Source organism: Equus przewalskii, unplaced genomic scaffold (genome assembly GCF_037783145.1).
Source record: "Equus przewalskii isolate Varuska unplaced genomic scaffold, EquPr2 ChrUn-13, whole genome shotgun sequence".
Taxonomy (NCBI): domain Eukaryota; kingdom Metazoa; phylum Chordata; class Mammalia; order Perissodactyla; family Equidae; genus Equus; species Equus przewalskii.
Genome location: NW_027228750.1, coordinates 1,137,969 through 1,282,147, shown reverse-complemented (window position 1 = coordinate 1,282,147; position 144,179 = coordinate 1,137,969). Strand labels below are relative to the sequence as shown.

The following is a 144,179-nucleotide window of genomic DNA, read 5'->3' as shown; positions in this document are numbered from 1 at the left end:
GTGTATAACTTGAATGGTCTTTCAGAACAAGGACACATGTTGGCGGTCTGTGGAGAGGCCAACATTGCCAGAGTTGCAGGGCCTGCCAGTACAGAAGAGGTGGTGGGGAGGGGGCAGCCCCTTGCTGATGGTACTCAAACAGCTTCAGGAGGCATTGCACTCTGGCCCACAGCCAAGTACCCCAGAAAGCCAGGGATGAGAAATTCTGTCTATCCCTAATCAAGAAAATTATTGACTTTACTTCACATAGGACCTCATAGCACAGTCAACAAATCCAGGTAAACGGACGCATTCCCACGGCAGAGCAATTGGTGAATGTATGTTCTCCTAATTCTCAACAGTGTCTGCAGCACCAAGGGTCCAGGAGGTCTGAGGACTCTCCCTAGCAAGGGTCAGTAGCAGTAGGGTGGGCTGGAACTGCACCTCCGACACCTCCCCCCAATATTGCTCTCCTTGGCTGCCTTCACTGGAAATGAGAACTTTGACCCAGCTCAAAAAACAGGAGAGGCAATGCCATGCAGAGGCCCCTGCTTCTAGGAAAATCAGAGAGGGAAAAGCTAAGACATTATTTCCACAGCTTTCCTCTCTCGCCACCAAGTCTCATTCTATATCTCCTCTCTGGTCTGTACCACTTATAAAGAGCTAATATTTATTGAGCCTTTTTACTGTGCCAAGCCCTGTGCTAAGCCTTTTACATGCACTAACTCATTCCACCCACATCAAGTTCAGAACCAAGAACTAGTGTCACCAGCCCCATTTTACAGAGTTCGAGAAAACTCAGGTACAGAGAGGGTATGTAACTTGGCAGGGGTCTCACAGCTTTTAGTGCAGGTAATGTAGCTCTAGAGTCAGAATTCTTAATCCCTGTATCCCCGGGCTGTCTCTGGTGCAAATGCACTTACATGCAATTTGTTCTCTCTGCCTAGAAGTGATTTGGGCATGGTGGGGGAGGGGGCCACTGATGGAATTGTCTTATACAGGCCGGAAAAAGCCTCCCTCGCACATCTAAAATACACACAGGAGGCCTTCCCAGCTTGAGTGCTGCATCCTTTAGAGCCAGGAGATAAAAGGGCAGGAGCTCCATCTGGTCTTTCCTCAGAGCCAGGCATGTTGAGCAGAACAGATATAATGCTCGCTCGAGTCAGAAGGGAACTAGAGACTGTCATCCCCAGCCAGGCTCCGTCAACTAAGATCAAACTGCCAAGTTCCTGGTTCAGTGAAACCCTCCTGAAGCTGTCCTCTCCATTTGATCTTGCCAGTCCTGGGGTCTTCCCTCGTGGCTTAGGGTCCAGTAGTCTTGGGCTGTATGGGTTTAGAAATGTCGGCTTTCCATGGCTCCGACCCTTTATTAGTTCAACCCCAAAACCACCTATTCTGTGAAGGCTCCCTGCCTGCCCCACCCCTAGTTTCTAGGCAGCCATCCTCCACACACCTGTGGGCTGGTAACTGAGCCATTACAAGGTAACCTTGGAGCCCTCAGCTCAGCTCAAAGCACCCATCCTTCTCCAGTGGAACTTGTCCATGCTGTCACACAGCCAGTGCCATGCATACCATCTCCACGCTCAGACTGGGAGCTTCCTGGAGACGGGGAGTGTTAATCTGGCATGGGAGCCATCTCCATAACTCCATGGTCACTAGATGCAGCTCCCTATGGTGGACCCTCAAATGCTTTCAAACTGAGTACCCCTCAAGCCCCCTTGCCTCTCCCACCCATGCACACATTCGCGGGGCTCAACTCCGAGGTCCTCTGTACGATTTAATTAACATTTCCATAGCTCAGATCCATTTGAAATGCATATAAGGAACAGGTCTTGTGGCCTGGAGCACTGATTGGTATCATTCGTTTATTTCCTGGAAATCAGATTTGTCTTGGAAGAGCGGGCAGAGCAGGAAAACTCCTAGGTCCTTGATGCTGAGCACAAGCAAGAACTCCAGATTTCAGAAGAAAAACCTCAGCTTGGGAGAGAAAGCTTTTGGCTTAATTTGGCAGGAAAAGGGAGTAAAGCAGAGGTCCCTGGTACCCAAAGAGGGCTCCCTGTGAAGCCACAGACCAGCCCTACGAAGCCGGGCTGGGTAGGAGACAGAGTCATCATCAGCATCTCCACCTCTCAAAGAACGTGGCTCGGCAGGCAGTGATGCCCCAAAGTCCCACATGATCTTCAGGCTCTGAGGGGCTCAAGTTGAGTTTGGTCAAGTTTGGCATCCAGGTGGCTGCAGCCACCTCGCTTCACCCAGATCGCAGGCCTAGCTTTTCCTTCCCACCCCCAGTGAAGGCTGGCTGGCCAGGTGAGCTGGGGCTGCGAGCGTGAGGGGAGCTGTGGAGAAAATAGTCCTCGGGATGGCCAGCAGCGCTGCCCCAGCCAGCTGCTTCCTCTGGGATCCAGAAAGAACGGGAAGAGGGTGAAATGCAAGAAGACCTCCTCTCCTCCATTTTCACTTTTCCCAATTTCAGTTTCTTGGTGGAATGTTGGCAGTCTCTCTTCTTGGGCTATTTTTTCTCTTCCCTTGATGGCCAATCCAGTCTCACTGGTGGATTTCGCTCTGAGCAAACATGGCATTAAAGCTCCTCTCCAGGCAAAGTAGGGTGGGGCCGGTTTCATTGCTGTTGGCTTTGCAAAGGCTGAGTTCCCTGCTGCTCCTCGACCTCAACCTCCCTCATGCCCTCACTAGTAACCTGCACCCCCCCCCCCAACCCCCGTCCCCGTCTGCCCTGCCTGGGAGCTTCCCTCGGTGCCACAGATGCATTTTTTCACCCAACCATCTGATGGAGTTGGCTTTCCTACCTGCCTGGGACTCCCGCTTTCTGCCTTTCCATCTATTTTCCCTGCAATGTTTACATTATAACTGGAAGCCCAGCTCACATGTGTCTTGTGGGGGAAGACTGTGGGGAGAGAGGTGAGTGAGTGGCGTCTTGTTGGCCAAAGGAAAGGAAAGGTTTGTGCAGGGAGTGGGCCTCTCCTGGAGCCTGGGCCTTGGGCCCTGGGAAGCCCCTGAGCCTGCTAAGACCAGTCAGCTTCTGTTCTGCCCCCAGTTTCCCACGGCCCCTGCAGGCTCTATCTGGGTCTAGCAGTGCTGGCGAGCAGGTCGCTAGTGGCCTCTTAGAGCCTGAGATATGTGGATTGGGGCATTTAGGACTGAGAGACTGGAGAAAGCAAAAGCCAGGGAAATATGAGAGAGAAAGGAATGATAGAAGGAAAAGACAAAGCTTAAGGAAGAAAGAGAGAAAGAAAAGAAGGAAAACAACAAAAGGAAAGAAAAGAAAAAAGAAAAAGGGAAAGAAAAGTAGAAGGAAAGAGGTCAGGACTGCAAGAACTCCTGAAACCCCACTCTTGGTGTGGGCATAAAATCGGGCCCCCGACTCTCACTCCTCTTCCCAAAGCAGGATTTGGGGTGAGTCAGGGCAGAGGATTAGGGAGGGGGTCTGGAATGGGTCTTCCCAACAAGTACCTCATGCACAGCCAAGTGTGTGGCCAGCCGCCCACGGTTTGAAGCTCTCAGCCAAGGGTTCTTAGACTCCTGCAGAGCCCCCAGTGGCCTGGCACGACCAGCCTGCAGAATGAAGGGCAGGATGGGTGAGCCTCCCGCACCCCTTCCTCCAAGCACTGACATGTTGGATACATTCCGGGGGTCTCAGCGAGAGGGAAGAGATTCCAGTTAGAGAGTAGAGGGAGTTATAGGGAGAAGGGGCTGAGGGGCTGAGGACCCCAGGGCATCAGAGACTCAAGCAGGCCCTAGAGCGGTGGGAGTTTGGTGAGGTCGGCCAAGGCAGAGGAAGGAGGGCCCCCAGCTGGGTGTGAGGTTGGGAGGAGTGGTGCGAAGCCTGCAGTGTTTGGCGCTTTACGTAGTTTAATATTCTCCTGAATCTTAATCTAATTTGAGGTTATTAGGCAAATACCGGGAAAGGTTGCACGTTGGTTATATTTCAGTAAATGCCCGTGGCGAGAAAGACCGATGGGAACGGGTTGATACTGGCCCTTCATCCACCAGGCCTGCAGCTGCCCTCGCTCCTTTCCGGGCGGGGAAGGCGTTGGAGGGCACGGAATTGTCCTCTTGAAGGCAGGAGGTGGTGTTTCTCTCTGAGCTCCTCCTCCCCTTTCTTCCAATTCAATTCACCGAAATGTGGAGCCTCACGTGAAGCCCTTTCGTACTTCACCTCCCTCCCAACCTCTCCACGCCTCTCCCAGCATCTCTAGGTTAAAGACAAATAAAGCCCAGCTTCCTGCCTCGGGTGAATCTGGCTGACTGGTCCGGCGGGGGAGGGGAAGAAAAAACCCTGACGAAGAGGAATGAGCTGCAAACCCGGGCGAACAGATGTGCTTGGTGCCCCGGGCCCAGCTCTGGCCAGGCCCAGAAACGCGCTCCTCAGCCTCGCTGCCGCGGAATTACATTATTTTCTCCCTGGTCCAATCATCGTTTTACAGAATTTTTTTTTTTTAAAGAAATATAAATTGCTGCTTTGCAAGATGAAAGTGCCGCTTTCTGGTGCATCTGGCGCAGCGAGGAGATGGGGGAGGGAGCGGGGTAGAGTGGCGCAGTCACAGTTACCCAACTTCAAAGTGCCCTCAAGAGTGAATTTGGACCAGTGTATTTTAAATTCGCTTCCCCCTCAACTTCGCGGGATGCGCAGCGGGGAAGCGCGTAGCTGCCCCTGTTCTGGGCTCGCGGAGAAACTCATCTGGAACAACCTCCGGCCGCGATAGATTCTGAGCCCCGGGGGTTCCTGCCCAGACGCCCACTGCGGGGCCAAGCGGTGGGCGTGGTGAGCCAGAGGGCAGGGTGGCTAATCGCGGACCGTCGGGTCGCTAAATACCCGAGTGAACCGCGGAAATGCCACCAAATCGCGTTGTTCCTACTCAAGTAGCTGCCGGAGGAGGCTCCTAGTACGTCTCTCCTGCGCTCAGGCTGACAGGTCACTTCTCCTCCGCTGGAAGGGCTAGGGAGAACTAGGTTAGGATTCGGATTATTCGGGGGACCCGGGTCAGTCCCAGGCTTTCCAGGCAGAGGGTAGCGAAGATCTTGATTGTAGATTTGTTTCTATGGGACAGGCCGACTGGGCAACTCTGCAGGCCTGGTTGATTAGGCGGGAGCTCCCTCGACCCCACGCGCTTTCCTTAAGCGAAGCGCGGGGATGGCACCCGCCACTCGGAGAGCTCGGCAGTGTGGCCGGGGCGCCGGCGCGGGAAGCCCAGAGAGGTGCACCGCAAGTTCGCAGGGCTTGGGAGTTTCTGCGGCTGAAGAAGCCGAATCCAGGTTGGGCTGAGTCCCGGGAGGGGCCGGCCACCTCTCCACTTTCGCGAGGAGGTTATTGTGGGGCCAGGCGGCAGAGATGAGGGCTTTTTCTCACGCATCTGCGGAACCTACCTCCTGAGCCAGGCGCATAAGGGGAACGCCACGTCCTCACTGGGCTCCCTGCGCCCTTTGGGGCGGGCCCCGGGGGCAAGCCGGAAGACTCCGCTTCTCCCAAACCGCAGCGGTCTTTCCTTTCCTGGAAAGACCTGGCGCGCAATGTCATCACGACTTGCACTTGATCTGAGCTGTCCCTGAGTGGCCATTGCCGACGTTTTAAACTTCAAATTTTCCTGCCAGAGCAGGATGGGTTAAAAGAGCCAGCCGAGAGCGCGCCTGCTCTTTCCTGCCCTGGGTTCTGCATCTCCCCAGCCGCCCACGGGACTGCATCTCCGACAAGAGAGCTTTCACCCCTGGGGACGGGGGGAGCATAGTGTTGTTATTCTCATTTCTAGATAAGAAAACCAAGGTCCCTAAAATTTCGTTGCCTGGTCCTAGGTTCCTGAGCTGCAAAGTCAGGACCCTTTACCCAGATTTCCTAAAAATTCTTGTTCTTCCCACTCCCTTAGGGGTGATTCCACCCGCCTCGCACTCCCTTCTCCCGCCCGGCACTCGAGGTCGTCGCCTGGGCAGCTTGAGTAGCCCGGCGCGGGCCTGTGCGCACCGCCCTCACCGCGCGCCGGGCATCTCACCTCAGCTAGGCAGGTGCAGAGGTGGCGGGCGCGGCAGCCGTGGGTCGTCCGGCCGAAGGGCAGGAGAAGCTGGCCGCCTCTTTCTGCTGCCCGGTGGCTGAGGGGGCAGAGAAGGGGGGGAAACAGGGCTGGGGAAACCACCGTCAGCGGGTCCCGGCCCCGCCTCCCGAACACAACGTCCAGGAAACCTCGAAACTTTCCATTGTCTGCGGAGCTTCACTAAACAAATTGTCCTTATAACTATGGGACTACACTGAAGAGTGGATAACTGGGGGATGAAGGAGAAGAGCGGGCCTGGGCCGGCTCTGGAGGAGCCCAGTGCCGGAGCCTGCCTGCTGGGAAGTGTGACCGGAAGCCCTCCACCACCAGGGCACCGCGAGGAGGGAAGAGCGCAGCGCCGCCTTGGTGCTTCCCCGCGCCCGTGTCGTGGGGCTGAGCACCGGGCGTCGAGGCCCCGGGAGGAGAGGGTGTCCAGGCCTGGCCTCTTGGGTTCCGGACAGGCAAGAGGTGGGAGTCCGAGCAACGGCGGGCTCCTGGGAGAGCGCGTGTTCCTTGGAAGAGCGGGTACCAGACTACTGACCCCAAGCGCCAAGTTTCCTGCTACCGAATTTGTAATGATCCTCACCCTAGAGGGCGGTGGATGGTGAAGCTTCCCCCTTCCTTGTCTGCACAGCAGTTACACTCCCCCACCCCCAGGTACTTGCTTTCCTATCTCTGCAAATCTCAAGCGTCCCACTATTCCTGGCACGTGTCTTTCTGCAGCGCCCTTAACCCCACCCCGCCCCGCCCTTGGAGGTGGATTCCCAAGAGGTCCAGGGACTCTCTGATGTGAATATTCTATTCTTCTCGCCTCATTGGGTGAAAACCCGGCAGCCGAAACGGCCGTGTGTGGGCGTGGACCCGATATACTGGGCCATCGAGTCACGAGCTAACCTTGCACAAATCTCTTGATTACCAAGTCCACATTCCTCGCTTGTAAAATGAGGGCGATTGGGGCGGCCTAAAAGAGCTTTATGGTTCCTGGGAGCCGTCAACTGTGGCGCCCATTCCGAGCACATCTGGCACGTGTGCACATCTATATATTTGAATCCCGCCACCTGAGCCCCTCAAACATCAGTGCACAGACCCACACTGTCTTTCTGTCCCTCTAGCTACTTTTCCTGCTTGCTGGCTGGTTTCTGCTGGGTGATTAACGACCCCAGATAGTGTAAGGAATTCGGCTTCTCAAGCTCAGCATTTTCAATTCCTTAATTTGTCCCTAGGTGACCGTTAGCGATCACGGCTGTAGATCACATCGGGGGCGGGTGAGGTAGAGTGAGCAGCTGATTCAACACTGTTGAGTTGGGGTTTGGTTTCGTTTTTTAAAGGCGATTCAGAAAGCAGCCCCCAGAGAACTTCAAGAAGGCAGCAGGCGGCAGACTGCGCCGTCCCTGCGCTACACGAGCCGTTGGGTTGTCACCACTCTCATTCTCTATAAACTGTAGAGCGCTAGCAAATTGTAAAGCCCCTTTGGGCCTTAGCCTCTGATGTGGGTGGGGCAGACAGGTGAGGAAATGGAGGGTCACGGGTGTCCTGTCCCAAATCCAAGGCCTCACAGGGAGAACGGTACTCTGGGTCAGGCCTGTCCCTGGAACCTCCCCACCACGGAGCAGCTCTAGAGGCAACCACAGTTGGACATTTTTCTAGCTGTTCAGGTTAGAAACAAAGTAGACTCTTCTGCACTTCTCAGAGTTTGCTGCTCCTCCACCAATTCTGAGTCCTGATCACTGTTCATCTCATTTAAAGGGAGAATATTATCCCTCCTGGAGGGCTCAGGGTGGAGTCGAAGCATTCCAGGTGGCCCTAAAGAGCAGCCACTGTTTCTTTGGCAGTGTTGGCTTTAGCGAAACCTTTAAAATACTGGAGTCTTTCCTTGATGAGGCAGGCAGCTGCCCTGGGGGTGAAGCCTTTAGAGACAGCTCCCTTCATGGACCTCCTCAACTCCCAAATGCTCCGGGGAGTCTGAGGGGAGAGATGGGAGAGGAGGAAGGGGAGCAGAGGGAAAGGGAAGAATCTTTGTTCTTATTCTCCTGAGTCTTTCAGGCTGGGGCCAACTGTCCAGAGGGCTCAGAAATCAGCTTGTTTCCTCCCCTGCAGTGGCTAGGGCACTGGTTGGCTGCTCCTTCAGCCTGCTTTCTTTTGCTCAGAAAGGGTCTGGGGGAGGCGGAAGAGGCTGTCACCATCCTCTAGGTGGCAGCAGGCTGGCTGGGGCACAGAAGAGGATCCTCTAACGCCCTCAGAGGGATGAGAACTGGGGACAGCAAGAGTGAGACCCACTGAACTCAAAGGTCCTGTCACTGGACTCTCTTCTGTGAGGCACAAAGTTTGTAATTTCTGAAGTCGCATACTACTGCAATAAAATACGTGTTTTTGTAAAACAAACCTAGAGCATGAGACTAGTCTCAGCCAGAGTGAGAACAGTGGCTTCTAGCCTCTCTGGAACTGGCAATCCTCTCCCAAATTAAGATCCCAAGCTTTCCTAAGAACTTTGGTCACTCTGCGAAAATGCTGACTGAGGCTGGTTCGGCTAGCAAGGGCGACCTGCCTGTCTGCAGGCCTGTGAAACCCAAGGAGTATACCACCTAGAGAGAGAATAAAGGAATGTAGGGGTGTGCAGGATGAAATCAGCCAAAGAACCTTTATAGAAACATGAGTGTGATCTGTGAAGGAAGTAAGGACGTGACCGAAGTAATGCATTTGCTTTTACTGGCTGACTTACAGGCTTTGGTGGGGGTTGGGTAAGTTTACCAACTGGTTGCAGGGACCTGTGCCTCAGCCAGGGCTGTCGGGGGCGGGGGGGGGGGGGGATGCTCAGGAGGACTGGAAGGCAAAAAGAGATGGATACAAAAAAATTACCCTATATTCTGAGCACACAATTCTTTGTCACATATATTGTATATACATATGCAAGCTTATCTAGTTAAAAAAACTTGCTTTGGACAGAATAAATATACAGATGAGTTCATTCATTCATTCAACAAATAATCACTGAATGTCTACCACGTGCAGGGCATTTTACTAAGCTCTCCTTTGTAAAAATGTGCGTGTGTGTGTCTGAGCACAAATTCGTCCAGCAAACTTCGTTTTGGCTTCAGGCAGGTTTGTGAGACTTCCAGCTCTGAACACTCAGAGTGATGGGGCTCAGACTTCAGGATACACACACACTTTGGGTCATTGCCAGAGGTGGTAACGAGTCTGCTGGCGTCCTAGGAGTTCACACTTTTCCTCCAGCGCAGTTGTGGAAATGGGGGAGAGACAGCCTTTAGCTCCAACTTCCATCCTACTACCTTTGGGGGAAATACTAAGAAGCATAGTGTGCTAAATTCCTTTTAAGTAATGCTTTTCATTCTTGTTCCCCTTCCAGGAGCATTCTAAAGAGCCTGGGAATCACAAACTCTGCAACCAAAGAATTTCTTTTCAATGCACATGCCAGACTGGAGAAGAGGCTGATGTAGGGCAATTTCCATAGGTGCACACTTCAATAGCATGCTCACACACACATTACTCCATCACTACAGAAACTCATTTACACAGTGTTATCATACCCACAAAAAAAGCAGATTGGCAGGAGAAGATATTCGGTTTTCTCTACTTCCCAAATTCAGAAATTCTGCAAGCAGGCTCAATTATCAGCTAGTTTTTTTTTTTTTTTTAACATTTTCATGCGCCCTCACCAACTTATCTACTTTATCAGTGTGTAACCAGTCCAGCAGACACTATCCTGGAGGTGTAGCAGAGAATGAGCCAGTGGCCTGTGGCTTCACGGCACAGTCAGTTAAAATCAGATCTACACTCCCAGGTATCGAACACTCAGACTCTCCGTGACCTACAGGAGCTGGTGAACAGCCTCAGCAGCCCTGGCATAGGCATTTACATGTACAAGCATATTTCTGAGCATATTCCTTTGAATTCTATGATCCAGGCCGAGCAGAGAGGTAGCAATATAGGGATTCGGTCTGTAACTGCCCTTTTTTGGTCTAATTGGGGTAGGGTTTGTGCGACAAAGGGGTGGAGAGAAAGTTAAACCGACTCCAAAGATAGAAAAGCCGGCACAAGCCGCAGTGGAAAATAATGCCGCTGGAGGGACTGGGGGCAAAGGCAGGGTGGGGGTTGAACGCCACCCGAACTGGTCCAGACGCAGCTGCGTTCAAACACACCCCGCTCCAACGGCCGACGCGGGCACATTTCTCCCAACGCGAAGGCAGTGAGACGGCACTTCGAACGCAGCCTTTCCTTCTATGGATTCAGAGGCCAGTGTAACTCCCTAACTGCCCATTCGTCTTAGCGATGTCTAGTGAAGGAGACAACGGAGAAAACCGCCCAGCTCTATCAAGCTGAAAACATTTTCACTTTCACCTTAAACAAGTGAAGCAAACGGCTTTTCCTTTTCTGAACATAACTGTTATTTTTCCGTCTAGACTTTGGACATGTAGCCTCGGACTTAAACGCGCACAATCATTTCCACTGCACCTGTACAGGTGAGACACGCTCACACCCCTGCGGCACCGGATCACTGAATTGCAGAGCCAGGCGCCTGGCACCCAGGGGGAGCTTCCCTCCCAGGCCCGGGTCAGCAGCAGGGCCAGCAGCGCTGCGGGCGGTGGGAGGCGCGGCGAGGCTGCCTGCGGGCCCGAGGCGCCCACCGCGCCGGAGCCGGGCAGGAAAAGGCGTCCAGCCGCCGGCCGCACCGCCGCAGGAAGCGGGCGGTGCTAAACGCACCCTCCGCAGCTCTGCGCTGCCACCCGTCGCGGAGGAGCGCGCAGGCTTCTTCGTCAGGCTCGGTCCCCGCCCGGCGCGAGGCGTGGGCTCCAGGGGCGAGTCCGGCGTGTCCGCGATGTTCAGACTCTGCGGACCAGGCTGCCTCGCCTGCCCTTGTCCCAGGCGGGAAGCCGCCGCGCGGAGCTCGAGTGGGGCTGCAAGAAAAAACAAAGTGGGGCAGGGGAGGGAAGACGGCGGGGCTGAGCTCCCGGCCAGGGCCCTCTAGGAAGCCGGCTCTGCGGCCAAAGCGCGCCTCTCGGTCCCGCAGGCTTCTTCGGACCTGACGCTTCCCGGGATTTCACACGCTCGGGGACGCTGCGGAGCCTTCGACGAGCTGCGCCCCGTGACCCCTCGCGAGGTTTCGGAGCAGGGCTCTCCGCATCCAACCCCGCGGCGCTCACTTCCCACGTGAGCCGGCCGCGAGGGCGTGTACGGCATCCGGCGAGGGGGCAAAAAGGCGCCCGCGCCTTAATTATAGGGGCGCGAGATGAAGGGCTGAGGCGTCTCAGCCACCTTAATCAGAATATTGCCTTTTTCTCCGTTTTCTTGAGGAAAAAAAAAATGCCGTTGTGAGCTTTAACATTTCTTTTCGGAGTTTGAAAAGCGACTGCCTCTCTCTCCTTCCCAGTAAGAGCCTGCTCCGCAGCGCACAACTTTCGGAGAGACAGGCCCGCGCCGCGAGATCCTGGGCCTCCGATCGCGCGGTTTGTGCCGCGCGGACCGGCTTGAGATCCGGGGCCCGAGGAGGCCTCTGGAGCGGGCTCGTGGTTAAGGCCGAGGCCAGGCACCCCAAGAGCTCCTTTGCTCCGAGTTCCCTGCCCGACATTTTCTCCCTCGCCCTGACTTTGGAGGATGCCCTCTTCTTTTGCATGGTGGGCCCGTGGGCGGAGAAGGTAAAGGCTAGACAAAGTCCTCCCTCGGAAACCCAGAATCGCCGCCGCTGTTTTGTGGAGCGAGGATCTGGCTTTGCTTGGGGCTGGGTGCTCCTCGGTTTCCCTTTGCACTCTCACAGCTCGCACGGCCGCCTGCACGCGCGCTCAGCCGGGCCTCGGGCTGCCCGGCACATGCACACGAAGGGACAAAGCCTCCAGGCCCAGCGCTCCAGCCCGCGGCCCTGCGCGGCTGCGGCCGGCCTCCCTTCCACGGCCTTTATCCTCTAGCATCAAGGTCCCAGAGGCTCTTAATGCTAAGACAGTGACCTACTTGAGTCGAAAACCGCACGAAAGTTTCGGACAGTCTCGTGCCCCGACTGCGAAGGGTGCGGTCAGCGAGCCTGGAGCGCCTCACTGCGCCCCCGGCTCGGCCCTAGGGGAGGCGGGCGCTGCCTGGGCTGGGTTGCCCGGATTGGGGCCGCACTGGCTTGTGAAGGAGAACTTGTAACTCGGTGGCCGCAGCTAGAGTTTCGCGACAGGCCTGGGAGCGGGAGCCCGCGGGTCCACGGTTCGAGGCAGGGAGCCCCTCGCAGCGTCCACGCCCCGCTCAGCCCTTTGCTCACAAGTCCCCGCGCGGTCCTGGGCGGGAGCCGGGGGTCTCGGAACCGGGGGAGCTGGCGGGGCGCGGCCTGGCAGGGAGGCAGGCGGGGACGGTGGCGTGTGCCAGGGTCGGGGGTGGGGGGGTCTCCGTAAGTTCCCGGAATCTCGGGAATCCCAGGCCTCTCGCTCTCACCGTCGCGCTGAGGTCGCTAGTATCCCAGGACCCGCTGTCTGCGCCCCCACCCCACCGCCCCTCAACTTCGGAGGCTTTCCATTTGAAAGACCCAAAGGAGAAGTTTTGTGACTTCACAACCTCCTGCACATTCTCGTAGATCGCCTCCTGCCTGATGGAGGAGGGTGTAAGGCTTAGTTCCTAAGCCGCCTTCGCCCTTGCCCTTTTTTCTCACTCCTCAACCTCAGATAAAGAAACTGAGCACATCAAGAAAAAAAGTGGTAAAATCCTTACTGGGGCAGAGGAATGAGGCAGAGGAAACATAACAGTCTCAAGACTGCCCCCAGGTGATGGTTTTCAGCAATAACAGTTCTGGGCAGCTTCAGGTCGCTTCCTCTCTCTTGAGCTAATGTCATCCGTGGTAGAAAAGTTATTGAATCCAAACGTTTACGTTAATTCCCCAAGAAAAGGAGGAATAGCCCCGAGAAACCTCCTTCCCACAGACGCTGAGAAATTGTTCAATTTGTCTCTCTACCCTCACTGCCATTAACATTTGATAACTGCATTTTCAAAAGCAAACTCTCCCCTCCCCAAGGAGCAGACCTGCTCCCACCCAGCCCATTTTCTTCTTTTTTCCCCTCCTTTCCTCCGTGTTTCCTCTTTCTGAAACAATAGCACGGGCTGCTGGAGTCAGTCTGATGATATAATCCTTAAGGCATTCACGGGCAGACCAAGGGCCAAGCTATCAAAGGGTTCAGCTTCTTCTTTTTTTAAGCTGTTTACTATTCAGGAAATTTGGTAATTATTTTTTTTTTCCTCCATGTAGTGGTATTACCCTCTTCCTTTTGATATTAGATCCTCTATGGGCCCCTAGCTTCATGCTGTAGAGGCAGGAGAAAGATGAAGGGGCTGAATTCTGCATCAGAATGTAATTTTCCTTTATGTCATCATTGCTGCTGAAGACCAGCTGAGGGCTTCCAAAAGAACAGGAGCCCCCAGAGCAGGCCGAGTCCTCATGTTTCTAAGGGCAGAAGAAAGTGCCGATTTCATTTATTCTTTTACACCACAAACTTGGGTTTTTTGTACCTCACTCCACCAAAATACGTTCAGTAGTTTTATAGTAGGATTGGAAAGGCACATCAGGAGAGGAAAGGGGAGATAACCAAATTTTTAAAATTCACTGGTTTAGAGTGCTTCACAATGACTGGTGGTTTTTTGGGGGGCGGGGTGGGGGCTGTTACTGTCAGTATTAATATCCTCAGTATGTTGTTATGTTTACCATGTGCCCAGCACGGTGCCTTGCTTATAACAAGCAGCACTAATAAATATTTGTTGAATGAATGGACAAATTGAGAAGTATAAAGCAAGGGAGCACTGCAGGGATTAGACATTTAACTCTATTGGGTTAAAAACCCCTCCATGATGCATTTCTTGAGTAAATGTGTCCTACACAGCAAGACGATTTTTCTTAGGTTATGAGGGACTGACCATGTTTAATGGGTTTAGGTTTTGTCTCCCTGGGTAAACCGTAGCATACTGAGATCAGAGATTCAATGTTAATACTTTCGTTATATATAATGTCTTGCATATTGCTGGGTACATTGGTCAGTCATCATAGAGTATGGGGAAGGGGAAGACTCAAGATGGAAAATGTTAAGGGAAATTTAATGTGCAATCATCCCTTTGGGCAGTGCCAGGTATCCTAGTAGAGGGACAGGTGGTCGAAGGGTAGGGAAATTTCTGTTCAGACTCCTCCTTCAATTGGGTCATGTCTCCTCCTGCCCAAATTCTCTTCAGAACCAACATCCTCTCCTCCTCTACTTACCGTATTGGGCTATGACAGCATAGAGAAGGGGATGAGTTGAGTTGAGGATGACTCTTCCATGCTACCTCCCGTCCCATCCCCTACCCATAGGTTTTTTAGCTGCTCCATTATAAGCTGTGATGACTGGTCAGCTCAGTGGGTTTGTGTGGGTACTAATGAAATCATTACAAAGTTGCATCCGCTTGGGCACTGGTTGGTTTGGCCTCATTCTAAGCACATCCATGATAGCCTTTCCTATAAATGCATGCTGTTTGGCCAAGGGAACTGGGAAAGAGCCGCCCTTTAATACATCCTCACAAGAAGTTATGTTTTGGCAAAAGGTATGCCAATCAACTGAATTTTCCCGTAGGAGCCAAGGTATCACATAGGCTTATGTGCCTGTGTCAGACTATGTAATAAAGAAGACATAAAACCCACTTTTAAGGGGCTTTCTGTTTCCCACATCTTTGTATATTTTTCATTTAAAATTTCCCCGTGGCAAACAGAGGCACTCAATATCAAGTTGTTCATCATTCCTTGTGGCTTTCCAAATAGGAGGAATTTTCTGCTTTCTTGCGGAGCTGTCTTATTAGCACCCTGCACCCAGATGTAAAGCACAATACACAAACATTTAAAATGTGGGCCTTCCTAACAAGGAATAGTTCATCCTTTGATTCCTCATTATGTTTCTGCTTTAGCGTGTACAAAAGTCTCAAATATTTGAATTGAATGTTGGGTAAATTAGAAGGCAAACAGCAAATATTTGATCCTAAATCCACCAAATGAGAAGTATTTTCTATCTTAGCCACACATCCTGCCTGTTATCTCATAATGGTGAATAGCAACTGTCACTAAGGCAGGGCTCTCTCCTTTGATCAGTTAAAAAACTTTTAAAGGATTAAAGGATTGAAAGCTGACTGCAAAGTAATGGGGCTGATGTATTTGTTTATATTTATTTATTCAAATTGGAGTTGTCCTTCAAAGAAGTTACCCTGGGATTCGATATCCTATTCAAATGATTGCTCAAAACATTTTTGGAATGCCTCTTTTGGAAATGTCTTCAAAGATAGTTTACCAGCCACATAAAAGACTTCATCATTACTTACTCCCGTCCTCTTCCTCCTTGCTGGCTAATATGGGTGCAGTCTTAGAAATCAAAGCTGCCCATACTGAGGAACTAACTGTAAAAGCTAGGAGTGTCAGGAGCAAAGTAGCATCTTTGCCTACAGAAAGCGTGTCACTTCAACGGTGTCTCTATGATAGTACACACAGCAAGCAAAGTGGTGGCCTAAAGGAACTGTAGACCAGTCCCAACTCTATCCAGTGGCTCCAGAGCTCCAGAACAAAGCAGCCCCAGGAAATCAGAGCAGATTCCTAGAGGGGGTACACCTCCCTGGGGGGGCCCCCGATATTCTGGGTCCCTTTATTTGAGGGAGAGCTTGTTTCAGGTCAGCATCCCTTTTTGGAAGTTTCTGACATATAAGAATGTCTCAGAGGAATTGAACTAAATTCACTGTCAGGCCCCTCACCGTCCCAATCCCTCTAAACAAACATAAACAAAACAACAAAAACAAATGCTTTATACTAGGAATCAGACTAGTAGGGCCAAACAGTGAAATTACAGAAGTTTGTTGATGGCTTAAATGATGATCGAACATCTATAGTTTGAGAAATAATAGCCAATGGCCAACCACATGCTTTTGAATGCCCCCAACGTAATCTTCCGAACTGCAGAGCAAGGAAGAACTCCATGCTTACTACGCACCACAGGCCTGCTGCCTGGATGGTCTGGAGATGCAGGGGATCTTATACTCCAGCCTATATACAACACTGGCAGCTGAAGGTGGAGGAGGTGTCCCCTTTGTTCCTCATTGATACTTGCAGATCTTTATCCCTCTCTTATCCATAAAACACGCTGATTTTGGAATTCATGGCATCAGCCTACAGACTCCCCAAATCACTCCCCTTCATTTCTTGAAAATTTTATTCCTGGCTCATTCTCACTGTTTCCAGTCCTACTTCAGGCATAGTCTTTGTGGTTGAACATTGAAGTAAATGTTCTTTACAATACCCTAGCCTCTTTGACCTTCTCTCCTTCAGAAATCATATTTTCCATCCTATATCAGGAATCATTCCTCAGGCCATACCTCAAACTTTGTCAATACAAGAATTGCATGCCCATAATCTTGAATTCAAGCTCAGACCAAAATCTCCTGTCTTTCCAGCTTACTCTCTCAAGTCTTCAACATCACTGAGACTTTCAATCAATTGATCTTGCCATCTTGTCACTATCTCCACACCCCTCACATGCTCACTTTCCCCCCAGCCCCATTTGGATGCCATGGCTCATTGTTATATGCACTTAGGTCCTTTGCCCCTTTGCCCTTTTGTTGCAATCACCTAGCAAAGCCCAACTCTAGGTTAAATTCAACTTTCCTACACTCTGCCTACACCCACACAGCAGAGTGTGACTGGAGCAAAACAATCAGCTTTGTTGACTGCTCTCATAAATTCATGTTCTCTAGCCTCAAGAAAACCCTTAAATGCTGCCTGGCAGTTCTAATACATTTCTCTGGTTTATTCCCTGTCCTTTTCTCTAGATGACTATTTCACACCTCCTCCTCCTCTCTCCTTTTCCTCCAACATGCCTTCCCTCATCCTAATTCCCTACTGAGGACCTTAATTCCTATCTCACTAAGAAAATTGAAGCAATGGAGAGACCTTCTACTTGCTTCTTTACCACATGTAAAAATCCATCTGTATCTGTGCCAATGTTCTTCCTTCTCTTCTCTGGTCTCTCATCTAACTCTGGCCTGTTCACATGTACTCTGGAGCATATCCTTTCTTACTCAAGGACATTGCTTCAGAAATTGTCCTCTCTCACTCCTGTATCATCAAATTTTCCGTCTCTACTGGATCATTCCCATCGGCATACAAACACACACTTATTTTTCCCAACTTAAAAAGTCACAAAACCCTCTCTTGACTCCATGTCACTGTCATCATACTGTCCTATTTCTCTGCTTCCCTTTGCAGCACTACTCCTTGCAAGGGTTGTCAAGGTCACTGTCTCTAATTTCTCTTCTTCTATTTCCTCTTAAACCTATTCAGTTAGACTTTTGACCCCACCATCCACCCCTACTGCTTTGATCAAGGTCACTAATGACCCCCACATTGCTAAATCCAATGGCCTTTTTTCAGTCCTTACCTTTCTTGACACAGATTAGTTCTTTTCTGGAAAACAGCTTTTTCACTTGGCTTCCAGGACAACACTCTCTCCCGGTTTTCCTTCTGTCACGATGGTCTATCTTTCTTAGTCTCCTTGCTACATATTTTCTCATTTCCTTCTACCTCTAAACAGGATCAGTCCTTGAACTTCCGCTTTTCTCTGTCTACACTCACTCCTTTAGAGATTTCATCAAGAATCCTGGCTTTAAATGCTATCTCTGTATTGATGACTCCCAAATTAATATCTTTAGCTCAGAACTCTCTCTGACCTCTAGTTTTAAATATCCAACTGCCCAGTAAACATCTCCACATGTCCAAAACCAAACTCCCAATCTTTCCAAATTTGCTCTTCCCACAATCTTTCCCATGTAAGTAAATGGCAACTACATCCTTCTAACTTCTCAGGTCAAACATCTTAAAGTTATCCTTGACTCAGTTTTTTTTTGTTCTCTCAAATGTCACAACCAATCTATCAGCAAAACCAGTTAGTTCTGCTTTCACAAATTTATCCCAAATTTGACCATGTCTTACCTCTTCCATCACTATTACTCTCCTCCAAGCCTTTCCTCTTATGTGGATAATTAAAATACCCTCCTAACTGGTCTTCCCACTTCTCACTTCTATCTCTGTTTCCTATAGCCTATTTCCCAACATAATAGCCAGCTTGAACCATTTATAACTTAAGCCTACAGTGGCTTCCCAATTCCATTGCCCTAACCTGAAATAAAAGCCAAAATCCTTAAGTGGCCTGTAACGCCTTGACCCCACTACAGTTCCTGCTTCATCTACTACTCTCCCTCCCATTTACCCAACTGTGGCCACTCCAATCTCCCGATCTCCTTGCTACTCTTTAAACAAGTCAAGGCTTGAAGCTCTCACTTCAAGGCTTTGGCATTTGGTGTTCCTTCTGTCTGGACTGGGCTTCCCCAGATATTATGTCACTGTCTTCCTCACCTCATTCCATTTTCTGCTTAAATTTAATCTCAGCAAAGCCATCCTTTATAACCCTATTTGAAACAAGCACTCTGTTAGTTTGCTAGGGCTGCTGTAACAAGATACCACAGACTGTTAAACAAAAGAAATGTTCTTTCTCACAGTGTGGAGACCGGAAGTTGGAGATCAAGGTGTTGGCAGGTTTCGTTTCTTCTGAGGCCTCTCTTCTTGGCCTGCAGATATCCACCTTCTCACTGTGTCCTCACAGGATCTTTTCTCTGTGCATGAGCATCCCGGATGTCTTTCTGTGTGTCCTAATCTTCTCTTTGTATAAAGACAACAGTCAGATTGGATTAGGACACACTCTAAAGGACTCATTTTAATGTAATTATCTCTCTGAAGACCCTATCTCTCTCAATAAAGTCACATTGCAGGTGCTGGGGGTTAGGGCTTCAACATTTGAATGTTGGGGGGTAGGAGGGAGAGACACAATTCAGTCCTTAACACACTCCATCCTCCATTTTCTTTTTTTGTTTTTGAGGAAGATTAGCCCTGTGTGAACATCTGCTGCCAATCCTCCTCTTTTTGCTGAGGAAGACTGGCCCTGAGCTAACGTCTGTGCCCATCTTCCTCTACTTTATATGTGGGACGCCTACCACAGCATGGCTTGCCAAGCAGTGCCATGTCCTCACCCGGGATCTGAACCAGTGAACCCTGGGCCACGAAGAAGTGGAATGTGTGAACTTAACTGCTGTGCCACCAGCTGGCCCCCCTCCATTTTCTTTATATTTCTACATAGCACTCATCACCTTCTGACCTACAATTTACTTTCCCTGTTGGCTTATTGTCTCTCGAGTACAATGTCAATTCAAAGACAGCAGGGCTTCGTGTTTGTTTTGTTCACCACTGTACCATCTGTGTCTAGAGCAGTTCCTGGCACATGGTAAGCACTGAATAAATGTTTGTTAAATTAATTAATAAATTTACATAGTTATCTGTCTAGTGAAGCCATTCGAATTTGCAGTCCCTAACCTCTCTCTCTTCTCAGGGTCGTTTTCAATCAATACGCATTTACTTAGCATCTCCTCTGCCCAGTATTGTGCTCCAGACTATGAAGAATTTACAAAACAAAAACAATAATAAAACCCCCCCAATCTTTTGCAACAGTATGTGCTCAAAGGCACTTACAAACAAGTACATATATGATAAAAAAATAATAGTAATGTATGATGCAAATTCAAATACAATAAATAAATTAATTAGTGCCAAAGTACACAGGGAAAACTTATCTGTAAAATGGTGATAACAATTCTTATGCTTTAACAGGTTTGTGAAGATGAAATATAGTCATAGTTTACTGAACACTTCATTATATGTTAAATTAGGAAAAGATTAGGAAGTTACAAGAAGAAAGACTGAGACTTTGAGGGCCACATAAGCTCTCCTGTGGAAGGTTCATGAGGATTAAGAAGGAGTTAACCTGCCTGGCAGCGCCCAGCGGCCTGTTGGGCCTGGTCAGCCAATATAAGCTGATCACAGTGATGTAATTCTTGTAACATGAATCCTTGCTGGGGTGCAATGGTGGGGCATGCTGGAGCCTCACAGAGGAGCCCCTCTCTAGCCTGCCCACACAGTTCAATTTACTCTCAATAAAAATGCAATAAAAAGCTCACTCTCCTCCAGACTGTTGAATGCTTTTGACTCCAAATTATTTGGAATAGAAATCCTGACTGACAGTATTTGGGAGAAAAAGATGGATGAAATATCCTTAAAGGGAAAGAAGGAAATAAAGTGGTTGTATTTTACCAAACTGGATGGTAGTTTAAAGACAGTGCAAGATTTTAAAACTTATAAACCAGGGCTAAAATAATTTCTAGCAGCAAATGACTTTGTGTTCCTAACAGTGGGTGGGCAAATTAAACCCTTTCTTCTAAAGATTCACATGGCTTTGGAGAAGGTGAGCAACACTAACTGCTGCCTCTTCCTTATCACAGAGTCTAGAGTTCCCAAGTCTCAAGTTTGGCTAGTTTGGGGATGTGCTAACACTTCTTCTATATGTTAGCACTATCCAAAGTGTTTACCTCCCATGCCAAAGACATAAGATCAATTTACTGTGTATAGTAATAATATTTTATTTAGCTTTTGGATTATCTACAGATTTCAATTATCTGGATTGTCTCTTATTAATAAGAATAGTGGCAAATTGGCTTTAACCTAAAATCATAACAAATTCTTTTATGAATTACACCTATTGTCTCCCTTATTTCCTCTACCATTATCATCCATTAAACCTGAAGTGTGTACAAGTCTCATACAAAGCACACTAGGTACAAGAGTCTTTATTCTCAGTCATCCTCCTTTCCAGCCCACCACCAACATCACATCGGTCTAGGATAGAGTTGTGAACACTGAAGATCATAAGGGTGGTGACTGCAAAGATGGTTGTTTCCTTTTATGATAGTGACGTCAGATACTTTCAGAAATAACTTGAACATTCCTAACTTGTGCTTAATGTAATTTTATGACTTTCTCACTCATAAATTTAATCCATGCTCAACTGTTTTTATTTCTAGGCCATATAACCCTAAATATAGGGTAAGTATTGTAATTTTACTACCCACTGTGTAAAATAATTCCCTCTTCTTATTTGTCTCTCTGGGCTTCAGGAGATCCTCATTAATTCTAATATTGATGATCAAATCTCTGTTTACTCTGTCTACAAATGTAACTTCAGTTATTTCCCCTTTTAGGGTTTGCACAAACCCAAATGACCTAAATTTCTAGGCTGTGTATAAATAACCCCATATGTAAACAAAAACAATCTAAACTAAATTATTTTGAGTTAATCTGATAAAAAAGGTGAGCAGACAGGAAATGGTAGAAAGTCAAGATAATAATGATGTTTTTATGACTATCTATTTATGCCTCTTTCTCTCCAGTGTAAGCTCCTTGACAGAGACTGGGTTTTATTCCTTTTTTATCCCCTCAGTACAGTGGTTCTTAAAGGTTAGTGTGCATCCAGATTGCCTGAAAGGCTTCTTAAACCCCATTGCTGAGCCACCCCTAGGGTCTCTCACTCAGTGAGTCTGGGGTGGAGTCTGTGGATTAGCATATCTAACAAGTTCCCAGGTGAGGAGATGCTGCTGGTCTGGGAACCCTACTTTGAAAACCACTGCCTCACTACATAGAAGCCTGTTGCAAAATGTTGGTTGAACTGAATTGAAGTACCCCAACTGGAGGGAAGACATCAGACAAAGAGACTAGTAAGATTAGTGTGATAGTTGGGATAATAGCTAAGATACTAAAACAAAGAGATCCCAAGATAAAGTGACTTAAATATGATAAAAATTTTATTTCTCATGTAACACTTCACAGGTAGGTGGACAGTCCAGGGCAGAAAGGCGGCACTGCTTTCTGAGTCCAGGACCCCAGACTGGAGGTCAACTCTCCCTATCTTTCTCTTGAGGTTCCATCAATAGGTCCAACATGCTGTTCCAGGATGTAGGCGGGGAGGAGGGAGCAATTTCCTTTAAAAAAGATGTTGTAACTGAACTCAGTGGGTTTGTCTCTTGGTGAGTATAGAGCCAAAAATTACAACCAGGGCTGAAGTTGATGAAGAAAAAAAAAGTTTATTGTTTGCTCAAGCAATGGAGCAATTTCCTTTAAAAAAGATGTCACTTGGAGATTCCACACATCACTTTTGCTCATATTCCATTGGCTAGAACAAATTCACAGCACCATACCTTGCTGCAGGGAGGGCTGGGAAATGTCCCTACCTGGGACTATGTGCTCTGCTCAAATTAAGAGTGAGGGTTTCATTATTAAACAGGGAGAAGCAGAGTCTGGATACTGGGGCATCGTTAGCAGTCTCTGCCACAACTTTATGGTAAATCCATGTATAAAGTGATGAAAATCTGAACCATAAATACAATAAAGTTTCTTTGTGCATTTGTACATATTGTTTTCGGAGAGGGGGTTGGGGTGGGGTGAGGAAGCATTTATGATTAACACAGAGGTTGTTAATTTAGAATTAAAATTAATCAAAAGGCCAAAACCCTTCTGTTAACCTTGACATGTCAATATGCCAGCACATCAAAGGGGCATCAGAATGTGCTTTCCACAAAGAGGAATATGGAGGAACAGGCGGTTTGATGATTATGAAGTTGTAGAAGGTGTAAGAAATTGCATGGAAGACATGATAGTGGCTGATGCAGAAAGGACAATAGGACTGAGAGTGGGTAGGAATGAGGTACACAGTAGTAGTTATTGCAGAACAGTGGGGGGGAAATGAGGAGGCGTACACAGCAGCTCAGACACAATATGAGCTTGTGGAGGTCGCTTACATTGGCTGCAGTGGTGTTAGACAGCAAGGGAGACTAGGGGAGAGAGAAATAAAACCTACACAGGAGCCAGGGAAGATCTTGAAACAGCAGGGGTGGGAGTTATGAGGCACTGAGCTATAAGAGTGCCAAAGTTCAAAAAGTCTCAAGAGGAGGTGTGTTTTGTTTATTTGTTTCTCTAGAAACTAAGTAGAAAAAGCAACAGGTAAGAGAAGTAGCAGCAGTAGCTGGATTGGGTATCCACTTAGATATGAGGAGGAGGGAAGAGATGCCCCAGAACAAAAGCACATGATCATTATGCATGGATGTGGGTGCACACTATCACCAGGAAGTGCTTTGTACTGAGCTTACAGGAGCTTTAAACATGACTAGAAAGTAGCAAGTAGAAAAGACAGGCAGAAAAACAATGAAAGAATAATAATAATCGACTGAGGAACCAGCAACCTCAGAAATTCCACTGTTTGTTAATTCCCAGGAATGGAATCCATCATAAAACAATTTTGTGGTTTTGAATTCCCATGAGGATTCACCTCCCCTTGTAGCGTAAGAACTTTCTTCTGGAATACTGCTAAGGAATAACGCCCTTCTTGTTCACTGGCTGTCTGGATCATGGCGGGAACACTTCCCTCCCCTAGTCTAGTTCCCATGGTCGTTTATGGACAAACTGCACCGTGTTTTGTTTTTTTAAATTATCATGGAAGCTCCTCTTTCTGGGAGGAGACTATTGCAAACTCAGGGAACTCTCTAGATAACCTATTTATTTGAACTGACAATTGCCCTCCATGGGCTTCCCTGTGGGACAAGCTAGTGTGGGAAGATCTGGTGGTAAATGCCAGGCACATGCACTTCATCCTGCATTCACAGATAGGAGATGGGACACGGCTTTCTTCCAGGAAGGGTCTCTATTTTAAAATCTTATTTGAAAAAGGGATTAGTGTGGATATGATGAATAAGACAATGACTGTGTGAAATCAGACCAGTTTATTCTAAATAGTCATATAAAGTCACACCATCTGCTTTTCAGAAACACTTGAAAATGATGCTGAATCTTCGTTTTCTTATTTGAAAAAGTAACACTAATACTTCCGATCATATAGGGCTGATATAAATATCAAATGAGATATTGCATATAAACAAAGTGCTCAGGACCAGCCCCGTGGCCAAGTGGTTAAGTTCACATGCTCTATTTCGGCAGCCCGGGGTTCGCAGGTTTGGATCCTGGGCGCAGACCTACACACTGCTACAGAACCTACAACTAGGATATACAAATGTGTACTGGGGCTTTGGGGGGGCGGGAAGGGGAAGGAAGATTGGCAACAGATGTTAGCTCAGGGTCAATATTAAAAAAAACAACAACAAAATGCCCAGCATATAGCAAGTACATAACATGCTAGTTCCTATTATTGCAGTCTTGCTTGGGAAACTACATGGTCTGTCACTCTCAACTAATCCTTTTATTATCTTCATGAATTCTCTAGTTGAAGATCTTTTCAGGGAGAGTCTTTACCTGTATGTGCTTGGGCTATTACAAACAAAATCAATAAGCTGAATACCTTAAAACAGCAGTGTCCAATAGACATCTCTGTGACGAAGGAAATATTTCCTATCTGCACTGTCCAATATGCTAGCTACTAGCCACTGACGCTATTGGGCACTTGAAAGTGTTGCTGAGGAGGTGAACTTTTGATTTATTTAGTTTTAATTAATTTAAATGGACACATGCCATATTGGATAGGGCAGCCTTGGAGCACATTACCCAAAACACACCAGTAGACATTATGTGGGAACTGCTGGAGCCTAGTGGGACTTAGAAGGTGAACTATCAGACAAATTAGCAACCTCCTGTGCTTTGTTTCATCCTTACTAATATGAGATTGACAATATATCACTTTATTGTGTTATGAGGACTAAGCGAGAGAATACATATAAAGTAGTGGTCTCAAAGTTTAGCATGCATCAGAATCTCCTGGAAGGCTGTTAAAACACAGATTGCTGGGTTCATCCCCAAAGTTTTGTTTCAATAGGTCTAGGGTAGAGCCAGAGAAATTTGCATTCCTAATGGTTCCCAGGTGATGCTCATGAGACCCACACTTGGAAAAACATGGTTATAAGACATTTAGTTATGGTGCCTGACACACATGAGAACTCAATAGTGTTAGTTACTTTTTTATGCTCAGCATCGTTATGGTGTGCATTAGGACAGTTCCTGAAAACAAAAACAAAACTTATACTTCATTAGGAATCTGTAGTCCATTTTCTGACATAATTTTGATAAGCATTTATGAGGCACCTACAAAGGGCAAGAAACCCCCACTGTGTTCCAAGGGACAATCTGTCATGGGGGGTTTGAAGTAGGGTTTGTCAGTGGTGAAGCTCAGAGTGCCAAGTTACCTGACCATTATTATCACCATCTGAAATATTTTTCATCATTTCAACTCTCCACAAAACATACAGAAAATAACAATCAAAATCACCTTTTGAGGTGAGCCACAAGTTAAATTTCTTTCTGATTTTCCATCTCGATAGAAAGATTGTGCTGAGGCCTATAGACGGTAAGTGGAAGGGATGTGAAGATTGATCTAGGTTCTAGGCTTGGCTCTTTATCAACTTCCAGAGGTGACTGGGCACATCTCTCAATCACTGTGGGCCAATTTTGGACTTGATGGGCCCTCGGGTCACTTTCAGAGAATAACAACAGCAGGACACTCACAAGCCCACCCTCGCAGGTGGTTGGCTCCTTGGAAGTCAGCACAAGTCATCTAGTTTTTCTCAGAGATTCTTTCTATGGTCCCTTTAGTTCTTTGGACATAAAGTATTGCAAGATGGGAAAAACCACACAGGTAGACAAACAGACAGACAATTAATTCGATAGATCCATCTTTAATTTTGTCATTTTCCCAACTTCATAATAGGGTTCCTTTGAAAGGAAAAAAAAGAGCTTGGAAGAAATACGCCCAAAGAGGCTCTAGGACTACTGACACCCCATTCCAAGAAAAGAGCCAAAAACGGTCTTGTAATTAGGATCTGGGATGTACTGTTGTGTGGATTTATATTTGCTCTGATACAAGGACCACTCTACTTCCTTCTCTTAAGAAACATGAGTAAAAATTCTTTGCCCAACATACTAGTCTCTTATGTATAAATGGCGATGATGGTACTCACTGGCAAAAAAACTTACAAGCAATGAATCAAATCAATCTTGCCAACAGGCCCTGGTGCGGTGAGTCAGGATTACTATTCCATTTTCAGGTGTGGGAAATGGAAGTGCAGAGAAGCTTGGCCTTAGAGTAACTTGCTATTACTTAGACGGAGGTAGAGGTGAGATGAGAATCTTCCACTCACTGGGGTTTGTCAGGCCTCCCTACTATTGTCTTCTGGCAGAATATGCTTTGAAGTATCTGCGCAATCAGTGTAGGAGACAAAACTCGGGACCTGCCTTGGGCATTCTGAGGAGCAAATGTGACCAAGGTTGGCTGAATCCAGGTTTAAAGCAGGCAGCTATTGGTTGAGTTGCTGATATAAACAGTATCAGTAGTTCAGGTCTCATATTTCCAGGACCCACCTTCAAAATAAGAATGTTTGGAGTCTCAAATATGCTGCGTCTCAGGGTTTCGTGCCAATGGAAAAGCAGTTCTCTTAGGAATAAGGAGTAAAAGTTTTTCTTTTGCCAATCCTCCTCATTTTGCTGAGGAAGACTGGCCCTGAGCTAATGGACGCCTACCACAGCATGGCTTGCCAAGTGGTGCCAGGTCTGCACCCAGGACCGAAACCGGCGAACCCTGAGCCGCCAAAGTGGAACGTGTGCACTTAACTGCTGCACCACCAGGCCGGCCTCTAGGAGTAAAGATTTTAATCTTAGCTTTGCTTCTTACTTACTGAGTGATATTGTGCAAGTTAATTGTCCTCTCTGAGCCTCACTTTCCTTAGGTGTAAAATGGTACTTCCTGTCCTATGTATTTCATAGGGGGTTGGTGAGATTAAACTGAGAGACGAATGCAAGGAAGTACTTATTAAGAACATAATCCACGGACCTGGGCTTTTGTACAATAAATAATGCAACCTTCTCAGAAGATTATATCATGTATTGCTGAATTAAAAAGAATTAACTTGTTGGAACAGTCAATGTGGTCTCTTGGGAAACAAGCAGCTTAAATACATTAAGGCAGGCACCATCTTAGCAATGAATGAACTAAAATAACCAACTTATTTTTATGAGATCTGAATACAAATTGGTCCCAATTGCATCCCAAGGATTTTAAGTTTAAGATCTCTACATATTACTTTTTAAAAGGGTTGGGATACATAAAGTGAGCACCTATGAAAATACATACTCCAGAGAGCGACACAAATGATCCCCCATTTGCCGAATTACTGCCCACCTCAATCACATTTGCATGGATTAATTCAAGGCAAGGAGTGTGCCTCAAATAAATAGGTACAGATAGCTGTACCTTCTTTGTTTCTCTTTGGCCACAGCATTTTGTTGATGAGATTTAGAACATTGCTCTATTCGAAGTCTACAAAGCATTAGTCATCAAATGAAGCCAATAATTAGGTATACCAAAGTAAATGTCCCCAAACTATCAATTTTTGCATGTGAGGAAAGCTGCCTTTATTGGAGTACACAGACCACAAGATATAAAAGCCTTTTTGTGATTAGTTGAAACTTTCCTATAGAAATCCCACCAATTTCTTCACCTCCTGGCACACAGGATACGCTAATTCTTTGGCTTTTGCTGACCCAACATGTAAAACCTTCTCTAGGTGGTCTTTGTCCATCTTCAGTTTTTCAATTTCGCTCTTAATTGGAGCAAATTTCTCAATCACAGCATCTGCCACCACCAGCTTGTAGCGAGCGGTGTCCATGCCAGTGCTGCGACGGACCACTTCCTCCACAGGGAGTCCTGTCACTGCAGCATGAATGGCCACCATGTTGGAGACACCCCCTCGGCTGGCTGGGTCGTAGGTCACCTCCGAGGTGAAATCTGTCACAGCCTTGCGGAATTTCTGCACTATCTCCTCTGGGCTGTCTGTTATTCTGACGGTGGCCAGTTTATCAGGGTCTGATTTCGACATTTTGGCAGAAGGATCCCGGAGCGATTTCACTTTCTTCATCGACGCTAAGTAAAAACACCAACATACACATACCAAAAACAAAACCAAACAAAAATAACAAAATAAAAAACCACCACCAGGAATGTCGGTGTCTAGATCTTTAAAAAATACCAGAATACCAAGTGACTTTATTATTTTTATCCGATTATATAAATATCAAATACTCGTGAAAAATTCAAGCGATGTATATAAGCATGAAAGTAAAGATCATCTGAAATATTAATAATACTAACATTTTGTGGATCATATTTTTATGCATCTTTTAATGCATATGTACATGTAAAATGTATAATCTTACACAAATTAAACTGTATCAATCCTACTGTTTTTGCTGTGCACAGCTTTCAAAAACGTATTGTCTATTTCTTTCCTCTCCCTCTCTTTCCTCTCTGCTCTTCTCTGTTAGCCAATCACCCTCTGCCTACAACCACTGCCTTTCCTGCCTTAAAACCAATTTTAACAACCTGTGGCAATCCTTCCATTTTTTTACCCATGATTATATAAGTATATACCAACACACACATGGGAGAAGTGACTTGTTTATTGTTCTGATAGAATCAAGATGTTAAGCCGTGCTTCATAAACCAGTGTTGTCAATAATTGCCTATTTTATGGCTATTACCAAAGCACATAAAGTTGAAATAGGTAAGATAATAATAGGCCAAAACATTCAAATATTACTTATTGCTAAAAGAAGGTTGATTTCGATGCATGGGGTGCCTTAAATTTATTTCTGTGAACAGTTGGAATAAGTTAGAAATTTACACCCGCCTTATGCTTCTAAATTGATACTAGGCACATGTTATACTCCTTTAAAATGCTGTCGGCTTAATAAAGATGGAAAAGCTCAGGTTCAGTGATTTCTGCCTCTGCCTCAAGTTTACATTGTGACCAAAATGCTGATAGAGATTTACAGCTTCTTTCCTCAAGAAGACTCCAGCCCAGCCCAGCCCTGCCAGCTGTACTTGGGGTTTTAGGTTCAGAAGGTCAACTGTATGTTCCATCTCCACTGTGCATTTAAGAAGGCAGAGTGTGAGAATGAGCAATTCCCTCTTGTTTTATTTGGATTATGATTCAGCAGTTCTCACTCTTAGGACTTTTGTTTCTCGTGAATAGGGAAGACAAGCTTAACTGGCTCTGGAATCAGAGGAGCTCAAGGTAGGGCCCAGCTTTGTCACTAACTAGATACATGATTTGGACACAAAGTGAGCCTTGGCAAGCCTGAATTTCCTCGTCCACAAAATGGGGAAAGATACCTGTTCTACCAAATGGCAAATACTTTATAAAAGAAAATTATTATCTTTAGTTTCTAGTCTCTCCCATACTTTTCAAACTTTTTATTCAAACTTTTTATTGGTTATTTGCTATTCAATAATCCAACGAGGTCTACTAGTCCTACATTACAGAAAAAGATGGGGATTCCAGCTATAAATCCTGAAGCCTGTCTACAAGAAAGCCAAATTTGGTCCCAAGAAAGTTCCAAGGCTCCGTCCATTATCCAATCCTCTCTTCAGAACACCCTGAGCTAACAATCACGTATGTTACTTACTTAGAATGGACTTGGGCACCGGGAAGAATGCCCCATACTTCTTGTTAAACCCTTGTGCTAGATCCTGAACCAGCTCCATGTGCTGGACTTGATCCTCTCCGACAGGAACGTGTGTGGACCTTTAATAAAAGACAGAAGACTCAGCAAGGCTCCTGCTTACCCCGAAATGGTATTGCAAGCAGCTGCATTTCCTGTGCCTTTTTCACTGTTGGTGTTCAACAAATTTTCACCGACTACAGAGGGAATGTTGAGACCCCAGTCTTTATCTGTGTCTCAGACAAATGTGAAAGAGACGTTTGTCTACTCTAGTTCTGTTTCTTCCATAGCAGAAGAACACAGCGATCAACACCAGCGTGACAGGCTCTTGCTGGGAGGGAGGAATGGTATCTTACATAGTGTATGCTCCAAGCATAATTGTATTCTAAAAGCACTCCTCGGCCCCTCACCCAGTCAGCACATATTATCCTAGCCCTGACCAGATGCTTTTTACTTCAGAGCTGTGCTCACACTTGAAAGACACTCCACCCCACTCTTCAAATCAAAGATGGCAGAAGGCTCTTCAGGCAAGAGTTCTCCCCCCCGTCATGCAGGGAGTAACTCAAGATCTTTTTGGAATATGCTCCTTTGTTTTCAAGTAAATTGCAATCACAGGACAATTAATATGCTGCAGGGAACTTAAAATAAATGAAAAACTCTATTAGTACAGTGTAGATGGATCTCAAAAACAATGTTGAATGAAAAAAGCAAGTTGCAGAAGACACGTACAGTAGACTGGCATTTGTGTAAATCTTAAAGTACATATGAAAATAATGTATATATTGTTTACAGATGCACAAGTATAAAAACTTACTGGAAGCTCCTCTACAAATCTATGACTGTGGCTGCCTCCAGAGAAGGAGGTAAGGGAATGGGCCTGGGGAAAGGAACAAAGGAGACCCGAATTTTATCTTTAATATTTTATTTTATTAAAAAATGAAAATGTGAAACAAAAATTATCGTAATATAGGGACTTTATAATTATTTTAATCCCATATTTCAAGTTTGCAGCATTGATTCAGGATGAGGCATGTCAAACAAGGGAGGAATTAACCATTAGAGAGACTGGTTGATGGGGAAAACTTTACACTGAAGTATTACAGGGGAAGGAGACAGGTGATTCCAAGTCTTTAATGTTTAGCTGGGGGTTTACACTTGATAATACAGTTAATGAAGTGCTGTAGTTTTTTTTTTTGTTTCTTTTTTGCTTGAGGAAGATTTTCCCTGAACCAATATCCATGCCAATCTTCCTCCATTTTCTATGTGGGTTGCTGCCACAGCATGCCTGTCAATGAGTGGTATAGGTCTGCACCCAGGGAACTGAACCCAGGCCACGGAAGCAGAGTGCACCGAACTTAACCATTAGGCCATGGGGTTGGCCTCTAAAGTGCTGTAGGAAGTTTAATGTTAATAATCAAGGAAGTTTAACATATTCTCCCTGGGAAAGCGATAGCCTTAAAGTGAGCTTGAATATTTAAATGAAAATTGTACATTTTAAGTGGAAAAATAACAGCTTTTCAAAACAGCCACAGAAAAGGAAACTGCTAGAAAATGACACTACTTTGTTATAGAGAGGACTTCCTAGCCCTGTGGTTAATTAGTGGTTTTTGAAAAACTTGCAGTGATCTTATTATTTTCCTTGTGAATTACTGGCTACAGGCTACTGGTCCATTTACCATAACTGTGTAAAGCAAGAGGAAGTGAACATAGTTTTGACCAGCTTAAAGACGAGCCACATTAATACAGTAAAATACTTGAGAAAATTTGGAAAAATTTCTCATAATTTTGCAATCATTTTTATTTTTGCAAATTACTTTCTATTCTTTGTTCCTGTTTATATGGATGCATATTTTTACATAACTGCAGTTATAATATGCATATCATCTTTTATGTTAACGTAATAGACATTTCCCATGTTTCTATGTAGTCTTCCTTAATAGAATTTTAATAGATGCATGAGTGTTCCTGTACTATTGTTACAGAACCATAAGGAACTTATACTATTTTGTGGCAGATTCTTTTGAATATTCACATAGGGGGAAATTTTGATTCGAGTGAAAAAGCTTATCTTTTACAATAACCCAAAAGTCCTGTGGAGACAAATCTGGTGAATGAATGTTCAATACTTTTTGGTCAAAAACAAAGTATGATTGTCAGTTAATGAAACTAATATTTGTATCATAAAATAATTCTGAATATATTTCCAAAAGAAACACTGATAGGTGTTTTGAATATTAGACAAGCAATAGGTTTCAAAGCAATTCTTTGACATGTCTTTTGGATAGAAGTAATACATTTTATTTATTGAAAATTCCCTGAATATTAGTTGTGTTTTCATACAGCTGTTCAAATACTCATGCAGTCGCTGCTGTGTGTGTGTGTGTAAAATGCAGTATAGCACTCACTTAAGAGCACAGGCTTTAGGGTTAGGCCAGCTTTAAATCCTGACTACCAGTCTCATTTTGTGTGACTTTGGGTAAATCACAGAATTTCTATCATAGGCAACTTTCTTACTGTAAAATAGGAGTAATAATATTTACTCCATACTATTGTTGTGGAGATGAAAGAGGCAATGCATGTAAAGTGCTGAGCAAGTGCCTGAAATTAGGTAAGCCTTCAAATAATACTAGCTATGTAGGGAATCGAATTCTAGAATGGTCTATTGTATTCACAATGCTGCTCAAGACACACTCCCTAAACAACTAGAGGTGCACTCGTGACCTGACTGTGATTCCAACTTCCCTCTAGCTTGGCCAGAAACAGGGACAGTTTGTGAGGGAAAACAAGCCCAGGGTCATCACACATATTTAGCAAAGTGGATAATCAAGACCTGATGAATATTTATTTATTTACAAATAAATCTTCACACAGGAGTAAAAAGAAAATAGAACCAACAGAGAGCAATGTGTTGGCTTTTTTCCCTTTTGTCTCCTAAATGTTGACGTTTCTAAAAACAGTCTTTGCTCTCTAGTCCTCTCCCATCATTGGAGAGCTTATCAACTTTTACATGGGGATCCATGTATCCCTTCTCTTCCGATGATTACTAGGGCTGTCTCTAGCTCTGCCATCTCTCTGAGGGGTTAGGATTGTACCTCTGCCTTCCTGCTAGATATTGGCATTAAATACCCTACACTTACTCCCAACTCAACGCTCAAAAATCAACGTTCCAGGTTTGAAATGACGTCAGCATTGTAGTCCTCTCTCAATTTCTTACTAAAACACCCGTGAAGACAGAGGAAATGTAAATAACTGAAAACTAGCATCAAGAGTGAGAACTACAGACAGACTTCAAGAAGACTTTTCATTAGCTGTGAAGACCAACAGAACTGAACTGAAAAGAGCAACTGGTTGAGCTTCTTGTGGTACATAGTCAGAACAAATGCCCCCAGAAACCTATCCTAATTGAGATGAGGGCAGACAGCCCTCTACCGCAGCTAGAGAGATACTGACCCTTTTCTCCTCATCAGCCTGATTCTTTCTATATTCATTCATGACATCAACTCTCCGAAAATAACTGTACAAGCAGCGGAGGCAGCAGGAACTGGTCATGAGGCTTTGCATCCTCCCAAGAATGAGAATGTAAGCTCCATGAGAGCAGGGACTTGTTTGTCTTGCCCACAACTGTGCCCCAGGACACAGAACATTTTCTTCCTAGGGATGGGCAGCACTAAAGGAACATATGTTGAAAGAATGAAGTAAAAAGTCAAGTCCTAAAGGTGAGAGACTGAAGCAGGATGAGACCTGGTGACTGTTTTATTTCATGTAATACTTCTGTCCAGAGAGTGAAAGAGCCAGGCAGGCAGTAGGAGAAAAATCTGTCTCAGGCCAGCAGTACTAATCTAGTCGAGCAATTGGACTAGGAGCGAAGCACACTGTTCTGCCCTCCTGTTGAATTCTGAGCGGGGAATTGCGCTAGCATCCAAGTAGACAGAAGGTGGACAGAAAATCATACATTTTGTCTATTGGAAGACACTATTTGAATATAGTTTTCTTGTTCCAATATGGATTTAAAAAGCTCAACACATAAAAATCAATCAAGCAAACAAAAAAGGAAAAGACCCCAATATGGGGCCTATGAAAAATGTTGTGGAACAAGGGAAAGGGGACTTCACCCTTGACACCCTGAGGAAGATCAGACATTTGAAAACGAACTTTTACAAGAAAGAGTTTTGTTTTGTTTTTTAAAGAAAACTGGTTGGTAACCTCAGTAGGATTCAAAATGACATGGCTGTTGTAAGACAAGAGCAAGAAACCACAAAAGGAGAAAAACATAGGTGGTGACAGAAAATGAAGAGAAAGTGAAATGATGACGTAAAGAAAACCAAACACATAGCAGAAGAATCAGGAGCAGCAAGGAGCAGAATCCTGAGGACGGGTCGTAGCCGTGACCTGGATGAGAACTTGGAGCTCTTCAAGAACTCAGAGCAAGAGGAAGAAGAGAGAGATGTGACAAGCAAGTGACAGGTTGGAGGACTGTCCTCTGATCTAAGATCACGGCCCTCCTCATGAAGACATCAGGACCTTCTGAATTAGCAGTAACCGACAGCTGAAGGAGACTACTGCATTAAACACAAACAAGTAAGCAGACAAAACTGAGTGTGCGAACTGAAGGGGTGCAGCAAGTTTCAAGAAAAAACACTAGAAACTCACACTGAAACAACCCAGAAAAATCTCTGAATTACAAAGTTAAAGTAAAAGTCCTATCTGCCACAGTCAGAAAACAAAAACAAAAATAAGAAAAATCAGGTTGATAACACAACAAGGGAACAATGTTTATAGGGTTGAAAGAAAAAGATATTAAAAACCTAGGCCTGCTGTCTTTATGTGTGAACTATAATAATAATTATGCTGATCATAATAAAGCAGCCAATAGCTATTGAACACTTCCTATATGCTGTACGCTTTGCTAAACACTTTTAATGTCTTGTCATTGTTCTTAGCTTCCATTTTACAGATGAGGCAAACTGAATAGAAAGAAATTCTCAAGCATGTAAGGACTGGGAAAAATTTTCAGTCAAACCTAAGGACTTAAGAACTCAGAAACAGAGATGCCGAAGTATAAAGACCGACTGAAAACACTAAAAACATCAAGTATAAATTTTGGTTACAATGTGAAATAGAAAATAATGTAAAATAAAATCAATCCATTCATAACAACAATCTTTGTTGAAAATCCCAGGTTAGTTTACAAAATCAAATGAAAGTGTGAGTATAGACTGAGGATCTAAAAGTGTGACTGATAGCCCATCCTACCACAGGATATCATTTTTCATTTGGAATGATTAACAAAAGATTCAAAAAATATTTTTGAAAAGTGAGAAACTGATACACAAATGGACAATGGCCAAACAATATATGACAAGAAACTCTGACCCCAAATCTCTGGAGCAACCAGCCCAGGAAGCCAAACCACACCCTCCGCAGAAGGGTCAAGGCTTGGTCAGTGACTGCCAATGTCCCAATTCTTTGTCCTCACTTTTTGCAACTCAGGACCAACCAGAGAAAGCCAAACATGCTTCCCAAACCAATCATATAAGATGCCCCACTTCTAGTTGGTTACCCTCTAGCTTCCCCATGGCAGTGACCTCTAAACGGGGCACACCCGAAACCTTCCTTTCCGGTAAAGCTTCTCCACTCCACTGCCCGCCTTCGAGTCTGTGAAACACAGCTGACGGTGGCTGACTCCCTTGCTGTGGCAAGCTCTGAATAAATAGCCTCTGTCTGTTCTCATTTGGGTGGTCTTTGTTTAATTGAAAGATGATTACTACTGGAATTAAAAACAGAAAGCACACCTTCTGAATCGTTGGAATAGATAAAAGCAAAGAAAGCAGAATCTATATAGCAAAAGACAGAAAACAAAGAAACAGAAAAAACAGAAAACACTCAATGATGTGGAAAAATATAAGATGAAAAAACCAGAATGCAAATTTTTTGGAAAATACATACAATATGTATTTACGTAACGGAGAGGCCACAGTGGTTGGACTGGGGACTCTGGCATCAGGCAGTGCTGGGGTCATATTCCTGCTCTGCCACTTACCAGTTGGGTGTTCCTGGGCAAGATATTCAACCTCCTTAAGTCTGTTTTTTCATTTTTAAAACTGACTAGTAACAGTTCCTACTCATGGGGTAGTTTGAGGAGTGAGTAAAATAGTGCATGCAAAGCTGATAGTTTAGTGCCTGGTACACAGAATGCAAACAAGAAATGTTAGCCTAAAAAACCGGTTTGAAGGAAATGCACCAATATGTTAGCAAGAATAGAAATAGTAGCAGTGATTTTTAATTTCTTTCATGTTGAATATAGAAAGAATGTTTAAACTATATTAGAACATTGAAATAAACCTGTGAGAAACTGTTGACTCTTCCACTACCAGACCCTATAAAGACGGAAAACGAAATCATGTAGACTGGATAGTTTACAATTCACATGTCTAAGGCGGGAGCTGGATCTGTTGAACAGACTGCTCTTCTATCCTACTAGAATGTTCCTCCCTTAATTCCTGCATGTTGGCTCCTTTATTTCAGGTCTAAATTTAAATATCACCTCCTCAGAGAAGCCTTCTCTAATCACACTCTACAAAGTTGGTTTCTAACTTCTATTCTTTTTCACAGTATCCTGTTTATTTTCTTTCTTTTTTTTATTAGCACCTGCGCTAACATCTGTTGCCAATCTTTTTTTTTTCTTCTTCTTCTCCCCAAAGCCCCCAGTACATAGTTGTATATTCTAATTGTGAGTGCCTCGAGTTGCGCTATGTGGGTTGCTGCCTCAGCAGGGGCTGACAAGCGGTGCCATGTCTGCATCCAGGATCTGAACCAGAGAAACCCTGGGCCACCGAAGTAGAGAGGGCGAACTTAACCACTCGGCCATGGGGTGGCCCCTATTTTCTTTATAGTATTAATCCCAATCTAATCATTTTATTTCACTTGTTTATTTAATTGCATATTATTTTCTCTCTTGCTCAAAAGTAAGCTTTTTGAGAGCTTGGCTGCCTTGCTTTTCAATAAATTTGCAACACCTAGTAGAGTTGCCTGGTATGTATGAGGATCTCAATAAACATTTATTCAATAAATGAATGATCTTTAAGAGGAAATCACTATAATCTATATAGTTTTATACCAAGAGAAAAATTATAAAACAATCAGTTTGTGATCAGCATAGAGGATAAGAGCATGGACTCAGCAGTCATTCTATCTGAGTTTAAATCACAATCCACCAGCTTCTAGGTGAGTTACCAGAGCCAGGTGTCTGCCCTTCTCTAAGCCTCTGTTTCCTCTGCAAAATGGGGATCCTGGTGGGGCCCCCCTCACACAGTTATTTCACGGATTAAATGAGATAACCAAGCATAGTCCTTGATGGTAAGAGCTCAGTAAACACTAGCTATTGATATCACATATATTCATTAATATCTGACATGATAAAGGACAAAATGGTACAAGAAAGATACTATTAGGGATCTTGCGGTGAGGTGCATTGTGACTTTTTTCAAACCAGGATCATTTTCTGTTTTGACAGCTGACTCACACCACAACCATAAAATAGCAACATATAATCCCAGAGACAGTCACAGATTAAGGCAGCAGATTTGATATGGGGAGAAAACATATTTGAAACTGACCGTTCACATTCTGAGTAGGTAATCTCAAAATATAAATAGTATGTTATAGGAATTCTGAGAACTCTTTTAATTTAAGGAAAACAAGGACAGGACAATGAATAGAAAGGCAAAATGCAGGGACCATGACATTGGATTAGGAAGTGGTTTCTCTTCTTCTAAGGTCAGCAAATGAATTTAGGTAAGTCTACAAAATGACTGTTAGGGATATGTCCACGCAGCGTGGAGTGGGAAGTCACTGGCTCAATGAGTGGTAAAAATAAAAATGTTCCTTCTTATTTTCCCTCGGTGCCCGTAAGCCCGCATGCGCTCTTCCACGCGGAGCACAAGCACACGCCTTACCTTTGCAAATTTCTCTTCTTTGGCGACTTTGCTACTCCTGTCTTGTAATTACCTACAGTGAGGCTGACATGCCGAGGTCACCTTGACTCTCCCAAACCAAATTAGCCAACAGGGTGGGTTAAAAAGCAATTACAGTAGCCCATAGGAAATCACAATGGACTGCAACTAACACAGAAAAAACAATTACCATAATCAATACACTTTAAGCACATCAAAATGAATATTTCCACATGTCAAAATGGTTCCAGATTCACCAAGCAACCAAACTAAACAGAAAACACATTTAGTTTTCACAATGACTCTGCATGTGTCTTTGCCTATGTCGGATCCTTGCCTCTTTTCTTACAATTCTGTGAGGTTTTGCTTTTTAAAAAAAGGATTAAAAAATTTTAATGTTTTTCAACTGGTCCTATTGTTCTCCTTCGCTTTTTCATCTGATTTGAGTTTGTTTGTTTGTAGTCTTTCCTCCCTCTGCTCCCACTGCTCCTTTCACCTCCTATAATTCATCTTGGCCTTGACTTCTCCTCCATTGAATTTACACTTTACATTAATTCAGCCTGTCTTTGATTCTGCTCACTTATGGGGCTTATTCTCTTCACATTTTCAACCTCTCTCCTCAGAGTTTTCCTTTCACTTCAAATAATTTAGAGCTGTTCTTTTAAAATTTATACCCTACATAATGATATCCATATTAGTGTCTTCTCTTTTTCTCCATTTTCTTTTTTTTTCATTTACTCTGACTGTGCTTTCTTAGACACAACATAAAACAAAAGTCTTTCATAATTTTGATTGTTATAACTTCTGTCACACAATAATGCGTCTGATCTTCTTCTTTAGTGACTAAACCATTTTTCTTTTGTTTAGTTCCTCGTTGCATATACATTTACTTGGGATCTACCCCACCCCTCTGGCAGAATTAGTGTCCAGATGAATAATCTTTGCCCACATATATCTGCTTACAGAGATTTGTTCCCTTTTTTTTTCCTACTTTTTTGGCTGTGCTTGTGTGTTCTCCACAGCCTGGCTGGGACAGGAGTTTGGTGCTGTTTCTCCTTTTGTAAAGGATTAATTCACCATCACTGGTTGCTCATTGGGTATGCTGTAAAGACTCCCTAAGTTAGCAATTACTTACTGAAAACCTATGATGTGCAAGGACTGGTGCTGAGTACTGTGAGAGATATAATGAAGGTGTTACCTTCTAGGGAGGTAAGGCCTGCAGTAGAAGAGAGAATACTGAATGAAGCTATAAATTCTTCTGGTGAGTCCTCTTTCAGTATTCCCGATGTCAAGTGAATGGTAGCACCATCAATCCAGTTGCATAAGTCAGAAACCTAGGGTCATCCCTGATACTCCTTCTCATATACATCCAATCCATTAAGAAGTCCTAAACCTTTTATCCCCCATAATTTGTCTACTCTCTTCATCTTTACCATCACCATCATGGTCCAAACAGACCAGTGAAAGAGCCTTTTAATAGACTGCCCCTGCTGTTCTTGTCCCCTACAATTCATTCTCTGGATTTTAATCAGTTCTCTTTTAAAAGTACAAACCAGATTATTTCACTCTGTCCTTAAGATGCAGAGATAGCTTTGCACTGCTTTTAGGAGAGTGCACTGGATGGTCTCTTGACATCTCAACCCATGCTCCCTTCTATGCTATTTTTTGATTTTCAGGGGTTAGCAGCCTGGAAGCTACATTTCTCACACTGCCTTCCAGTAAGCTTCTAGTGTAGCCTGGGCACTTGCCCAATAGCTGGAAAGTGAAAGACAAAGAGAAGAAATTATTGCTTAGGCAGTTGCGGGTGAGTGGGTGGACATCAGCAGACTGCTAAGACGAGGTTTGGCCAGCAGCTTTCAGCATCTCACAGAGATTCAGAACTGGCCTCACAGAAAGGATGCGATTCAAGAACTGGTCTGAGTCTCCAAAGCAGCTTCAGGGGCTCACGACCTCCATGGTCCTCAGAGGCGGCCGTCTGATCCCCAGACATGACAGTGACTCAGCTCTTCTCTGGAATTACCAAGCCTGAAGTTTCCAACTGACCAATCATTTAAATCTCTATACGCCCTGTTCTGAGTTTGGCTTGGTTCTGCTTACTCACAGTTCCTTGAGACCTCTGTGTCCCCATTTTTCTATGTAATCTCAGTTTTTGCTTTTCCTGTCATCTTATCCTCTTCCCATATCTCTCTGTTCAAGTTCTTGAAGGAGAAACTGATTAGTCCAGGTAATCACTTCCATCTCTACTTGAGTAGATTTAGTGGTACTTCTCCAAAACTTAAATTTGTTATTGTAAAATGGGGATAATACCACCACCTATCTTACAGAGCTGTTGTCGGAATTTGAATAGATAATGTGTGTGTAGCAGCTAGTATGGCACCTGGCAAATAATGCTCAACATACGTAATTCCATTTCCCTCAAGCCACACATAGTGCCTTTTTTCTGGGTCAGTGGCATTATATGTACCTAATAAGTATTCACTGCATATTAATAAAAACTATACATGTGTGTGTGTCTGTGTGTATATATATATATAGAGAGAGAGAGAGAGAGAGAGAGAGAGAGAGAAAGACATTTATTTGATCTATAGCCAGATATTTGAAATTTGATATTCAGAAAGATAACAAAGATGCAAAATAAAAATTATGTACACCTGCTGTTTTTGAGTATTTTGTCCCGCTTCAAATATCTGCTATTTTATTATACTCTCAAGCTTAAGATGGTCTCAGCTTTCCATTCCCGGGTTCCTTACCAAGTTCTGTCAAAACAACTACATAAATCTTTCATTCACTTATCTGGAAGGTTCCTCTTCCATTCCCTTCCCTTGTGCTTGTTCTCCAGCCCACCATGTATCACTCGTTCTAATGCTGATTTAACAAAAGCAAACACTAAATCTATACCTAACCTGCACCAACATTTTATGAAAATGCCACACATAGATTTGCTGGTGGGAGAAAAGACACATATTTTATCCATCCTTCAACCTATCTACCTACCTATCTACATTTATAATGTAAATATTCATAGACATCCTGGCTACGACATTTTTCAAAATCCAGAAATATCTGAAACAAAACTAAACAAAAAATACCCCCAAGGGCTTGAGCTCTGTTACAGGGAAAACAATGGTACAAGCAAAAAATCAGATCTGGCTTTCAGTCTTGCTTCTGCTACATATTATCAAGCAATTAGGAATTTCTAAACTTGGGAGGAAACATAATGAGACAGATGAGAAATGTATGCTAGCAGAATGAATGCTGCAGTAAACAAGAGCTGATTTTATTGTACTTGTCTGCATGCTTTGTAGTGGTCCAAATGACATCCACACCCAGGAAATGTGGGATACGTGTGGTATGGCAACAGTGCCCATGGGAACAGTCTGAAGGAAGATGGCAGGAGAAAAGAGCCCAAAGGAACAGGGTCCATGAACTGGAGCATGTGCGGCCGGCAGCAGGAGGTCCAGCCTGAGACCAGACAGGAGGGAAATAGAGGGCTGTTTCTTTTAAGAGGAACATCCAAGTGTGTGCCTTATGTCTGTGATCTAATTATGACGTTACAGATAGATAGTTTCTAGGCTGAGGTAGGAGACAGTCATCCTGATAATTACCTAGGTTGGTAGAAAAACATTTTTATCTGTTTTAACAAAGTGTGTGTAAAATATCAGAATCCTGATGGGGATAGACAAGAATCTGCTACCACTATCTTTAGAAAAGAGGTAATAAAAAGTATCTTATGCCATTCTTAGTAGATATTCTAACCACCAAATAGATCAGTAGAAGTTGAAGAAGGAATATTTCCGTTATGGGAATGTCTTTGCTACTGGGAGGGGGAAGGGTGATAACTGAGGCTGAAAAAGAGCTCCTTCTCCTTGGAAGTATTAACTAACTGTGAGAACTGCTGGAGTCGGGGGAAGTGAGGCAGACAGGAAGCTATCGGAAAACTCTTGGTGTTTACCCACATCTGAAATAATTTTTATTCTGAGCTGAGAAAAGAGGATATCCACAACCTCTGGCTTGGCTCGAAAAGAGGCAGATTTAGGGATCTCAAGGAACTATTTTTGCCAATGTCACCTTTTTAAATGTTGCTCTTGTGTTCTTTAAATGTTTGTAATGAGGATATACGAGGTGATATTAATTCATACATAATTTGTTTAATAACCCCCCCTGAGGAATAGCTCATTAACCCACTTTATATAAAGCAACCGTGTGATTTTATCATTCTTCCTATTGTATTTTGGGCAACTGATAAAAATAAATTCATCATCAGTTTTGTATATATGATCTTATATTGGTCTGGTTGTTCCATGTGATGATCTTGTCTCCTAACATAGCTCCTGGCTCCTTAGGAAGGTCAGCGGTGGCCTGAGGAGACCATGATCATGCTCTGGTGCTCTGCTGTCCACTGACTGGCTGCACGGCTTTGGGCAAATTGCTTAATTTCATTGGGCTGCAGTTGTAAAGCACGAGAATTGAAGAAGAGGCTCTTTAAAGTTCCTTCCCACTTTATGCTCTGTGGCATCACAAAGAGGCCAACCGTTTTTGTTGAAGTTCACTTTTTTCACAGCCCTGAGCTCAGAGGACTCTCCCTTTATAGCTCCTGAACTGTTAAGGAAATCTATCACACTCATGTGCTTCCATTTCTATAGGCTGAAAAATTTCAGCCTTTGGTTCTATAAATAAGAAGGCCTTGAAAACCAAATTAGACATAAGACTGTAATCACCAAAGACATAACGATCATCAGTCACAACCAAGTGACAGCTCTCAGTCACAGAACTGCTTGGTCCATATTTCATTTAATCCTTTTTTTTTAAATTGAGGTACGTAATTTAATTAACATACATTAAATTAGTTTCAGATGTACAACATAAAGATTTGATATTGCAAAATGATCACCACAGTAAGTCTAGTTAACATGCATCACCATACATAGTTACAGAATTTTTTTCTTGTGATGAGAACTTTTAAGATGTACTTACCAAATTTCAAATATGCAATACAGTATTATTAGCTATAGCAGTCATGCTGTACACTGCATCCCCAGGACTTATCTATTTTTTATATAAACAGGAAGTTTATTCTTTTTGAATCCCTTCACCCATTTTGCCCCTTCTCACCCTCGCCTTTGGCAGTCACCAATCTGTCCTCTGCATCTATGAACTTGTTTGTTTTTGTTTAATTCTAGATTCCATATAATTGGGACCCTATGGTATTTGTCTGTCTCTGTCTGACTTATTTCACTTAGCATAATGCTTTCAAGGTCCATCCATAATGCTGCAAATGACAAGATTTCATTTCTTTTAATGGCTGAACAATATTCCATTGTGTACATATATATATATACCACATTTTCTGTATCTATTCATCTGTTGATGGACACTTCATTTTAATCCTTTAATAATCCTGTGTAGTATAATTATTATTTCCATTTTACAGGTGAGAAAATCAAAGTTCTTCACAGAAACTTTCTAACTAAATATGCCACTTTATTAGGAAATGTATTATTAGATCTTTATTAGACTTTCATTTGCTATCTCCCAGAGAAAGGTGTTCTAGACTTCTCAGGACAAGTGAAAAGTCACTTATAAATCACAAATGCCATCAGGAGTCCAGCATTCAAGTTAATATAATAAACAAACACATAATCCTTATACATTAGTTTTAATCAGAAATAAAGACAGCCTGCATGTACTAATGGGCATTTCTTATTTGTAAATCTAAGCAGCTACTCTTCAGGCTGTTTCCATCATAAGTGCACAAGGGCTCTGGGGTCATGCCACAAGGTACATATACTGTCATCTGCATGCTGTTATCACATTTACATGCAAAGGATTCTAGTTCTCCTAGGGGAGAATCACTTTTATGGGTCAAGGCTTTAGGGGAAAGAGATGAAAAAAGACTGATGGAGTTTCTTTTTCCTTAGAAGCTTTCACAGTAGCAAGGCTTGGCTATGAGTGCATGCTGATTGGGAGGCTTTATCTCTAGAAGGCCAAATGGGGGGCCAAGGGAGGTAACATGGGGATGGCAGGGAAGAAATGCAAAAGAGATGGGGGCAGAAGCCCTGGCCAGCAGTACAAAGAGTGCAGGTGTTGGCATCCTCTGGTCAGATAGTTTTGAGACCCTAGTGGCAGCATTAGCGGACTAGATGGATTATGGGTCCAGGAGAAGTGAGGGTACCCTACATCATGTTGAAATACTTGCTCTCAACCTGCAAGTCCAATATAGAAACCACTAGCCACTGGTGGCTATTTAAATTTAAATTAGTTAAAATTAAATAAAATGTAAAATTCCTGTCAGCATTTCAGTTGCTCAGTAGGCACATGTGGCTAGTAGCTACTGTCTTGGAAAGTGCAGATACAGAACATTTTCATGATAGCAGCAAGTTCTATCGAACAGCACTGCTCTAGAATCTAGATTATATGAGAAATCAACATTTAAAACTCTTCCAAGTTTAATGACTACTGCAGAAGTGTATATATTGCCTGGTGGTTAATAGCATAGACTCTGTACCCAGAATTTCTAGACTCAAATCCTGGGTCCACACCTTGCCAGCCACGTGACCTCAGGCAAGTTACTAACCACTCTGTGCCTTAGTTTCCTCATCTGAAAAATGGGGACGACAACAGTGCAAATTTTATAAGGTTGCTGTGAGGATTAAATGGGTTAATGTAGGTAAAGCACTTGTAACTGTTTATAACACATAGTAAGTTCTAGTTGAGTGTTAGCTCTTAATATTAGTTTCACATTGAAACATACTTCTGTAATTTAGTACTACTACTGGGGAATGATGCACACTGATCCACAAATCCGATCCCTTCTGTGCCCCCTTCCTCGTGAACCACATCTTTTTGGGCTTAAAGAGAGCTTAAAACACTCTCTTGTCAGCATGAGCATGCATAAGACCAGGGGTGAACTCTGCTCCTTACTTGTACAACAGAACGTCAGCTGCCTGGAGCACTGGGTATGTGAGCAGGCCCATGGTTCCATCGTGCTTCTGCTTGGTGGTCTTTGCCTGTGGGGGTGAAAAGAGAGGAGGGGAAGAAATCTGATGTGAACCTAATTATACTGCTAAATTAAGAAGTCTTCAAAGCAAGCAAAGGGTGATCTGAAGCCATCTGTAATAACACTACATCTTGGTTCCTTTTAGCAACTCTAGCGATCTTCTGGCTGGCTTGTCTTCATGCTCCAGGCTTGGGCGGGAATAAGATGAATTCGTTTTACCACTGCCTCTTTAAAGCATCCTGCTCTGTCACTGTATCTTATTCACTTAACTAAAGTAAAGGCCTAAGAGCTTTCTAGGTTCCAAATCAGACAAATTCCAGATTTCACAGGTAACGTCAGAAAATATCATGAAATTAAATTTCTATCAATTAAGATGAGTTCACCTTGAATACCCTATTGTTTCTCTGTGGAAACTTGCCAGAAAGTCTCACACCACGCTATTGACAAAACTGGAATGTTCCCTTAAAATTACATTTAAAAAAACAAAAAACAGAAAGCATGGCATTTAAAAAAGGAAACCAAAAGTAACTGTAATCTAACCAATCCTAATTATCCATCTTGATCTTTAGATGCTGAAGCAATGAGGGTAAAGCGGTTCCAATGAACAGCACAGGTTGCATAGACCAAAATATCTTCCTAATGGAGAAGCTGAGGCTGGGTCTGAAAAGCAACAGCTTCTCTCTTTAACCACCTTAATATCAGTGTTTCATAATTTAGTTGCAAACTTAACTCTTCTGGTTACTTCAAGTAGTTTCTGGCTTACAGCAACTAAGGCTATAGGCCGTTCAAAGGAAATTTGAAAGTTTGAACATGATTCTGTCAGTATGTCTCCTATTACAATGTCCATGATAGAGGCCAGTTCATAATGATCACTGGGTAAAGATGATGAAAGTATAATTTGGAAATGAGCAAAAGATAAAAGAATCCAATTTTTAAAAACTGCTACCGCATTAGATTTCATCTTTTTGCATTAGAATATTGGATCTTGAAATTACAAAGGAAGGGAAGAGATGTAGGGAGCACTAATATTACTGAGTGCCTGTCATGTGCCCCAGAAGCTTCACATCTGTGTTATCTCATTAATCCTCCAAGTAACCCTGACCTCAGCAGCCCTGACCCCACCCTTCTATCCCAGTATTCTTCCCCTCACTGCCCCAATCAAAAGCAAGCTGGTGCCCTCGGGTCCTCCCATACACTGGAACCCTTCCCTCTGAGCACTTTTCACACTTCCTGATTGCTTGTTTAATTGTCTTTTCCCAAATAGACTACAAGCAGCTATGTCCATCCATCCAACCATCCATCTTGTTGATTACTGTACCTGCAGCACCTAGTGTGATATGGGACTGCAGAAGGTATCGCCTGTATTTGTTAATGAAAAAATGATCACAGAAGGCAGCAACATGCTCTAGGTCAAGGCTGGCATTTGAAATGCATTTTTTTCCCATAAATAAGACATCATGGACTAGCGGGAAAGCTTCTCTAGAATATCAGTGCAATCACTGGTAATGTGTTATCAGTAGGTCCAGAGACACTATACTTTAGAGTAGGCACACTGCCCATTAAATTAGTGTTCAGTTCTTACAAAAAGGATTTCAGCATTCAACTTAGAGTATCACAATAAAATGGGAAAGTCTTGCCTAAAACCAAAATATGGTCGAAAACATAACAAAATTTTGTTTTTAATTCCTGACAGGCAATGATTCTGCAGCATTACCAATACCTCTTATTTAGGCACTGTCACTTTAAGCTGTCTGCTTCTCTCTGTAGCATATGCAAAGGCTTTTGACCAGCTTTTGAGGAAACCAAGGGCCCTGAAAATATGCCAGAAAGAGGCTTGAAACTGAAATCAGTGTTGACGTGGTTGGGGGTTACCTAATCTCAGGTTCTCCAATTGCACAAATAAGTCGAAGTAAAGTACTATGAATTATCCAGTTTATCTTTCTCAGTTGAACTTCTTAGAAAAAGTACAGCCTTAATTTTTCTGTGGGTTTGAACTGTTGCCTGGACTCAACTTGTTTAAATGTTAAATAAAATGTTGTCTCTTCTCCCCACAATGAAAACATTCTTGCCTTACTTCCAGTTAATTCCAGTGGGGATGGGAGGCAACTTCAGAGTCCACAATCCAGGAATTGTGATAGTTTGTTAATTATAATACGGTAGGTTCAGTCATCACCAAGTCTATCCAAAGTCATTCTGATTCAACCATTCACAGATAAAATCAAACAATTAATGTTACATATTTTTATCCAGTTTTTAAGTTGGAAGGAATCTTGGAGAACCCTTTCCTTTCCATTTAATACCCTGAGGCAGAGACATTAAAGATGCTGTTCGAGCCACTAGCCAGCAGGAGACCAGGGAGGCCAGTAAACTTGGGATTCTCAGAACCTAACACAAAAACAAACAGAGACGGGAAAAAATGTCTGCCACTCTGAACTCCTTTCTGTTTACGAATCGGATCGCTGGCATTTACCTTCCACTGGTGTAAATGTTGTAATCGGGGCAGTCTGACCATGCAGGTAAGGATCCAACTTAATTGTGTATGTTCAGGTACCTAAAGAAATAAAACAGAACATTAGCAAAGGTGGTCAATATTTTCTTGCATATAAGGCAAAACTAAACAAACAACAAGTCTTACCTTAAATGGTTGAAAAGACCCCAAATCAAGGTAATTAAAAAAATGACAGATGAGGGGGCTGGCCCCGTGGCCGAGTGGTTAAGTTCGCACGCTCCGCTGCAGGCAGCCCGGTGTTTCGTTGGTTCGAATCCTGGGCGCGGACATGGCACTGCTCATCAGACCACGCTGAGGCAGTGTCCCACATGCCACAACTAGAAGAACCCACAACAAAGAATACACAACTATGTACCGGGGGGCTTTGGGGAGAAAAAGGAAAAAATAAAATCTTTAAAAAAAAAAAAAATGACAGATGAAGGGGGATGATCCATAAAACATAGAATTTTTAGATGAAGAAGAAATCTCCAAAATTAACCAATATGATCACCAGTCTAGTGTTTAAATCCCAGCCTCTGCTTCAAAACATCTTCAGTGGGAGGGTTTCATTATGTTCTGAGGCATCTATTCCATCTTTAAAAAGCCCAGGTAATTAAGAATACACACACACACACACACACACACGGTTCAAATCCTTTCTAAATAACTTTTAAATACAAGAAAGCAGCCATAATACCTTACATGTAAATGGTAGAGAAAGGTACGGGACTTAAAAGTAGAGATTGAATCCTTTAGACCTAGAGTAATCTGAAATTTAGGAGTCACTTTGTCATCCCATGGGGTATTCTTATAGTTCAATTTCTTCCTCCTCTTCTTTCCTTGTTTTTTAAAGAAGAGGTCTATTCAACCTGAAAATATAACTTTTTCCTAATTTGTTTTTGTTTTAACCAAATTTAATCAAGTAAACAGACCTTGTAACAAATGGGATGTTTCTTGGATCCAGGCCAGGTTCTAACTGATGACCTAGAATTTAAGGCCTAGGTATCCCATTTCTAGACCCTTGAGATTCCAAGTCCTTCATCCATTTGGGCTGTTTTTGTGTCCATATGATTTCCTTAAAAAGCAAAGACTGTTGCCAACTTTGAAAAGTGGCCCCAAATGTGTTCTTTGTGGGTTTTGCAAGAGGAACATAAAGGAATGGAGCTGAATCAGTCCAGGCCTATTCTACTAGCAAGAAATCACCATCTGGTGTAAGACAGTTTCTCATTTTTCTTCTCAAGTCATGGAGAGGGAAGAGTTGTTTTTCACGTGCTTGACAAGGAATCGCTTTTAAAGTTGTGCAAGTCACTGGGCTGGATCTGTCATCTTTCTTCCAAGAGGCATCTGGGTTTCACTGAAGGCAGTGACTTTGACAGCACTGTCCATGCAAATTGCTAACTGCTGCTGTAAACAAACACTATCAGACAAAAACAGAAACCCTGGAGAGAAGCAAGAGGATTACAGTCCCTTCCAGTCACCAAGTAAAACACATTCCCATTAGAACTAACAAAACAAGAGTATTTTTTGGCATGAAGAAGTTAGAGAGAATTTTTTTTCTTCTTTACTGAATTGGGGAAAGGAACTAAAACAAAATAACTATGGACCTGTGGAAAAAAGACAAGAAACCTCCTTGCCTTCAACTCTGGCTCAAATGCTCAGCTTTGGCAAAATGCAAAAAGCTACTATCATGTCTCCAGGAAGAAGTATTTTCCTTGGAGTAGCTTTTTATTTGGACATATGGAATGAAACATTCAATATCCTGCAGAGATCTTCCTGGCGTTTCCAAATAATGGGGCATAAAATTAATCCAAATTATCCTCACACAGAAAAAAGTAGGTAAAAGGTCAAAGGCAATTAATTTTCATAATTTATCGTTAATAGTTATATGAGAAGGGTAGCATACTTCAGGGTCTGGCTCTCTTACTTTATTCATATTCATGACAACTACTTGGAAAGGTTCGGATTTCCATCTGGGGAAAAGTGAAGATGCTATCGAAATACGGTACATTCCCAGTTATGTTGTGAAACCACAAACAAAATAACAATGCGATCTGTTTCAGCCACGAAACACAAGAGCCTGGAACAAATAAGGTGGCCTGTTGATTACCCACAAACAAGTCAGCAGCGACTGAAGATTGCTGACCCCAATGGTACTAAGGAACGACATGCGCATTCTTCAAGTACAGTGGCTTTGCCTGTCTTGTTCACTGCTGTAAAACAGAGTCCGGCGCTCTGTAGGTGCTCAATAAATATCTGTTGAATGTATAATCAAAACCAGAGTCTGCAGAGAGAATGGTTAGGACCAAAAAGAATCCATTAGATCTAGCAATGGACTTGGTAATCCAGGCAAAAATCATTTCAGGAGAGTGATTGAGAGGAAGCTAAATTAGAGGGGCGTGGGTTGACGTGTGACTAGGAGGCAGGATAAGAAGACAGATCTACAGTATGGCATAGTGGTTAAGAGCTTTATCTTTGGAGGGAGGCTGCCTGAATCAGAATATTAGTTCTGCTACTTAGCTGGGTGACTTTGTGTAAGTGACCTAACCTCTCTGTTCCTCAGATTTACCATTTATAAAATGAGGTTAACAATAGTATCCTTCTGACAGTGCTGACAACAGTACTTAGCACATAGTAAGCACTCAATAAATAGTAGTTATTATTATAGATAACTTTCAGAAAGACTTTTGTTTTAACTTTTTATTTTGAGATAATTGTAGATTCACATATAGTGGTAAGAAATAATACAGAGAGATACACTTCACCCAGTTTCTCCCAATGGGAACATCTTGCATAACTATAGTATAATATCACAACCAGGATATTGAATTTCGATACAATCCATCCACCCATCCAAATTTAGATTTCATCAGTTTTACATGCATTCATTGTGTAGGTATATTTAGTTCTATGCAATATTGTCACATGTGTAAGGCACTTCCTTTTTAAGAAAGGATAAAGATGAGGATAACTAGTAGGCGTTAGAGAATAAAAATTTGTTTTGTTTTCTAAGGTGGGACAGGCCTAATCTTTATGAAACATCTTCCACTAAAACAGGAGAAAGGGAAATAATTATAGGTAAGGATATACCTTGTGGGATAGGAGTGGAGAGCAGAAAGTGAGAGAACTTCACATCTAGTGGGCTCTATTATCTCTAAAAATAGAAGGCGGTGATTAGAAACCAATGGAGCAAGAAATACAGTTAATGGAATTGCTGGGTTTGATAGGAAGGAATAAAAGATCTTCTGCAAGAGAGTTATTCAAGGCTTGAGGTTTTGCTGATGTTTTTGTGAAAGAAAGAGGGCAATCATTCGTACAATATACTCTTGGGGAAACACTAGTATTCTTCAGGGTAGACTAAAATATTCTGCTTATATAATTTAAATAATAAATAATTTATAATTTTAACAAATAATTAAAAACTTATGGAAAAAATTAAAGGAGTTGATTCCATCTTTAATTTCCTTTGGTCAGTAAGCATTTTTATCAGGATCCAAAAAGTACTAAACATAAAGCAAAAAGTCTTGAAAAATTAAACTACATTAAAATTAATAACTTCTCTGTATCAGACACCACCAAGTTACACAGTGGGAGGAGATATTTGCAAACCTATACAGAATATGTAAAGAACTCCTACAAATTGATAAGAAAAAAAGCAGATAACCCTATGAAAATAGGCCAAATGCATTAAATGCAAATTAAAGTCATAATGTGATATCACTACACACTCACCAGAATGATTAAGTGAAAAAGTAAAATAATACCAAGTATGGCAAGGATACTGAGTAAATAGAACTCTTATAGTAGGGCTTGTTATTATTTGACCTGACTTAGAGCTCACTCAGTGGGAAAAGCCCCAATCCTGGGACATTTTTCAAAAGTAATCAGCAGCAATGATTTAATATTGCAGCTGCTTAAGGTGCTGATACCAGTAGGGGAAAACAAGAGCCTGGCCAAAAAACTTAAAGAGATGAGCTGGGAAATGATATGTTCATAGGGTGTGTTGAAAAGACGTGACATATTCCTGAGCATCTAGAAGGCCACATGCATGTGCTGAGCCATGCACATGCCCGTGAAAGACCTAAGAAGACCCTAGTCTCTCACCTCTGGCTCTCCTCGAGGCCCTGTGTAAACCCCTCAGCAAACGGTTGAAAATATAGGAACAAGGCATGTGGTAATTTCTGTTCAATCATTACCTGAGCACTAAGCTAACCCAGCAGAGACCACAGTGGCCAGACATGACAGTGAAGACAGATTTTACAGAACTGTTGCTGAAAAGTCACTAAACAATAAACAGCAACAACAAAAATGAACCGTGGGTGGTGGTGGTAGTGGGATTTCACTAGTGAATTCTAACAAACATTTAAAAATTAATACCAATTCTTCACAATCTCTTCCAGAAAGTAAAAGAGGGCACAGTTCTCTACTCATTCTAGAAGGCCAGTATTACCTTGATATCAAAATGAGACAAAGACATCACAACAAAAGAAAATTATAGACCAATAATGTGAATATAGACGCAAAAATCCTCAACAAAATACTAGCAAACCAAATCCAGTCACATACAGACAGAATTACACAACATGATCAAGTGGGATTTACTCCGGAAATACAAACTTGGTTTAACATCCAAAAATCAATCAATGTAATGCTACAGTAATCTAGACAGTGTAGTACTGGCATAAGGATAGACTATATAGATCAATGGAAAAGAAATGAGAGTCCAGAAATAAATCTACACATCTACGATCAATTGATTTTCAACAAGGGTGCCAAGACAATTCAATGGGGGAAAGAAAGTCTTTTCAACAAATGATGCTAGCACAACTGAATATCTACAGGCATATACCTACACGCAAAAGAACGATGTTGGACCCCTACTCTCACCATACATAAAAATTAACTCAAGATGGATGACAGACCCTAATGCAATAGCCAAAACTATAAAATGCTTAGAAAAAAAGATGAGTAAATCCTCATGCCCTTGGGTTAAGCAATGGTCTGTTAGATCATATGACACCAAAAGCGCAAACAATAAAAGAAAATAAACAAATTGGTCTTCATCAAAATTTAAAAATATTGTGCTTCAAAGGACATAATCAAGGAAGTGAAAGACTTCACAAAATGGAAGAAGATATTTACAAATCATATATCTGGTAAGGGACTTGTATTCAGAATATATAAAGAACTCTTATAATTCAACAATAAAAAGATAGATAATCCAATAAAAAATGGACAAAGGATTTGAAAAGACATTTCTCCAAAGAAGACATACAAATGGCCAGTAAGTACATGAAATGATGCTCAACATCATTAGTTATTAGGAAAATGCAAATCAAAACTGCAATGAACAAAAAGACACATTGAGATACCACTTTACACTCACTAGGATAATTAAAATTTTAAAAAACAGACAACAATAAGTTTGGGGAAAGAAACAGAATTTGGAGGGTTTTTTTTTTTTTAATGCTTTTCAGTGAGGAAGATTGGCCCTGAGCTAACATCTGTTGCCAATCTTCCTCTTTTTTTTTTTTCTCCCCAAAGCTCCAGTGCATAGATTTAAGTCATTCTAGTTCTTCTATGTAGGATGCGGCCACAGCATGGCTTGATGAGCTGGGTGTAGGTCCATACCCAGGATCGGAACCAGTAAGCCCCGGGCCAGTGAAGCAGAGCACGTGAATTTAACAACTTGGCTGAGGGGCCGGCTGCTGGAATTCTCATACATTGGTGGCAGAACCCTCATACAAAGTGGTGTAGCCACTTTCAAAACAGTTTAACACTTCCTCAAAATGTTGAATATAGAGTTACCACACGACCCAGCAATTCCACTCCTAGGTGTATACCAACAAAATTGAAAACATACATCCACACAAAATCTTTCCACAAATGTTCACAGTAGCATTTTTCATAATAACTAAAAAGCAGACTTTATGTCCACTGACTGATGAATGGATGAACAAAATGGGGTGTATCCATACAATGAAATATTATTCAACAATCAAAAGAAACAAAGTACTGAGAAGTATTACAACGTACATAAACCTTGAAAATGTTATGCCAGGTGAAAGAAGCGAATCACAAAAGAACATTTACTGTATGATCCCGTTGGTATGAAATATTGAGAAAAGGCAAATCCAAGAGGACAAAGTAGGTTAGAGGTTGCCAGGGAGAGGGGAGGCGCATTGAGAGTGATGGCTGATGGGAACAGGGTTTCTTTTTGGAGTGATGAAAATGTCCTAAACTTGATTGTGGTGACAGATGCACAACTCTTTGAATATACCAAAGCCATTAAATTGCACACCTTAAATGCGTGAACTGTAGGGTCTGTGAATTATATCTCAATAAAGCTGTTTAAAAACCGTGCAGGTAGATTTCATCACAACTGTTCTTTGAGGCATCACCAATGAATTATTCTGTGGCAATAAAGATCACATAAGTTTAAGCAGCCCTGATTTTCTGATCTTTGGCCTGACTCCACTTTGCTCTACATAGGAATTCTCTCCACACAGGAGTAGGTGGCCCTCAAACCAAAGCCAGCTCCAGATCTTTTCAAAATGGTTGCGAGGAGAATGGGTTCTCACCACTGAAGAAAGACCAAGATGCCAGAGCCGCTACTGAGTTTGACGAGAGTCCCCTCCTCACTTAAACACATTCCAAACAGGTTTCCACCTCCACCACTCCCCCACCACGTTCATCACTGCCGGCAATGCTGATGGTTAAGGTAAAGTTGTCTTCTTGACACCTTAAGCAGCGCATTTGACACAATGGATTGTTTCTTCCTCCTTGATTCACTTTCTTCACTTGGTTCTCTAGGCACTGCATTATTGTAGTTTTTCCCCCCTATTTCAATAATTTCTCTTCTCAGCCTCTTTCTCAGCTTCCTTCTCTTCTCCCTGACCTCTTAATATTGCAGTCACCCAGATTTTGGTCCTGGCTTCTTTACTTCTATTCTTTTTACACTCACTCTCTTTGCAATTTCATCTCATCTCATGGCTTTAACTACAATCTGTCTACCTGATGACTCCTAAAGTTTTAACTCCACCCAGACCTCTTTGCTGAACTCCAGACTCAACTATCTGTTCAGTATATTTATGTGGATATCTAGCGGACATCTCACTCAATATATCCAAAACGGGATTCCTGATCCTCCATCTCAAACCTGCTCTATCCACAGCTGCCATCTCTGTTGGTGGCAACTCTATCCTTGCAGTGACTTAAGCAAAGTCACTTTAGAGTCATTCTTCACTCCTCCTTTTCTCTCACACTTTATATCTAATCCATCTGCAAATCTTGTTGCTTCTACCTTTAAAATATATTCCAAATCTTACCACTTTCACCACTTCTGCCGTTACCACTCTGGTCTAAGGCCCCGTCAGCTCTCACCTGGATTACTGCAGTAACTTGCTACCTGGTCTCCCTGCTTCCGCGCTAGCTCCCATAGAGTTTGCTCTTAACAGCAGCCAAAGGGACCCTTTTCAAACATACATCATGTCACTTCTCTACTTCCCACTTCCTCAGAGTAAAAGCCAAAGTCCTTACAATGGCCATCAGACCAGGCACGATCGTCTCCTCGCATTCAACCCCATAACAGCTGTGATGGGAATCCTCCCTCTCTGCCCGTGGCTCCCTCTTCTCCAGCCATACTGGCTTCCTTGTGTTCCCTGAATACACACTCCCACCTTATGGGCTTTGCTCTGGCTCTCTTCTCTGACAGGAATTCTCTTCCCCCAGATATTTACCTGGCTCACTCCCTCATGTTAAGTCTTTGCTCTAATATTATCTTATCAAGGGGGCTTACACAGACCCTGCTGCTGAAAATAGTGATCTGTTCCCCTCAACACCACTCCCAAATCTCCTTATTCTTTTTCTATATGACCTCTCGCATAATATACTTTATGTTTGGCTTATTTATTATAGTCATTATTTATGTTGTGTTACACCACAGAATGTAAGTACCATGGTGGCAAAGATTTTTGTCTGTTTTCTTCACTGACATAACATGAGTACCTAACACAGTACCTAGGACACAGGAAGTGCTAAAAAATGAATGCATGAATGAAATTAAAGGTTTATTAATTGGAAAATGTCTGAATAAATTGTGGCATATTTATGTAATGGCATAACAAATAGAAAGGAGCTAGATTTATGTGTACACACATGAGAAGATCACAAACACACACTGCTGTGTGAAAAAAGAAAACTGCAGAAAGGTACTACAATATGGCACCATTTATAGAGTTTTTTAAACCACACAAATAAAAATACTATATATTGTTCATAGAATTATACATGAAAACAGGTATGAAAAATTGGCTAGACTGATATACACCAAATCCAAATTTTGGTTGCCTGGGGATAGAGAAAAGGGACTTAGGGAGGAGGGCAAAGGGAATTGGCAAGGGAAAGGATTAAAGGGGCTGCAACTTCATAATTAATTTTTAATATAAGGAAGTCAAGCAAATATGAGAAAATGTCAACAGTATTCATCCTTTGTGTTGGAAACATAAATGCTTGCTACATTATTCTCTTTATTTTTCTGTATTTAAAATCTTTTTCAAAAATACTTAATGAACAAAAAGGGTACAGAATAGCATGATTCCAAAAGATATGGCTGCTAGGTATCAATCAAACCCATGCAAGCAATTAGCTGGTTCAGTAAATCCTAAATATCTAAGATACCCTCAGAGTTCCTTAGGATTTTACTATTTCCCATGTAAATGTTGTCTTCCCAGGAATCAGGTCCTATACGTTTTAGTTAGGACACTTGGAAGACTATTCAGATGCATAAATTCCCATTTATTGTTTTCTCTCGGATGGTAGCAATTTCATGCTGAGTTATTTTTATTAGACTCTTATCATCCCCATGACAAATCGCCTTAACAGGAACCTTGTTTGGGGATCTGATTTTAATTAAAAGAACTCTGATATCAGAGATAAACTCTCACTCACTCTCTTCAACTGGTCTGCCCCCTGTCAGTACTTATGTTTGCCATTGAACATCTCTCTGTGTACATTTGGATTTTTCTATACTTTTTCTTAGTCTAATACCTTCAAAGCTAAATAAATAGCTTCTATCAGCCTGCTTCTGACTTAAAAGTCACCTCCATCTAAATTCTATTGCTTATTGTGTATATGTGTATGTGTGTACATATGTATTTTTTTGTCTGTAACATTATAGTAGTCAGCTTTTTCTAGGCTATACTGGGTAACAAATAACTCCAAACATAAGTGGTTTATAGCAATGGTTTCTTTCTCATTCACATTACTCATTGGTAGCTGTAGGCCAGCTATAACTCTGCTTTATACACCTTCTCATCCCAGGACCCAAACTGAGGGAGTACCCCCCAACTGCAACATGCCATTCACAAGTTAGAAGGACAAAGAGCAAGAGAATTAGAACAAACATGGAGTGGCTTTTAAAGATTTTGCTTGGGCACAATGTACATCACGCCTGCTCACTTTCCATTGGCTAAAGCAAGTCACATGGACAAGCACAACCTCATTGGGTTAGGAATAGACACTTCTCCTATAGAAGGTGCTGTTGGTCACATGGCAATGGATGAGAACATTTAATCCTCATACACAGGGGTTAGCAAACTACTGCTCACAGGCCAAATCTGACCTGTGGATTGTTTCTGTTCAGCCCATGGGCTAAGAATGGTTTCTACATTTTTAAAGGGTAATCAAGTAAAAAAAAGAGCGAGAAGGAGAAGGCAAAAGAGGAGGAGGAGGAAAAGTAGAAGATATGGTGGTGGTGACAGAGACCACACATGGCCTGAAAAGCCTAAAATACTTACTATTTATGCCGTTACAGAAAAAGTTTCTCTGTTCTTACAGGAAATGAACATGAATAATTAGGAATAATAACAATCAACCACAAGCATTCCCCCAAAATTAGCTACCTTGAGGAAGAATAAAAAGAGCGATCCTTTTTTTTCCAAGATTGGCACCTGAGCTAACAACTGTTGCCAATGTGGTTTTCCTTTTTTTTTTTTTGGCTTTTTCTCCCCAAATCCCTCCAGTACATAGTTATATATTTTAGTTGTGGGTCCTTCTCGTTGTGGCATGTCGGACGCTGCCTCAGCATGGCCTGATGAGTGGTGCCATGTCCACGCCCAGGATCTGAACCAACCAGTGAAACCCTGGGCCACCGAAGCAGGGCAGGCAAACTTAAACACTCCACCATGGGGCCGGCCCCAAAAAGCTATCTTGTAGAGAACTTGATGGCAGACAGTTTATTTTTTTAGTAAAACATATCTCTTCAGTAAGTTTTTATTATAAATTTCTATGTGGGTATATCTGATAGCCCCGGAAATTTAGGTTCAATAAAATAATGAAAGTTTTTTGGACTACATCAAAATTAAAAACTTTTGTTCATCAAAGGACACTATCAACAAAGTGTAAAGGCAACCTATGCAATGGGAGAAAATAAACTCCTACAACTCCAAACAAAAAACCCAAACAATCTGATTTTAAAAATGGGCAAATGACTTGAATAGACATTTCTCCAATGAAGTTATACAAATGGTCAAAAAGCATACGAAAAGATGCTCAGTATCACTAATCATTAGGAAAATGCAAAATAAAGCTACAATGAGTTATCACCTCATATCTATTAGGATGGCTGCTATAAAAACAAAAATCAAAAAAAACAAAAAATAAGTGTTCATGAAAGTGGAGAAATTGGAACCCTTGTGCACTGTTGGTGGGAATGTAAAATGGTCCAATTGCTATGGAAAACAGTAAGGTGGTCCTCAAAAAATTAAAAATATAATTACCAATATGATCCAGCAATACCACTTCTGGGAATATATACAAAAGAATTCAAAGCAGGGTCCCTAAGATATATTTGTACACCCATATTCACAGCAGCATTATTCACAATAGCCAAAAGGTGGAAGCAATCCAAATGTCCATCGACAGATGAACAGATAAACAAAACGTGGTATACACATACAAAGGAATATTATTCAGCCTTGAAAAGGAAGAAAAATCTGACACATGCTACAATATAGATGAACCTTGAAGACATTATGCTAAGTGAAATAAGCCAGTAATAAAAAGACAAATAGCGTGTGATTTTCCTTATATGAATTACCTAGAGTAGTCAAACTCAGGGACGGAAAGTAGAATGGTGGTTGCCAGGAGCTGGGGGAGGGAGGAAATGGGAAATTGTTGTTTAATGAGTGTAGAGTTTCAGTTCTTCGAGATGAAAAGGTTCTGGAATTTGGTTGCACAACAATGTGAATATATTTAACACTTCTGAATTGTACACTTAAAAAGGTTAAGACAGTAAATTGTATGCTACGTGTATTTTACCACAATTTTTAAAAAAGGGCTATGTAAAGAAAAAAAGAGACAACATATTTCTCAGAGTAGGAAAAATGGTTAATTTTATACTATGTGAATTTCACCTCAATAAATTATTTTTAAAAAAATCAGGTGGAGGAGCTGGTCAGAGGCAAAAAGGAAAGATCTGGTTCAGATAGGCTGAAATTGGGATTTGGGAAAGATATCCAGAGAGAGATGTCTAGAAGATAGCTAGAAATACAAGTCTAGAATTAGGGAAAAAGGTCAGGCTGGAGACAAAGATTTGAGAGAAAACAGCTAAAAGTTAGGGAAGTAGATGAGATTCAGAAGGGTGAAATATAGAGAGAGATTTTTATCTCAGGACAGAACTTCTGGGCCTTAAAAAAAGAGGAGTCAATAAAGGAAATGAGTGAACTATTGAAGGAGCAGGAGAAAAATAAGCTACTGTGGGATCACTGGAGTCCACCAAAAATTCTAAAAGAAACAAGTGGACAATATGTTCAGTGAATCAGAGAAGTAAAGAAATGTAAGAATTAAGAGAAGACGAAGCCCAGGTAACTTAGAAGTCACATGGTGCTTCAAGAAAAAAACAAACACTGAGTCGTGTTCTTGATCCTGTAATATAAAACAAAGAAGTACAAAATATGTGTGTAAAAGAGGTCTTTCCCTATACATCTTTCGTTTTGGTTATTTGGATAAATAATGTTTAGACATGGAAAAATATCAATTCAAAAACAATTGAAGACAAAAAAATAATGAAAGTTTTAAATCATAAAGTAGTTTTCATATTATTTTAAGCTCTTGACTAACATTTCCTAGAATTCTTGGCAGTAAAATTCCTTCAGTCTAATTCAAAGCACTATCCTAGGCAGAGCTGCCGTCTTTAATCCTTCCCTTGGAGTGAGGTCAACAGTGGAAACACTTGGTTTCATGGTGCTTCTTGCTGGTTTATAATCTATGATATTTGAAGTACAGGGAGCATGTTACATCCACAACCACATAATTACTTTACCGACTAAACCTATGAGCAGGTTGTTTCTTGGTTTCATTGTGAATCAGTAACTCAAAGATCAGAGGAAATTTTCATGCCATTTCTATTCTGCCTGTGTCATTTTAAATGTTTAGATGACAGCTACATCGAACTACCTGTAGTGTTCTCACACAATTCCATGGCATTTTCTCTTATTTTTCTTTTGACTTACAGAAAAACATCCTAAGTGTCTACTCATTTGAAATTTTTTAAAAAATACTAAGTCTACTTCAGTGAGGCATAATTTACAAACAATAAGATGCACCCATTTAACTGTTCAGTCCCTTACCCCCTGCTCCTGGAAACCACTGATCTGTTTTCTGTTATTATGAATTAGTTCTGCGTGTTCTAGAATATCAAATAAATGAAATTATATAATATGAACTCTGCTATGCTTGGCTTCTAGCCGCATGTTTCTGACATTCCTCCATGTTGTTACATACTCTTTTTCATCATTGAATAGTTCCATTGACTGAATACTCTACAATTGTTTATCTGTTCACCCATTGATGGATGTTTGGGGGTTTTTTTAGTCTTTGGCTGTTATAATTAAAAATTCTATGAACATTTATGTAATAGTCATTTTGTAGGCAGTGTTTTCATTTCTCTTGAGTGAATATCCAGGAGTGGAATTGCTGGGTCATGTGGTAAGTATATGTTTAATTTTATACGAAATTGCCATTTTATACCCTTACCAGCAATGTATGCAAGTTCAAGTTGCTTCACATCCTCACCAAAACTTAATATTATTGGTCTTTTTAGTTTTAGCCAGTGGAGTGGGTATCTCATTGTGGTTTTATTTTGCATTTCTCTGATGACTCTGATATTGAACTTTTCATGTGTTTATTGGCCATTTGTTCTCGTCATTTGTGAAATGTCTGTTCAAATATAGTGCCCAATCGAAAAATAAGTTGTCTTCTTATTATTGAGATAAGTTCTTTATACATTTGGACACAAAGCCTCGTCAGATGTATCATGAATATTTTCTCCCACCTTATGGCTTACCTTTCAATTTTCTTAATGGTATCTTTTGAAAACCAGAAGCTTTATCTTTTCATGAAGTCAAATGCATTAACATTTTCTTTTAAGTTAAATGCTTTTTGTGTACTTTCTAAGAAATATTTACCTACCCTGAAGGTCTAGAAGATTTTCCCCCACAGTTTCTTCTGGAAATGTTATAGTTTTCACTTTTACATTTAGGTCTATTATAGTTTTAAGGTGATTTTTTGTGGATGGTCTGAGGTAAGAGCCAGGGTTCTTTCCCCCCACCCCATACAGATATCCACTTAGATACCTAACACCATTTGCTGAAAAGACTATCCTTTCCCCCACTGAAAAGGTTTGACACTTTTGTTGAAAACATTGACCATATATATGTGGGTCTACTTCTGGATTCTCTATTCCTTTCCATTGATCTGTAAGTCTATTATATTAAGACCACACTTACTCGATTATTGTAGCTTTATAGGAAGTCTTGGAGAAAGATAGTATAAGTTTTCCAGTTGTGTTTTCTTTTTCAAAATTGTTTTGAATATTCTAAGAATTTTACATTGTCATATACATTTCCGATTCAGTTTGTCAGTGTCTACCACATTCTAATTGGGATTATGATGAATCTATACATCAATATGGACAGAAGTGACATATTAACAATATTGAGTTTCTAATCTAAGAACAAGGCTTCTGCTTCTGGTAATGGCTGAGTAGCTCTGTATTAATCTGCTAGAGCTGCCATAACAAGATACCATAGACTGGGTAGTTTAACAACAGAAGTTTATTCTCTCATAGTTCTGGACACTGGAAGTCCAAGATCAGGGTGCCAGCATGGTCAGGTTCTGGTGAAAGCTCTCTTTCTTGTATGCAGACAACTGCCTTCTCATTGTGACTGGCAGAGAGGGAGTAACCTCTCTGTTCCTCTTGTTAAAAGACCATAGTCCTATCAGATTACGGCTCTACCCTTATGATCTCATTTAACATTAATGATCACCTAAAGACTCTGTCTTCAGATACAGTCACATTGGAGAGTTAGGACTTCAATATAGAAATTTTGAAGGGACACAATTCAGTCCACAACGAGCTCCTGTTGAACAAACCTTACCACAGATAGCAACTATAAACTCTGAGTGAAATATAAAAATCAACTGCCTGAAGGCTCTGGAGAGAAATCAAAAGCAGGCAGAAACTAGAGGGGTGTGGTCTACTCTCTTACCAAGGGACAACACTGAATAAGTGTCCAATTTTATGGCTTTCTGAGGACAGTCCTTAGTTAGAGCCATGAAGAGCATCTAAAACTGATAGAAACCTGCAGTCTTACTAACTTAGGAATCCAAGGACAGAGTTTAGGTGACCAAAATGGCTGGGAAATAAGCAAAGAAATTCTTGAATGAAAAGTCAGAGAGTGGGAGCCTTAAATTCTATGTATAAACTCTACTCAAATGTCTAGCTGACTCCTGAACTATATATGCACAGGGCAGACTCCAAGCTGTGTAACTATTAAAACAACTGGTAAGGGATTTCAGTTGTTGCTCACCACCAGAAAAACAGAGTTTGGAGTTTGAGGGTAGCCAAGTCAATTGGCTGCTAAAACAACAACAGTTAAAAAAAAAAAAAAAGACATTCTTCAGAGGCGTACAACTAAATTCAGAATCTGTACTTCTTATTTAAAGTGTCCAAGATACTAGCCAAAATTACTAGCCATATGAAAAAAACTAGGTAAAAATAACTCATTCTCAAGAGAAAAGGCAGTCAATGAAGACCAACCCAGAGAAGTTTCAGATGTCATAGTTAACGGATAAAAATTTTGAAGCAATTATTATAACTATGCTCAAAGACACTAATGAAAATATTTTTAAATGAATGAATAGATAGGAAATCTCAGCAGAGAAATAAAAAACTACAAAAAAGAATAATTCTATAACAGAAACATATGATATCTGAAGTATCACTGGAAGGACCTGACCACAGATTTGGAGGACAGAAGAAAGAGTCACTGAATGAAAAGATAGATCAATAGAAATTAACCACTTTGAAGAAGATAGAGAAAAAAGATTGAGAAAAAAGGAAAACTATATTTTCTGGAAGCAGGAAGTTGGGTGCTATTTTCTCTCTTTGAGAGAAACTACTACTTTATACTTATTTTTACAACATTAAAGTGTTCACAGGTTACTGCTCTGTTTGCAAGTACAGAAATGGTAGAGGAGGATGAAAACTCAGCAGCAACATGACTGATTTAAAGGACTCCATTAGCCAATGAAATCTAGTAGCTAACTGATTGAGCAGGTTAACAAAACACTTTCACCTGTGGCAAGAGAATGTGACCCTAGGCTAACAACTTAGTTCTATTATCTACCAGATAAGATAGTATGCGCTAAATATGTATTGCTAGGCAACATTGCATATAATAAAAATAACCCCTGATTGGTACATTGCATCTAGACTGAGAAAACTATAAATACCTGATGCCAAGTCATAGTTTGAGCTTTCCATACTATAATGGCTCTTGTAACTAGCATATCTCTCCCAGGGACCCTGGAGGCTACACCTACGGAATGTTAAAATGGATATTGGCTCCCATGGGAAATGAGTCTTCTAAGCCAAAGTGGATTACACACCCATAAGGGTGTGTAATGGCTGTCACCTGGAGAGAAGGTAGCTCCCAGACCTACATATGTATTGCTACATGGACTGCTATAGCAAGGAATCTTGCTTAGAGGAGTTATCTTGCTGGGAAGCTGAGGTTCTTATTCTATGCCCTGCTAAGTAGACTGGTACCAAGCATGGTGTGTGGCAGTCTTGCAACTCGAAATATTTACTTGACCATAAGAAGATACCCTGGTGACCACTGGAGATGAATAATGAAAACAGTGGTTTCCAAAATGGGATTTATGAACCTCAGAGGATGTACAAGATCACCTACTAGAACACAGTAAGAAAACAGTAGAACTTTTATTAATATACATTTTTAACTTGTCTCTTTAATTTTTACTTCATAGATAAGTTGTATAATGTACACTACATATATATCTTAGGGGTGAGTCTCAAAAACTTTTTACTGATAGGCATGAACAATCAAAATAATTTAAAATTACTGAATTAGAAATTACAAATTATTTTCAAGCACAAATAGACCACTTATAAATATTGACCATTTACTGAAGTCAATCTTTAAAAATACCAAAGAACTGAAAACATAGAGACCATATTCTCTGACTAAAATGGAATGAAATTAAAAATCTATTTTTTAAAAAAGCTGGGTTTTCAAAAAGAGCCATATATTTGGAAATTTAACCACACACTTCTAAATTAATCATAGATCAAAGAAGACACAAAATTGGAAATCATTTAGAACTGAGTTATAGTGAAAATACTACGTATCACCAACTTTGTGGATACTGATAAAACAGAACTTAGAAGGAAATTTATACTCTTGAATGTTTATATTAGAAAAGAAGAATGGCTAAAAATTAATGAGGTCTATTCAAGTACTTAGAAAAAGAACAACAAAGTAATTTCAAAGGAAATAGAAGGAAGGGAGGAATTAATGAAAGTGATGAAATAGAAAACAAAGACGAAATAGGTGCACAAAAACCAAATTTGTTCTCTAGAGAGATTAACAGGGTACTCAAAACTCCTCAAGGGGGAAAAAGGAAAGAAGAGACTTTCAAGGAAAACAGCTCACAGAAGGTGATGCTAATGATAAAGTTTCAGTTTTCAAACAAAAATTAGAATTTTGGAAAACATGTAGCCATCACTATGTGTTAGATAGATTCCCAATACTTAAAGACTTTCTGATATGACCTGTGTTGATATTAACAATTTAACACATTTTTTTATATGTAAATAAAGTCTGTTGAAATTATTAAGATCCACAAATAGATAGATAGATAACTCAGCCTCAAATGTGAAAAGCAAAAACTTTAAAACACTTGGGAGATAACAAGGAAGAATAGCTCTGTGACATTAGGCCAGCGGAGAATTTCTTCAAAACACACCCCAGAAGCACAGAAGCATAAAGGAAAAGATTGAACTGACTACATTAAAATGAAAACTCCTGTATAACAAAAGACAGCATTTAAAAATTTAAAAGGACAAGCCACAGACTGAAAAAACATAATGTATAACAGACAAAGGATTAGTATCAAGGATAGGTAAAGAATTTCTACAAATCAATAAGAAAATACAATTTAAAAAATGGGCAAAAGATATGAACAAACAATTCACAGAAGAAAATGAAAGGGTTAAAACATGAAAAAATATTTAACCTTACCAGTAATCAGGGAAGTGCAAATTAAAGCAACACTGAGATAGCATATTCTATCCTTTATAATGACAAAAATAAAATGTCTAATCATATCAGATATTGCCATAAACCAAAAGGAACTCTTCTATTGGTGGAGATGTAAACTGGAATACGCATTTAGAGAGTAATCTGGCAATATCCAGTAAGGCTGATGATGCATATGTCATATGTCTTCACGATTCTACCCTTACGTATGTACACCTAGAACTTTCATATGTACACAAAAAGCATACACAAGGAGGCCCACTGTAGTATTGTTTGCACTAACAAAAAAAGTTGGGAAAAAATATAAATATCCTTTGCCAGGGAAATGGATAAATAAATTGTGATAGAGCCAGACAATGGAATATTGTAGTGCAGTCAAAATGAATAAACCTCAACCATGCAATGTTGCACACGAAAAGAGAGATGCAGGATGATATATGCAGCATGACATCACTCATATAAAGTTTTAAAACATACAAAACAAATAATATGGGTTGTTATGGCCAAATCATATGCATGCAATAAAAATATAAACATGTGGGAGTGATGAATATCAAATTCAATATAGTGGTTACCTCTGCGGAGGCAGAGTGGAATAGGATTAGAGAGAGCTAAACAGAAAGTTTCTACTATACTTATAATGTTTTATTTCTTAAAAAACAAAAACTACACAAAGCAAGTATGCCAAAAGGTTAGCATTTCAAAAAGCACCCATTCTCCTCATGTTTTCTGAATGTTTGAAATATTTCTTAAAAAGTTCCCAAAATACCTATGACAACAAACTCTTCCGAAAATATTTTATTATTGAGTATAAAGAGAGGCACTGTCATTAATTTGATGTCTTTCTTCCAGTTTCACTCCACCCTTAAACAAATCTTCACAGTATCAAGGGGCCTGGGGTGAGGGTAGTATGTGTGTTGTGGGGCAGAGAGAAAGTTAACATTTGCCAGGTATTATACATCATAGTATTTAAATATCCCAATTATAGACATTATGAACGGGGTTCAGAGAGCTTGAGTAATTGCCAAGTATGTCATAACAAGAAGAGGTCACAGTGAGGCCAACTATATCTGTCTTCAAAACTTGTACTCTTTACCCTATTGCTCTGATAGTAGAAAAGCACTTTTCTTGAAGGTACGATTAACATATGACCTAATCCTGTGGTCCAAGATGGAGGCAGCACAAATACTACAACATGCTCATCAAGTCACACAGGGGTACAGATCCAGGCAAGGAAGTGGTACTAGTGGAAACTTTTAGGAGATGGAAATACATGAGGAATTTGGCTATATAATAATTTCCCCCAACTTCTCTTTATTGTTTACGCCATGGGTCATTTAGATCCTTTATCTTTCCCTAGAAACTTTGGAGGTAATGCCAGTCTTACAAATAGATTCTTCAAGTCCATTAATCTATACAGATGCTTGTTTGCTTCCTTTCTCTTATGCACCTGTTGTTGATAGCCTAACCAACAGCAGGGACGAGAGTTCCATAAACGTAAATATGTACTCAAAGAAGCTTCCAAAATCACTAGGATAAGTGAGAACGTTAGAGACTCTCCGTCCAAGTTTAAGCCTTGGTTTCACACCTCTAAGACAGGACGATGGGTCCGGTGTCACTTTTGTTTGTACACAGTGAGCCAAGAGTCATGTAGTCAGCTCCTTTGGGCTTCATTCTGAAATTGATTTCCTCACAGCCCTTTTCCCTTGTTATGATTATTGATTTTAGCTTCCTGGGAAACAAAACAACTCTAATTAGAGAATGAGGCTACATTCCAAAGCTGCAGATTCCATTCTCCTCCCCCGGCTCTTCTCTGGCCTGTTTTGGACCCTCTGTAACATGATGTCTGATGGTCGAAACTGTCCTTTCCTCCTAGCCTTGGCAGAAAGCCAGTGCCTAAAGCTACAAACTCCAGCTTTTATCTTCCATCTGCAGGGTGATTCGATTGCAAGGAAAGTACTAACAACTAAAGATGTGGAGACATGCACCTCAGAGACAGCTGTGGGAATCAGATTGGATCTGCACTCAGGCCTGCTGGAAATAAAAGACCATTGACTTTGGCATTGGGATGGAAACCTCTGCCAAACACACACATAGGCAAGGCTCTCGCGTGCTCTCTTTCTCTCTCTCTCTCTCTCTCCACACACACACATACACACCTTTCAGAGGACAGGCTCTGTAAAATTCCCCACATATGGCAAACATATTTTAGGGGAAGCACCATGACTAGAGGCCAGTGGGAGAGAAAGAAAAAGAAAATAATGAGAAAAATCTTCAGTAAGTCTAAATTGTTCCAGTCATACTGCTGAGAAAGAATGTGAAGGATTGGAGATGAAAATTATTGGTAAAATCAGCATTATAACATAGCTAAATTCCTTCTCCACTTCAGCTGATTACTAGAACTTACTCTGATGTATGACAATAGCACCTGGGAACGAGTCTTTATACTTAGCTGTAAGTACTTTTCTTAACACATTGGATATATATGAAAAGAGCATATTATATAATATTAAAAAAATATATTTTTATCTAACTCACAATTTCAAAAATTCTTAATTTTACTTGTAAGTAATATTTGGTGAGGGGGGGAATGCAGGTATGTCTAATTTTAACTGGCATTGGCTCCCAACACTTTAAGTATAATTGTTTTCTAAATTCCTATCCTCTCAATTACATATTTAATGATCAAATAAGTGCTTAAATGCACTACAAAACTCCCACTATAAAGGAACTAACAAAAAATCTTGTTAAAATGTAGACAGCTGATGTCTACGTTATCTGTTTTATAAGCAAGAATTAATTTACCAATTTTTCTGAAAATAACACCAGAAAAAAATACTCCAACTTCTGCTTTAAAAGAGTTATTGGTAAAAGTTAATCAGATCATCTGAACACAAAATAACCTGCTGATAAAAAGTAGAAGAAACACTGGCCTGATATTCTCAGGGGCCTCATTCTTGAACAGCTTTCTAGAAACTGAGTTTAGATTTTTACCCTGAGAGAGGAGAGAAGGAGGAGAGAGGTGCTGATGTATTATAAGTAGAAAGATGACCGTGGCTACAATGTTGGGAATGGACTATCAATCTGTGAGACCGAGGCAGGAGTAAAAGGGTAATTTACTGGTCCAGGCAAGAAATAATGAGGACCTTGAGGTCAGCTCTGGCTCTCCACGGCCCCTCTGCCATCAGCTCCAGAGGCAGAGGCATGATGAGGGGGCAGAATTAGGTTCCCTCCTCATGAGTACATCTCCTAAAAGTGGTACCTTAGGAAAAAGAAGAAGAGTCCTGGATTTGTCCCCTACAAGCTGTATGACCACAGGTAGCTAATTAAGAAGATATATTTGTTAAGCATTTACTAAGTACTAGGCACCTCTCAGAGATGGTTTTAAGAACATTTCCTAATTTACTTAATCTCTTCATACTTTAATTCATTCATCTGTGAAAGAACAGTAATGCCTAACCCATGCACTGTTTTGAGGATTAAAAGAGAGAGCACATACATGAAAAGGCTTGGTAAATCTTACACATTTAAAACATTAGTTTTCTAATAAATATGACTTCTCACTTTTTTTCTAGATCTAAAAATGCTGTGATTATTTTCTTTTCAATCCCCACCTATTGGAGACTCTACAGGTTGATAAAGACAGTTGTTCATTATTGACTTTTGTATCACAAAACATAAAATAAGAATGCCACACTAGAACACGGCAAATATGAGCCCAGATGCTTAAAATAATAAGTGTTTCAGGGAGACTAGCTTATGTGATTATACATCTACTTGAAAATGGTTCTAAGAGGAAAAAGCCGATACAAGCTTTCACAGTCACAGGATATGGCATGAGGAAGAACTCCTCATCATCCTCCTGAACAAGTGGAAGCTTTACGGCCATTCTAAGGGAACTGATGTCTAACGTTCCTTTCTAGGCACTATAAGGGCACTAGGCAAGCAGTTCCTATTCAAACTATTTCTATTCAAAAAATGGTGATGAGCAACTATGTGGGACAGTAGCTTATAGCCACTAAACATCGGCTAACACAGATTAGTGCAAAGAGAAAGCAACAAAAAACTAAGGTTTAATTTTATGTTCAAAAGAGCTAATTTTACAGCAAATAAAAGAAAACCTGATCAATATATCAAAGGCATGAAAAAAGTGGGAACATAAAAATTGAACTTTTCCATTTTTTTTAAGTGCAGAAGAACTGACTGTACTGGAAATAAAATACGACTTTTTGGCAAATCAAAAGGAATGAAAAAGAAGATACTTAAGATTCCCTAATCAATGTAATGTGTGGACTTTGGTGGGATCTTCATTTAAACAAGCCAACTGTAAAGGACATTTTGGGGAGAATGAGTGTAATTTGAATATGGACTGGGTATTAGATGATAATATGGAATTACCATTAAATTTATTAGGTGTGATGACAGTATTGTCGTTATGTAAGGAAATTTTCTGTTTATAGAGAAGCACACTGAAACATTTAGGGAGTGAAACACCATGACATGTTGTATCTGCTTTAAAATACTTCAACAAAGAAACCATTGATGAGACAAATTACAAAATGTTAGTAAGTTATGGGAGTACAACATACTATTCTCCCACTCTTCTGTGTATATTTAAATTTTTCTTTATTAAATATTTAAAAGAGGAAAGAAAACCTGATAAATGTCCAGTCCATCCACGGAGGTGTAATAACGTTGGTTGCCCGAGTCAAAGAAGAATGAAATAGCTAAGACCAAGCACGTCTTGGAGTCAGAAAGACACCTGAGGAAATCTTTCATATTGTCTTCATGGGACAAATTGTGGAATGTGGGCTGAAGAGTACTTCCCTCAGATCTTACTGGCAAACTATTGAAATCCCCCCGAGGGAGCTGAAGTCAGGGAGGGGAGGAAGGGAATTGCGAGACAGTTTAGAGTTGCACTAAGGCCACTGAGGAAACATCAGTTACCCCCAATCTCTGACTAGGCCCACAACCACTTTGGGAACCAATGACTCGTTATGTACTATAAAAAAACCAAGGGGGAGGGGAATTTTATTATCCCTCATTTATGAGGGAGTTCTTACAAAGTCTCCCATATTGTGGGTTACTCTTTCAATTGCTGTTTTCAACAACCAAGTCCCGTGTGGAAGAAGAAACCTCAATTATTGCAACGTTTAGATGTTTATGGAGTTCACTGCCAAAAATCCATTACAAAGGAAAAAAATTATAATATGGTAATCATTTCTTGGGGGTATGAGCTCAAAGTACAAGTATTGAATGAGGTTATAAATAAGCCTTTAAATTTAAAGATCACTTAAAAAAGCAATCTGGCAAGTGGTTACTTTATAGAGATTAGACATTTTCACCTATAAGAAGTATAGAAATAGGTACTGAGAATACAATTTTTAGAAACTATCACATAAAGATCAAAAGAAAGCTTGTATCAAAAACAGCTTAGACGGAGTGAAGAGGATATGCTTTGGAAAATGCATTAGATGACTCAAAAAGTGGCTCTAAAAATGACCAGCATTATAATATCAGAGCTGGATGTAAAGAGTTTGAATAAACATTGTTTCATGAAAGATGAGAGGCACACTCCTTTCAGAGATAATGTGAGAGCGCTTCTGAGATAGGACAACTGAGAGGGTGAGAAATCTGGGGACAAGCAGTTTGAAGAAGGGAAGCCCTGTGGGGTAAGGGTCTGTAGGTAAGGACGGTGCATAATGAAAGTCTCCAGGTATTTGAAGAGCAGTCATGTGGAAGACAGAGTTGATTTATTATGTATTTTTAGAGAGCAGAAATTAAATGAATAGGTGGAAATTGTAGGGAGGCAGGTGTTTGTTCAATATAAGGAAGTACTTTATAACAATTAGAGCTGTCCAAGACTGAATTTGAAAAGTCATGCATAAGTAAAGGCTTCCTGACCAACTGTAAGGAAGGAAATTGAGGTAAATTGCCTTTATGGTCATTTTAATGATTAGATTCTATTATTTTCTCCAGTTATCTCCAAGCTGGCAACAAGTTTAAGTGGATAACTCCATTTATTTTTTGAAGATATTCCTTTCATTTATTACTTATTTTTTAAATGGTTGCTCTATGTGAATCATTACATTAAGTTCTATGGGTGATCAAACATACATAAAAATAATGACTGTCAGAAGTTTATGATCAAGGAAGGAGATATACACGTGTATAACATCTATCAAACATATATACATGTTAACACATGCCAAAACACGCATAACATACCTCCTTGGCTGTGGCTTTGTCACAAGGTTAAAGCAGATATGTAACGAGGGCATGATCCAGTTAAAATTTTTGTCTTCTTTGCTAGGGAGTCTCTTAAGTGCCCTGACTCTAATCCAGGCTCTCTGCCTGTCCAACAGTAAACTGATTCATCCATAGTGAAGATATGAGTCAAATATTTTGGCTTTATTCTGAAGCCTTTCTTGGCTTGGACTCAAGACACTGGACATTGTCTTCCAATTTCCCAGCTAGTTCTCTCAAATCTTCTCAAAAGCTATTATGCAAAGAATGAACAATGGGAATTACCCAATGGACCTTCCAAATGCAATACCTAATAAAGCAACATTGGAGTTATGTAAAATCATTAGTCACTAGATTCTATCTTTGATCACCAGGAGATTAGTCAACAGCATGAATTTATCAGTTTGAATGCAACCCAGTATAGAAAAACCATTCCAGGGTACGAAGTACCAATGACATACAACTTTTTGGTATATGAAGCACTATACATTTACCAAGTATAGTAGAGCAAAGTTGAAAAATACTATTGGACTAAAATGATACTTAATGATATGAATACAGGGAAAACATTAAAATGAAACAATCAAATTTGATGAAGTCACTTCTGAACAATTTTTTAAAAACCACAAACAGGAGCTATATATCCCACCCAAGTGTTTCCTCAAATAATCTGAAAACAAAAGTTTTCTCAGTTCTAAGCTGAGAAGCTGACCTGAGATTGTTGGAAAAGGATGCTCTTCTCCGGGTTTATGCCGCAGGCGAGAAGAGCAGCCGTCATGTCCAAGATGCTCTGCCGAAGGACGGCTGGGTCTTGAGGGACAGTGATGGAGTGTAGGTCAACAATGCTGTACAGCACGGAGCCATGCTCGTTCTGTAATTTCACCCAGCTCTCAATGGCTCCCAGGTAATTGCCGAGGTGGGGGATTCCTGTAGGCTGAATGCCAGAGAATATTCGCTTCATGGCATCTTTCTGGAACAGAGGAAAACAAACATTTTTGCTTTTGAGGCAGAATCCGCAAATCCTATGCCCATGTTACCCTAGCTAGGATAGTCCTATTTTTTAAAACTGCAATCTGATAGTCATCATCCTTACTCATTTATTTTGTGCCTACTCTGGGCAAAGCACTATGTTAGGTGCTAACAGGTACAGAAAATAACAGTTAGAATGTGGGGTTTTTTGCACTCAAAAACTTACAAATACAAAGGCACAAAAGAAAAGGTCTGCATCCCCAAGAGAATGCAATCTAATTGGAGACAGAGGATATATTTATGAAAAGATAAGTAACAGTACAATGTGGCAACATGATCATGACCAGTTTGGAAAGATAAATAGTGGGGTATGAGCAGGAGTTCCCAGGAGGAAAAGATGACTGTGGATCCGGGGGTCAGTGAGCAAGGCTTCAGACAGAGAATCAAATTTCAGTGGAGATTAAAGGGGCCTGAAGGGTTATTCATGTGACTTCATTCATTTTGCAATTAAGGAAATGATAGCCATAGCATTAGGGCTAGAGGCTACTACTATTTACTTAATTCAGTTTTCTTTAAAAGTAATTACTAATATTATAATTCAGTGTACAGGATCTTGGGCTAGAAATTAGGAAGTGTATACTCTATTTCTAATATTACTTCTTGATAAACTTATTTAACTTTTTCGTGCTTTCATTTCTTTTTGCTTTTGATAAAATCATACTTCATTTTTTATTTCTTCAAAAGGAGTTTTTAATTCCGTATAATTTTTTAAATTATAAAAACATTTTTGTCACGGTCATATTTTCCTACTGGTTTACACATTCTAATATTGAAGTTGTAATAGGAAAATGAGAAGAAAAAATGTAATACAGGGTGAAAAACTGCTATTTTTCCCTTGGATGATTTTTCATTGTATAGTGAAAAGCCCAAAAAAGAATATATATCAGTAAATGTGCTGTAACTAAAAGGTTGTGAAAAAATAAAATGCATTAGTATCATTTTTAACAATAACAAAATATTAATAATAGCCATAATATGCTGCACAACTACTATGTTGCAGGCATTTACCTCAGTGCTTTATATACATTAATGTATTTAATCCTTACCATATCCAATATGGTAGACATACCGTATTTTAATTAGAAGATGTAACTTTAATTTACAGATGAGAAAACTGAGGCTCACAGATCTTAATTGATTGCCCATGATCACGTAGCTAGTGGGTAGACTTGGATTTCAAGCCAGGTATCACTGACTTCAAAGCCCATGTATTTCTACAAAGCCCAAAGTCTTTCCACTGGCTACTATGTTTGGCTTAGCCACTATCTATTAAGACTTTATTACATTCATTTCATTAATTTTGCAACTTTTCTATAGGTTTGAAAATTTGCAAAAAAAATTTATGGGGGGAAAAGAGAACATTCTTACACATGTATCTTTGTGTACTGTGTGCCAAGTTTACCTAGTGTCTATACCTAGGAGTAGAATTGCTGGGTCATAAGGTATGCATTATTATATCTTCAAGTGTACTACGGCATGCTAAACTATTCCTAAGTATGAAACAATTTGTAGTTTCTACTATCAATTCCTGTTGCTCCATATCCTCATCAACCCTTTGCCATTCTTTCTATTTTTAGCTAATCTGTTGGAAATGAAGTGGAATCTCATTATGTTTTAACTGCATTTCCTTGATTATTAAAGAAGTTGAGAACTATTTTGGTTATTGGCTTTTTTTATTTCCTCTTCTGTGGAGAGCATATTCAAGATATTTTGCCTATTTTTTTCAGATTGGATTGCCTTTTTATTAAGAGTTTTTATATATTCTGGATACTAATATTTTGACAATTACATGTGTGGCCAATATATTCTCTCTTTGTGTGGCTACTTGTCAACTTTATGTCATCTTTTGATGGAAAGATGCTCTTAATTTTAGCAAATATATAATTTTTGACTATAGATGTTTATGTTATACAAGCAATCTTTCAATACCCTGAGGTCATAAAGATATGTATGCGTATACACATATATACATATATAAAACATATGTATGTGCATGTGTGTGTATACTTTAAAGTTTTACATTCAAATCCATATCCATTTGGAGATTTCTGCATATGGTGTGAGGTAGACATCCAATTTCTTTTCTTTTTTTTCCCCCCATATAGATATCTAATTGTTCCAGCACCATTTATTGAAAAAACTGTCTTTCCCCACTGCTCTGGAATGCCACTTCTGTCATAAACAAGTATCTCTATATGTTTGGGTCTGTATCCGGTCTTTCTGCTCTGTCCCATTGGTCTATTTGTCTCTCTCTGCACCAGTATCACAATTGCCTTTTTAATAAGTCTTGGGACCTGGTGGAGCAAGTCTTCCTACCTACTTCTTGAAGAGTATCTTACCCTCTCTAGGCCCTTTACACTTCTCAATGCATTTTAGAATCATCCTGTCAAGTTCCAAGAGAAAAAAGAAAAACTGTTGGGGTTTTTGATTGGGATTCCATTGAGTCCACAGATTGCTTTGGGGAAAACTTACACCTTTATAATATTGGGTCCTCTAATCCAGGAAACCATATAGTATATGAGTATATAGTATATGTAAAACATGGTGACTATAGTTGATAACACTGTACTCTATAGTTGAAATTTGCTTGGAGAGTAGAACTTAAATGTTCTCACCAAAAAAGAACAAAAACAGATAAATATGTGAGGTGATGGACGTGTTAATTAACTAGATGGGGGAACTCCTTTCACAGTGTATATGTGTATCAAATCACCATGACGTATACTTTAAATACTTTATAATTTTATTTGTCAATTATGTGTCAATAAAACTGAAATAAAAAAGAAAGCGACATAAAAAAAAGTCCTTATCTTTATACCTAACACTAGCTCCTAACAGCTAATCTACTTTAGATATGTGAGTGCCAAGGCTACTTAAATTTTGCCCTTTCCTTTCCCCAAGAATTCCAAATCCTACAAATACAGTCTATTTTCCCCGTATCTGCTTATTTTCCTCTCTACTCCTGAGATAATAGCCCTAAAATAGAATGCTACATCACAGTTCCAGGGTCCAGAATTGCACTTGATTTAAGTACCCAGGAGACCTACAAGATTTGTGGCTCCAAGGACATGAAAAATATCTTTTAAGTAACTAGAACAAATATAATCTTCTCACTTAAAACCACACACACACACACACACACACACACACTACGCCTTCAAATGACTAACTCCCCAAACCATAATTTAGAAGCATTATTTTAAAAATAGTTTGTAGTTGAGAACTGAGGCTGGGAGGACAGAGACAGAGAGCGAGAGGAGTCAGCATAGGATAAATACATATCAGTGAGGCTTCCTCCAGGACCTTGGGACCTTAACCAGCTCTGGGTTCCTGATATGGGAACAAGCAAAGGAGCTTTCAGTGAGGTAAAAAATGATGAATGGGCTTTAGGGGCTGATTGATGAAGAGAGAAAGCACAGCAGAAAAACAAGCTTTGAACTTAATAAATGAGAGAGAAAAAAACCACCATGCAGAAATGCCTGACCTAGGACAAAGAGGGACTGTTTATGCTAGTGTAGAGGGTTATGAAGACTAGGAATATCAAGCTGAAAAAATGAATATGAATATTTCCACATAAATTCCTTCATGGTCAAACTAAGGAATTATTCCCCAGGAGAAATGGAGAAACTAAGTCTTGAGAAAACTCAAAGAGAATAGCACTAGAGGACAGACTGTGGGAAAAAGACTTGTGACCAGTGGGAATGGACCAGACATGATCTAATACATCCTTTTCATTCTCTAGTTTCTGTGATTCTATACATCCATGCAGAGGGAATGATGTTATCAAGAAATAAGAGCAACAAGAAATGTTTTGTTCGATTTGCAAGGAGCTATTAAAAATACAGCCTCTAAATGAGAACTGGATTCCTGGCCTTAAAAATATACAGAGAGTGTCCTGCTCTTCAGTGGTGAGTTTATGTTCCCGTCTGTTCCCCCAGCAAGAGTCAGCAGGCAGCCTGCCGGCATGGCAGGGGACATACGCCTGGTACCATGAAATCACGAGGCTGGAATGTGGAGTTTGGGTGGTGGGAGGATGGGGGTTCTGTGTTCAAAAGCACAAGCATTGGAAAAGAATGAAAATGAAAGGAGCACGGGCTTCCCAGTGGACAGGAGGCAAACCACAAAGAAAACAGCTTCAAGACTAGCCCGCAGGCATCCACTCACAGGGAAGTCCGGAGCATCAACCTACAGTTCCATCGCAATGCACAGAGCATTGAAAAGGAGCATTTTACAAAAGAGGTCTTCATTTTTATTTCAGGTGTATTTCCTTAACAAATGCCACTTCCAATCAATACATTCATTGGCTCATTTTGTTGCAGAATCAGCATTACCAACGGGCAGCTCCAGCCCTGGAATTTGATGTAGTATTCCAGAAGAGAGGGTGGGTGTTCAAATCAAAGGGAGAAAATACTTATCAGTCTGACAGATGTAGCGAAAACTATTCCTGACCTAAGGTACCGAGCATATCCAGAATTCATAATTATCTTAATTTTAATTACTGCACCCAAAAGCAACTGAAAAATCCCAAGCTGCTAATTATGGTAAAAGATAATTTTTGTGATTAACTAAAGAGAGCTTCTGTCTTTAATCCCAAGTGAATAAAATACATTAAAAGAAGGCTGCCTACACTTTCAACTTTGGTATGGTGGTGGGAACCAAAGACTTCAACTAAAGATTTCAAGACTCTTAATTGCAAAGTTCTGTTTGTATCCAACTGTAACATCAATCGTTCATTCATCACACCTGTTCTAACTATAATCCAAGGTAAAACCTTGGCTGAACAACCACTATGTCTAACTGGTTCCATGAATGGCATGTTATCAGACTGTGATAAAAAAGTAATCAACATTATCAACTAATTGGGATGAAAATTTCCTTCTATAAGACTATTTATTCTTCTTGTGTATAAATAAAAAATACAGCTTAAGACTCTCACTCTTTAGCTCTCTGTTCGTGTTTCTCTTCTATCATTTATGTCATGCTACTCTCTCAATCCTAGGCTCCTCAAATATAGCTTCAACATGTTCTTGTAAATGCCTCTACTACTAATTAGTGATTTAAGAGCTGAAACAGAGGAGCCCCGGCTTAGGAAAATAGCACTTCAGCCCTGACTGGGAGGAGCCAGGTGCTCCTCTGAAGTTTTCCTTGGCCACAGCTCAGCATTGTTCTGTCACAGTCAGCTCTTTCTTCCAGAAAGTACAGCGAGCCCTGGGTCTGGTGAGAAAATGCTGATTCAGCACCAACAAAAATGGGTTCATTTCTGCTTAGAAATAAAACCAGATGCTCAGACGTGGGAATCAATATAGTAAATATTAATACAATATGAGAGAAAGCAGGTCTTATATTACCCCCAAACAAGGAACAATATGTAGGCCAATAATTAAAACTGAAGGAAAAATTATTTTTAAAAAGAAAAAAGGAGAAAGGAGTCACTAAGCCATTAGACTATGAATTCCTTAAGGGCACAGATGATAAACACTTAATATATATTGTTAGGCTGGTGAAAGAGTTTAAAAGGAATAAATTTGATTTTAAAAAAAGTTTCCTACAGACTTATTTAAGCCACTTCCAAATTTCAAGAGCTGTGCATCTATTTACTGTACATGCACTGAGCTATCCTTCCATCAGGTTACGGAATGCTTTTGCAGATGTACTTTCCTTCTTGTGATGAACTTTAGCTATCAGAAACATTCCCTGGCATTCATATGCACCTCATCTCATTTGATGGAGGTAGGAATTATTGACCTCACCTTCCAGGGAAGGACAGTGCAAGGTTAAATAACCTGCACAAGATCACAGGCAGGTAGGTCAGATCTGGATCCAAGCTCTCTCCACCAGACCCCAAGCTCTGTCTGTCTCCTTCCTTCACACTGGGCTGCATCCAGTTTAGAAATTCTCAACTTCAAGGTTGGCCTGGCCTTTAAGTACCCTCACTCCCACCAACACCTCCTTCCACACACACGCTTCTCAGAAGGGAAAAGTGTCCTGCAGAGATGTTCACCAAAAGGCCAAGGGCACACAGCTGGTGGTACAGCTGGGACCAGGGTCTGGAACTCCAGAGCTCAGCCCACCAGACCACAGAACGCTCTTCTTCGGGTTTGTACACTTATCATGTTCTTTTCTTCTGTAGCTATTTCTTTTGTACCTCAACACCTCTTTGGGCTTATATTCTTCAAGTCTTTCTTTTCTGGTTTTTTTTTTTCTTATATGCCAAACAGCAACTCAGCAAGTGTCTCCCCAACAGAGATGATAAAATATAAAGTCTGGGGACTTTGGCTCCCAGGGGAGATTCCATTGTCCGCTCAGGGCAGTTAAGCTACATTTAAATGCAAAAGTTGTGTGTAGGTACAGAAGAAACTGGCAAGTCCCTTTAGTTTTCATTGGAAAGGTGATTAAAACCAAATTAACATACTATCTACATATGACATAAATAATTATAACATGATATGTAGTGACAATTACTTTTAATTCCTAATGATAACACTGCTCACTAAACCAAATCAGCAAGGGTCAAGTTTTGACATAAATATCTTCACCATGACTGCCTATGTATTTTTACATTGAATGGAACAGTAAATACAGTCAAGAGATCAAGAAGTACCAAAATTCTAAAAGCATAAAGAATTGTCTGAAATGCTTAAAAAAAGAATAGCTTTTCCTTATAAGAAAATTCAAACATTGATCTTAGAGTGTTAGAGAGATCATCCTGGGAAGAAATGATTTTATCGTTGCCTCTTGTGGCCAACTAAAGGCTTATCCTATTTTTTTTTTTTTTTTTTTTTTTTTTTTTTTTTTTTTAGATTTTATTTTTTCCTTTTTCTCCCCAAAGCCCCCCGGTACATAGTTGTGTATTCTTCGTTGTGGGTTCTTCTAGTTGTGGCATGTGGGACGCTGCCTCAGCGTGGTCTGACGAGCAGTGCCATGTCCGCGCCCAGGATCCGAACCAACGAAACACTGGGCCGCCTGCAGCGGAGCGCGCGAACTTAACCACTCGGCCACGGGGCCAGCCCCAAAAGGCTTATCCTATTACCCATTATCACTGATCACACATCTACATCAATGCCGGCATGATGTCCCATCTTCCCAGATGTCCCAGCTCACGGTCTGAGAACATTTCTCCTTTGGCCAGCAACTGAGAGATTTGGCTCCCCACACCAGAGTCCTCAGGCTGTTACTAAATGTGTGAGGATTAGATTACACTAGTTTTAAAACTTTTCTTTTTTAGTTACATACCCTTTTTCAAATACAATATTCCTACTAGATGTGCCCAATATGTAGAAGAGTCCAAAGGAAAGCTGGCTAGGTGGATGGATAATGGGAGTTAGTGAGGCAGCCTCGGCGGGCAGGCCCCTGCCTGCTCTTCTGCCCACATCCAGCCAGCCTTTGAGGGGGCTTTCTAGAGCACACATTTGAAAACCACTTGATTCAACACATTTTCAAAGTATTAATATTTGGTTGAAAATAAAAAATTATCTTCCTCAGGGTGCTGGAAAATATACAAGAGAAGAAAGTTCTTAAAAAAGAAAGTGTGGGATAATGCACATACCACATATGCTGACTGCGCTCTATGTGTAATTCTTCTCATTTCTTCCTCTGGGTTAAGGTTCAAACTTTGAGTGGCCGTTAATGCCCTTCCCAGTCATCCTCCACCATCCTCCATGAGAAGCTGACCTAGTTATTTGCCATTCTTGTACAGCTCATTCTCCTCTGCATTCAGACTGTTCCATTATCCTGGAATGCCCTTTAACCCTTTCTTGGCCTGGGGAATGCCCCTTGGTCTTCAAGGCCTAAAAATGTCTCCCTGATTCTAAACTTCTTAAACATATGCCTTCTCCCTAATACACACACACACACACACACACACACACACAGAGTCAGTCTCTCTCTCTCTCTCTCTCTCTCCAGGCAGAACAGATATCTCCTTCATCAGTTTTTCATTATTGCACATATCACATTGGTAACTTGGTAAAAATTTTCTTATTTGCTTAGTAAATATTTTCCCACCTTGAATATGAGCTCCTCTAGGGCAGGTGCTGTCATTTTCATCTTTATATCCCCAGGACATGGCAGTGCCAGGTACATTGTGAGCACGTAATAAATGTTAGCAGAATGAATGACAAGTCTTTTTCCCGCCTCTTTGGTTCCAAATGTAAAGGGCAAAATAACTATAAATAAAATGAACCAAATGTTCCAGTTATAAGCAGTTCCTAAACAAGTTATGTTCTAAGAGTTTGTTTGAAAATTGGTTCTCTGAAACTCAGAAACTCAATTCTTTAAATGGTGGTTAAGCTCCCGGAAGTCAGCCCGTTGAAGCCTCATCGGGTCCACAGTTATTTCAGAAGAATGGTTTTAACACTACCATTTCAGCTGTACCTACATACCATTCATAAAATTGTTTCTGTGGGAAAGTGAAATCCTTGGTCCATTCTGGGACACCAGAAACCCACCCAGTAGTGGCTCTGATTTTGAAGCAGAAAGGGCTTAAGGGGAGCAATCTGGTAAGAAGAGGAGGTTGCATTTGCATATAGAGTATACTTTTAAAATTAGATTGTATGATTACTTGGAGCTGGGGCAGTATATTAACGCTTCCTCAAGCATCCATTAGCTTTCCTAACACTGATATTGTGAGTTTGGACTGCCCTGGAAGCAGCTGCCCCGGTTGCCATTGTTAGGAAAGAAAGAGCACAAGGAAGGTGGAAGGAGAGAATTAGAGCAGAGGTTCTCATGGTATGTTCCTGGTACCAGCAACATCACCATAACAGGGAACTTGTATAAATTTCTGGGTCCCAATCAAGATCAACTGACTCAGAAATTCTAAGGGTAGGCTTATCCCAGAAGAAGAAATGAGAAGAGTTGTGCAATCTGTGCTTTAACAAGCCTTCAGGTAATTCTAATGGACGCTCCAGTTTGAAAGAGGTTTTTGAGCACCAAAATCTATTCTTAAAATTCACTTCAACTACATAAAATGAGGTCCAGATGAAAACATTATGAATGAAAAAGAGAAAATACCTTCTAAGCCAACAGTTCTCAATCTTGGCTGCACAGTGATCACCTGGGAGCTTTAAAAAATACTAATGCCTGGGTCCCATCCTCAGAGATTCTAATTTAATCAGTTTGGGGTTTGGCGTGAGCATCGGGAGTTTTAAAAGCTCCCCAGGTGATTCTAATGTGCAGCCAAGATAGAAAAACCACTGTTCTAAGCCAACTACGACATAATTATTCTCCAAAGCTGCCAACCTGCTAGGAAACACATATACACACACACACAAAAATAAAAAGACTGTAAAATTGTGATAAGTAAGTTCAGTTGCTTATAATTTACATTTCAAATAATAAGACCCCTGAGATAGTTATTTATTAAGGCATAGTCAGAGGCCTCTTTGGCTGCAGACAGTTCTGATATCACCTTCGGCAGCTATGAAGGTCAGCAGATTATGAAGGTGTGGTTATACCCTCTACGTTGGCAAGAAAAGACGCAAATGACAACAAGTAAGCACAGCATCTTCCACAGTTCGGTAGACTTACTTGGCAATGTCCAGTTCCAGAAACCCTTATGGCTCAGGGATTCAGGAAGCATATGCAGCCCAGACTTCACCCAGAAAATAACCCCACGAAGAAGGTTTTGACATCAGAATTGTAATGGATAGAAAACAAACTTATCTCTGCATAGAATACTCTTTCCTACCCATTTTCCTGCCTGGCAAATTCTCTAACTCTCTCTGAATTCAACACTTAACCAGCTGTAGGTGGGTTTCATGGTTAGCTCAGTTGGTTGACCAAAACCTGGACTAACAACAGGTGGCCTTGGCTAAGTGAAGCTGAGATACCAGAAATTGTTATATACAATGTCTGAAATAAGTCCATGACTATCTCAACCATTCTGAACCTTAGAGAGAGATACAGGGTGAATTTCTTACAAGGCACTCATACTACAAACAGAGAAAAAATTTCTAAAGTTATTTTCCTGGCATAAAGATAGTTCACAAAAAACGAGAGAATCTCTCTGGCTATCCCAACCACTCTTGGAGAAAGAAGTATCATTTTCCAGCCATCCATGGCTCCCCTTCTCACCACCCAACCTGTAGATTGATACAATCCCCAGGTCATTTCAACAACACTGGCATCAGTTCAGACCCTTTTGTCAGCTCATATTGTTGACTCATCTTTAGAATCAGTTAGAAAAATGACAAAGTCAAGCAGTAAAATATGATTAGGATAACTTGCTTGGTTATTAATCACGGTTAAGAAGGAGGCTCCAGCACCAAGTTACCTGATTTGAAGTCCTGGTTCTAGTACCTATATGGCCTTGAGCGCCTACCAAATGGGGATAAATCATATACGTCCCTCACAGAGTGGCTGGGGTGATTGTAAGGAGTTTATTAACGCAAAGTGCTCAGTGCCTGGCATGTAAGCTCTTCATAAGTTATCTGGCCATTTATGGAGGTCAAAATTTTAAGTGTTTATGTATTTTGACCCAACCATTCAACGTATAGAAGTCTGTCCTTCAAAATACTCATACAAGAATGTAAGGACACCTGGCATGCCCTACCTCGTTATTTAATAACAGAAGAACTACAAGCAACTAAATGTCTATCAGTAGAGGAAACAGTACACAAATCATAGTTTTATTTTTATATGATGGAATACTATGGAACAGATAAGAAGAATATAAGTACCGAGAGCACAGAGTAGAGGTGAAAAGGGCCCAACTCCGAAGCCAGAAAGCCGAGCCCAATACCTGCTCTGCACTGCGCTGGCTGTGCTTCCTTGTGCAAGCCAGAGAACCTCCTCATCCATAAAATGGGAATAATAATGGCCCCCTCAAGGCCTAAGAACAATGCTTAGCCCACCGTGGTTTTCCACAAACGTTCGTTAAACAGATGAATGTTGACGAGGAAAGAGACCACACATTTCACTTAATAGTGGGCACCCCAAGGACTGGGAGTAACGACTTCCTTTTTGACACTTTTGTACTGTTTAATTTGTTTTGAAGCACATAAACATTTTCTGCAGCCAAATTTTAAAAAGATGCCTAGTTTTTCTGGATACAGCCTGATTATATTGACATGTAACTATAAGAGCCTCATACTAACAGGAATGTCAGTCCTTATCATTTTCATTTTACATAATGGGAAATAAAGTTAAATGATTCATTAAGCTCACATATGAAGTTACTTGTAAGATGAAACTAGAACGGAAACAATCTAGTGTAATAGAAAGGGCACGAGTTTTGAGGATCAGACAGAGCTGGGTTCAAATTCCTTCCACATCTTCCTTCCACATCTACATTCCTTCTATGTCTCCTAGTACCTTGCACAAATTAACTTCTTCTGATCCTCAGTTTTATTATCTGAACAATGAGGTTAACAATAGCAATGGCTAACATTTATTGAGCGCTTACTATGTGCAAAGTACTATAGCAAGAGCTATGAAGGCACCATCTTATTTAATCCTCACAGAAGGCCCTATGAGGAAGGTAATACTATCATCTCGTTTACAGCTAAAGAAACTGAGGCAGAGAGGGGTTCAGTGAGTGGTGCATACAGGTAAATAGTGGAGTCAGGACTTGAACCTAGGTAGACAAACCTCAGCTGTGTATACTCGAGAGGGAGACAGTGAGAATGTAGCAAGGCACTCAAGAAATTATTTGCTTTTACCCCTCTGACCCAATAAACAATACTACCTTCTAGAATATACGACCTAAAATCTGCCCTAATTTTGTGTTATAATGAACTTCTAAAGGATGTATGATTCTCTCTCCTGCCACCGCTCACAATAAAGATAATTGCCCTATATTCTTCTTGTTTTCATTTAGAAGTGGTGGCCCATATCAGGGCAGGTGACAGGGACAGTGGTTCTTATTCATCTGGGCAGCAGCTTCAGTGCTAATTCTAAACACAGGTGGTGAGAGAGACAGCCAACAGGAAGGGGGAAGGAATCACTGCTGACATGTGCAACTGGGAAGATTGATGGTTTCCCTCTCTCTTTTTCCCCAATGCGTCGGCCTGGGGGCAGAGACGCAGGAGCTGCTGTGCTGGGGACAGTAAAATACACAGCGTAATGTCTACCTTGCTGCAACGCTGATTAATGAGACTGAAATGACACAGAAAACAGGCAGTGCTTCGGAAAGGGAATTCACAGGCCTTTCTTTCTTTAATGATTTCAACAAAAGCAGTTCCCATAAACTGCTGGGTTTGAACTGGAATACCCCGTGGTTAGAGCAAGGCAGGGGTATACTTGGTGGAATGCATGGTGCAAAGGGTGAGAGTATGAGGCAGGGTTGTAATGAAGGAAATTCACTGATGATCGGGTGGGTACAAATCATAATGAACGAATTCCTCTCCTCTATCGTTTGACCAAAAAATGTCACAAAAGTCCAGGTAAGATAGTTATTTACCTACCTAACTTAAGGTAAAGAGGACATGAGAATACACTACCACAAAGATTTTCACCCTGTTAAAGCACTTTTGCTTTTTAGAGCCAGGAGATAACATCACCAATTTTTCATGTTGTACTGCAGCTGTCTAATGTATACATTAAAACAGTATTTTCTTTTTGAGAAAAGATGAATTTTAACACCAACTATTATTTCTGGTACTTACTATCAACTATCTATTGGACGTATCATTTGAATTTCCCACCAGTCGCTCTTCAAACTTAATACTATACCCAAAACTAAATCTACTGACTCACTGCTTTCCAGTCAACTGCCCCCAAACCTGCCCTTCTGTATTTTCAATCCTGGCTAATAACACAGCCATCCACTCAGTCTCCCAGTGGTGAGGAGTCATCCCCAATTCCTTCCTTTCCCTCACCAGATATTCTGTGGGTTAAAATCCTGCCTCTTCCAATTACCAGATATGTGAACTTTGGAAAGTACTATTTTCCTCAGTTTCTTCATCTGAAATCAAAATTTTAATAGTGGGGGGCCAGCCTGGTGGCGCAGAGGTTAAGTTCACACCCGTTCTGCTTCTCGGCGGCCCAGGGTTCGCCAGTTCAGACCCCGGGTGCGGACATGGCACCGCTTGGCACACCATGCTGTGGTAGGCGTCCCACATATAAAGTAGAGGAAGATTGGCACGGACGTTAGCTCAGGGCCAGTGTTCCTCAGCGAAAAGAGGAGGATTGGCAGTAGTTAGCTCAGGGCTAATCTTCCTCAAAAAAAAAAAAAAATTTTAATAGTACTACTTTATGGGATTATTGCAAGAATTAGATTAGTACATAAAAAATGCTTAGAATAGTGCCTGGCACATAGAAAGTGCTTGATAAATATTAGCTATGATTGATCCTAAATGTTCTCACCACAAAAAAAATATATAATTATGTGTGGTGAGGGACGTGTTAACTAACCTTATTGTGATAACAATTTCACAGTATATACGTGTATCAAATCATCATGTTGTACACCTTAAATGTATACAATGTTACATGTCGATTATAGCACAATAAATCTGGAAAAAATATTAGCTATTATTATTAACATCATTTAATCAATTGCTAAATCCTCAGGGATGTTATCCAATACAATTTCACTTCTCCATCTTCATCAGTGTAGTCTGAACCCCAATCATCTCACCTGTGCCATTTCAATAGCTTCTGTCTGACTCTTGTATCCTTCATACCACCACCTGAACTATCTTTTTAAAATACTGAATCTCCACCAGTTCTTCCTTTACAGGGTCAAACCAAATTCCTTAAGTTAGTGTTTAAAATCCTTTATAATCTGACTTCACATACACACATATAGATTACTTAGACATAGCAGAGTCAAGTATCTCCATGAACGAAACTTAATTAAGCAAGTGAGAAATCCTAGGAGAAATTTTGGGTTAATGTTTTACATTTAACATTTTATAACTTGCTACTTTTCATTAATCATCCTAGCACTAGAGCCAATACCATATTTAAACAAAACCACAAGAATAATCTTTATAATCTATAATTTAAAGCCCAAAATGCAAAAAAAAATTTATACAACAATTGATATTATTCTAGATAAGATTAAATTTACAATATTTCCATTGCTTGGTATAGTGGGTTAAATATGCCTCCCCAAAATTCATGTCTGCCTGGAACCTCAGAATGTGACTTTATTTGGAAATAGGACCTCTGCAGATGCAATCAGTTAAGAGGAGGCCATACTGGATTAGAGTCGGCCCTAAATCCAATGGCTGGTGTCCTTATAAGAAGAGGAAAGACACACAGAGGCACAGAGGGAAGAAGGCTGTGTGATGATGGAGGCAGAGATGGGAGTGATACAGCTCAAGACAAGGGACGCCAGGAATAGCAGGGAGCCACCAGAAGCTAGAAGAGTCAAGGAAGGATTCTTCCCTAGAGTCTTCAGAGGGAGCATGGCCCTGCTGGCACCTTGACTTCAGACTTCCAGCTACCAGAATTGTGAGAGAATATATTTCTGCTGTTTTAAGCTCTCCAGTTTGTGGCGCTTCTTTAGGGCAGCCTTACGGAGCTAATGCACTTGGCTAATGCAGTAAACTGATACAGTGAGTCTTTCAGGATCCATATTCTGCCCAGCCACTGAGCTGCTTCTCCAGAGCTGCACAAGCCCACGCTGGGGCAAGGCAGAGTGGAACACAAGGATTCAGCATCTGCTACTGTGATTGGCCAAACCACAACTACACATAGGTAGTGGTGCTGAGCTGCAGTAAGCATTTTTGGATAGACCATGTCAAGTAAACAAAGAACCAAAGCCAACTAAGGGGGTGTAATCATAGATGAAGTTGCTGTTACGTTGTTCTAGAAAATCAAAGTTCTGGGATCACATCTGCATTGATTCCATACAATTATTGCACGTGGCTGGCTTTGCTCCATTTATTTCTTCCACTTAAACAGCAGCTCTGAAGTTCTCACTATGCTGCAATCACTCAGAAAAATGTAAATTTAAACTTGACAATACTATTTCCTTTGGTAAAAATATTGTGTACCATTTTTCTGAAGAAGTAGTATGACGTGCACTATTGAATTGCTATGATCTCTCATTTTCCTCTGAAAGGACTTTATTTTCTCCCTTTGAAACCTTGAAAGATTGTTTTTGGCATAATTTCCCCAGCCCAAATGGTTTTGAGATATAAGTTTTCTTAGACAATAAACAGTGAACTATTTCTTTTACTTTTCAAAACCAAGTAAACATGTCTATAATTTTTCTTTGAAGCTCTTCAGAAAGAATTCTTAAAATGCTTTGTATGTAATAAATAAACTTGGGGAAAAATTCACATTTGGAAACCAGTGTCGACGAATCATTAATTCACTATCCTCTCTTTAGGTTTGAAAGATTATCTGGATAATCTCTGGAAGACTTTGATGACAGCCCCTAATGTTAGAGAACAAATAGTCCAACATATTTTTGACATACCACATAGCTTCCTTCATGTCACATCTTTGGGCCTCTTACACAGGTTCTGAAAAAACTGGCAATCTATACACAGTTGCAGAGACTGTGTTGTCAAAGTGTCAGTACTGGGGGCATTTCAGAGCTTTCACCTCCTCATACTTACTAATATACCTTAGAATTTTGTACAGTTGAGTACTTAGCTCTTCCTCTAAAACTTTGCCATCATGGGCCGGCCGCGTGGCCAAGTGGTTAAAGTTCCAGGCACTCTGCTCCAGCTTTGCGGCTTCAGATTCCGGGCACAGATTTACTCCACCTATCAGCCACATTGTGGAGGTATCCCACATACAAAAAACTAGAGGAGGATTGGCACAGATGTTAGCTCAGGGTGAATCTTCCTCAGCAAAACAAAAACAAAAACTTCTCCATCACAGCTAATATTCTACTCATGGTTAGTGGCAAAATCGTGTGTGTATAAAATAACTCTATAGAATATCTTCAGTTAAGGTAGGCTTTCCTTTCCTGATTGTTTACATGAACTGATGACTTTTTTTCAGTCTGCTACTAAATTCCCTCATCCCGTATTGTGGAATAAGCTGAAGAAGCATATATCTCGTTTATAAGGTAATGCAGCATCATCATTTTGTTTCTAACTCCAATTATTTCATTTGGAATTTGTGCATTCTTGCACAAATCAAGTTGTGACTGTATAAACCAAAATAGTTATTCTCTTTTATATTTTAGTTTTATTTCCAATAACTCCAAAAATCTGCCTTAATTCACCAGTGAATATTTATTGTGTCTCTTTTGCAGTAAAAACTGTTTTCCAACAAACTTTTAACTCTGGTTTTATTTTTATATATTTATATCTTTACATGGATATTTTTTATTTTTATAAATATGCTTTGAGTCAAAAATGACAATTTTTCAACAGCTGCACCACACAATCAGCACTCACACTCAAACTGTAATGATTTTAAATACAGTTTACCTCTGAGTTTTTAAAACTCCCCTCCCCTCTCCAATTGGAAATTTCTTATGTTGTACATAATTCTCCTCTATGACTAAATTTTCATAGGTAAAATAATTAGTGTGAATAATAGAATATTACTCTTATTTTCAATCACATGGTTTGAAAGTGCATTTTGAAAGTACTTTATTTTTCATCTACCTAGATGACAAATTACTGTATACTGAACAATTATTAATGATAAAATACTTGGCGCCACAAGTGACACGACTGCTTGCCAAAATCAGTAAACTCTTTGACATCTTTGTGAAAAATAACACTGACTTTTGTTTTGATATTACTATCAAATAATCATAGTTACTGAGAAAGGAACCGCAAATGCTCATGTTTGCTTTCACCAAACAGGGATGAAGAGAGAGAAGTAAGGGTACCAAGTAGAACAGAGTTGCATTGTGTAGACAGACAGAACCTCAGCTGGTAAAGATGATGCTATTGAAATGTCAACAGTTCAGTTATACTAAAGTGATTTTCTTTGTTTATTTTCCATCTTGACGAGAATTTAAAAAAAAAAACTATTGCAGAAAAAATAGCCCAATGACCTATCAGATAATTTATGGAAAAAAGTATTTGGCAAATGCCCTCATGTTTCTAGCCATTTTACCTTTTTTGCTGGCCGCCACGGCACCAGCACTGCTGAGTGAACAGGGTCCAAGTCCACTTCGTTGGTTCTTTGCTTCCACCATCCCATTCCATGAACGGTGTACTTCTCTTAGTTCCCTGAAGAAGGCACACTCTTTCTAAATTCTAACCCTTTGCACATTCAGTTCTCTGCCTGGTGTGCCTCCAACTGACAAATTTCACTTTATCTTTCGTGACCGAGTGCAGATGTCTCCATACGTGTGAAGTCTTCTCCACCTTCCCAAGGTGAGTTACTAGCTCCTATAAGTGCCTCCAATGCTTTCTTCTCCATCTATTATAGCATGTGGTTGTATTGTAATTTACTTTTTCTACAAGTCTACTACCCTCACCAGCCAGTAAAATCCTCAAGGGCAAGAACCATGATTTTATTTCTAACATCAACAGGGTGGAGTTTTAATATACGTATATGAATGAGTAGAAATGAACACTATCTATAGGCAGCTTACAGAATATGGGAGCTGGAAGTCTGGGCTTAAATTCCGTGGCACTCAGAAGCCCCAGGGGAGAGGAGGATGAGAGAAGAACACTTACCAAGACTAGCAGGGTATTTTCAAATTATCCTTTCCCAGGTTATCTGTGCAAATGCTAGCCATGTTTCAGTCAACGATATCTACAATTATCAGAACACTTTTCCAAATTCTTAATGTATTGTAATTTTAGTTGAATCTATAATAAAATACTCTCAGAATAAAATGTGCTGAAAAAATTATTTTTACGAACCCCTTAGAAAGTTGCCCAACTCTCTTTAGAATGCAAGTAATTTTACCTTAAGATTACTTAAGAGTGGATTTTATGTGATAATTTCCAGACATCTTATTTTAACAATGTGCTGTTAAACAGGCATTCACAAATATGCAGGGAGCTCAGGGTACAAATTCAGTTTGATTTTTGACTAGTTCTGTCCTTAGGTAGAGTGTGTCTAACCTACCATACAGTGTCATTTCCTCTTTTCTGGAAGACAAGCACTGTGTACACCCCACCAGGCCCCCACGCCTAATCCACAGGGGCAGAAACAGCAGAACGCCACAGGATCAGGATGTTTTGAGTTACGGAATAGGAGTTATGGGAAAACCAAGTGGAAATGTGTTTATGTTTTTTTAATCTGAATCTTTAAAAAGAATAGATTAAGAATCTCAAAATCAATATCAGATGTTGTGTGATGACTTCAACACGACAAATAACCTCTTAAAACAAAATATTTTGAAATCTACTTCCTCCTTCGCTCACCTGCTGCTGCCATGGTTCAAGGGGCCAGGGCTTCTGCTGTGACAGTGCCTAACAACCAAAAGCAACATGAAGAAAAATGCTTTGGTCCCACTAGTGGCCCCAGTAGGAATGAAGAAACAGCAAACTGCTAATGTTACCTGATAAGCTGAGAGGAAATGTATGTTTTAGTACCAGAATCATTTCAAGTTTCCCTTACTGGGAAATAACCAATTTGGACTATTAGTTCACTGATTTAAAATCAAAACAAGACCCATGCTATTTTTTTTTAAAGATTTTATTTTTTTCCTTTTTCTCCCCAAAGCCCCCCAGTACATAGTTGTATATTCTTCGTTGTGGGTCCTTCTAGTTGTGGCATGTGGGACGCTGCCTCAGCGTGGTTTGGTGAGCAGTGCCATGTCCACACCCAGGATTCGAACCAACGAAACACTGGGCCGCCTGCAGCGGAGCGCACGAACTTAACCACTCGGCAACAGGGCCAGCCCCGACCCATGCTATTTTTTATGAAGGATAATAAAGAAAATCTTCCAGTAAACAAGCCATATTTTACTAGCCTCATCTTAAGGAGTCTTCCTCTGCATACTACATTTGCTCAATAGATAACTACTAAATTAATTATACTATACATTATTAAATTATATAAAGCATTATATATTATTATTATGTATATTGTTTCATCACCAGTTTCCTTTTTATTCTCATAGAAAAATAAAAGACTGCAAGTCTTTTTCTTTTCATTTTCAAGCAGTGTCTGTCCCTGTCATCCTTTCTCTCCAAACTCTTTTACTGAAGTCAAAGCATGTGCCATTAAATCTGGAATCTTGATGTTCATTTATCACATCTAATCCGGGACTCCTAACATGGGCTCCTAAGCCTCTCTAACACACCATGCTGGTCGTTCAGTTTTAAATCGGGAGACCTGAACTATCTCAAAATTATGGGAACAGTCAGATGAGGAGGCAAAAGCAGGAAGGTACAGATTCCTGGGGGGGGGCCGCTGAAACAGCAAATATGGGCCCAAATATGACATTCCTGAGCTTGGGCCAGATTCCAGAGCTATAAGCAGCAGTCACCCACTATAGAAAGGGATAAGCTACCTTGAAAAAGGCCAAAGAGAAGCTATGAGTATGTGCACTAAGCTTAGCAGGGATACTGATGCTAAGAATCGTCAACACTGCTTGATTTATGGTTTGGAGGGGATTTTGTTTGCTTTTCTTAATCTAGAACTACTTGTTGTTCTTAATACCAGGAGATCTGAAGGGACAAAAGAACAGAAAGATTCTGAGAATAAAGTCCCTGAATGATAAGATGGGAGTGCGGACAGTACCAGTTTGGAGCAGAATGAATAATAACTTTGGATCTACTGCATAACCAGAACAAGGTACAAAACCGGGGTGCTGTGCTATACATGACACCTCCTTTACTAAGACGGCAAGAACCCAGCGAGGGTTCTCCAGCTTCCTAGGTCAGCGTGGGAGAGCTGGGAGTTGCCCTAGTATTTAGGGTGCAGCTTAGGGACCATTCCTGTCCACAAGGAAAAGTAATGTCCATGGTTAGGGTCTGGCAACTCTCTCTGTCATCCCATCCCTAAAATAGCAATTGCCCTACAAACTACTGCAGAAGCTATAAATTCATCCCTAAGTATGTCCTGCAAAGACCCAAACCAAAGCTTGCTTTATCAGAGCTTAGAGTTAGATGGCCTCCAGCGACCTTAAAACACAGCCATATGCTCCCTGATATTACAGGTCCCATTATGCAAGACTCCTCCCTGATCCCAGAGGAGACCAAATGACATGCCATTGCTTGCTGTTGCTTCCTATCTACATTTTAAAATAACAGAATAAAAAGAAAAAAATCCAGCCACAATTGGCTCCAGTTGATGTGAATAATGAGATGTGGTTGTCAGATTTCTGGAAAGCTGCCAGCTTGGTCATTAGCTGGCCAGATACTGGGCCCACTTATACAGAGGATAAGGAGTACAACCTTAAATGAGGTCAATTTTAAGGAGACTTTAAATTTGGCATTTGGATGTGGGATGAAACGATGTATAAATTAAAATCCTCCTTGCATTAAGCGCTCTCCATAAGAAAGAGGATAGATTGGGATGAGGTGAAGCTTCCTCAGCTTTGGAAATCAAGCTTTGCCCAATTAAAATCTGGTCCTTTTTTGAAGTCTATGATGGAAGAATCCTAGCTTTGACAAGTTGGCAGTAATCCTTGTGATCTATTTTACTGGGATATATATTGTCATTGCAAAAATAAAACATACTACAAAACTGGAGAGCAGACCCTGCCTGTGATCATTAGACAGACTGGACCAAGTGCCTCAAGCCTTTGATGCCCCTGACATATTATTTTCTGGATGGTGTCCAGCAACCCAATGCAGAATAGCTTTTTCTCTACTGTATCCAGATGGCAAATGGAAGAGATCAAATTCAACAGTTTCAGGGCTAACCTTAATGGATGTGAAAGGCTGGCTTTTCGACTAGCTTTTCAGGGATCTACAATACAAAAAAGGCCTTTGAACAAAGAGACAAATAATTGGCTTTTTTTCCTTTCTCTTCAAAACTAAACCATGGATGTGGTAATCTGGTTCAAATCCATTGTCTGGTTGAAAAGGACAGCCAAATATCTGATCAGTTCTAATCATTGACACTCTCGTGACACTTTCTGTGAAGTTCAGATGGGTGTTGCTTTTAATATTCTAGACAGCTTTTTTTCACCCTTCAATCAAATATTTTCAATCTTCCTCTATTTCCTCCAAAACTTTAATAAAATGGATATATTCCTAAATGTTTAAGCAGCATTATCTTCTAGTAAGATTCTCACACCCCCACTAAAGGCTGAATTTCAGAATTGGCTAGCATGAGCCTTACACATTTGAGTTATTGTATAAGCATCCACTAGAACTTCACTATAAAGCCATTTTTACAGGAAGGAATATGGTATGAAGGTCCACCTCACTTGTCCGATGAGAGGTTTTACTTTCTGAAGCACCAGAAATACCTCATTATGAAACAATTTCACATAGAAGTCCTACGGTGCAGACTGTAACACCAGCTTGGTAATTAGTGAGTGGTAGAGGAGGCAACAACGAAGAGGAGGGCTCAGTATTTGAAAGAAGGGAATAAATCTACCTTCTGTGAGTTAGTCAACAGAGATAGGTCAACTTAAAGTAGTTCTCACCTTGGGTTCAGGACTCCTGAAATTTGACACAAAGTTTTGAGAGTTTATGTACATATTTTTCTAGGTAAAAGGTCCACATTTTAATCAAGGGAAATAGTGATCCCTCAAAAAAGTATAAGAATACTGAGGACAAGACTTAATAGAAACACGATGAGGTACATTAATATATCTAAAGAAAGAATATGCCCCCTCGAGGAGTGGAAGCTTAGAAAAAAACAGCTGTATTGGGAAAACCTTGGCCATGTGTTTAAAGAGCTGTCCAAGGGCAATGGTGCTGTGACAGAGGCCAGGAATATATTGCCCAAGGAGCACGTATATCCCATAATGGAGATGGAGCTTTGGGTTATTATAGCTTGATTACAGCCAATGAGGTAATCCAGTGAACTCCCCTTGCTCTGATTCCATACCCATCAAGCCACCTTATTTAATCATTTAGCTTCCCAATTAAGTTTGCCTGTGAGTAGAGAATATGGTAAACAGTGAAGAAAAGTAACTGGTACTCCTGATCATTCTATCTTCATATATGATATGCAGGGTGTATGTGTGTGCATGTGCATGTACTTGTGTGTGTGTGTATGTGCATGTACACAGATGCAGGTGAATTGATCTATGAAACATTTTCCTCACTTGGCTTCCAGGATGTCACCTTTTTCTACTTTTCCTTCTACCTATCTGGCTACTACTATCTTAGCTAGTTCTTCACATCATCCTAATCTCTTTTTTTAAAAAGTAATACATACATATATGTATATATATATATATATATATTTTTTTTTTTTTTTGGTGAGGAAGATTGGCCCTGAGCTAACATCTGTGCCAATCTTCCTCTATTTTTGTATGTGGGATGCCGCCACAGCATGGCTTGAAGAATGGTGTGTAGGATCTTGCAACTGGGATCCGAACCCGTAAACCTCAGGCCACCAAGGCAGGGCACAGGAACTTAACCACTATGCCACCAGACTGGCCCCTCATCTTAATCTCTTAATGTTGGAATGCTCACAGGTTCGGTACTTGGACCTCTTCTTTTCTCTTTCTAAAAACACTGCTTAGATGATCACACCTAATCTCATAGCTTTAAGGACAGTGTATACTGAAGACTCACAAATTTATATCTCTATCTACACCTCTCTTTAGCTTTGGTTTCGTATGTCTAACTGCCTACCTGACATCTCTACTTAGATGTTCACTAGGCATCTAAACTCCATATGTCTAAAACTCAATTCAATCTTCCCCCCAAAGTCTTTTTCCTTCTGCAGTATTTACCAGCTCAGTAAGTGGCAAATTCATTCTCCCAGTTGCTCTGACCAAAAACCTGAGAATCAATATTGACTCTTTTCTTTCTTTCATCTTACATGTAGTCAGTAAAAAAAAAAAAAACTTGTTGGCTCTACACCCTTCAAAATAAATAACTAGAATCTCCATGTCTCATGGCACCATCTTGACTACATATCCTCTACCATGCCACTATCATCTCTTGCTCAGATCTTGTACTAGCCTCCTAACTGGTCTTCTTGCTTCTATCCTTGCTCCTGTATTCTATTTTTAACACAACAGCCACAGGGAGCCTTTAAAACATATGTCAGATCATGTCATGCCTCCAAGAAAAGCCTTCCAATGGCTTTCCAACTCAATCTGTGTAAAAGACAAAGTCTTTATAATTGTTTTGAAGGTTCTACACAATTGACTTCCCCACTTTCACTCTCCTATTAGCCCTCTGACTTCACATCCTACTACTACAATGGGCAGCATAACGCATAACCAACCCAAGGTTAGCTCCCTGGCTCCCTCCCATTTTTAGCTATGTGCATTTTGTCGCTCGTGTGCCAAGTTACTTAACATCTGTTTTACAGACGCTCATCTGTAAAATGGGTCTAATAATAGCACTGGTTTATATAGCACTGGGTTGTTATGAAAATTAAATGAGTTAAAATTTTCAAAGTATTTAGAAAAGCACCTAACACAAAGTAAGTACTATATAGTATTTGTTAAATAAAGAAAATTCTCAGTCTTCTTCTTGGCCTCTTTGCTGGTTTTCATCGATGGCAGGTTAGCCTCTACCTATGGCCTTTCCACGCCTGTTTCCTCTGCCTGGCACCCTCTTCCTCTAGATATTCACCTTGACCGTGTTCTCACGACCTTCAGGTCTCTCCTCAAATGTCACCTTCTTGGAGGCCTTCACTGACCACCCAATTTAAAATTGCAATATCCCATGGCAGTCACCACCTCCAGTCCCTGCTTGATTTTTTTTGCCATATCATTTATTATCATCTAACATACTATATATTTTAATAACTTTATTATTTGTCTCTCCCTCTGGAATGTAAGATTTTTGTGTGTGTTCTTCATTGGTCTATCTCTAACACCTAGCATATAGTAAATGCTCAGTATTTGTTGAATACATCAATACATATAAAATATTCATGATTTTATTACTCCCATGAATTAGAGATGAGGACAGAGTTCACCAGGTGACATATCCAAATAATACTTCACTGAACAGAATTTTTTAATAGTTCAGGAGACACTAGGTACAAATGGTCCAAAATGTCTTACAAGACACAAATGGGAGAAGAGCAGATGTTCACGCTCATTCAGCACTTTGTTGTATTCTTCCTACCTCTTGAATACTCTCCTAAATTGATTAAAGGCTTATAAAGCTGGCTCTCCATCTTAATTTCCATTATCCAAGATAGTTCATTTATTAGGTAGATTACCCATCCAATACTCTAGCATTCAATACATCTGTTTGATCTCTTCAACCTCAACCACCTATGCCAATGGTCACACCCTGGACCTTGTCATCACCCAGAATTCCTCTGTTGTTGAAATCATAAATGTCAATATTCTATTCAATCTGCAACCTTCCACCTTTCAAATCTTTCATGCTTTTATTCCCACTATACCTGCTCTCCAATCTCATTTAGAAATCAGAACCTCTGATTTTTGCATTTTTCCTGCAGCAGTCCCTATCTGTCTTCTCTTCTTCCCTACCCAGCCTGACCCAAGGTCCATCACTTGGACCATGCTCTCATTAGCAACCCCAACTCCCCTTGCCATTATGTCCCAACAGCCACACAAAAACTCCAATCGTGAATCCAGGCTAGAGAGCTCATTCTTCACTCATACACCTCAGTAGCTGAGCACTCCTGGTGAAAAATTTTAAAACAACATAGAATCTACCCATAAATCTAAGTTATAGTTTCTAATCTCAGTTAGGGTCTCAACTCTCAACACTGCTTATTGAACCCTTTTTTTTTTAAACTTATATGGTGCTTATAATGAGCCTGGCACTCTTCTAGACACTTATAAATATTAACTCATTCAAAGCTCACAGTAATCCCCTGAGGCAGATACTATTATTGTCTCTAAGAAATTAAGGCACAGAAAAGTTAAGTGACTTGCCATGCACACAGTGCTAGTTAGTGGTAGAGCTTACTAACCGCAAACCCTGGCAGATTGGCTACAGAGTTCAAGCTTTTAACTTTTAACTCATCTTACAGATGAAGAAAATGAGTTACAGAGAAGTTCAGTAACTTGCCCATGGACATCCAGTTACCAAGCGTAAGAATTTGGATTTGAACCCAGGAAGTCTGGCTTTAGAGGCCATGCACTAAACCACTAACCTATCCCATCTCCTCGGGACTTAAGCCCCCTGAGAAAATTATACCCACCAGGTTTTGGAGTTCCTGAATTTCCCATCACATTCCCAGCACACTCATCTAGACCCACAGGCATCTATACCAGTCTCAGAGTTGATCTATTGCTCCTAGTGTTGTCATTTGTATTGGATTGCATTTCTTGCATTTCTTTCCATCTCTTTCCTGTATCTTCAGCCTCTCCATCTTTACTGGCTCCTATAATCATGCTCAAGTCTCTTCCATTCTAAAAGACGCTACCTCCAAGAAATTTGCTTGGGCAGGCAAAATTATAGCTCCTTTCATCCTCCCTGACACCTCCTTTTCATTCAGCTCCTCAAAAAGCAATCCTTACTTCCTTACCTTTCGTCTCACTATAACTAATCTTCTGCACCAATAACTCCTCTAAAGCTGTTGTTGCTAATATTATTAGTGACATATCAACCGTAAACTCTAATGGATAATTTTTAGTCTTGATCACACTATACCACTATCTTGCTCTTCATTTCTTCTTTGAAATTCTCCACCCCTTTGGAATCCTTAGATGCACACTCTAATGAATCTTCTCCCATCTCTATCTCTTTTTTTGGATTCTTCAACTCTGGTCTCTCTCTCTCAGAGTTGGAGCCTACAGAGGGTTAAAAACCCCTGATTTTTAAGAATTATTTTTTCCCACTTTACATGCTTTTTTTGATGATCTCTCTATATTAAACACAAATTAAAGTGCTCTTCAGCTGACAGTAATCCCACCAGTGATCGTGGCTTTGTTACTCCTTTTTGAAGGGCCACTCCTCTCTCTCCCCATCCCTTCTAACATGTGCTCCAAATGGAAGCTGGATGACCCTATCTCCACATGGTTAGTGTAAAGGCGGGCATTTCACTTTCAAGAAGACAGGTATCATGGAAGCTTGACCAAAAAGTCTGCTCTTTAGACAGAAAAATAAGATGAGAGGATAAGCTGTGTCTCTATTTGAGTCATAGATATGTTAATATATTCCCAATCAAAATTAAGGACACATGGTCTGCTAAAGAATTTCTGTTACATTTTAGAATATAAAAAACAATGTGGGAGATGTCATGTGGATGCTGAAATGATGGAATTTCCAAGACATTTTAAAGATTTATGGGTACAACTGGTCCTTGATTTAACAAGATGTCTGGCCACTATAGTCAATGACTTATCAGGAAGACATGGCAATCAAACTTCTTCTAACAGAGATGACATTCTGTGATAGTTCTATGATTATGCTAGGTTGATTTCAGGTTTTATTAAACACGTAAATGATGGGCTGGCCCCGTGGCCGAGTGGTTAGGTTTGTGCGCTCTGCTTGGGCGGCCCAGGGTTTCACCGGTTTGGGTCCCCTGCGCAGAGATGGCACCGCTCCTCAGGCCATGCTGTGGTGGAGTCCCACATGCTACAACCAGAAGGACCCATAACTAAAAATATGCAACTATGTACTGGGGGGTTTTGGGGAGAAAAAGGAAATAAAATCTTTAAAAAAATAAAATTAAACATGTAAATGATAAATTGGTAAGCAAGTATAACAATAAAACTTTCCTTATCAACTACTAAAATGCCACTACCCACTTTAAAAGAAGAAAAGATAAGTTCTTTGTAATGTAGATATAAATTCTGCTTAAATCACACTACTCCACTTCTATCATGGTGCAAAGAAAAATGCACCAGCATCAGACTGGAAGCTTACAAATGGCCTTACTGTCTGCATAAGGTAACAGTGTGGTGAGACTTGAGGCTCTTTTCTACACCTATGCAGAACATACCAAAATCTGTATAGCAACGGTGCTAGGCATAGTTTAACTTGTTGCTTTAAAGGGACTTAAAATGGTCAATTAAGAAAGATGGCAATGTTGATAGAATAAATGAGCTTTTTATTTCCTTCATGAGTTGAAGCAAGCATACTCTTGATTACAATAGCAAAAAACACAACGTGAGTTGTATAGATAATACAGCACATTTATGAACCAGACGATCTCTTGAGGCAAAACTATCCTCAAAATAAAATCTTTTCATCTTCATCCTGACTATGTCTACACTTTTCTATATAAAGAGGTAACAAACTTTAGTATAATATACAGAGGTAGAAACCCCTGGTATAATTAGCTACACCTGTGAAAAATAAAATTCGGACTAGAGTGGCAATAAAAGTCAGTTATAGCGACAAGTTGGAAATTAATAGCCTACTTGGAAAATCACTGAAATAAAATCAGTATTATCTCCCAATCACTTATAAACATCTGGATACTTAGGGCAATAAGAAGATCACTTATTAAGTGCAGCAAACATTGAACATCTTCTGTAACTAAATACATAAAAATATACACAAAAATGTATGATTTAAATTCAACAATATGTAAATACCAACAGTACACACTTTCTTATGTCTTGTCTCATTGGTTTTATTTTTCACTGAATTCATTCACTCAATAAATACTTACTGAGCTCTTTCTGTTACAGGAATTATTACGCCAGAGCTTGAAGTAATAACTCATTTTCTCACACTTACAGTTATCATAGCCAAGCCTCAACAGGAAGAATCCTTCCTGCCCCATCTTTCACAATCGGGGGTAGCCTCCAGGAACATACTCCTGGTGAGGTCTGCCTGCTGAGTGGCAGCCTATGGCTATACCTGTGAATCAAGGCATTTCTTATAAACTGTCTCCTGCTGGAGTGTTCACAAAAGATCTAAATAAAAAAGAGCATGCTCTCCATCTGTCCTAAAGAAAATGCCTACAAACAAAGACAAAATATAGGGATGTGTTCATTTCTATAAGAAAGGTACAAAGTCCTATAAAATTTCAAATGGAAGCAATCATTTCCAGCTTCAGAGTACAGTTTTCTGGAACCTATATATGGGTTTTGTGGTTGCTGCTGTTTGTTTTTTATTTCCTTTTTAAAGAATGGTGAAATACAGACAAGAATGGTAAGAAAGGCCTTTCTGAGAAGAGACAGTAGATTTAACAAAGGAGTAAAAGGGAATAGCTCTGAGCAAACTTGGAAATTCTACAAACTCCAGGCAAGGATCCATGTAAGACAGGAATGGCCTAGGGAGTGTTTTGGATCTGGACTATGGAAGGTCTTGAATGTGGGACTATAAGGAGTCTAAACTTTACGAGAAGCCCCCAAAGGTTTCCGAGCAAGGGAACAACACAATTAAGAGTGCTGCTTTTGGGAGATTCATCTAGTCAGACTGATTTTTTGTGGCGAAGGAGAGGAAGGATAGTGCGGAGACAGGGGAAATCCAGGGATTATTAAGATTGAAAAGGGTAGAGGAGAGAAAGGTTGCTGGGTAAAAATATACACCATTGAAATAATCATCATTAAGCATAGAGGACCCATAGGTGCTGTGCGCTAGCCAAGGGACTTCATATATATGGCAGGATCCTGAATCCACATAAAATTCCTACATTGTGAATGTTACTATTAATACTTTGCAAATGAGAAAACTGAGGTTTAATGAGGCCAAATAACTTGCCTGGCATCACATAATTAGTATGTGGTAGAGCCAGGCCTGACTGATCCAAATAGTCACACACCTTCTGCTTTGCCACACTTCCTCTTAGTGAAGAGCAGTCAACCTTAAGATGACAAGTATAATGTTCATGTGGCTGTTTATCCTCTAGACACTTGCTTCTCTGGGTTACTGAGTTTCACAGCTTGGTGGCATGGGGGTGGCTGGGAAGTTGCCAGTCATTGGAGAAGCCGAAGTTGCCTGCAGAGAGCGGTTTTCCTTCACAACCAAGATGGCCAGTTAACTAGTGCCCATGGAGGGCTAACCTGCCTCTCTCCCCCAAACTGGCAGGGGCTCTACATAGTCTAGTCCTTAACAGCCCCCTTGGGACTCTACCTTCATCCTGTACCCCCAGCCCGAGAGACCTCTTCTCTCTTCCAGCAAATTTATGAACTGGCTGCTTAGACCATTCTCCCCCTGGGAGAACAGGAATCCAAATCAGGGATTTGAGTAAACAGCTCCATTTCCCTTCACCGTTATATTCTCCTGCTTCCCAAAAGGGGTCCAAAGTAACACAGAGAGTAAAGAGTGGGGGTGAATGAATATAAAGCAGAATGTTTCATGCAAAGTCTCTGTTCATAGGGAGTACAAGGAAAAGTTCATGAGGAGCCCTTTGCTTGGTACATAAAGTAGACTTTGTTCAACATTGCTAATCTTAAAGCCTCAATAGCATCCTAATTAATGTACTAATTGGTAATAATTTACTTTAATTCTATAATTCTTTAATTAATGAATTATAGAACCCTTGAAGAACTCCTTGGAATGAGAATCCTTTAGAGTAAAATTCTTACTTATCCCTTGCAGAAATGGCCCTTAATACCAATTACTTTCATCTCTCCCATCTTCCCACTTTGCACCTCTGCTACTACTTGAATAAAGTATTCTAGCCATAAATCCCAACTAGACCCTAGATAGTGGTCCCCTGGTCATCCATCAGCTTCAGCACTCACCACCTCCCCTCTGCCTGCAGGGCTGTGCACAGGTTGACCTTTCAGCTATAGACTGTGTATAAACAGAACTTCCTACATGCACCTTGGGACTCATGTGTTAAAAGCCTTTATTTTAAACAGGGTAATCCTAGTGGCAGTAGCCAAATAGAGACATGGAGATAAATTTACAAGACAGCTTTGCTCCTATCTCATAATTCATTGACCCAAACAAGACTGTAGGAACAGCAACAACAAAGGATGATTTATAATTTCCACTCTGCATGTCACCATGGCAATGATATATAAGTGGCTTTTATGGAACTGATTTAAAAGTTGCAAGGCAGTTATCAGCATATTAACATGGGTAATTTGTTTCAGAATTTAACATCATTTTATTACAGTTAGTGCACAGTTTGGAGTCAGGCTACCTGAGTTTACATCTTGGCAATAACACTTGCTAGCTAGGTGACTTTGGGTGAGTTATTTAACCTCTCAGTATCTTCATCTATAAAATGGGGCTAATATTAGCACTGACTTCATTGGGTTGTGACAATTAAATGAGCTAAGACATGTCAAGTGGTTAAAACCATGCTTGGTACATGGTAAGCATCCAATAATATGTACTAGTACCACCTCTCCCCGGTCATCACCATGTTTAATAACCACTGAAATGATCACAGTGGGCCCCAAAATAAATTAAACATTAAACCAATTTTAGTACAAATAAGAAGATAATATCCACTGAACTAAAACTTTAAGGAATACTGTTATTTACTTATTTAGATTTCTCATCACTACAAAACTGGAAAAAAAATGTAAAAACAATGAAAATTTAATCAGTCAGTAAAATTTTATATGGCTAAATAGTGAAACTTTGTATGTTGTACTCAAGATTAAATGAGAATACATGAGGCATATTGGAAACTACAAAGTGCTATATTAGAATAGGATATTCTTATTAATGAAAGTAATAGATTCCATTTGGTAATGTTTTATTAGGTGAGATCTGTTATTTTATTCTATGCTTTCAAATACCTTGATGAAAAGTCTACAACTATCATCCTAAGAACCTGATAAGAATCAACATAACCAAAGTCATTCAGGGCTGCATCCACAGTAGAATTAGTTGCCTGGCACTATAATGAGTCACAGCCAGATAATCAGGACCAGAATGCGAAGGAGAAAATTACATCCCTGCATGATGGTTAGCATCCCAGGTTAGACAGCAAGGGCTCGAGAAGCAGAAGTTGTGAGAATCCTCAAGGGTTAGAAATCGGGGTGGCTCGGCTCTGCTTTTTAGGAGAGAAAGAGGTAGTCAGAAAGGAAGTTCCTTAGCCAACCAGAAGTAGGTTCAACAGATGCAAGGAAGACTGTGTGCCGAGAAAAAAAGAACTGTAGATGAACTTTGATAAATGATTAGAGGATCAATAGAACTCAGACGATGGGGTGGAACAAAGACCTAGATATGACCTTGCTTTACTCAGTAAGCAGGGAAGTTAAGAAAACGTATTAACCTCCAACTGGGAATAAAAGATAGGGTATTGCTAAGAAATGATATAGAGAGAAAACTGTAAATGCCTGAGTAGAGTTAAATTAAGTCAAGCTGGAGTCAATGCATCACCTCGTGCCTATAAATTCTCTTTCTGCATTTAGTGTCTCACAGGCAGAGAAGCTTCTACTCTAAATGAGTAAATGTCTCCTGTGGAATTTCAGGAAGAAGCCTTAGGCCTCATGCGGCAGCCTCTAGAAGAGAAATTCCTGAACACTGAGTGGTGATGATAGAATAGAATCAAGAGCAGAACTAGTAAGTGGTTCTTTGTGAGGAGGCGAGAGGCCAGGCGAGTTATAATAGTGACTGAGAGTGAACCCATAGTATCATCTTTGTGCACAAAGACCAGCATATTATGCAGAAGCAAGCTGTGTTTGGGAGGAAGGAAGGAAGGAAGGAAAGAAAATTTGACTGCTAGTATCTCAAGTGCTCATGTTGCTTAACATAAATAGAAAAAACATTGCATTTTATTGATAAAATACATACACATCAAAGTAAATATTCCCAAACTATTCATTTACAGGGGAGCTCCTTAAAAATCATCCATTGTACGTGATCTAAGCCAACAAACTCATTTGGATATTTAAGGAAGCTGAAGTATTTTTCAAACTTCATCTTAAGAAATCCAGGACTGTGTGGCACCATCGCGGGGGTCCCAGGTTGTGTGTGGAGGGAAAGTGGTGCGCGGGGGAAGGGGGTCAAGCAAGCAGAGCTTTAGCTACTCTTTTACTCCTTAATTCAGAAAAGCTCTCCTTTTGTCTGTTTCATCTAACAGGGATTCATATAAGATTTTATTTGATAAGAGACTACTATTGGTCAAGTGGGAAAAGCACAGGCAAGGCTGAGTTTGAATCCTGGCACCGCCATTTACTAGCTTGAAGACTTTGGGAAAGTTACCTAAGCTCTCAGAGCCTTAGTTTCCTCCTTTATAAACTGGGTAGAATAATATTTACAGGATTGTTGAGAAATAAATAAGATAAAGTATGTATAGCACATAGCACAACACCTTAGCACACAGCAGGCACTAGCTAAATGGTAGTTCTTTTTCTGAAAAACAGGGATACATATGTATATAGGCTTAAATATATACATTTGTGTAAGCCTCTGCAGACAGTTCTGTAAGCTGCAGCCATGCAACAGATATGCTGAGAAAGGATCTGGGGTCAGCATTTCCTGGCTGTGGCTGCCATAATAGTTGCTAGCATAAATCCTCAACATTTATCTACTCTTTCTCCTCCATATTTTCAGCAGTTACCACCAGTAATTTTCATTAGCTACTCAAAGATATTTTTAAAAATTACAATATTATTTCTAATAAGCTAAATCAGTTCACAAGGATAACCAACCTAAACAGCATTTTAAACAAATGGATTCATAGACTAATTGAGCTTAAAAGGGGCTTGAGGGTGGATCCACACAACACTTCTTTACCATTTAGGAAAAGCAGAGAGAGATGAAGTAGCCTGATCAAAGTGGCAGTTATCATCTAGCAAAATTCCAAGATGGCTATAGTAGCTCCTGATAGCTCTCCATGCTGATGAGCTCAGGCTGCATGTTGGATGGACAATACCTGGCAGAGAAAAGCTAAGGGAAAAGTCACTGAGAACACTACCCTTTTTAAGGTCATTAAGATCACAGAAACCCAATACAACAAAAGCAGTTCTAAGAGGGAAGTTTACAGCAATATAGGCCTACCTCAACAAACAAGAAAAATCTCAAATAAACAATCTAACAGTGCACCTAAAGGAAATGGAAAAGGAAGAACAAACAAAGCCCAAAATCAGCAGAAGGAAGGAAATAATAAAAATCAGAGCAGAAATAAATGAAATAGAGACTAAAAACACAATAGAAAAAAAAAAATCAATGAGACCAAGAGCTCGTTCTTTGAAAAGATAAACAAAATTAACAAACCTTTAGCTAGACTCACCAAGAAAAAAAAAGAGAGAAGGCTCAAATAAATAAAATCAAAAATGAAAGAGGAGCAATTACAATGGACACCTCAGAAATACAAAAGATTATAAGAGAATACGATGAAAAGCTATACGCCAACAAATTGGATAATCTAGAAGAAATGGATAAATTCTTAGAATCATACAACCTTCCAAAACTGAATCAAGAAGAAGTAGAGAATTTGAACAGACCAATCACCAGTAAGGAGATCGAAACAGTAACCAAAAACTTCCCCCAAAATAAAAGTCCAGGACCAGATGGCTCCCCTGGTGAATTCTACCAAACATTCAAAGAAGACGTAATACCCATCCTTCTCAAACTCTTCCAAAAAGTTGAAGAGGAGGAGAAGCTTCCTAACTCATCCTATGAAGCCAACATTACCCTGATACCAAAACCAGACAAGGACGACACAAAAAACGAAAATTATAGGCCTATATCACTGACGAACAGTGATGCAAAAATCCTAAACAAAATACTAGCAAATTGAATACGACAATACATTAAAAAGATCATACACCATGATCAAGTGGGATTTATTCCAGGGACACAGGGATGGCTCAACATCCACAAATCAATCAGCGTATACACCACATTAACAAAATGAAGAATAAAAATCACGTGATCATCTCAGTAGATGCAGAGGAAGCATCTGACAAGACACAGCATCCATTTATAATAAAAATTCTGAATAAAATGAATATGGGAGGAAAGTATCTCAACATAATAAAGGCCATACATGACAAACCCACAGCAAATATCATTCTCAATGGAGAAAAACTGAAAGTTATCCCTCTAAGAACAGGAAGCAGACAAGGATGCCCACTTTCACCACTCTTATTTAACATAGTATTGGAAGTCCTAGCCAGAGCAATCAGGCAAGAAAAAGTAATAAAAGGGATCCAAATTGGAAAGGAAGAAGTGAAAATATCACTATTTGCAGATGACGTGATTTTATATGTAGAAAGCCCTAAGGACTCCACCAAAACTCTTTTAGAAATAGTAAATGAATATGGTAAAGTTGCAGGATACAAAATTGACGTACAAAAATCAGTTGCGTTTCTATATACTAACAATGAAGTAGCAGAAAGAGAAATTAAGAATACAATCCCGGGGCCAGGCCCGTGGGGGCCGGCCCTGTGGCTGAGTGGTTGGGTTCATGCATTCCACCTCGGCGGCTCAGGGTTTCTCCGGTTCAGATCCCGGGTGCGGACATGGCACCACTCATCAGGCCATGCTGAGGTGGCATCCCACATAGCATAACCAGGGGCACTCACGACTAGAATATACAACTATGTACTGGGGGGCTTTGAGGAGAAGAATAAAAAAAAAAAGAAGAAGAAGATTGGCAACAGATGTTAGCTCAGGTGCCAATCTTTCAAAAAAAAAAAACAAAAGAATGCAATCCTATTTATAATTGCAACAAAAAGACTAAAATACCTAGGAATAAACTTAACCCAAGAGGTGAAAGATCTGTACACTGAAAACTATAAAGCATTGTTGAAAGAAACTGAGGAAGACACAAAGAAATGGAAAGATATTTCGGGCTCTTGGATTGCAAGAATTAACATAGTTAAAATGTCCATACTTCCCATCTACAGATTCAGTGCAAGCCCTAACAAAGTTCCAACAACACTTTTCACAGAAATAGAACAAGGAATCCTAAAATTTAGGGGCCGGCCTTGTGGTGTAGTGGTTGGGTTCGCGCACTCTGCTTCAGCAGCCTGGGGTTCACTGGTTCAGATCCCAGGCGTGGACCTAGGCACCACTTATCAACCCATGCTGTGGCAGGTATCCCACATATAAAGTAGAAGAAGATGGGCACAGATGTTATCTCAGGCCCAATCTTCCTCAGCAAAGCGGGGAGGATTGGCAGTGGATGTTAGCTTAGGGCTAATCTTCCTGAAGAAAAAAAAAAGAATCCTAAAATTTATATAGAACAAAAGACCCTGAACAGCCAAAGGAACCCTGAGAAAAAAGAACAAAGCTGGAGGTATCACAATCTCTGATTTCAAAATGTACTATAAAGCTATAGTAACCAAAACAGCATGGTACTGACACAAAAAGAGACACACAGGTCAACAGAACAGAATTAAGAGATCAGAAATAAACTGTCTATGGACAGCAAATTTTCGACAAGGGGGCCAAGAACATACAATGGAAAAAAGAAAGTCTATTCAGTAAAAGGTGTTGGGAAAACTGGACAGCCACATGCAAAAGAATGAAAGTAGACCATTATCTTACACCATACACAAAAACTAACTCAAAATGGATTAAAGACCTGAATGTAAGACCTGAAACCATGAAACTTCTAGAAGAAAACATAGGCAATATGCTCTTTGACATTGGTCTTAGCAGCATATTTTCAAGTACCATGTCTGACTGGGCAATGGAAACAACAGAAAAAATACACAAATGGGACTACATCAAACTAAAAAGCTTTTGCACAGCAAAGGAAACCATCAAAAAAACAAAAAGACAATGCAACAATTGGGAGAAGATATTTGCAAACCATGTATCTGATAACGGGTTAATATCCAAAATACAGAGAGAACTCATACATCTCAACAAAAAAATAACACCCAATTAAAAAATGGGCAAAAGATCTGAACAGACATTTCTCTAAAGAAGATATACAGATGGCCAACAGGCACATGAAAGGATGTTCAACATCATTAACTATCAGGGAAATGCAATCAAAACTACAGTGAGATATCACCTCACTCCTGTCAGAATGGCTAAAATTAACAAGACAAGAAACAACAGTGTTGGGGAGGATGTGGAGAGAAGGGAACCTTCATACACTGTTGGTAGGTGTGCAAACTGGTGCAGCCACTATGGAAAACAGTATGGAGATTTCTCAAAAAATTAAGAATAGAAATACCATACAATCCAGCTATTCTACAGCTGAGTATTTATCCAAAGAACAAGAAAACATGAATACCTAAAGACACATGCATTCCTATGTTCATTGCAGCATTATTCACAATAGCCAAGACGTGGAAGCAAACTAAGTGCCCACCAGGGGACAAATGGATAAAGAAGATATGGTATACATACACAATAGAATACTACTCAGCCATAAGAAACGATGAAATCTGGTCATTTGTGACAACATGGATGGACCTTGAGGGTATTATGCTACGTGAAGTAAGTCAGAGGGAGAAAGTCAAATACCGTATGATCTCACTCATAAATAGAAGATAAAAACAACAACAAACAATCACATAGAGAGAGATTGGATTGGTGGTTACTAGAGGGGAAGGGAAGAAAGGGAAAGGGGTGATTAGGCACATGTGTGTGGTCATGGACTGTAATTAGTCTTTGGGTGGTGAACACGATGTAATCTACACAAGAATCGAAATACAATGATGTAAACCTGAAATTTATATGTTATAAACCAATGTTACCACAATACAAAAAAAGAAAGATCACTGAAATCTAAAATAACAAATACTAATTGCAAAATATGGAAATGAAACCCCATATTTTACCATCCTAATCCCACAATTAATTACCTTCGTGACATTAGGCGAGTTACTTAACTAGTCTATTTCTTCATGATTTAAAATAAGGTGCTAACACACTTGCCTTAAAGCCTTGTTATGAACAATATCTCTTCTATGGTATTCTCGCCAAAATCCGTAACCTCACTTTAATCATGAGAAAACATCAGACAAATCCAAATTGGGAGACATTCTACAAAATAATTGACTAATTCTCTTCAAAAGTGCCAAAGCCATGAAAGACTAAGGAAGTACCATAGATGGGAGGAGACACAACTAAATGCAATATGGCATCCTGGATTTGATCCTGGACCAGGAAGAGACTAGTGGAAAAACTGGTAAAATTTGAAATAGGTCTGTAGCTAGTATTGCACCAAGTTAATTTCTTGGCTTTGACCATTGTGTTATGTAAGAAGCAGCTTGGTGAAGGATATACAGGAATACTCTGCACTAATTTTGCAACTTTGTATATCTAAGATTATTTTTAAATAAAAAATTTGAAAAAGAGAGCAATTTTTTAAAAAGCCTTGTTGTGAGAACTATATACAAGATTAAAAATTTAATACATTGCCTATTGTTTTGAAGGCATGATTTCTTCATTTAATGGCTAGACTCAGTGGCCTTTAACAGTAGGAACAGTATGCTAAGACTGGTCAAACCCAGGTTGGGACAGCTAATAATAAACCGCGGTGTTCAACTGTGATAAAACGTGGACATTTTATACTTCAACTGAATAATTACAAATATTCTTGCAAAAACCTACTAACCATCAGTATTTCACTCTTTGCAAAATACAATCATAAGTTAGTGCTTAAAGAAGTATGGATTCTGTGTTTGGCCAATGATGACAGACTTAAATTTACCTAATGCCATCAGCATTTAAACATAACACGTCAGATCTTCATTCCTCTGACTCTGTGACTACTCTCATCTTGTCAGACTCGTCAGATAGTTTTTGTTCAAGCAACACCTGGCAAAATAAACCACTTTCATATAAATTGTGGACATCTTGGAATAAGTATGGCTTGATACACCGTTATTCCTGTTTTCCGTTTTTATTTTAAACAAGTCTGCATCTAGCCTTGAGGGGCGAACGCTTGCCTTTGAGATAACAAAAGGTCCGCAATGTCAAGCTTATTACCCAAGATTTTGCTTTTTAAGAAAACACTAAAACAACCTACGAATCACAATACTCCAGCAGTCACAGTTCCCAACAAAGCACTGCCATGGCTCATCCACTTTTGCTTCTCACTTCAGGGAGTAATTGAGCAGCTAAAACAAATAACCAGCAACTTGGCTATTTCTTAGTTTTTGATAGAATCATCCATATGATAAATACACATTTCTTTCTATTATACTCTACTCTCGTGAAGTAATTTTTGTTTTCTACAAAGGTTATGAGATACCATAAAAATGTCTAACACATATGGTTTAAGAATCCAATTCTTCCTTCACATATTTCTGCACGTGTTCACAAAATCTCTTTGACTTCAAAGGAAGCTCTTCAAGAGAAAAAGAAGATACATACAGGAAAAGTAGCCATAAATTTTTAGTAGTCCTTTTCTAAGGCCATTTTAAGAACCACACTCTGGGACACGTATTTCTCTCAGAGACCTAAAATATCACAGATGATATTAATGACTATGCATTTATATGGAGAGTGATGCTTTAAAACTTTATTCTGGGCCTAAAAGTGATATATCTTCAATTTAGAACATGTAAAAAATATGGAAAGCTTAAAGAAGAAAATTTAAATCACTTTTAATGTACTATTCAGAGAAACCAAAGCAAAACAAAAAAAGTTAAGAATGGTCATTTCCTTCCAGTCTTTTTTTTCTTGTGCATATATTTATATAAATATTTATTTACAAACATAATGTTGTAATTACATTATGAATGCAATTTTTTATCTTCTCTCAATTGGTCTTTCAAAAGACTGCATTAGTCTTTCAAGCTATCATGTTTAATGACTGAAAATTATATGCAAACATACTTAAAAAAAATGCTTTCAGGGGCCAGCCCCAGTGGCATAGCGGTTAAGTTCACGTGCTTCACTTTGGCGGCCTGGGGTTTGCAGGTTCAGATCCCAGGCACAGACCTATCACCACTTGTCAAGCCACACTGAAGTGACATCTCAGATAAAATAGAGGAAGACTGGTATAAATGTTAGCTCAGAGCTAATCTCCTTCACACACACACACACAAAATTGCTTTCACTTACGTTTAATTCTTATTCTACTTAAAGCCAAATTAAACGTTTGGGAACACTAATCTGTTCTGGAAATTCTACATCTTGAAACACGCTAGATTAACAGTTGATTAACTCTAAGATAACCATATTCATAAATGCCACTGAAACAACAGTAGAGGTTTAAGAAATTTTTCTTTAGCATTTATAATGATTTAGTGTCCTAAACTTCCCTGGGCAATCGTTACGGGGCTTTGTTTTCTTTTTCTCTTTGATTCTCTATTTCTCACGACATCCTCAACTCTTGAGCTCGGAATGAGAGGAAGTTTGGGTCTAAGGCTTAGTTACTCTGGTACCAAAGGTTTTAATGTGACACTATTAGCTATAAATGTAGTAATCAACCAATTCTAGTTCGGCAGAATCAAACCCTCAAACTTCAAAGAGAGGAACATTTGATGGATTTATGTAATTTTGAATTAATTCTTACCTAACATTACTGCTTGAAATTTAAAATAGCATTTAAACAGCTGTTTTTACAAAGGACTTTCTGATATATCCTTTATCCTTACAAGAATCTTGTGAGGCCCATATCAATGAAGAAAACTTAAGGACAGAATTTATGAGATGATTAGAAAAACAAGTTGAACTTAAATCTTGGTTTTCATAATTAATCTCATTGCTTTACTTTGGCTTCATAATCATGGAGCCAAAGATTTTTCAAAGCTCGAAGGAACATTAATGCGTCAATCAGTCCAACACTTCCTCCACCCATTTTGCTAAAAAAATAAAACCCCGGGGAGATTAAGTGTCTTGTCATGTCACACAGCTAGCAAGTGGCAGACAAATCTCTTGACCTCTGGTTTCCTAACTTCCAGTCTAGCGCTCTTTCCAATACACCAGTTACCATACAAAATCCTCACACTTACCCATTATGACAATGAACATGCAAGGATGCCAGGAAATCACCTAATAATCACAGAATCTCAAGTTTCTCCCTAGTTCCCAGAAGATATCTCCCTAGAGATGTATGGCAAAGTATCTGGCACTGAGATTGCACTAGGAAGACGTTTAGTAAATGTCTGCATGAGTGAACAGGTACACATACACACACAAACACTCGTATATATATATGTATATATTTATAAAATATATACATATATATATATATTTTTTCTTTTGCCATGAGGGTAAAATTGCAAATATTGACGGGACAGGTTGAAGGCCGTGCCCACGCTCTCAGCACGACAGAGTAATGCTAACAGCAGTGCTTCCAAGCACAGGGCAGGACGACGCATTTCGGCAGCTTGTTGTAATTCCTTCATAGACCTGCTACACACGGGTCTACACTGGGGCATGAGGGGGAACCAGACCGGAAGATATACTGACACTTGCTCAAGGCCCACAGTGCCCGGGAGAGGAGTCAAGAGGCTGCATCGACTTAAACCGCCCAATTCCTAACAAGCCGTCTTCTCTAACTTCGCCGCTGGCCCCGTGTCTTGCTGTTAGGGAAAGGAGGGTAAAACAGTAACGGAACAATGAGAAGGTGGGCAGTCAGGGAAAGACCGCCCTCTGGGCTGCGATAAGCTCACTCGTTGGGCTTCCCGTGTTGCCGGGCAACACCTGTTGTGCTGCGAAACCAGGGAGAAAGAGAAAGGCCAAGCGGGACGGGAGCAGCGCGCTCCTCCCATCAGGGGCGCGTTACGTCATCACGCATCCTTGAACGTCGCCACGCTCCGAGTAGGAGGGCAGTCTTAGGCAAGTCGACCTTACAGGAGAGGCCCCTAGTACTGTCCAGAGGAAACGGGAAGAGGGAAGCAAATGGAAGGAGGGAAGGGGGACGAGAAGGACCTAACGGGATGGGAAACTGGCAAGAGAAAGGCCAGCTCTGGTTACCTGGGGAGCGGGAGCAGGGTCGGGTCCTTTATGAAGTGCCCGGATGAAGTTCCAGCACCCACGCGCCTTCCGTGTTGAGTGCAGCGCCATCTTGAGAAGGGCGGAGCCGTCTTGGCTTGAGTGACATCGGCTTAGAGAGCCAGTCCCAGATTCGTACCGCTTTTTCTTGCTGCGCATGCTCCCATGCCTTTGGGGCTGTCCGCTTTGCTGCTGCCAGAGGGAGTCTGGTGTTTGCGGAGCAGGTGGGGTTGGGAACCGGGTGGGACTTAGCTTTAGAATTTCCTCTGGCGACCCAGTCTTTCCTCAGGCTTCCTGGAGGGAGCATCTCCTTCGGGGATATTAGTAGCAGCGTTTTAGGCTGGAAGAAAGTCAAGTAAGTTGCCTTTTGGATCCTAGCCATCCTGCGGCAGTTTTTAAGAAGTTTCTCTAGGAATGGGGTCTCCCCAGTCCTCTTAGAGGGCAGTAAGTGGTTTTTTGAGACCTGTGTGGCCACATTCGTTCTTTCGATCTGCAAACGTTTGTTGAAACCTACCATCTGCTAGGTACTGAAGATACAAAGAGGGACTATCCTGCCTTCAAGAAGTGTAGAAGCCTAATGGGGTAGCGGATAAATGATTCAGGTTTGAGGTGTTACAGAAGCAAACAGAGATTGGGGAGGAAGGGTGGTTAGGATTGTGGTGCTTCAACCTGAAGGCTTCAGAAGATGGTGATACGTGAAAGAAGAAATTTTTTGTTTTGGGTTAAATTGTGAGAACAGTGAACACAGTATTCCTGCTTCTGTTAGTGCACCCCAAAAAAGCTCCCTGACAGATTAGAATATATCAGTAAAAATGTAGTTGGAAGAGATTCGTCAGAATTCTGTAAATGTGTTTTGTTGTATTTATCCATTGAACAAATACTGAAAATTACCACATTACCATAGCGAAGGGTAGGAGATAAATGCAATAAAGATGCCCATACTCTTACAGGAACTGAAATCTAACAGGTTACGATGAAATTTATAAATTAAAACCATACGTTAAAATCTCATGAGTGGTACAAAGTACAGCTAGAGTTCAAGCATAACTGGTGTAATACAGAAATAAACAGGGAAGGAATTATAGGGATGAAGGAAAAAAAATAAGCAACTAAGGAAATCAAATCTCATTCTTCAACAAAACCGATCAGTTTGGTTTTGTCTCTGTCAAATTTGAGGTGCTTGTAGTACTTCCAAATGTGACACCAGTTAGATAGGTCTGGGACTCAGGAGAGAGGTCTGAACTACAAAACAGACGGTAATTGAGACCAAGGAAATCTTTGAGACCACCAGGTAGAGTTTGTGGAATAGAAGTGGTCAGATGATGGAAATTAAAAGGAGTACCCAAAAGATATTTAAAAACCCAAACAATGTGGTATTACTGAAACCCAAGGAAGGAGACCTTGCCAGTGGAAGTGATGATTGATATTTATAAAGAGATACCGAATCTCTTGTAAACATGCAGTTTCATAAATGCCTAAATGTTTTGTACTCATATATACAGCAAAGCATTAAAATACAATTTTTTACAGATATGTTATTAGATTCTATAACCCTAGGAATTAGCAAGATTAGACTTCTGACATCCTCAGTCATCCAGATTGTAAGCTGAAGCCTAGCAATAAGATGTGGGTTTTAGCAGAAAGCTGTCGAAGGGCCTGCCCACTTTATTTCTTCAAGCAGTAATTTTAGCCTTTTATCTACCAAGACTCACATGACTAGTAATATTTTCATGGGAAATATTTCCAAGACATACTCTCATTGAAGAAGGTATATCAGAACATAAGTGTAATCATTTCAATATCTGTATTTTTTTAAGTAAATTATTTTCAGACTTAGAAGTAATAACTTGTGTTGCCCACCACAGCGGTGAGTTGATGACTCTTGAGTGTCACTCAGCCAGCAAGGTTGCTCCTTGGACAAGGACTATGTTTTGTATTTCTTACATTTCCCCTCACACCTAGTATAGTGCCTTGCACAGAGTAGGCACATCTTTTGAATCTAAACTTTATTTTGACAAAGTACATAACTAATTGTCAGAGGTTGATACGCTTTTAACAACCAGAAGGGACAGCTGACAGCAGAAAAGACACTAGACTTGTTAAAAATAAGCTAGTTTTGTCTGCTTTTGTACTTTTTTACAATGGCATTTTGAAACCTTTTGGTGTTGGGGAAAGCATCATGAAAAAGCTCACCATCTTCTGCTCTTCTGAGAAGTGCAGTATGCTCAGCATATTTTAAATGTTAATCCTGAATCTTGAGGAAAAGATGTTATTCAGTGTATCTTTTAAAGGAAAGTTGTGTAATAAACTTTTGAAATGTCTTGATGCAAAATGGTTAGCATTTTAAAAGTTTGTATAAGGCAAACAACGTGGATGGACCTCGAGGGCATTATGTTAAGCGAAATAAGTCAGTCAGAGAAAGACGATCTCTATATGACTCCACTCATAGGTGGAAATTAGTATATTGAGAAGGAGATCTGATCGGTGGTTACCAGGGAAAAGGGGGGGTGGGGGGAGGGTACGAAGGGGGAAGTGGTGTACCCACAACATGACTAACAAAAATGTACAACTGAAATCTCACAAGCTTGTAATCTATCATAACATTAATAAAAAAAAAAAAAAAAGTGGAGTTCAGTTCTAAAAAAAAAAAAAAAAGTTTGTATAAGGCAGGTTACTTTGGTTACATGGAAAATTCACTTATGGAATAGTTCGTTTTCCCACAGTGTTGTTTAAATGAAGCACCACTGTATTTACTGGCAATATTTTACCATTGCTATTATTTGGTAAGCCAAAAAGCTTTAGTAAAATGAGATATAAATATTGTATTGAAAGCAGGCTTTAGATAATACTTAAAACCTTTTATAGTCATATATGTACAGCATGCACTGTGTATCTGTATATGCTCATGCTTACAATTTTGAACACTTGTTTAAAATTTGATTTCTCATCAACACTTTTATAGTAAGTTCTGGTAATTTTGCTCTTTCCTTAACATTCCCTGAAAATCCTGTCTTGCTTGAAACAATAGATTAAAACCAGACGGGCAGTTGGGGAGCACTTTCTATTGCAACCATGTGTGTCAGAAGAAAGGATTAGGTTTCCTTGTCCAGGAACATCAAGGGGAACCTCCACCTCTGCAGACACACCTCTGTTCCTCAGTAATGGAGAGTTTATATCTAGTTAGATTTAAATGGGATAAGGAAAGAGTTTAAATCCACTCTTAGCTCTAGTAGTATAATCAGCCTTCAAGTCTGAAAGTATCCAATTTTGTTTCTCTAATTTAATTCTAAGTGTCAGATTGGTATTAGATGCTGATCAAGGTAATGGAGAGTTACCCTACACATTTATTCACTTAAAGAAGAATTTTGCAGAATGCAAAGAATAGATGGCATCTATGTTCAAAACTTACTTAAAGCACAATCCTTTCACCTCTGACCTTTCATTTATATTGAATATGTTTTTCAAATATGGAGGAAGAGATTCTACAATGAAGGCAAACCTTTCTCTTCAGAATGTGGGGTACAACTGCAGTTCTCTGGCCATGCCTCTTATACTGGACTCATTATATGGACCTAAACCAAAGTGAGACAGAGTCTACTCTTGAGTGAGGAAACTTCCAAGAGTCATTAAATTATGTGGGGAAGTATAAGAACGATATGGAGATTTTTGTTTTTCACCTTTGGCTTAATTCTAGTTCTACCCCTCATTTTATAGGTGATGAAACTGGTCCAAAGATATTAAGTACCTTGACAAAAATCACTCAGTGAACAAGAGCAGGAATAGAAAGAACTTGAATCTCCAGACGAGTTCTCTAAGTGACACTGCTGTAAAGCTGAACTGGCTAAGCCTAGGGCTGGTCCAAGCAGGGAAAGCTTTCACCTAAAGACAAACCTTGTGTCATGCTTCAAAGTCAGAGCAACTAAATGGCTGATTTGCAGAGGGTTAATGCTCTCATCTCTCCACCCCTAACCCCCTAGTTAAAAGATGCTGTCTTTCCCTCGTAGTTTTTGGAAAGGTGTAAATTATAGCATCTTCTTGTATGAGGATAATCATCAGGAGGCTTAGCTGGTCTTTGGGAAAGCTACTCAGGGGCTTTGAGGAAGGCATTACTGTCACGTTTTTCCTGGAAGATGCCATCTAGCAAATTAAGGGAGAGACTGGGTGATGTGGAGAGCAAACTAGAATTTTTCTCAGAGTACTATTTCCTTAAAACTAAAGGCCAAGGCCATAGTTTTTTCCATATTCAACTTTTTACCTTAAGGACTCTCTTTCCTACCTCACGACAATGAAGATATTTTGATTGGGGTGGGGAGAAAGTGGGGAGGGTGGGGAGACTCAGAGCAGACATAAGTGAATAATTTGCATGTATTGATCTTCAGAGAACTGACTCCCTTACTTGCAGGGTCCTTAGTGTGCAGTACCAGGAGGAGGACTGATTATATGGGGATGTTGCAGGCCCTGGAATGCCTGTTCATATTTAATGTTTTCTCTCCATACTCTTCTTCAAACTACTGTTTCAACATTAGGGTACAATTCTTCAAAGATGACAGAGAATTGCTCCCTTAATTAAGTATGGATCTAGAATGGAGAGAATAATTTTGGAGAAATGCCAGAGATTATTTTCAATGTACACCATCCCCACTGTTCACCCTGTCTTAGGACATATGTTCCAGGGAGGAAATGTAGCTTAGAAATTAGCAAATTAAAGTTTTGAAAGAGCATTTTACTTTGTTGTCTCTGTATGCTGTATCTTTTCCAGATGGTACATCCCTAAAGAGATCTATATATTATCTGCATACTCGTTCTATTTTTAAATCCTTTGCTCTCAGCTACTTCATAACTGGGTGAACAGGCTTCCCCTTCTGAGTTTATGCTTTACAAAAAGAACTATAGCAAGGTCTCCAAAAAGCTTTTCTTTGGAACCACTTCTAGATGGGCATTTTTTAATTTTTTCTGTGTAATGAAACTACATTAGACCTCTTCCCACATCTTGTCTATCTGGTGTGATGCAAGGATCCTAGCTGTGGCTACTCAGAGTCAGACATAATGCTTAGATCTTCTAAAAATAACATCAAAAGATACCTTGATCTTTCTGAAAACAGTGAAGGTGTTAACCTCACTATCTCAGTCAAATCCCACCTCAACCAGTCAGATTCCATTGGACTTTCCAAAACCCACCGACAGTTGCAATCAGCTATGTTTTTTCTTCAGTTTTTGTCCTTAATAAGTAGAACTGAGCATGAACTCGGAGAAAATCTGCATGCTAGCTCCATTGCTGACCTCAGTGATCCATTTAACCTTGATGTGCCTCTTTTTTCTTATCTGCAAAATGAGTAAAAAATAGAAGGCCTAGATGACATGCATTGTAACTCTTGTGGTTCTAGGAACCAGTTCCTGTTTTGTTCCAAATTAGATTCATTTAGAGACACAGAGATAGGCATTACAATTAGGATCCACATTTCAGAGCATATCCCTTGACCCCATATCTATGGCAGATACTGAGACACAGATACTGAGAATAGGCCTCAAAATTTTTCTCAAAACCATGCTCCAGGCAGCAGCTACTCTCAACCAAATAAAACTGGGCCTCCTTGTCTGCCTGGCATGGTAGGCTTAGGTTTATGAAAGACAGAGACTGTGAAACTTTTCTCACCCAACTGAACATGAAGTGGCTTTCCACAGACCTCTCCTCAGACGGTGAGTAGGAAGAGTATCTTGACCTGTTCTCATTCTCTCTAGCTACTTTAGGTAGCAGTTCCCTTAATTCCCAACTGTATTGCTTTTTGTGATTTCTCAGAAATAGACTCATTGTTTTGTAATTGGCAGTCACAGTGATTTATATGATAGCTGCTAACCCAAGAGAGAATTCCAGGAGGTGGTTACCAAGCCGGTTACGTGGTCTTGAGGAGAGGAATATAGTCACTGTCCACTCACAGCTTGGCAGGTGTGAGGATGGATGTATGTGGGGAGAGGGTCATGGGGGGGTGGGAGGAGCGAGGGATTAACCCTGCCTTTCTCTCCTCCCACCATCTGATCTTCTGATCTTTTGGTTCCTTCCATTCACTGAACCTCAGGGTAAAGGAACATGATTTCTCTGGTCCATAAAGGTCAATTCTTCCGCCTTCACCTGAAACAAGAACAGGATGCAAAGTGGCAGGCAGTGGATCTGGAAATATTCAGTACAGAACTACTATCCGTTTACAGAACTAGAAATTAACTGTAAAAAATGTGATAAACATCTAAATCTTTTTAGGATAACTTTCTAACCAGGCATTAAACCAGAAGGGAAGGCCATGTTTTCATCTCCAACTTAGCAGAGTATATCAGAAGAGGGCCCAGTAACTATTGGTTGATTGATTAAATGAACAAATGAACACGTGTGAGGGGAAGGAGGGAAGTGTGCAGTGGGACATTTTAAAGGTAGTGCAGGGAATTAGGGAAAAAAAATTTTAAAGCCTAAAATAAGCCCTGAAAGCATTTTTAAAATCTCTGATACATGCTTCCTTTCTTGTGGTTTGTTCTTTCCAGTAAAAAGCAGAATGCATAAAATATTCTGATTAGTTGAAGGTTATTACTTAGGTCTCAGCTAATGTATTATATATAAATCTAAATGACTGCTTTCCCTCCATTCTGCTTCTCTTTCTGTTTGGTCAAATCCCTGAGGGAGGGAGTAACATTCCTGTGGTGGGTAAAATAATTTCAATGGAAATTATTCAAAACGGAATTTCTGTAAACACTACGTGAAGATATGATTTATTTCTGGAGTCAGCCCTTGTGCTTGCATCATCTCCCTGTTTATCATCAGTTTCTCTATTTGCCAGCATCTCTTTTTAAGGATCTGCCCATATCAGTTTTGCATCTAAGAGGATAAACTTCCGTTAGAAGAGTTGAAGCAATGGGAAACAAGAGAGAAATGCTTGTGCTCCAGGAGGCACTAGACTTTATTCCTAGTCCCAACTCTGCCATAGCTAGCAAAGTGACAGTGGAAAGCCCCTAACCTCTTAGCCTGCTTTTTATCTGAAAAAATAGGAGTGGTTGAACCAGCTGATTCTCAAGGTTCCTTCCAGCCCTCATCTATATGAGCTTATGCTCTTGGCAGATGTCATATTTTTAACCCAAAGATCTCCCAGTACTTTAAAAACATATGTATAGGCCAACAGGCTGACATAGCCTCCCGTTTTGACAGATGGTCCTGCTGGATCTCATTGATTCCTTAATTATTATATTGTGAATCTGTGGAAGAACCAGAAGCCTTGTCTTGGGTAATCTGGTATTGGAGGAATTGAACAGAACTGTTACTAACTTGAAGAGAGTGTTGTTAGTGAGAAAATCATTAGGTAATAAATTCAAAACAAAGAGTCTTCTAATATTATCACATGCATCTCCTGGGAGGGAGCAGTTTGGCAGCTGGTGCTGGAGGAGAGAGCCTGCAGGCAGAGTAAGAACTGGAAGAGACAGAAGAAGCAGTTAGCTGTACAGGTTGTCAGGCAAAGTTGGCAATACTTTTATTCATTCACACTATTCAGTGACTCAGAAGTCATTTAGTGCATGTTTATTGCATGCCCATAAAACTAAAGGACTAAAAAGGTAATCTTGTGTCACCACCAGTACCACATATGATACTTCTTATATGTTATCACATGTATCACCCTCTTTTCTTGCCTCTAGTTTCCTGGTTCCCACTCTAAAAACTCAGAGACAAAAAGAACTGGAAAGCCAGCATTCTTCCCTTCCTCCCTCCTTATCCTGCCTTCCTCCCTTCCTTCTTCCTTCCCACACTTACTGACCACCTCCTATTAACCTGGCACTGCCTTAAGTTGCTGGGGACCCATGGAGGATAAAGACGTGGATCCCACCATGGAGAAGCTAAGTATTGAAGGGAAGATTTCTTGTAAAGTTGTTAAAATAGAACAGGATAGGTGGCATTGTGGAGCATGGACATGGAAGTGTAAACTCAAGTCCCCCAATTTTAAAATATTAGCAACTAGATAACTCAGTATGAGTCCGCAAGGTCACTGACAGAATGAGGATGAACTTCTTGGGGCCTGACTCCTGGTCGACATGCACAGCTGCCATACTAGCCCTGACTAAGCTTATCAGTTATATTGTCACTGCTGGTTATCACCTCAGTAAGAACAAGACCCGCATGCCTAGGGCACAGAAGTCACATGAAATAGGACTGGTTTCTCCTCAGAGAATAACATCCCTTTAAAACTTATTTTATCCCTTGTATCCTAGAACTGCTTGGAAATCAAGGAGGCAAGGAAAAGAAGGGAGTCTCTAGCTCTGACCTTTACTGTGTTAAGAAGACTCCGCTCCAATCCTGGTGCCACTCCTTTTGTTAAAATAATAAGGGGCCGGCCCCATGGCCGAGTGGTTAAGTTCATGCACTCCATTTTGGCTGCCCAGGGATTTGCCAGTTCGGATCCTGGCCGTGGACATGGCACTGCTCATCAAGCCGTGCTGAGGCAGCATCACACATGCCACAACTAGAAGCACCCACAACTAAAAATAGACAACTATGTACCGGGGGGCTTTGGGGAGAAAAAGGGGGAAAAAAATCTTTAGAAAAAAGATAAGCTTTCTTTTCCTAGAACAATCAGCTTTGCTTTCATAGATTCACAGACCTTTCTAGTTGTCTCACATTTAACACCATGAGGTGCTGGGGTGGGGTAGCGTGGGGAGACATGATGCTAATAACACATAACAGGTTTTTGAGGACTTGACACTGTTATTTACTCATCTAGCAAATACTTATTGGGTGTCAATCATGTGGAAGGCACTATGCTAGGTGCTAAGTATACAAAGCTGAGTGAGATACTGTCCATACTCTTCAAGATCACAATTTAATGATGAGACTGCAAACAGAAAACAGAATTTCAGGGAAAACGTCTTCATGTCAAGAAGATCTTTTAATTTCCTTCAAATCACATTGTAGGGGCAGTCCTTGCTCCACTACATACTACTTATACAACCTCGGCCAGGCTTCCTAAGGGTCTGGGCTCCAGTTTCCTCATCCAAAGGTGGGGGCAAAGGATAACAAGTTCCTGCGTGCCCCTACCGCTGTGAGGTGAGTCCTGAGGTGGCTCCTGAAGAAGGTAGAGTAGAATTTTAAATTGGAAAGAGGAACAGGGAGCCCTTAGGAGGAATAAGTACATGAAGGAAGCATAGATATGCAAATGAACAATGTGCAAAAATGTGAAGGTAAAGAGAATGAAGTATTAACACATCTGCCTGCTTCTGCCCTTGTGCCCTTCAGTCTATTCTCAATCAGCGGCCAGAGCAACGCATTAAAATGTATGTCAGATCATGGTCACTCCCATGCTCAAAACCTGCTAGTGGCGTTCCATGTCATTTGGAAGAGACTCAAGTCCTTGCCAAGACCTCCAGGCCCAAATGATCTGCATTCTCCCTCCCAGTCTCCCTTTCTGTCCTCCGTCCCCTACTTTGCTCTCCTCTGGACACATTGGTCTCCTCATCAGTCCTCAACACTTGGCACCGTCTAACTTATTTTATTCAATTTGTTTTCTCCTCCTAAAGAATGTAAGCATCATAAGAGCAGGGACTTTTGTCTGTTTTCTTCTGTATCTCTAAGGTTTAGAATGTGCATGGCTAATAATATGCTTGTTAAATGACTTTCCCCAGTTTACGGATAAGCAAACTAAGATCCAAAGAGGGAAAGTGAATGAGGTCAAAGTGCTTCTTAGAAGGAGAGTCTGGACTAGTTAGTACTTAGATCTCCTACCTCTCTGCCCCACAGTGTTTGTGGTAGACAGAATAATGGGCTCCTAATCCTAATGCCTGGAAACATGGTAAAAGACACTTTTCAGATGTGATGAAGTCAAGGGTCTTGAGATGGGGAGATCATCCTTTTGATTGTTGGCTTAACTTCTGACATTCCTTCCCTTGGCCTCTTCAGCTCTATTTGATTTATTTATTCACTCATTTATTAATTCTCTCAACCAACGTTTGCTGTATGTGTTGATATATCTGTTTTAGCAAAAGAAAAAGGAAGGCAATGAAAGGAGAACTTTTACGTCTTTAATTTTTTAAAAAGCAATGAGATTAAGTGTGTGTCTTTGTTTTACTTTACCTTGAGGATTTCCAGTGTTTTTTAATTTAAAAAATAGAAACAAATATTTTCTGAGATACTCTGAACCAGGCACTATGGTAGATGCTGGAGATAAAAGAAAATTCTTAAACTACACATACTTACAACTTAATAGGCGTGACAAGTGAACAGAGGATTGCCTCACCTAAAGCAGTGTCACCAGGGAGGGAAGTGGGTTTTCGGTGGAGGCCCAGAGGGGGCATCTAACCCTGCCTGGAGGACAGTTGGGATGGGGAAGGGAGTAGAGAATCCCAAAAGTAATATCTCTGGAGACTGGTCTGATGTTATCAAGGTTTGGGCCCTTTGGGCTTGTCTATCCCAGCCTTGGGGTTTCTGCTAACCAGATCCAGCTGTTGGGTGGGTTCCTTTTCCTCCTGTCCTGGTGTCCCCGCCTGGTCCCTTCATTCACTGCCTCCCACGACCTGGCATAACACAGGCCTCTCAGGCCATTTCCCAGGAATCTATTTAGAGCCAGCATCCTATGCAGCTCATGAGGAGTCACAGCCTGTGACAAGATAAGGGAGGGACTTGGAAAAAAACATGACGAACATGGACAAGGCTTAGGGGCAAAAAAGGGATGTTTTCATTGGCTTTCCCCAAACTGGATGCTTTCACACCACTTTCTATAATCCAAACAGTATGTCTTTCCTTAACGTACTGTGAAGACATGGTGGCTATCTATTATAAAGCCACGAAAGACGTGTTCTTCTCCCAAGATGGGGTTAGCACCCTCCTCTTGTCCCCTCATGTTTTATGGGGTCTTTTGCACCATCTCCTGGCCGTCTGTGTTCTCCGTGGACTCCTAAGAGCCTTCCAAAGCAGTGACCAGCCTTGCCTGAGGTTGTATGACACATACCCTGCATACAGGGAGTGGTCAATAAATAGTTGTTGAATTAAATAGTATAAAATTAAGTAGGTACTAGTTTGGGCAAATTTTGAAACATCTGAAGTCAAACTCTCATTTTGAAAGGCTGAAAAATAGTTTTCAATTTTAATTGATTATTTCTAAGAAAATGTAAATATTCCCGCGATTCTCAAATTCATACTATTCACCAATGACATTTTCAAGTTGATTTGACAGGCTGAGATGGGGGTCCAGGTTGAGGACATAATAAAAATTTATGTTTTTAAATGCCCTCTAACTTATGGTTATGTACGAAGAAGGAACACAGGATATATGAGGGAAAAATACTTTGAAAACTCTAAAGTGGGTTGCAGATGTTAATGTTTTCACATAGCTGAAACTGAAACTGCCCATGTGCTCAGTCTCTTGCAGACTGAAGCAGGCGTGTGTGTGTGGATGGGACAGAGGGATGGTGGGAGGAACAGTTACATTTTGCACAGAGCATTCATTTGTTCTGTGCTTAGCCAGGATGCAGATGGTTTGCCCTTGCTGGGATTAGTTGGGGATGGTGGAGGGCAAGTACTTAGGCTTTGCTTTCACATAATTGGCAATGTAGGGTTTCAAGAAATCTTTAGACAATGACACTGTTCAGCTACCTACTTGGGGAGGTCAACTGCTTGATTAATTTTTAAAATTCATATCAAGCAAGTGACAGTGACACATCCTGGTGCCATTTCATACCGTCCCTAACTTCTCAGAAGCAGTTGATGTCAGTTGTCTTCTCTGGCCAGCATTGCTGGCCCTGGCTCTGCAACGGTCCAAGGAGTTTGCAGTTCTCTAGGGGAATTGCAGAATACTTTTAAATATTCTAAAAAGGAATTTAAACATTCGTTTTATTTTAATTTACATATGCCATTCAGTACTGTGGAATGACATGGCCAACCACAATATGTTGCAACTCTGCAATACAGCTGTGTGTTCTCAGAATAAAATGCTGATGGTCCTGCAGTCCAGTGCTATCTGCTTTTCACCTTGGCCAGCTGTGAGAGTTAGCCAATACTGCTCTCTTTGTGTGCCTGTAAAAAAAATTTTAGGTCCAAGAAGGTCAGATATTGTTTCATAAAGCTTTAGTCTAGTGAGTTCTAGTAATTCTTCATCTTTCTCAAATACATACTGGTCAAATCTTCCCCAATAACAAAGTAACTCAGCATCCACATTTTACAATTGTAATGTAATTTGGTATGAGAAAACTACTTCCTGATCTCCAGGATCTAGAAAGTAAGCATAGAACATTTAGGAATGTTAGGACCATTGTCAGGGAGGCAGATGCTCTGCACAGCTCCATCCCAAGCTCTCCACTTCCAATTTCATGCTGTTTTCCTTTTTGCTTAAGCATATGTTGGTGTGTTGCCTAAGGGTTTAGATGTGTTATTATAACGTGACTAAGAATTATGTAAGACAAAGCCCAACTTGCTTTTCTTTTCCCTTCCAGTCCTACTATAACTTAGACAAAACTCAACCATTTTCTTCCATTATGTAGAATGGCTGTTGACAAGGAAGGATGTCGATAAAAGAAAACTTTCAGGGGACAGTGGGAAGAAAATGCCTCATGATTTACTTAACAGGGAACTATAAGTAGGAGTCATGCCCAAGAACACAGAAATTGCTTATTTAAAATACCTTTTTTTCTATGTTCAAAAGAATACACGCACATGGTAAAAAAAAAAAAAAAGCTGTAAAGAAAAATAGAAAACAAGAAGTAAAAGTTATATTCCTCAATATCCTACCCCAACTCCTGCATCCCACTGCCAAAAGAACACTGTTAAGCCATTTGTTTTACATCCTTCTGGAAGAAGTCTATGCGTATTACAAAGATCTCACAAACATCCACATGCTTTCTTTCCCTACAAGCTCTACAGCTTGATTTTTTTTCCTTATTGTGTCTTAAGCGTTTTTACATATCAGTAAATATCTATACCTCACTTTAAAAGAAAATTACAAGCTTCATAGTATTCCACTGAATGAGAATATCATTATTTGTTTATACAGTCTCTTTTTGGTAGACATTTGGATTATTTAGATCATTAAATCATTACTGTTGCAAATAATGCTTTAGTGAACATCTTTGTAAATATATATTTGTACACATAAGAAAATAAATAATATCTTCAGGGCAGATTTCTGAAAGTGTAATGACTAATTCTGAGATTATATGTATTTACATCTTGATAATTATCTTCTAATTTATCTCCAAAGATAACCAATGTATATAACTAGCAGCAATGCATGAGAGTGTGTTCCCCACCTGCTCCCATCATGGAAATTTATTTTTATAAATAACAACGTATAAACACTATCATAAGTTACCTCTCCCGTTCAGGGGAAGACTTACTTTTTGCTTTCATAGATATCTGTACTATGTAAGCGTGATATAATGATGATGTTTTCTTTTGTAATTGAAAAAGATTAAAGATATTTAGAACTCTTGTTTATAACTGTTTGGAGAATATAATTTCACTTGTAAAGTAAAGCCCAGATTATGAGACCATTCATCAAAAGAATACCACGGGAGGGGGAAGTTGGAAGCAGAGCTCTGTTTGATGAGGGCAGGCTGATGGATGGGAAAGGAATACTTATAGGCTGCCCGCTAGTGAGAACTGGGGCAGGTAACCTTGTGGTATCAAGATGCAGAAGCCCAGAGACAGCAATAAATCTCTTGCAATTTTACTATCTCCCCATGAGGTCATAGCCCTAGAATGAGAATTCCTCTTTACAGGATACACCTATAATGCAAGAGACAATGGTCAGAAAGTACTGCACTTAACTCTCTTTTCTTGCACCGTAAGGATAATACAATCTGTGCTTCTCCTTTTAAATTCTTCTAGAATAGAGTGTGCTCAATTCCTCTTTTCCTCACACAGACTGGAAAACTTTGATCTATACCCAGGTTTACACATTTTCTTTAGTTTAGAAAACCCATGTGTCCCACTCTCAGAATCATTACTGTGGTTGAAAAGTTTTTCAGGGCAAGAGTTCCTTGTAAAACAATATCCAGATTCAAGGGAAAACATCTGAGTCATGACAATTTAGAATCCAGTCTGGTCTGCTATAAAACATGTATCTATAACATGAAATATCTCATGTGCAATTGGTAAATAGGAAAATAATGTCAGTATAACATGAAATTTGTGTAGCTTAAACATGATTTTCCTAGGCAAGGAGCACTGGAATAGCAGGAATAAAATTACAAGCTTCAAAACCGAAAGGAAGAACTTTTAGTGTGGCTAAAAGTTGCTAAGCAATAGTTCTTTTAGTTGTATTCTAAGAAATTTAAAAATAAATGTTTGATTGCTGGTGGTAATGCAAAATTGTATAAACCCAATGAAGTGGCATTTGACAATGCCTAGCATTTACTCTTGGTTATGGGCTGAATTGAGTCCCCTCTCAAATTCATTTGTTGAAGTCCTTACCTAAGAAGTACTTCAGAATGTGACTATTTTTGCAAATAGGACCTTTAAAGAGGTAATTAAGGCAATATGAGGTGATGTAGGTACACCGTCATCCCATATGACTGGTGTCCTTATAAGAAGAGATTAGGACACATACAACAGCAGGAGGAAAGACCTTGTGAGTGATGCGGGGTCGGTGAGCCGAGGAGTCGAAAGAAAGATTTCTTAGACTCTTAAGATCTGGCAGTAGTGCTCTTTTATTTAGAGAGTAGAATAGCATGGGCACAGGACCCATGGGCTGGCAGAGCTGGTGCGTGGGGACAGGACCCACGGGCAGTCAGAGCTCCTGCTGCTGCCCCGAGTTGAGGGTTAGGACTAAATTTAAGGCATAGGTATGTGAGTCATCTTTTTACAAGACAAAGGAAAGAACATAAAAAAAAAAGTTAAAATGGCATCAGTGCAGGTGGGGTCTGGCCATTGGGTGATCCCATGACTTTTAGACAAGAATCAAATCGGATTAAGTAAAGGTTAGAAAGGTTAGACGCCACCACCCTAAACCAGTTACATGAGATTGCCAGACAGCAACCAACTTAAGTTCTTGCCTTCCCCATTAAGAGTTTCTAGGGACAAGGTCATCTCTCCTCTTCTTCCTGGTACAGAGAGAGAGGCACCTTTTACATGTACAGATTTACCTTACAAATGTAAATGTGTCCCAACAAGGGCAAGTTCCATTCCCCAGAGCCTCCTTCCCTGTCCCAGTTTATCAAAAGCAATCAGCCCCAAACAATCCCGATGCCAAAGAGACATATCCTGGGGTGGCCAATTTCAGGTCCCTACAAGGTCATCCCCCCCTTCCTTCACAAGTGCAAATGTCTCTCAAAAGGGCAAGCAAAATTCCAGTCCTCGGAGCCTGCTTCTCATCTGTAGTTTTAAAAATAACCAGCCTAAAATCCTCATCATGAGCACACAGCAAGAAGGTGGCCATATCTGTAAGCCAAGAAGAGAGGCCTCAGAATAAACCAAACTTCCCAACACCTTGATCTTGGATTTCTAGCCTCCAGAACTGTGAAAAAATAAATTTCTGTTGTTTAAGTTCCCTAATCTGTAGCATGTTGTTATGGCAGCCCTAGCAAACTAACGCACTCTTGAACACATACTCCGGAGCTATACTTCTGCAAAAAATGAAACAACATATAATTAAAATTATTCTTTGTGATAATATTTATAACAGCAAAAAAAGGAAACAACCTAATTTCCTTCCACAGGAGACCAGTAAACTATGGTATATCCACACAATGGAGTATGATGCAGCCACAACAGACAGTGAAGAAGACCTCTGTGACCTGATATGAAGTGACTTACAGGATGTACTCTTAAGTGAAAAAAAGCAAGGTACAACAGAGTGTGTATGTTATGCACATATATGTTATATACATATATATATATGTTACCTATTGTATTAGAAAGAGAAAAAATATGTATGTATTTGCTTATTTTGGCAAAAAATAAACACAGGAAGGATAAATAAAAAATGGCAATGGGACATGATATAGAGTCGGGGGTAGGTAATGAGCTAGAGAAGATAGGAATGGGAGTGCAATATCCCTGGTATATCTTTTTATGTAGTTTGATTTTTGAATTATATAAATGTTTTACAAATTCAAAACTAAATTAAATTGAAAAGACTGAAAGAAGCAAACCCTAAAATTGAATACAATCAGGAAAAAATAAACGTAACCACTTATCAAATTGACAACATAACCATGCAGGTAAAAAGAATTAGAGTAACTTTTGAAGACAGTAATCTGAATGGGATATACTCTATGGATCAAAAGATCTGTAACAAAATCTGGAACTTAGTAGGTTTGTTCCTAGGATTGGTATTGGAGTACTGAAATTATTTTATTTGTGTTGTAGGATAGAGCAAAAGAAAAAATACGTTGAAATAGTTGGGAACTTGGCTTCTCCCTGTTTAAGAAAAGAGATATAAGTGTATAATAGGGAAAGGTGAGGAAGAACCCTGAAATTTCAGGACACAGTCATGACCTCTGTATCAGTAGCACTGAGCACACCTAGAAATTAGGTCTATTTCTAAATACCACTCTTCACTAAAAACAACAAGGCTGCCTGGGCAAATGGCCATTTCTAAGTTTGGAGCAAGGAAAGCACAAGATGACCCCAGAATATATAATACCAGAAATCAAGGGAGTGCTCAAAGACTACAAAAGACATGTCTAAAGGACACAGGACCAGTCCTGAAGGGGCTCCCGGTGGCCGCATTTGAGACAATTTGGGCATCCCAAAGAATAATATATAACACGTTAATAACATATAATAATATAATAATATATAATACATTGAATTTTTAAAAATCCGTATGTCCATAGTGATACTGGAAAAAAAAGCAAAGCAAGAGGAGGAAGGAAAGCCCTTCTTTACAGAAGAATGCTAACTAGTATATACAGAATGGGTGATAAAATGACATATTTATCATTTTGCAACTACCAATACAATAATTGATTCAAGTAAAGATCATCAATGGTGGCTGTTAACTAGACTTACTGTGGAGATGATTTCATAATATATACATATATGTAATCATTATGTTGTACACCTCCTGAAGCTAATATGTTATTTGTCAATAATATCTCAATAAAAAAATAGAAAACTAAAAGAAGATCATCAATGGTAAACTATTATTGGAGAGCAGAGTATTAATACATTTCAAAATATTACATCACACTAGATTTACTTATTAATTACAAAGGGAAAAAATGTCTACAATGAAGAACTTCAGCAGATGCCACTTTACCAAGTAATTAAAGTTAGCATCAAGGGGCGGCCCTGTGGCCGAGTGATTAAGTTCACAGACTCTGCTTCAGCAGCCCAGGGTTTCGCCGGTTCAGATCCTGGACACAGACATGGCGCCACTCATCAGGCCATGCTGAGGCGGGGTCCCACATGCCACAATTAGAAGAACCCACAACTAAAATATACAACTATGTACTGGGGGGATTTGAGGAGAAAAAGCAGAAAAAAAAAAGATTAGCAACAGTTGTTAGCTCAGGTGCCAATCTTTAAAAGAAAAATGAAATTCCTTAAACTTAGCATCACCAATGGGACAAATAACATCAATTGTATCTACTGTGATAAAATGAGAAGTATACAACGTCACCTATGCAGTATACGAGCCAAAAATATTTAACCTGTATCCAAACCTAAGAAACCAATCAGACAAATCCAGATTGTTGAACATCCTTCAAGACTACTGGCATGGGCTTTTGAAAAATGTCAGTGTCATAACAATGTTTAAAGACTTGGGGGAGGGGGACTGTTTTAGATGATAGGAGATAAAGAGACATTAAAACTAAACGTAACCCTTGATATGTTCCTGGATTGAAAAAATAGGAAGAAAAGGTCATTATTGGGTCAATGAAGGAAAATTTGAATATGGACTGTATATTAAGTAATATTATTATATCAGTGTTAACTTTATTGGTGTGATAACAGGAACATGGAAAGATAGAATAATCATAATTTTTCAGATACATGCTGAAGTACTTAGGGTTGAAATGTCATAATATCTGTAACTTACATCAGATAGTTCAGCAAATAAACAAATAACTTCTTGAAGTTTTATAATTTTAGGTTTTACATTTTGATGTATAATCCATATTGAGTTAATTTTTGATATATGGTGTGAGTTACAGATTAAAGTTCATTTTTTTGCATATGAATATAAAATTGTGCCAGTACCATTTATTGAAAGACTATCCTTTCTCTACTTAATTGCCGTTGCACTGTTATCAAAAATCGGTGGACCATATGTGTATTGTTCTATTTCTGACCTCTCTATTCTGTTCCATAGATCTTTTTATCTTCCTTGACACCAATACTTCACTGTCTTGATTACTGTAGCTTTACAGTATGTCTTAAAGTCAGACAGTATAGTTCTCCGACTTTGTTATGCCTCTTCAAAGTGTTTTTAGTATTCTAGGACCCTGTCATTTTCACATAAATTTTAGAGTCAGCTTGTCAATTTCTACAAAAAAGCCTATGGGTATTTTGACTGAGAAAGCATTGAATCTATAGATCAGTTTGGAGAGAATTGATGTCTTGAGAATTGACAATATTGAGTCTTCTGATCCATGAATGCATTGTATTGCTCCATTTATTTAGGTCTTTTAAAATTTCTCTCACTGTTATTTTGTAGTTTGCAGTATAGAAATATTAAACATCTTATGTCAGGTTTACCCCTAACTACTTTATATTTCCCGATACAATTGTAAATTATGTTTTTACTATACCATTTGTTGCTAGTATATAGAAATACAATTGATATTTGTAAAATGATCTTGTTTCCTGCAAGTTTGCTAAACTCACTAATTTGTTCCAGTAGGTTTTTGTAGCTTCCCTAGGATCTTCTACATGGATGATCATATTATCTGTGGATAAAGGCAATTTTACTTCTTGCTTTCCCAGTGGACACCATTTATTTCTTTTTCTTGCTTATTGTACTGGCTAGAGTCTCCATATAAAGTTGAATAGAAATCGTGGAGCAGACATCTTTGACTTATTCCTGATTGTGAAAGAAAAGCATTTAGTCTTTTTCCATTAAGTATGATGTTAGCTGTAGGTTTATTGTAGATACTGTTTACCAAGTTGAGAAAGTTTTCTTCTATTCTTTGTTTGCTGAGATTTTTTTTTTTTTTTCAGTCAGGAATGGATATTGGATTTTGTCACATACGTTTTCCTGTACCTACTGAGATGATCATAGATAGGTCATCTTTAAGTCTTTCCTTTTTGTCTCTTAATATGTCTGAAAAGTATTTCACTTTCATTTTGAAAGATATTTTTGTGGACTACAGAATTCTAGTTTAACAGTATTTTTCTTTGAGTGCTTTAAAGATGTTCTACACTCTCTTCTTGTTTGCATAATGTCTGACAAGAAATCTGTGTCATCCTTATTGCTGTTTCTCTGTATGTAAACTGTCATTTTTCTCAGGCTTCTTTTAAGATTTTCCCTTTAGCACTGGTTTTAAAGATTTTATTTTTTCCTTTTTCTCCCCAAAGCCCCCTGGTACATAGCTGTATATTCTTTGTTGTGGGTCCTTCTAGTTGTGGCATGTGGGATGCTGCCTCAGCATGGTTTGGTGAGCAGTGCCATGTCCGCGCCCAGGATTCGAACCAACGAAACACTGGGCCGCCTGCAGCGGAGCGCGCGAGCTTAACCACTCGGCCACAGGGCCAGCCCCTCACTAGTTTTAAACAATATGATTAGGCTGTGCCTTGGTGTAGTTTTCTTCATGTTTCTTGTGCTTGAAGTCCATTGAATTTCTTGGATCTATGACTTTATATTTTTCATCAAAGTTGAAAATATTTCAGGCATTAGTTTTTCAAATATTTTGTCTCTCTCTTTGCCTTCTTTCCTTTAGCAACTCTAATTTCACACATATGTATGTGTCCCATGGTTCAATGCTTTATTTTTTTTCTTATTCTTCTCTTTTTAGTCTTCTGTACTTCATTTTGGACAGTTTCAATTGCTATGTCTCCAAGTTCACTTATCTTTCCTTCCATGATGTCTAATCTGTTGTTAATTTCATTGAGTATATGTTTTATTTCAGATATTTTAGTTTTCATTGTAGAAGTTCAATTAAAAACTATCTTCTGAGTGTTTAATATCTAAAGTATTTCTTCTAGTTTTCTGAACACAAGGAATACAGTTAACATAACTGTTTTACTCTCCTTATTTACTAATGCTATCATCTATGTCATTTTTTAGTATTTTTTTGTTTGATTTTTTTTTCTCCTCATGATGGGTTTTATTTTTTTGATTCTTTGCATGGCTGGTCATTTTTGATTAGATGTCCAACATTATGAATTTTATCTTGTGAGATCTTGGATACTTTTGTATTATTAAAAAAATTGTTGCACTTTGTTCTGGAATATCATTATTTGGAAACAGTTTGACACTTTGAGCCTTGCTTCTAAGTTTGTTTGGTGGGACCAGAACAATATTGGTCCTAGGGTTAATTTTTCCCCACGACTGAGGTAAGAACCTTCTTATTACTAACCTGATCATCATGAATTAGAAGGTTTCCCACTCTGGATGATGGGAATGGCCGCTATCCTGGCCTTATATGAACCCCAGGATAGTTTGCTCTTGTCCTGTAAGGCAGTTCGTTCCTGAGTCTCAGATAATTTCCCTGCTCACATGCTTGATCAGTTACTGACTGAAACCTTGAAGGGGACCTTCTGTAGATTTCAGTTCTCTGTGCAATTCTCTCCTCTCCGGCTCCGCTCTGAGAAGCCTAGCTGGTTTCCCAGCTCTGTCTCCTCACCTCAGGGAGACCACCTGAGTTCTTCTCTCTGTGTCATGGCCTGGAAAGTCTCTCCCGACAGTAAGCTAAGCAATCCTAGGGCTCACCTTGTTTGTTTTCCATCAGCCAGAGATCACTGGCCTTCGTGGCTTAATTCCAATATCTTTGAGAGATGTTGTTTCATATATTTGCCCAGGCTTTTTAATTTTTTTTTTCAGTTGTTTTATACAACAGGGTAGATCTGGTCCCTGATACTCCATCTTGGTCAAAAGCAGAAGTCCTGCACTATTGTTATTATGCATTTTAAAATTTCCCCTGAGGGAACCTCCAAATGATCTGCTTTCACAGGCTGTTCAAGTTATCTCCCATGTAATAAGTACTGTTTTTGTTAGTGCTTTAGTTACAAAGTTGAATGTGTTTTTCTCCATTTCCCTTTTATTTTAACAGGCAACATTATGGTATGCAATGTTTCTGAGGAATGTTTTTGAGGAATGAGTATACTGTGGTATATAACCTATACAATTTAAGAACCTATGCTATGGTTGGCATATACTTTAGGCAAAAGCAGAGAGTATTTAAAGATATATTTTTACTAACATTTTCAAAAATGAAACTATATCGTCAGATCTTTGAGAGTAGGTTTTATTTTGTGTTAGTCATTGTATTGTCCTTTCCCATAGTGCCTGGCACAGAAAAACCATTTGTTGGTTTGCTGTGATATATTTGTTGGCAGTCTGGGAATATATTCTTATTTTCATTACTGTGATTATAAGTAGCTATCATGGATTGGTTGTCTGCTGTAAGTTAGGCATTCTCTATAGCCAGGCACTTTCTACAATATCTAATTCAGTCTTCACATTGCTCTGTGATATAGGGATTTTTAATCCCTCTTTATAGACAGGGAAATGGATTCAGGGAAGATAAATCACTTGCTCAAGACCTCACGGCTAGTAACTGGTACTACTGAGAGTCCAAACCCGAGCCTGTCTGATTCCAAAGCCCGAGCTCCTTGTATTGCTTCATCCTCTGTTTCATGAAACATAACAAAGCTTAGCAGTTCTTTTCTCTAACAGAAGCCTCTTATTTTTCTTTCATTCTCTTAAAAAAGGGAATGAAAAGAAAATCATTTTAGGACAAGACAGTCCAATGTGCAGCAGAATTGGTGCAGCAAGTATGCATCTTGTGTTTTCTGAATTTCCTCAGGGATCAGATTTGAGTCCAGGGTGATTTCACATGTCTGTATTATACTCGAAGACCAGGAATAGATTATGTTCAATAAACACAGTACGCTAAAAATATGCCAGAATCCCTTGTTTCCTTTTAAAATAACCTTTCCAGTTTCTACCAATAGAGATGTATTTACTTGTCAAGCACACCCCAGTTCTTTCAGTCAAGAGAGGAAACGTATTTTACTTGGAGACTCTTTCCAGAGCTATGCGAGGGCCTCTCTTAGGAAGGGCCCAAACTAGATGAAAAATTGAGTTTTGATCTCAAATTATTTCTTAATAATGTTGTGGTATAGGCTGAGCAGGCATATTCCCTGAAAAAGGGAGGATAAAATTATATTGACGTCAGGATGGCGCGTTTTACAGTTTCCCACACTTTACTCCTCCACTGCCAAGAATCTAGATTTTGAATTACTTGGGGGTTGGGTTTGAGCCTGGGAGGGCCACAAGTGGGGGCCTGTCACTGGAGGAAGTCAAGGAACATGAGCCCAGATTGGATTGTCCTCACCGGGGGAAAAGGAGCCCAGTTCATGGACAGGGCCCAAAGTTTATCTGAATTGCCTTCCACCTCAGTCAGGGTTTATCATCAGGTCATTGGTGCCTATCACTGTGGCAATAAGGGATTATTTTTATTAAGCATTTTGTGTTTGTCCAAGAGCTTTCAGTCATTAATCATTTAACTCTTGTTCCCCATGAGACTTTTGTGAAGCAAATGGGAAAGAAATAACACAATTCTTATTTTACAGATAGAGAAACTGAAGCATTTTTGCTTGCCACTATTACACACTAAAAGAGCTAAAGCTGTACATTGGAATTTGGGAGAACCAAGCCAAGAATTTGATGAGCCTTTTGTTCCACCACAGAAATGAGTTTTTCTGTTTTTACATAAAACGGACTTGCATATTTTTCATTTTGAAAGCAACGTAATTGATAGGAGGTATACTGACGAAAAGAACAGACTTCGCTTTCTTACATTATATGGAATAAAAATTTTACTGAGTTCCCACAAAAAATTTGGAATTCAAATATGCATTTCAGTTTAAGTAGTAAAGATGGTAAGGCATTGCTAATCTTGAGATTTCTAATAAGAAAGAGAATATAAGCAAATACATCCAGTGTGGTTGTGAATAGCCAATGGCAAGTTATAAAGGGACTTTGAGAGGGTGGCACTGGGATTTTGCTGCTTGGAATTAATCTGGTGGGCTTCCTGGAGGGGGTGTGTCTTGAATTTCAATTAAAAAAAGATTTCAAAGATGATATGTCCTTTAGCCCAGATGCTTTGAAATATCTTTGCCGTTTCTCTCTATGGAGTGTAAACACCACAAAAAAATTGTCAAATATCACAAGAAGGAGGAATTGACCGAGGGGTCCACAAGGGCATGTTTCAGAGTAACGGAGAGGAAATGAAGAAAAGTTTTCTGACAGCGAGATCCTTCATATCTGTTAACAATGAGGTAGTTCGAGGGCAGAGAGGGGAGGGTTGTAGGGGGAGGGGTGTCAGGAAAAGCCACTTAAACCAGACTAGATAAAACACAGAAAGATCCCTTCAGGAATCAGCATGCCCTCTGGTGGGGGTAGGGAATACAGTTAGGGCTAGGACTAATTCACTCCCTTTGGCATAAGACAGACCTTGGATTCAAATCCATTTGACTAAAGTCTCAGGTTCTCCTTTTTAAAATGGTGTGAACAAGGCCTACCTTATAAGTTGATGAATGAAATAAAAGAAAGTATTTACATGGTGCATGGTGCCAGAGGCACATTTGGGTTATATTGGGTCTAAAGCTTATACAATATTGAAGGCCTTCTTTAAGAAAAAGAGTATACAATTCTGGTTATAAAATTAGGTAGTAAAGCGACTATTTAGAATAAGAAAAGAAATCACAAAAAATCACTTAATAAAACCCCAAAAACTGACAAATATCACGAACATCACAAAATCCAGGAAAACAACATGAAGTACCTGAAATACCTCTATTTTATATGGGTGGGTGTGTGTGTGTGTGTGTGTGTGTGTGTGTGTGTACATGCATATAGATATATGTATGCTGCATATTTTGATGGCCTTTTCATATGGCAAAATTTTTTAATATATTGCATAGAAAGAATGGAAACATTTCAACTTTCCTCTGATATAATTCACTGAAATTTGGTTTTTATTATTGATAATTTAGGAAAAAAATTTTCAGCACCACACCTAGTTGCTTGTAATGTCATGCACAATTTTATGATTGTTGTCAAATTTGGGCAAACTTCTATCGAAGTTTTTCATGGGAGAGTTGTAAGATTTTGATGTCTTCCATGGATTAGCTTCTGACTCTGTAGATTTCCAATCTTGTTTCTCCTCCATTATCCTCCTGGTTTGGGGACTGGGCATAGTAGGATGCATTCACATCCCAGCGTGGTATATTTTGGTCCCCCAGCTCACTGGGTGAACAGACAATGATAAGAATGTTTCTGGAATCCATTCCTACAACTGGGTGGGTAGCAATCAACTATACACAGAAGTGATGTGAACTACACAATACATCCTACTCCACTCAAGCCAAATGTATCTTCAACTCAACTCCAAAGCCAACCTACACAAAGGGAAATGTGACAGAAGGGACCTCAGGGCAGCATTAAGTAGTTGGTGTTAAATACCTTTATTTTGTAAACTTTACAAAAACATGTGACCATGCCCACACATTGACAGAACCTCTCCCAAGGACTTGGAAGGCGCTCATGCCAGTAGCTTCATAGTCAACTGCCTCTATATGTCATATCAACATGCTGAACGGTTCTGTCCCACCATACTGACAAGATGGCGGTGGGGAGTCGGGGTTACAAATTCCAGAGACTCCCTGAAGGCAACACCTTGTCCACTTACAGAGATGGGACTTGTCTCCTTCAGCCATGGTGAATCTAAATTAAATGGAGTCTTGAGGATCTGATGGTGGCATACCAGAAGGAAACTCTTTGTTCCTCTTGTATTTTGCTGTTTTCTTCCCCCAGCGTCAGCTGGTTATATTTGAGTTCAAAACTCCCCTTTGAAATTGCTGCGATTTACCTGACTCTGAACTCTTTCATCTTTCAGAAAATCCCTCCTTGGGGCACTTCAGTCCCCTTGGAGCACTGTGATACCTGGAGGTGATAGAGGGAAGCTGGTAAGTTTGTCAAACCTGCCTCAGCGTCACTGCACATGGTCCTGGGCAGAGACACTTTCAAGGCTGGTGCAAGCAGCACTCGGGAAAGAGGGGCCTTGTGGTGTGATGGTCATTTCAGAAATGTAACCCCTCCGAAACGTGCTGCCCAGGCTCTTGTGAGAAGGTAAAACAAATAAAGCTGCCGCCTATTTGGAACATACGCTGGCTCCTTCCACATCTGCAGGACATTTAGCTCCTTGCATCTGGTAATGTTTGTGCAAATATAATTCCATATTCACTAATAATTCCTGGGGCTAAAGGCCCCGCCTTGGGTAACCTTGTTAATATTCTCTCAAGGCCTGGTGTGAACGCCTCATAGCATTTTGATTAGAATTCAATCTTGTGTTTTTTTCCCCTCTCTGTCTCTTTCTCCCTCTCTCCTCTCGTGCTTTTCTGGCCCCCGGTTTCCTGGCCACCCACATCAGGAGACATTCTCCCTCCCTTCCACTCTCCATTCTCAGTTTCAAGGAATTTCCTTGTGTCAAAGGCAAAGTGTGATTGACATATTTTTCCCCCCTTAAGAGCAGTCATCTCAGTGTTGGATTTAACCATCTCCTTATGGGGCTCATATAGTCATTACCTGGGTGAAAAAGAGACCTCCTGCTCACCCTCATGCTCACTCACCAGGCTCAGACCCACACAGCTCTGTATTTTTATAGACTTTTAAGTTGCTGCTCTCCTTCCCTTTTTCTACCTGTTTTTTTTTTTTTGGTCGGCACTAGCTAATGATTCCCTGGTGCGTTGTACCCTGGGCCTTCAAGAATTTTAGTTATCCACAAACAGGTAGACCAGCTGCCTCCTGCCAGTGCCCTCTGCCTGCCAAGAAAAGCATTTGCTATTCTTTAGACCCGGTGAAAGAAAGGATGCATAAGGAATCTTCTAGATTCGAATTCACCAACTCTAGGCAGGTTGTGCTCCTTTGGTCCTTAGTCTTATTTGACCAGCATATTTGTCTCTCAGAAGAAGAAAATAGGAAACAAAAACAAAAGCAAATTTTCCATAGCGTGAGGAATTATATTTAAATCCAAGAAGAATTTCTTGTGAGCGAGCTTCTTAATGCTGGAGTGATTTGGGAATGCATGCACTCTCTCTCAGGCTGCCTTATCATCGAATTACTGTGGGTTGGAATGTTTTCTGCCTGCAGGGGATGAACTAGATGACCTTGGAAGGTCACATGCAGCTTTTCACTCCAGCAGCAATCCCCCTCTTTTCTGTGAAGGGCCACACTTCTCACAGTGTTGGAGCAGACTCTGTCTTAAGGGGATAACTCATGTCTCTCTGGAGTAGCCTGAAACACAGCCCCCTATTTCACCTTGATGAATCAAGTCTCCTGCTGCTGATTATGATATGCTGCCTACTCAAAGCTCCCAATTGCAGGCAGCTCTATTGTTGTGCAATCATTATATATTTAAGTAGGCTCCTGCCCCAAATCCCACTGTTTCAAAAGGAAATGAAGTGCTAGAAGATAAAGGTTTGGATTTGCAGTAACAAAATTGATGTTTTTTCCTGCTGGAATTTCAGTAATAAATGGAGTTTTAATACAAAACTGTAAGTGTGTAGCTACAATATCTTAATTCATGGTACAAAGCCAGCATTCAGTGACATTTCACTTCTGATCAGGAGTAATTGTCTATCTATAGTGATTACAGAAAGCACTCTTATTAACATAGTGTGAAATAAATACTTGCTTGTCATAATTATCATCTGTGTTATGATAAACAAAGCATAAAGCCAACCAAGCAAAGCAGGCATATGTTCTTACATTGCCAGTAACAGCAGTGTGTGTATTATAAATTATGTTTTTGATTGATGTTGTATCCTATAGCTTTAGGGGATCTTGACTATAGCAGAAATGCCAGTACTCCCCATTATATAAACGCTAATAAGAATACACGTCAGTCCATGGTCCACCCAGACCAGTATCTGAGTCTGAAAGTGGAATTATGGGATTGTGTATGGAAAGTAATGATTACCCTAAAAAAATAATGACCCAAAAGGTTAGGATGGACTTCAAGACATTTCTAGCTATCTCAGTTTCCTATTACAGGTTTCTAAGAGCCATTCATTGACGTCAAGACCTGAAGAACTCATATGGTCTACAATGTACCTAAATCTTTTCTGTACCAATTTGTGTTTTCAACCTGTATTCTAACCTGAGATAATAGGTTTCATAAATTCACTACCTGCTTTGTGGGGTAGTACTTCCTTTTATTTGTTGTGTAGCTGCTTCTTTCAAACTCAAGAAGTTTCACCAAGTTCTAGTACTCCAGGATTTGGTTTAAACGTCTTTGTTTCACCATTTCTATATTCTCATGACTTGGAAAACTTTAATCAGATTTTTATTTCATACTCCACCCATCCATCTATTCCCTTCACCACCACTTTTATCTTTCCAGATAGATAAATAAGAATTTTCAGAGCTTGTCTTCATGTAGAATCCCTTCCTCTCCTCAAAAATGTTTTAGCTGATGATGTCTGGAACCTTCTTCAGTACCAAAATCATGGTGACCAGTATTGTATATCTCAGTTCATGTTGGTCTAGGCTGGGATTTTGTTAGAAGAGTAGGTGTAATATATCCACGTCCTTTTACTCAGCATTTCTGCACTATTTCTGTGTTTAATTATTAGTTGATCACCATTAATACGTTTAATAGCTAAACTGGTCATTTCTAATTTTTTGAGCAGTGGAAATAATTTTTCAAACAAAAAGCTATATGAAATGCAAAAATATGAATATAGTGTAAGTAGTGGGAGTTGAGGACCAAAGCCTACCCCATTTGGTCTCTGAGGTACTCCCTGAAACTAGAAAGTTCCATGAAACATGCTTTGAAACATCACCAAGCTCACCAATCACCAAAGTGAGCACCAATCTGTGCTCACTTAAAGCTAGAACTTAGTCTAGAAAACATGCATCCACATTTCCTTAACTAATTCTTTCTTTACAAAACATTTAATTTTGAAATGTTTCCTTTACTTCGAGTCGCTCAAACACCCCCTAAGCCTCATGGTTCATTGAGGGCACATACATGGGTCAGCACATGTTTCACTGACCTGGTAACACTCACCTGTGTGACAGCAGGAACCCGGTCCACTTCGGAGGTGTTCTTACCCTCTGGTGTTTCTCAGGGGGTCTCTAGGAGGTGTCTTGCTTATGCTTCCCATCATTAGTGACAACTTAGATACATTATCTCTTAGTGTAAAGTGGCTCTGCTGCTCCGGAACATTCTCTGTGGTTCCGTGTAGGCCAGTGCTCTCTGAGGCCATGGGAGCCACCGCCACACGGCCTCTGGGTACTCCTCTCCCCTCTTCCCAAAAGTGGACACAGACTCTTTCTTTAATACCCTACAGCAGCCAAGAACAGGTTATAACACTTAACATCACTTTTTATGGTACAGCCTCAGGTATAACCAAAAGGAAGTATACACCAAAGTCATCCTTTGGCTGTTGACTGTACATCCTTAGGCAGTCCACTATAGGCCACATTTCTGCCCAGTTACTGCAGAAAAACATTCCACTCATATCCATTCTCTCCTTTTTTTACAGCAAAATTTTATCTGAGATGGTGATGAAGCAGACTGAAAGTATATCTTTGCTCTTTGCTTCTCTTGCAGGTAGGTATAGACAAAAGACTAAGTTCTGGGTAACATAACAGAAGTGGACTTCCAGGAAGGCTCCTTGCAGGAGCAGATACAACTGGGAGATGCTTCCTTTTTGCCTTTTCTACTGCCTGAAATGAGGATGTGATGACAGGGGTTATGGAAGCCCTCTTAGAACATGAGGTGGTCTTTAGGGTGGAAGCCAAATGTGGGGGATGGTAGAGCAGAGAGAAGGAGATGAAGTCCTTGATTATTTGGTGATAACTAAATCTTAGATAACTAATGTTAGAGTACAGTAGTCCCCTCTTATCTGCAGGAGATACATTCCAGGACTCCCAGTGGATGTTTGAAACCTTGGATAGTACCAAACTCTATATATACAGTCACGTGTCACTTAATGACAAGGTTAAGTTCTGAGAAATACGTCATTAGGTGAACATCATCGAGTGTACTTACACAAATCCAGATAGTATAGCCTACTCCAAACCTAGGGTCTGCAGTACTAATCTTATGGGACTGCTGTTGTATATGCAGTCCATCGTTGACCAAAATGTCATCATACAGTGCACGATTGTACTATGTTTTTCCTATACATACATACCTGTAATAAAGTTTAATTTGTAAATTAGGCACGGTAAGAGATTAACAACTATACCTAATAATAAAATAGAACAATTATAACAATATACTGTAATAAAAGTTACCATAGATGTTAGCTACATCGGCATATGATTTTTTTCCTTTCCTTATTAATTCAAGAATTTTCACCTTTTCACTTAAAGAAAGCACTTTTGGTTTCTCTTTGGCATATCCGAATTGCCAGAATTACTACTCTTGCTCTTTGGGGCTCTCATTGTGTAAAATAAGGGTTACTTGAACACAAGCACTGTGATACTATGACAGTCGATCTGATAACTGAGACGGCTACTAAGTAACTAACAGGTGGGTAGATACACTAGACAGAGGGATGATTCACATCCCGGGCGGGACAGAGCAGGATGGCGTGAGGTTTTATCATGCTGCTCAGAAGGGCATGTAATTTAAAACTTATGAATTGTTTATTTCTGGAATTTTCCATTTAATAGTTTTAGTTGACCACAGGTAACTGACAATGCAGAAATTGAAACCAAGGATAAGGGGGCACTACTGTAGTTACTTCTGGACTTCTTGGTGTGAGGTTGGGTTTTCTGTAATCTGTAGGCAAACCTAATCATGACACAGCAGCTATGAGCCCACCTCCCTCCCTTGCTGTGGGGCTGCTTAGCTCCTGACCTAGTTGCATATGGCAGAATCTTGCTTCTCTCCATCATGTGGGAAGGCCTTCTAGACTCCTCAGTGCCTCTTCCCAAGCAAACCAGAGCTCTGAGAGAGGAAGTCATTTTCTCGTTACCCAAAGTCCAAGACCCACCTGCCAATTTTTTCATCTCCTGATGCAGAAGCTGCCTCTTTTTCAGCATAATTGAGAGTTATAATGATTATTCCCTCAGACCCTACTCTCTGCCCACAGGGGTGTGGGCCTCACCTGCTACTGCCAATAGTAAGCACATCAGGCTCAAGTTCCAGCCACAGCTCAGTTCCTTCATCTGATAAATGGGGAAAATTTAAAATAAACATAAACCACAAATGGTTTTAAAATATACTGTTAGGTATTAGTTTTGGCATCCCTGCTGGAGTGCTTCTTAAATTTTGTTTTTGGCTCATCTTATTTTTGGCTCATCTTACCTATATGGGCATCTTCTTAGTTACACAGCAACACATAAATATAAACCCAGAACTGCACACACAGACTGGTGCATTTACACATACCTGCACACATCGATTTTTATATGCATCTACTCCCACATTGATATGTATACCCTTAAGCATATACTCTGGCACATCGATACACAAGCTCAAAAGAATATGGATTCAGGTTTGGTTAATAGGAAATACAAGGAATGGGTAGATATAGCAGCTAAAAAGACTAGGCAGGTAGATTACAAAAGAGCAAAGTAACCCCCATGGTGCTCATTTTTAATGGCATCACAATAATGTAAATTTTCTATCTGCTCCCAGGGTAGGCTTAATGAGGCTGATGAGGGAGAAGGGCCTAATGTACAGCCCAGCACTGCTGCTAGGCTGATCTGCATCAACTTGGCCCTCTCACTGGTCACTTCTTCCTGGTAAAAGTGTCACGAGCTCTCATGAACGCCTCTACAGTAACAGGGAACTGCAGTCCTGTTTTCCAGCCTCATCATAGGTGCCCAGCAAGATTTTGAAATGTGAATGAATGATTAATATACCTGCATAGAGCTCTCTCCCCCAAAAGACTGTCTGAACCTCATTGGGTACGCGTCGGGGAGGGAGAAGAAGCAAAGTGGCCGCCGGGATCCAGGAGGGCACCACAAGGAGCTGGGTAGTGGGGAAAGGGAGCTTACGTAGAGATAAGAGGCCTCTGTGGTGACAGCTGCTGTCCCTGGCCTGGGATCTGGGGTGGGCTTATAACTCTGCGAAGGTAAAGATTTTCTAGGATGTCATCCAAGGAATAAGACATCCATTGCTCTCCTGGACAGACAGAAAGACCGAGACATTTTGTTTTTCCTTTCATATTTTCATCTTTCACCTCTTTACATCCTCAACTGTTCCTCTCCTGTCCTGGTGTTTGAACTTGTTGAATACTTGTACGTTTTAAACCACAGCCTGGCCCTGCTGTCTTTTAGCCAAATTACACACATTTAGGTCTTTTCATCTTTCTTTATGAACAAGTCCCTTTAGTCATTTTAATCATTTTGGCAGTTCTTTTCTGAATTCCACCCAATTTAAAAATAAGCTGAATTCTCCACCCCTGTGGATTTGAAAGCAGGCTGCTACAAACCCATGCAGAGCTCCAGCTTTGGTTTGATGCATATAGAGGAAAGATAACCCCAGGCTTTTAAACTCTATTCTCAGTTTTTCTCAGCAGTGACAGCCTGAAAACGGCAGAGGAGGTAGAGAAGGGGCGGGAAACGTGGCTTGCAGAGCTGGAGACCACAGTCAGTGTGTTGGGGCTGGTTTTTAAGTTTTCTTGTTGAATGATTGATAAATTAGTCGATTGGT

The 144,179-nt window shown here is 40.4% G+C and overlaps 1 protein-coding gene across 1 annotated transcript; it reads right to left on the bottom strand.

Moving 5' to 3' along the window:
* Positions 1 to 23,690: 23,690 nt before the first annotated feature.
* Positions 23,691 to 115,025, bottom strand: WARS2 (tryptophanyl tRNA synthetase 2, mitochondrial). Its single transcript, XM_008516136.2, has 6 exons — positions 112,359 to 115,025; positions 71,441 to 71,698; positions 46,844 to 46,924; positions 44,298 to 44,383; positions 29,389 to 29,507; positions 23,691 to 27,844 (listed from the first exon to the last, which is right to left on the bottom strand). The coding sequence occupies exons 1-6, from the start codon at positions 112,533 to 112,535 to the stop codon at positions 27,396 to 27,398; spliced, it is 1,170 nt and encodes a 389-aa protein (XP_008514358.2). The 5' UTR covers positions 112,536 to 115,025; the 3' UTR covers positions 23,691 to 27,395.
* Positions 115,026 to 144,179: the final 29,154 nt, after the last annotated feature.

Coding starts and splice junctions, on each gene's coding strand:
- WARS2 (XM_008516136.2), bottom strand. CDS start 112,535: ATGCGCAGCAAGAAAAAGCGGTACGAATCTGGGACTGGCTCTCTAAGC. Junction 71,699..112,358: donor ACCCTGCTCCCGCTCCCCAG/GTAACCAGAGCT, acceptor CCTCTGTTCCAG/AAAGATGCCATGAAGCGAAT. Junction 29,508..44,297: donor GCTGACGTTCTGTTGTACAA/GTAAGGAGCAGA, acceptor CTTTTATTAAAG/GTCCACACACGTTCCTGTCG.